This window comes from Musca autumnalis, unplaced genomic scaffold (assembly GCF_047663935.1).
Source record: "Musca autumnalis isolate F117 unplaced genomic scaffold, ASM4766393v1 scaffold_2, whole genome shotgun sequence".
NCBI classification, from domain to species: domain Eukaryota; kingdom Metazoa; phylum Arthropoda; class Insecta; order Diptera; family Muscidae; genus Musca; species Musca autumnalis.
Window position 1 is genome coordinate 270,316,210 of NW_027411755.1, and position 134,879 is coordinate 270,451,088.

General features: G+C 35.5%; 4 protein-coding genes and 1 long non-coding RNA gene across 7 annotated transcripts; 2 read left to right on the plus strand and 3 right to left on the minus strand.

Annotated features, from left to right (window-relative positions):
• Positions 1-15,772: 15,772 nt before the first annotated feature.
• Positions 15,773-69,283, minus strand: LOC141392057 (uncharacterized). 3 transcript variants are annotated; one of them, XM_073964998.1, is made up of 4 exons: positions 69,099-69,283; positions 59,155-59,973; positions 31,477-31,714; positions 15,773-17,167 (listed from the first exon to the last, which is right to left on the minus strand). In XM_073964998.1, the coding sequence occupies exons 2-4, from the start codon at positions 59,882-59,884 to the stop codon at positions 16,636-16,638; spliced, it is 1,500 nt and encodes a 499-aa protein (XP_073821099.1). In that variant the 5' UTR covers positions 59,885-59,973; positions 69,099-69,283; the 3' UTR covers positions 15,773-16,635. The 3 variants fall into 3 exon arrangements, with proteins under 3 accessions (XP_073821099.1, XP_073821098.1, XP_073821097.1); XM_073964997.1 differs by lacking the exon at positions 69,099-69,283 and adding an exon at positions 60,195-60,483 and having other exon boundaries at positions 59,155-59,962; XM_073964996.1 differs by lacking the exon at positions 69,099-69,283 and adding an exon at positions 60,195-60,483.
• LOC141392059 (uncharacterized) lies at positions 19,151-24,677 on the plus strand. Its single transcript, XM_073965000.1, has 3 exons — positions 19,151-22,572; positions 22,632-24,163; positions 24,223-24,677. Exons 1-2 carry the CDS (start codon positions 21,516-21,518, stop codon positions 22,634-22,636), a joined length of 1,062 nt encoding a protein of 353 aa, XP_073821101.1. The 5' UTR covers positions 19,151-21,515; the 3' UTR covers positions 22,637-24,163; positions 24,223-24,677.
• A 13,012-nt stretch (positions 69,284-82,295) lies between the features above and the next one.
• LOC141392067 (uncharacterized) lies at positions 82,296-82,744 on the plus strand. The gene is made up of 3 exons (XR_012409778.1): positions 82,296-82,424; positions 82,495-82,610; positions 82,668-82,744. It is a non-coding gene; the product is annotated as an uncharacterized lncRNA (long non-coding RNA).
• A 3,072-nt stretch (positions 82,745-85,816) lies between these two features.
• LOC141392049 (uncharacterized) lies at positions 85,817-90,340 on the minus strand. The gene is made up of 2 exons (XM_073964984.1): positions 89,443-90,340; positions 85,817-89,382 (listed from the first exon to the last, which is right to left on the minus strand). Exon 2 carries the CDS (start codon positions 89,162-89,164, stop codon positions 86,045-86,047), a length of 3,120 nt encoding a protein of 1,039 aa, XP_073821085.1. The 5' UTR covers positions 89,165-89,382; positions 89,443-90,340; the 3' UTR covers positions 85,817-86,044.
• A 35,835-nt stretch (positions 90,341-126,175) lies between these two features.
• Dnz1 (DNZDHHC/NEW1 zinc finger protein 11) lies at positions 126,176-128,052 on the minus strand. Its single transcript, XM_073964985.1, has 4 exons — positions 127,670-128,052; positions 127,403-127,606; positions 127,119-127,346; positions 126,176-127,061 (listed from the first exon to the last, which is right to left on the minus strand). The coding sequence occupies exons 1-4, from the start codon at positions 127,783-127,785 to the stop codon at positions 126,785-126,787; spliced, it is 825 nt and encodes a 274-aa protein (XP_073821086.1). The 5' UTR covers positions 127,786-128,052; the 3' UTR covers positions 126,176-126,784.
• Between the last annotated feature and the right edge of the window lie 6,827 nt (positions 128,053-134,879).

The window sequence follows — 134,879 nt, forward strand, 5'->3', positions numbered from 1 at the left end:
CTTGAATGTGTAAAAACTTTTTAGTTCTGGAACCAAGCTACAGCTGTGTTCCTTTACTTACCTGAGGTTACCATTTTTTCCATTTGTTACCATTTTTAACATGCAAAGCGTTCCTTAACCCCGAAAAGTGACAAAACTGGAAGCAATTTTTAAGAGAGTGATGCTAAGTTTACTTTTACGAAATCCACTCGATTTCAACTGTCAATTCCATAGCTCAAACGTCAAATGAAATCTCATCTGGATTTCATTTGACGTTTAACCTATGGATTTGACAGTTGAAATCGAGTGGATTTCGTAAATGTAAACCAAGCATGAGAGTGGAGATAGCGAAAATGGCTTTCTCTTCTGCCACAGGCAGAACTGATTTTTCGACTTCTGTTTGACGATTATTTCACAATGAAAAAAAAGGACGAAAAACAGAAGAAAAAGTCGAACGCTGACAAAACTAAATTAAAAACTGTGAAATAAAATACGAAAATTGATTTTTTATGTTTCTTTTTGACATTGCTGCCAGATCTACCATTTTTCCGTTCCTTTACTTTTCTGGTAAAAATGTTCATGAGAGAGCAATTTTGACACTTTTCTCTTTTACCACTCTTACCATTAAAAAAAGTAAAGGAACAAAGCTTATACTAATGTTTGGTTTACATCATAGCACAATAATATACCCAGTAAAAAAATTTTGGAAGTTGTGCAATTGGAGTTATGATTTCATAACATTTTTCGATGTAGTCCAATAGAGTTATGAAAAATGCACTCCGTTCGATACATTTTATAAGCAGTTGCTGTAGAGATCCCTACAGAAACAGTTGGTTGATCCCTACACATTTCTTTGAAAGATAAACAAGAGTGTATACATTTCGAAGAATTTGTTATAAAATAAAGAAATGACAACTTAAGTTGCGAACATTTTTGCGGTAATTCACGAGACGGACATTTTTAATGGAGTGGAGTTGGAGTCCATGTGGAAAGCTGAACTAGTGATGGGAAGGCAACATAAAACAACTTTAGGATAATGAAAGAAAATCAGATGCGCTTGGATTAAATCGAGAACAGAGGAAGTAAGCTCAAATGTGATTGAGTGATATAATAAAGTTCTTTGTGTTCTTGTTTTACACAAATAATAAATGCATTTTATTTATTTTGGGATATTTCGCAATGGCTTGCATTTTAATTGCATCTTTAGACTGATCAAAAATGCAATCCGAAGAATGCATATAATGCATTAATGCATTAATAATAAAAACCCCGTTAAAGCGCAATTCGGCTTAAACAAATTGTGGGAAAGCAAAAAGGTGGACTCATGATTGCATTCCATAGCAGGTTCCAGTTCATTGAATATGAACTTGGCGGTTAAAAGCTCCTGAAATGGTTAACTACTTTGACAATAGAGTTTTCCAATATTTATGTATTTAAATCTTTGTTTATTCTTTTATCACAAGCAAGGCAAGCAGGTAAGGCAGCTTATGTACCTATGCCTTTACTTCCTCTGCTCTACATTTTATGACACCGCAAATGATTTTGCTTCATCATTCAAATGGTTTTTTATTTTTGCTCCTACTCCAGTTCAGATTTCCAAAATAACTCCGACTCCACTCGAAAAATAATTTGCGTCTCGTGAATTACAGCAATGTTTGCAACCTTATGCCAAGTTTACACTTGCGCTCCAAAATCCATTGGATTTCGCGAAATCCTGAAATACACCCCGGTGTTTACACTTATTTTTTGTTGATTTCAAACATATGACAATGATCAAGGTAGATGCATATGCGCAGCTGATTGAACATGAATTTTCGAAACAAGTTGTTGTAAATTGAATTAAACATCAAAAATATTCGACAAAACAGAACTTTACAACTTTATTTAAAAAATTATCGTAAAATTATCTATATATCATATCAATTGTGTATAGTACCAAAAAATAAAAAAAATAAATAATGATTTTATAGTTGAGACATCATAATAATAATTTTTGATAGATAAAAGTTGTGCTCAGAACCTACAAAATATTTGTACCTGCAGTAGTTGTCCCGTTTAGTGCTAAAAATGCGTTCCCGTACTCCGAAATCTAGCAAGACTTGCACTTCTCTTTAAACAAAAATAGCGCCGAATAACACCCCTTCTCCTGTTTTCTGCCATACAATTTTGACATATTAGAAACTAGCAGCAAGCATGTTCATATGTTCATTGGTATCTAATATTATAGCTGATACGTTGATTTTGACATTTTTGCTGGAGTTTTTGCAATTTCCGTCATTTCCCGTGTCCGTATTTTTAGGAAATTTGTATGGAGGAGAAATTTTTTACAATTAGATCTATTTTCTAAAATTACCATTAAAAAAGTACGGGAACACAATGAAAAATAGCATTGTAAGAAAGTTATTTAATATTTTTCACGTTGTTTACAAATTTTGATACTAAAATTTGTTGTTTCAGCAATTCGCACATCTACCTTGTTTATTGTGATACGTGAAAAGTGTTGCAACTTTTGGTACTTTTTTAGGCAAAAGCCATGGTACAATTAAAAAAGGTAACCTTATGCAATCATATGATTACAATTTTTTCTAAATTGAATCTTTGACAACATTTCATTGTCAAAACGGATTTGACATTGTCTATTTGGTTATCATGGTGAACACATACATACATAGACAGTGTCAGTTACGTTTCAAATTTAATATTTTCAAAATTAAAAAATAAAAGAAAAAACTTAAATAAAATGAGAACGTGTTTGCCATAAAAGTGACGCAGGGGGAAATGGATCTTTTTTTAATGTTCCAAAATGCAAAGAAGCACGTGAAGAGTGGTCCCAAGCGTGTGGAATTAAGTTCAATGGGAAGGAATTTATTTGTGAAGACCACTTTTTGCCTTCAGATATAATTCAATTTTCAAAACGGCGATGCTTGCTTCAAAGAGCCATACCATTTGTTGTAATAGAGCCGAATAGTGCAATACATAGGGAGTAAGTAATGAATCATTTAGGGGATAACTAATATTCGATGTATCCAACAGAGAAGCTTGTGCAGCAACAGCAATTGTGGAATATGAATCCTATGAACCCATTTTACTCCATACCAATCAAAATAAGCCTGAGTAAGTGTTTTGATATATTTGAGATAAGAATGAAATGTCACATCTCTCTTGTTTCATATACATATATGTCGTCATATTATATATGCCCGAAGACGTAACCATCATGCAAATCGAAATTCTTTATTTGATAGAATCTGATACATAATGCTAAGATACATGATCTGGAAAATTTCAAGCTTCTACTTTCAAAAATAACGATTTTATTTAAGAAATGGCATTTCGGATTATGTTGCAATGACGGATAGCAAAACCAAACATTTTCGCGGTTTTAGTTTCATTACTTACTCCCATTCGAACACGTTTGATAATACTCTAAATATTCGCCCTCATGAGTTTGATTTTCTATAAAACAGTTTTTCATGTTATAACGTTTTTTTTTGTTTCTCCTGTATAAATTTGGATTTGTGGCATACGTCTCCGGGCATTTATGGTGACGATATATAATGCTAACAAAAAACACGATTCATTACATGATCATAATGCATTTCGAACAACATCTGTGCCAATTTAGTTATGAAACCTCACATTTCGAACAACATCTGACAAATGTAGTTGAAATTTCTTCATGGCCATATTAGGGAACCTCTTCTCTTTATCGCCGAGTCCCTGTCTTAAGACACCAATTGTAGAGACATTTTACATGGCTTAAATACTCTGGAAAAGTCGCAAACACTACTGAAGGGTATTTTGCCACCGTTGAAAATTTTCTGAGTCCAAGGTACAAAGTGAAAAGAAAAATCATTAAGTTGTTGACAGTACCTTTATTCCCCGTCCAACGTAACAAGCGGATATATATGTATATTTGTGCCAATTTAGTTATGCACGTCTGTTTGCTGAAATCCTTACTAGGCGTTTACACCAGACAGTTTGTCTTCAAATACAACTCTGATTTACTAACACATACATACTTTTGTCGTTTGTCTCCCAGCTGTCCATCATTTTTTCACAGACAGTCGGGTCGACAAATTTTTGACATTTTTGTGAAAAAGAAGTGAGATGATAATTACAATGTGCTGAAAACAAAAGAATATGTACAAAAACAAAATATGTGAACGGAAAACGAAAAGGAATCGATGATTTTCATTCATAATTTTAGAACTGTTTTTGAAGTTGTCTGGACGCCCACGTCACACAGGCAAGTTTTGGGTTTTTGACAATCAATACATGAACTCAACTGTCCTGTCATTTGTAAACGCAGGGTTATATGTATAAAGCTTTATGGTAGATTTTTCATACGGATACACATTAACAACAAGATGTGTAATAGTTGAATTAGTATTAATAATTATTATTTTCAGATGCATTGAATTTGAATATGAGATTAAAGTTGAAAACAAAGAAGTACAAACTGAGTAAGACTATTATTTTATATTAAATTCAAAAAATGAGTTTTAATTTGCATTTAGGCCGATATATCTGTATCGTGAAATGGAAAAAGAGTTAAAGAAATATAAAGAACTGGCCAAGAATTTACAAAAGGAGTTGACGGATGTCAAAATTGAATTGGAAAAGGCAAATAAAGTTGTGCAACGCATGGGTACCATTTTTACAGAAGGTCAAATAAAAAAAATTATGTCTCCCAAAGCGCTTCATTGGACGCCTAATGACATATCAAACGCTATTTGCTTGCATGCTGCTGGACCCCGAGCATACGCACATTTGTATGCAAAGGGTTTCCCACTACCATCACTTGCCACATTGCAACGCTGGTGTGCGAAACTACAGTTAAAGGAAGGAATTATTCAAGTATCGATAGACTTCATGGCGAACGCTATAGAAATGTCCAAAGAAGATAAAATTTGTGTGCTTATTTTTGATGAGATGAAAGTTTTGGAAAAATACGAATATGACAAAAGTGACGACTACGTAAGAAAACCAGCTAAAGACGTGCAAGTCGTTATGGCCAGAGGACTCTGGAAATCATGGAAGCAACCCATCTTCTTTGATTTTGACTGCCCTATGACCCCAGAACTTCTACAGGCAATTTTAAATAAACTTAATGCAATTGGTTACACTGTAGTGGGAATAGTAAGTGATATGGGTGCAACAAATCGAGCTCTGTGGAAACAATTGGGAGTTACTATAGGTATGATTGCACAATACAACACTGCAAATGCAAACAACTTCGGGTATGTCTGTACTTTCATGATATGATCAGAAGAATTTGTTTGTACACCATTACTTCAAACATGTGTTAGGCAAAATTACAACATTTCATAAACTATGCAAAATTATTATTTAGATCGCCCCTGGTTTCAAAACCCGGAAAAACGAAAGGAAAAAATATTTGTCTTTGCCGATGCTCCACACCTTCTTAAACTAATAAGAAACCATTATATAGACAGTGGTTTTATTATAAATGATGATCACATTACCACTAGAACAATAGTCGATTTGCTAAAAGCAACATCTTCCAGCGATATGTCCATAGCACATAAAATAAACAATGAGCACATTACAGTGTCTGGTGCTGGTATGTATATTTTTCTTTTATAGGGAGTGATTTCAACAGTTTAAATATACGTAAAATTTGTAGCGCGTCAAAAGGTAAAACTCGCCGCAAAACTTTTTTCAAATACCACGGCCCAAGCCATTAGACGTTGTGGTTCAAAAGGTTTTGAAATTTATAAACCAAACGAGACGGCAGAATTTTTTGAACTCGTTAATAATTGGTTCGATGTTATGAACTCGAGTTCCAATACATTTAATTACAAGGGAAAGGTATCTCATTATTTCCCTTATGTATTATAATGTGCATTCTAATATATATTTTCAGGAACCATATGGGCTTAATCTTGAGTACCAAATTGAAATTTTAAATAAAATGAAAAACATAATGAGTAAAGCTATATTGCCACACAGAAATACTATGGAACAATTTCAAAAAGGCATTATTATGTCAAGCAATGCCCTCGAAATGCTGTTTTCATACTTAAAAACAAAATTCAACATGCAATATATATATACATATCGTCTAAATCAAGATGTTTTAGAAAACTTTTTTGGTGCGATACGCAGTAAAGGTGGTCTAGCAGATCACCCATCCCCAAAACAATTCACATATAGGCTTAGAAAATATATCTTAGGCAAGTAAAAATGTTTATCACCTTATTCCATTAGCTGCCTCTATATTATATTTATATTTTTTCAGCGCGCAACACTGAAATTTTAAAAGAAACAAAAAATGTGGCGAATGATTCAACAGAATGGATTCAATCTTCTGCTTCTCCTTCTTCTTCTTCTATATCAAATGTAAAGAACAAACAGAGCATTACAGATCCATTGGAACTGGTAGAAACGGAGGAGGAAGCATCTGAATTTGAAGATTTTGGAAAGGAATTAGTTTATGACATTGGACAGCTTCATGGTGACGCTCTTGAAAATATGGCGGGGTATATTATAAAGAAAATGAATATACCAGAATACGAGGAAAAATCAAAAGACAATTCCTGGGTAGATCAACTTTCAAAGGGTTCGCTCAAAAAGCCCACTCAAAACTTTTTAAATTCAATACGAAGGCTTGAGCACATCTTCATGATTATAAATGGCACCAAAATAGATCATAGTAACAACATACAACACCGTCTTTTACAATTGAGCCATAATATCAATTTGCCAGAAAAAATCAAACAATTTTTTTTAAAATGTAGAATGCATTTTAGGATTAGAAAATTAAATGAGACAATATCAAATAAAAAGGCCAAACACAGATTAGTGAGTAATTCTAAGTTGAGAAAAATTAAACTATAACATAAATAACTTTAAAGATGATACATCTATATCCATATATACATATGTTATATAGCATCTATGTATATACTATGTACAATTTTGTATTTTCATACATTAATTTGTTGTTAATATTTAAACTCAATAATCCAATTTGCGAACTACACCACTTTTTATTAATAATTACTTCACTTGTTAGTAATAATCAAAACAGATTTGTATGCAGAACTGAATAAAATAAAACATATTGAGTTTGCTTCTTAAGTCTTTCGATCATGAACATTTATTTTTATAAATTAATGCAGCCGCCTCAATTCGTATTGGACCCGAATTGATACCACATACCCAAAAATTGCCCGGAATGTGGGTTGGGACCAAACGACACGCTGCATTTCTTTAGCTACCCAGCTACATTTTTCAGTCAGGATACAGAAATAAATACACAAACGAACATATGTACATATATGCGTTCCTACAAAAACTGTGGTACCCAGGTATCAGAAACAGTAGGCTTAATTATTCCATTAACAGACACACACAGGAAATATATATATACTTCTTATACATATGGCAAGAATAACACTTGGCCGGGGTTTTTGAATCATTCGACTTAATATTTTAACATTTCGAGCACATATCTTATGAAGTGTTATCCTCCACTAGAAATAAAATTAAAATGTTGTAGTCCTGGTTTGATGCTGGGTTGCTGCACGGAACGCTTTAGGTTTCGGTTTAAACACCAGTACAAAGAATTCTCTGTCGATGAGGCACATTTTTTGTCATATCAAGTATATAAACCCTCGTTAGCGCCCAGAGGCTGAGGAAATAAATAATCCACTGTGAGTCTTCCTTTATTGTCCCAAATTTTAAGAGATCACTATTGACATGGATATTTCCTCGGAATCTTGGCATTTCGCCACTAAGATTCGCCATCTTTACCACTGTAATAAGAAATAAAAGAAAGAATTTCAATGTTATCGCAGAATATCTGCATTTTTAACTTACCAAATGTTTCATTGTGTAAATGTAAATAAACAAAATTTGTTTTTGTTTTTTTCTGTCGTGCAGGGTTGGATACGTTCAATTAGTCTGTAATTGAGCATGTCTATAAGTCCAGAGATGTATCTTCGATTTTTTTAAGTGAGGTTACCTTTTATTATTGTACCATGTAATAACACAAACTCACGCACACAATATATTTATTCAGAATAAAAGGAATTTCACAACACAAATGTGTATCAAATAACTTAAATTAATTCTAAAAACAAAAAAACATAATTTTTGCAAGTTTTTTAAACATTTATTTTCACTTTTGTCAGCGTTTGAGTATTTTTGTTTTTCTACAACACACACAAACAAACAAAGACATCTTAAAACAGTTGCATTAGCTGTGTTCCAGAACTAAAAAGTTTTTACAATTTTTACGACTTTTACACATTTTACTCGAAAAAGCGTTCCCGTACACAAAAAAGTTGTAAAATGTTCACTTCTCTTTAAACAAAAATGGCTCTGAATGACGCTCTCTTTAAAAACTTTTTACACGACAAATTTGGGCGAGTAAAAAAATAGTAACATGGTTGCCGGCGTCTGATTGGCTGATACGCCGACTTTGACATTTGTTCCAGTTGTTTTGACGTATTTTCCATTTTTCCGTTCCCGAACTATTTCAAAAAACTTGTGTGTAAGAACAAATTTTTTGCAGTTCTCTCTTTTACGATTTTTACTATTAAAAAGTACGGGAACGAAGCTATTTTTTGGTAGTTTATGACGAAAAAGCAGGGTTGCGTATAAAAGTATGGTGTTTTCGTGCGTTGTTTAGAATAAATGACGTAGTTATCGTCATTTATTTTTGTATGGTAAATGACGCAAAATGTTGCCTGTTTTAGCAAATAAATGACGAAACAGCTCTAAATGACGAAAAAGTTGCTAATGTAAATTGGACACAAATCTCATTGCATTTAGATATACTTTTTGGAGGATTTCAATTTTAATCAGCTGATTTTTGTTCATAGCACAATTACCAAGGTAGATGCATCAGCCCATCCGATCGAATTTGAAACGTCAGAAGAAGTTCTTGTAAATTGAAATTGTCTCAAAAACATACGGCAAATTACAAATTTATTGTTTAATATAGAAAATGTTAGCACATTCTGCTACTAATGCTAACTAATGAGCAAATAAAGAATTATTTTATCGTTTAAACATTGCAAATATGTATTTGTCTTGGTTGATTAAAATCATCTTTGTATATAAAATCAATTTTATTTTTTTCGCATCGTTTACAAATTTTAACATTTTAAATTATTTTTGTAATAGCAATTCACCGATGCATCTACCTTGTTTCTTGTGCCAGCTTGCAACTTTTTGTATTTTCTAGCAACATGTTGCAAAAAACAGAGTTGTATACGAGGAGTTATGCCGGATTTAAAACAAATCCACCCAATACGAGGATTTATTTTTTTGTATGGTAAATCTGGTAGATTTTGACCCTTCAAAATACCGAAAATTGGGATGTACCGTTCGGTGGGGTGTACATAAAAACGTGGACCTATACCGACAAATTTCTGGGAGAAAGTTTTCTATCCCAAAGAAGGACTAAATATCAAATTTAAGCCATTTTGGTAGGATAATGAGGCTAAAACCTTCAAAATACCGAAAATTGGAAGATATCGTCCTATGGGGGCTATATGAAGGCCTAGTGGACCTATACCAACAAATTTCAGATGGAAAGTTGTATACCAAGAACAAAGACTAATTAATTATATTATGATTATATAACAATTATATTGTTACGGAATTAGGTTTAACTAATCTCCGTGTAGACGTTGTTTTATTCCCCGATACGATTTGTACCAAATAAAACAGGGTTCGTTTTAGATTACGTTTCTACAATCCTTTATTTACTTTATTACACTTATTCAGAACCGACTTTAATTACAAAGCACACAGCAAGTCTCTAGTTAGCACGCAGCTATTCTTTAACCGATCTGTTCAGTTCAACGCTTAAAACACAACTACTCCGTCATTGCCATTTCACCGGTATTTATACCCCAAAGTCTCCCTGTTCTAGAGTCCTCCAGAACACATATGGCAACATCTCGAATCTGTGCAGCGAACACACAGACGCACATTCGCACTAAGCGAACAACCATACTCACATACATACATGGGGGAATACAATTGGACGACAAGCACAGTAATGACGTAACTACAACAACAAACAAGTGCAATAAAGAAGTAACAAACTAAACAATAATTACATGATTGTGTCAAAACAAAACAAAAGCACATTAATGAAAGGTAAAGAACATCTAGAATAATGAAGATAATTCTACATGATAATTGTTGTTGCTTAAATAAAGTAACTGCGTAATAAAACTTTACGTTACAATTCAAATTTTTAAATTAACGGAAATTAAACTAAGCTAACTTAAACCTATCAGTTACATTCGTAACATTGCCTCCCGCTTAAGCCTGTTCGTCCCGAATAGGCACAGTTCCCTCTCTGTGGTATGGGCATTGGTAACACTGCCTCCCGCTTAAGCCTGTTCCTCTTGACTAGACGCAGTTCTCGTTCCGTAGTGGTGGCAACCAATTTAGATGTACCCTCTACTGCGTCAGCTCTGGACTTTTGCTCTTCTGGACGACGTTGCTTTCTCTCCAGGAATCTTGACGTTATACCTTCTTTCTTTGTGGTCACCTTCCTAAGTGTCACCTGGTCTTCATCGGACTTGTCCTTCCTTGTTGTACGGCCGCTTTTCGATGGACCTTTCCTCGACGTACATCTTCGCTTTCTCGTCCTCGTTGCTGGATTTTTCCGCTTTCCTACGGGCCAATTGTCGGCGGCTTCCACCTTCAGCGTACGGACATCGACAGCGATCTCGCCGGATTCTGCCTTTGGGCGATGTTTGCTTTTCTCGTTGTAGCCCACACTTATCGGTATTTCCACATTGGACCAAGTCATCACACGGTGCTTTATGTCCAGGTTGATATCGAAGGCAATCATGAAGTCTACACCAAGTATGACTTCGTCCACAATATCGGCCACTATAAAATCGAAATTTACAGATTTTCTACCCATGCTCAGCCTTTGGTAGGCCTTTCCATGCACCGTTGTAGTCTCGCCTGTGGCCGTCCGCAATTTGACTCCATTTAACGGCAATACCTTCCCTTTCACCAAATCCGGTCTAATAATGGACTTTGTTGCACCGGTGTCTAATGTCAAGGTACGCAATACACCATTGACGAAGCCTTTCACCGTTATGTTGTGGTTCTTCTGCTGGACTATGGCTATAGAAATTGTGGGACCATCGTTTTCATCCTCTGCCAGCGGCGCCTCGTGATCGACGGAATTCATTTTATTTGATTCACCTGATGTCTCTCTTTCCAGATTCTTGGCCACCGGTTGGTCGTCGCTTTTTGAAGGCGGTGAGGTGGATCTGAGCCTTGGTCGTTGTAATATGCATTCTCGTGCAATGTGTCCAGCTTTACGACAGTTGTAGCAAGTCTTTCTCGTTTTACCAGCCCCTCGTTTCACACGCATTAGTGCATCCTTTAGCGGATCGACAACGGTCTGGGAATTGTTGTCCTCAACTTGCAGTCTCCTCACGTTGTAAGCTTTAGGTTTCACCAGCATCCTCGCGGTTTCTTGGGCCAGGGCAAATGACACGGTTTCTGCAAATGTTCCTATCGGTGCCGCATACGCCGCAAATTTTATCTCTGGATCACGAATACCACTTGCAAATGTCTCAATCTTTATGCGGTCCACCAATGGATGTGTCTCTCCTGGATATGCCAACTGCGCCAACCGCTCTATATCAGCCGCAAAGTCTTGTAAGGTCTCATTTGGCTTCTGGACTCTTCCCCTCAGTTCCATTCGGTAGATCTCTTGCTTGTGTTCACTACCGTACTTACGTTCAAGAGCAGCCATTATATCTCCATAGTTGTTCCTAGAAGCGGCGGGAATACTCTGTAATACGTCAGCAGCATCACCCTTCAATGCCATAAGGAGTGATACCGCCTTGTCGTTGTCGTTCCAAGAATCTCTATCAGCCAATGTCTCGAACTGTAATTTGAACACATTTAAAGAGGTAGAGCCGTCGAACACTGGAGGCTTGATTTTTATCGTGTTATGAATAGCTCTCACTGGACGGCCTTTAATTTCCAGTTCCGACATTTCTTTTCTATGCCCAGAATCTTCTCATCTTGAGCCAGAAATTTCTCGTCAACAGACAAAATCTTTTTATCCAACTCTTTAATTTGTACCTCTATGTTTTCTACTCTCTTTTCAATCACCATCGTGATGTTTTCGAGTTTCTCGTTAATTGTTCTAGAATTCACCTCTAATTTCTCTTCCATGCCCTTAGCGATTTTTCTAGAGTTCTCTTCTAACTTTTCCTCCAATTTTCTGGAATATTCTTCACTCTTTCTGGAATTTTCTTCCATTTTAGCATCTAATTTCTCCATCATTCTACTGGAATTTTCTTCAACCATTCAGCAATTTTCCGCTTTCATTTCCATCACAAGTCTGGAAGTTTCTTCATTCTTTCTAGACATCTCTTCTAACATCTTACTGTTGTCAGATTTCATTTCCAGCATCATCATAGCCAGCATTGATTTCAAATCGTCACCCCTGGCAGCTACCGATGAAACTTCCTCAACAGTGGATTCGCCCTTTGCCGGTAACTCGACTTCTTCCTTACCGTCGAACTCATATTCATCGATGTTCATTCCACGGCGCTCGAACTCTTCCAACAAGCGTTTTTGTAGTTCGGCCTTGTTGCCAGTAGAACACAACTCCAACTTACTTAGCTCCTTCTTCAAGTCTTCCACTCGTAGATCCTTAAACTTCATTGTAGGATGGTCGTAATCTCACTGCTGACACCAATTGTTACGGAATTAGGTTTAACTAATCTCCGTGTAGACGTTGTTTTATTCCCCGATACGATTTGTACCAAATAAAACAGGGTTCGTTTTAGATTACGTTTCTACAACGCTTTATTTACTTTATTACACTTATTCAGAACCGACTTTAATTACAAAGCACACAGCAAGTCTCTAGTTAGCACGCAGCTATTCTTTAACCGATCTGTTCAGTTCAACGCTTAAAACACAACTACTCCGTCATTGCCATTTCACCGGTATTTATACCCCAAAGTCTCCCTGTTCTAGAGTCCTCCAGAACACATATGGCAACATCTCGAATCTGTGCAGCGAACACACAGACGCACATTCGCACTAAGCGAACAACCATACTCACATACATACATGGGGGAATACAATTGGACGACACGCACAGTAATGACGTAACTACAACAACAAACAAGTGCAATAAAGAAGTAACAAACTAAACAATAATTACATGATTGTGGCAAAACAAAACAAAAGCACATTAATGAAAGGTAAAGAACATCTAGAATAATGAAGATAATTCTACATGATAATTGTTGTTGCTTAAATAAAGTAGCTGCGTAATAAAACTTTACGTTACAATTCAAATTTTTAAATTAACGGAAATTAAACTAAGCTAACTTAAACCTATCAGTTACATTCGTAACAATATAATAATTTTGGTGTGATAATGAGGCTAAAATCTCCAAAATACCGAAAATCGGGTGGTACTATTTTATGTGGGCTATATGAAGGCGTGGACCTATACCAACAAATTTCATATGGAACGTAATCGATGATGATGATATGACGTAATCGAAGATGATGATGAGGTTTTATTTGATGTGCCACAAGTGCGATCAAAGATCATTATACAAATATATATGCACATAGCACGGTACAGTTGATCGCTAGACGAATTACGTATTGTTTTTGGACGTAAGTGGAATTGATTCCGTATTTAGCTTTTTCAGAAAACGATTTTTTTCTGTTTTGGAAACATGTGACCTTAAAACACTCCAAAAATACTTAAACATAATAAAAATATTGTTTTATTAAGAAAACCACATTTAATTTCATATTTTTTCATCATTTTATTAAAAAATCTAAAAATTTCATTATTTCTCAATTAACGATACCAACTACATATTATCAAAAGCTGTGTTCCCTTATGGGATGTTTGTGGAACAATGTTTTATGTTCCTTTACTTACCTGAGGTTACCATTTGTTACCATTTTTAACCTGCAAAGCGTTCCTGACAAAACTAAATTAAAAACTGTGAAATAAAAGACGAAATTTGATTTTTTTTATGTTTCTTTTTGACATTGCTGCCAGATCTACCATTTTTCCGTTCCTATACTTTTCTGGTAAAAATGTTCATGAGAGAGCAATTTTGACACCTATCTCTTTTACCACCCTTACCATTAAAAAAGTAAGTCTGTGTTTAGACACACAAATTTCTCGGGAAAGTAAATTGAGTTTTTGGGAGAGAGCGGAGAGGAAAGAGCTCCTCAATACTCTTTCCTACCCCCTATTGCCTAAAAACTGAATTTACTTTCCCGTGTGTCTAAACACGGACTATAGGAACAAAGCTAAAGTATTCCCACAAAATGTGTTAATGAAAACAACTTTTTTTTCAAACAAAAATTAATCCTATGTTAAAATTAAACGGATTATAAATTAAAGCAAAGATAGAAGAAAACAAAATAAGAATGAACTCAAAAAAGGTATTTTTCGATTACAGAAACAGGAGAAAAATTAAAATTCCAATACAAATTACAGCTGGTTTACATTACGAAATCAAGGGGATTTCAACTGTCAATTCCTTGGCGTATACGTCAAATTAAAACTCATCTGAAGTCAATTGGATTTCATTTTACGTTTGAGCAATGGAATTGAAAGTTGAAATCGAGTGGATTTCGTAAATGTAAACTTACTACTACAGCACTTTCGAGATTTTCGAAATTTACCAAATCGATCGAAATCTGAAGAAGTTAAAACGCATTTTACACTTGCACTTAAAACAGGTGTTTTGGGAGTTTACGTCATTTATTTGACAGATATTGTATAGAATTGACAACTTAAATGATGCATGTTTTATAAAACATGTTAAGTGTAAAATGCGTTTAAAACAAAAACGATCGAAATGGAATTATGGAATTGAAACCATTCAGATCGGAATCTGTGGCATACCGGTTTCCCAGAGTAGCTATGTTTAACGACTCCTCAATTGAAATAAAACGCATTTTACATTTGCTTTTAACATATCTGTTTTGAAAATTAGCGTAATTTATTTGACATATGTATCTTCTATGAAATTGACAAATTAAATTAAGCATGTTTTGTAAAAAGTGTTATAGTATGTTTACATTAACGGATTTCAACTGTCAATTTCTCAATTCTTGTTCTATGAAAATTCGAAATGAAAACTTTTATAAAGGGAATAAATGTCGAATGAAAAATTTTATAAAGAAAATATTTTTCATTTCAAATTTTCATTGAACAAGAATCCATCCCCTGGAGATACGCTTGGCGTATTTCGGAAGTATTAGTTGTGTTCCTTAACTTGCCTGAGGTTACCATTTTTACCATTTCTTACTATTTTTAACCTGCAAAGCGTTCCTTAACCCCCAAAAGTGGTAAAACAGGTAGCAATTTTTAAGAGAGAACACCACACACAGGCTACCGGACAAATTTCTTCGGGTTAAAAATGGTAGAACCGATTTTTCGACATTCGTTTGTGATTTTTTGGCAATGATGAAAAAAAATAACAAAAACGCTAATGCTGAAAATGAAAATTAAAAACAGTGAAATAAAAAAAGGAAATTGATTTTTTTTGTTTCTTTTTGACATTGTTACCAGATGTACCATTTTTCCGTTCCTTTACTTTTGTGGTAAAACTGGTCATGAGAGAGCAATTTTGACAGTTTTCTATTTTACCACTTTTACCATTAAAAATTTAAAGGAACAGAGCTATTCATAAGAATACGTTTTTTTCTACTTTTGTGTCGAAAAACTCTTTGTATTTATTTACCCCTTACGGAAGAAATAAAACAACAATTTCCGAATTTTAAATAGGATGTCTGCAAGTACATGTCACTAATATACTCAAAGAGTGACACATCTCAAAACATCCAGTTTCGAGAAAAACGTGTTTTAAGTTGGCGTTGTAATTTGACTTCCCAACATAAAGAGATTATTACACAAAAAAAATGTATTTACATGGACCATATTTTGCAAATATCTAACCATATATCACTGCTAATTTTCTGAGCAAGGTCAATAATGATTTGAAGTGTTTTGTGCATCATAAACTTAAAAACATTTTTTTTAATTATGACAAACACGTAGTAAATCAGTTGAAACTCGTTGAGTTTTAGAGATATCAATATGAAAATTTGACACAAGATAAAATAGAAGTCGTAGAAAAAATAGAAATCGCTATTGAGTTAGGCTACTCTTTGAGTAAATAAGCGATATGTACATACATTCATCTAAGCGTACATTTTATTCTATCTACAATGCTTTTGTTTCCAAGTACGTCCACTTTCAATACACATACGTATACATACATTTTAAATGCATCTCTTTTAAAACTCTTAATTCCTACAATTTGTCTATACGTACACACTTAAATATGCTTACATACCTACTTATTTGTATAATAACCCTATTTTTAACTGAACTTTTATGTCGTGTAAAATAATAATTTAGACCATTACATACATATCAACAAAAGGAATATGAAATTACTTGGGCAAGTAACCTCTGTGATACGTCCATCCTATATTATAAATTGTAATCGCCAAAGGATGACACAGAGAGCGGACTGTCCACATTGGGAGGGTGGTGGTTTAATGTACAGTGTTGATATTCCGTTTGCCAGATGGAGAGTTGGCGACAGTTTGTCTACTGTTCTCAGGTTAATTGAATGTATCCGTTTGCGGCGACCTTGGCTCGAAACTAGAACTGCAATAAGACCAATACGGGTTTCGGGAATTTAGAGATGACGTTGGAGATACTGATGTTGTGGACGGCGTAGCCGACGGCGGTACGGTTTCTACTGGGACACAATCTGCGGATGTCCGATTTGTATGAACAAATCCGGAAAATGTATTGGATACATTATGTCCTGCTATGACATCTACTATCGGCGAAGAAAACCCAACGCTATTTCCAGGCGTGGACGATGTCGAGTGGTCTGCATGTGTACTTGATGTTGAAGGATGAGTACTTGATTGCGTACATGACGCGGAGGGGTGTATTGGGTGTTGCTGAGGAGAATACGGATGATGGTGGTGAGGAACTTTATAAGGGCCAAACATTCCAATGGCCGCGGATGCATCACAGCCCTGAGCCTGTGTTTGACATGCTATCATTAAACCATGAAAATCGAATTTGTAAGCGTAACGTTTGCCATGTACTTTCGTCATAATGTTTTTATCATAGTAGTATCTGAAAATATAAAGCGATATAAAAGTAAGAAATGCATATAGTTGGACTGAGCTGACCAAGATACAGACAACTACAAAAATCATTGAGATAAATATATATGTACAGTTTAGTTCAAAATAATAGCAGTGCGGAACTGCTATGTACGAAAATTGCAACACTTAAAATGTCATTATTTCTAAAAATCGCTTTTAAGAGCATGTCGAGACTATGAAAATAGTCTATGTAGATTTTTTAGTGGTAAATTGTGCAATCTATCAGCAATAATTTCCCGGTCATTTTATGATTTCTTTTACAGATGGCTATTCTTAGTTTATGTTCATAATTTGTTAGTCTCAAATCTTGGAAACCGATTGGACTTGGACTGGACTTTGTGTCTTTGGCAAATTGGTAGCTCTAGTTCTGAAAAACAAAAATGAAGGCCTTTTATTGGTTGACCTCTATAAAAGTAGTTGTTTAGTACATTTCCAAAAGATTTGGTCTTATTTCTTTCACTTTGTTAGATTGTTTTTACATTAAATTCCAAAAATAGTATACTCGTATGTACTAGGGATGGTAGTTGCAGTGAGGATATGTAGGACGATTTTCGGAAATTACACATATTTTTTTAGAGAATACCACCAATATCTTCTACTTGGTCTTATTTTCATTCCAAAAAAAAAAAAAATGTTATACCGGCATTTGATAGTTTTACACACGTGAACGTCAGAAACACCCCTGCGAGACTTTTCTCAACCGGTTGAAAAACAGTTAGTTATAAATACATTATTCTACGACTAACTACAAATTAGTTGAAATGTCATCTATAGACCAACAAGATTGAAAAAATTGACAACTGACTATCTCTGCATTACTTTTCAACTAGTTCTCAACCAGTTTCAAAATAGTCAGTTACAAAGCAATTATTCTACAACCAACTATAAGCTAATTGAAAAGTCATCTAGAGAACAACCAGTTGAAACGTGTGTTTTCGACGCAAATAATTCTCATATACACTTTCGTAATTATTTCGATATAAATGCAACAAACAATTATACAAGCTAGTTTTGATAGACTCGACATAGCAAAGGTGGAACAACATGGAATCACACTGGAAACTACTGGTGTCAAAATAAAAAGTCAAAGATGAAAGCAAAAGAGAAAATAAAAAGAATTCAAAAAAATAAAAAAATATTTTTTTTTACTCTCTTTAACACAAAAACAACATTTTTAAACTGACTATAAAAAGTCAAAAAATAGTTAGGTATAAATTAGTTAAACATAGTTGGTTTATAACTAGTCAATTTCTTTCACCCTAAATGAGCACCACAATTTACAAAGGAGTTCTAAGACAGGCATTTCCAGTAGTGAGAAGCATTTTCGGGGGGTTCTATTCAAATGAGCCAAATTTTTTACTTAAATTTTTGACTTTATTTTGTTTTCTTTGTATAATTCTTATACAAATTGGATATGAATGCAAATGAATGACTAAGTTTACTTCAAACACATGAAGCAAAATAAAAGCAATAAAATTTAAAAAATTCATATCTTTTATAATTCGGAAAAAAATGGAGGTTGAAAACAATTTTGCAGGGGCGTTCTATTCAAGTGAGCGGCAGTGTATGTCTTTATAAAAGCGATAGGGAGCCTACTATTTTCTATTGCATACTTTAGGGGGCATCATTGTGTGTGCATGCTTTTTCAATTGGATGAATTGTGTGTTTGTGGAGAGAGAAACGTTCAATGAGCGCACGTTTTTCATAAGTTTTCATTAGATATTTCACATTTTTAAAACATAATTGTAATTCTAAAAAATATTTATGATGAATTAATTCAAATATTACAAAAAACTTCTATGTATGGCTGGGGTAGCGTAAAGGCGTGAGCACCAATGCTCTAGGCCAATGTGAGGCATTGTGAGTTTCGTGAGCGTAACTCACTCATAGCTCTCATTTGAATTCGTTATTCTCTTTTGTTACGATAACGTTTGTTTTTTTATTCTCTTGCAACTCCGCCAAAGACGGTCCCAAGCCCGGTTGCAAAAGGAGGAGGGAATTGTCACGAGCCCAGAGGGTGGACTGATTTATCCACAGTTCACCTTGGGACTAGCGACATATATACAAACACTTTTAAGATCAAGGTAGTGGGAGTTGTGCTGAGGATCTGAATGGCCGACAAGTGTCTAAAGAAGTCTGGTCGCTAGCAATTCCCCCTCGACGCACGTAGGGGCAAGATTGAAAAAAACGGCTCTTAATTGAAAAATTGAAACACACATTTTTGATAATCTGTCTTGACAGGGTTAACGAGTACAAAATTCTACCTCACTAGCCAAAACAGCAAAGTCGTATGTTGTTTACTTTTCGTGTAGCACAGTGTTAAAGTTGAACATATTTTTAAAATTTAAGAAACAGGTGAAAAGTATTAAATTTTGCTGCTTTTAAATCGCCATAACGTAGATTTTGCTACATAAACTTGGCATTTTCAAAATAGATATATCAAGCAGAGGTAATTCTTAATATTTTGGGAAAAAATTGTACTGAAAAAGTCTTGTAGAAATGTGTTTAAAAAATTCCTCAAAATGTGTCCAGATTTTGCATAATTTTGAAATGTATTGGAGTATAACAAAAAAGAGTGTCGAGAAGGTCGTGAGAATTTTTTTTGTATTTTTCTCTTGATTGTTTTCTTTGATATTGCGCAAACAAAACTTGCTCCCTACTTGCTAATTTTGAGTTATATCAAAAATGGTGGAAATAGCTGTGGGTCAAATATTTGCATTTTGGAGTTTTTGTGTTCATTTTCCCTGTTACTGTTGTACAGTATGTCGTGTTTTGGTTTAATGTCTGTGGTCACCCTACATAACACAACTTGTGCAGGTCTACCATTATGTTATAGTTACTATATATAATGATTTATATAAAATGATGGCGATGCACAAGGGGTGAAATAGCAAAAAATGGAGATTAATTAACATAAATTAAATTCGATTTTTGGTATAACTGTCGTTACATGGTAATATGGTACAAAATTGTAAGTCTTTAACCAAAATGTCAAGATCATATATTGTTTACTTCTACAGTTACACTGCCATAAAGCTAAAGAATTTTTAATAATTTAAAGAGCACCTTAAAAAATTAAATTAAATTTTGGTATATAAAGAGTAATATTGTTTTACGCATCAAAAGTGCCCCTTTTAGAATGGAATCGTCAACTTCAGTTAGGAATCTAAGTCCTAGAAAAACATATTTATGGCAAAAGAAGTTTAGAAGCATATTAAAAATTAATTTAAATGTAGCCACTTTCCCTATTTTTGAAAAGTATTTAGAGTTAAAAAAGTAGCGGAATATTTTATATGGAGCTTATTCCAAAACGAGAATATATAGAGATGATGTTTAATAGAAATATTTTCAATCCCTTCAAAATGTACAATTCACAATTTGAACCAGTTTAGTAGCAATATATGCATATAATATTCGAAAACTCCCAAATTTGACTGCACCTCTATATGGGGCCTATACCAAAACATTGACCTATATTGACAAATTTTCACACTATGAATTCTTAGGCATTCAGAACTATAAATCCTAATTTACAGATAAATGTACTAAAAAATGTGGTCAAGACCCTCGAAATACATAAAATCGGGAGATACCGTTGTATGGGAGCTACACTAAAATATTGACCTAACTTAATAATTTTTTGCCAAATATTAGCTTAACCAATAATTTATCATATTAGAAAATTTTGGATTCATCAAATAAGAAATGAAGGCAAAACCGTAAAAACACTTCATAGTTTTTATGGTACCCATTTATGAGGGCTTCGAATATACCTCTCCAATCCCTCAATTTGCACCAAAACTGTGTTCCGTTATATTGATTGAAGTGTAAACATTCGAAAAATATTAACATTAGTTCACTCAAATGCTTCCCTGAATTAATCTCCGTTTTTTGGAATCTTGCCCCAATGTGCGACGCCAGGGCACGGGTCGAGCTGTACTTATTAATAGCCTAGTCTGCGCACGCCGTCACTGCGTACGATGGTCCATCCCCTTACGGCACACTCGTGGGATCAATACATGGAGAAAAATACAAAAACAAACACCAAAACAAAACTCCTCGGTTGCAGCCTGGCAACTCCTCCGAGGATGAACTCTTAGCATCCAGCCAGGAGCTGGTAGCTAGCCAACTAAGTGTAGTCAGCTCTGCAAACAGCTGTGACTCACTTCAACAACAAAATACCAACAAAACAGCGACTCTGTCCGTCAAGAAAGATGGACAATCTACTGAACCCAACCTAAAAAAGAAAAGTCCGTCCGACGTTCGGAAATCCCTTTACCAAAAGGCGAAGTTTATTCTCGGCAAGATAGCCAAGAATGCTGCTAACGGTACAGTGGATGAACGGGATGAGGCGGACAAGCTCAAATATACACAAATTGTTGAGGAGTATGAGAAAGCCAAAATCTCACATATCAACGATCGCCCATCTTCTTCCAAGCGAGAGCGTTCCCGGACGGAGGACACAAAGCCCGCAAAGCGAAAGAAGCTCAAACACAACACCACTACATCATCTACAACAAAACGACCCTTTCAATGAAGTTGTTAAGGACAACATGCTGGTTGCCATAGCTAACGAAAAGGAGGGTAAGCTGTCCCCTATCACCACGGCGGAATGGGGTACTGTAGAAACCAAATTGTCGGAACTGGTTATGGAACACGTTCTGGCAAACGAGGATTCTCCTGTACCCCATTTCGACTCCAGCGAGGTACATCGTGGTTACAGGGTGATCAAATGTATGGATGACTACTCAAAGGAGTTTCTGGAAAAAAGCATAGCTAAGCTTAGCAATGCTTGGGACGACATCAGCCTGAAGCTGATCCCGGCCCAAGAAATCCCGATGAGACCTCGTGCCAGAGTTTGGTTGCCCAAGATAGAGTGCGACGGGCCAAAGCTGCTAAAATGTCTGGCGAAAATGAACAAGGATGTTCCGATGGACGAGTGGTCCGTAATCGCCACTGAGCCACCTAATAATAACAGCATGAGCTTAGTTCTCTCAATTACTGAGGCCGGAGTAGAGGCTCTCGAAAGATTGGGGAACAAGTTGTTCTTTGGCATAAGGGAAGCCAAAGTCAAAATACTACGCCCACATGGCCCGAATGGAGAAGACGATGAAGCTGACATCGACGACGCCGGTATGCTGCTCGACAATATGCAGCTAGAGGGGCCACCCACATCTTCACCCAAAAAAAAAATGATGTTTAAGGTCGTGCAGATCAATCTGAAGCACTCGAGAATTGCTTCAGATAACCTGCGGATCCTTCTAGTTGAGGAGGATCTTGACATAGGCATCATACAGGAGCCCTACGTTTACGAAAACGAAGTAAAAGGCTTGGATAACAGAGGTTACAAGACGATATACATGAAGGATAATGGTAAGCCTAGATCATGTCTAATTGTCAAAAACACCATAAACGCTTTCTTATGTCCCCAGTTTAGCACAGCAGACTTTACCGTTGCAAGAGTGGAACTGGAAAACGGTAAGCAGTTCCTTATTGCCTCTTGCTACATGGCCCATTCCAGAGAAGCTCCACCAAGCGAGGTCTCGAGCTTTATGGGGGCCACTCTACCACATGACACCATAATCATTGGCTGCGACGCTAACGCAAGACATTCCCTGTGGGGCAGCTCTGAAACAAACGACAGAGGTGAGTCAGTTTTAGATTTCATAAATACTAACAACCTCACTATATGCAACAAAGGTACTAACCCAACTTTTGTATTTCCAAGCTCGGAGAACTTTAGGGGATGGCAGGAGGTCATCGACCTCACGCTAGTATCAGATAGACGGCAAATTGAAATAGACAACTGGATAGTATCCGATAAGAGGTCCTTTTCAGATCACAATTGGATACTATTCAACATATCTGAAAAGGCAACGCCCACTAATTGTTTTCGCAATCCTAAGAGAACGAACTGGGAAAAGTTCAATAGGGTTCTGAAGGACAAACTTCCAAATATTCCACATACAGATGAAACTACTGCAGGCATAGAAAAGGCTGTATCCATTCTAGAGAAATCCATAGATACAGCCTTTAAAGTGTCATGCCCATTGACTCGCTCAAAGAAACGTTATCCACCATGGTGGACGTCCGAGCTCTCAAAGTTAAGAAAACAATCACGAAAAGCTTTCAACGTCAGCTACCAAAGCGGATCCTGGCAGCCATACAAGGATAAGCTTAGGGAATATAAAAAAGCAATATCCAAAGCAAAAAAGCAATCCTGGATTGAATTCTGCGGATCTCTCGACAGCACCAAAGATACTGCCAGACTAAGCAAAGTTATGGCAAAGGGTCACTCAAATCCCACCTACATAAAGAGAAATGACGGTACCTGGTCAGAAAACTCGGCCGAATCTCTTGATTCTCTCTTGATTCCCCGGTTGCACGAATAGTACTAACGAAGAGCAAGCCAATACAGCTATAAATACAGACAACACTGAAGCCGGAAAGATTATAAGTCCGAGTAAAGTTACATGGGCTATCAATAGCTTCTCTCCCTACAAATCTCCGGGGCCAGATGGTATTATACCAAAAATGCTTCAAAGCGCGGAGAGTTTAATTAACCCTTGGTTAGTACACATCTACAGTAGATGTCTTTCCCTAAACTACGTTGCTACGAGTTGGAGACAGGTAAAAGTTGTTTTCATACCGAAAGCTGGAAAACGTAGTCACGAAAATGCTAAAGACTTTAGACCCATAAGTCTCTCATCATTTCTGCTTAAAACACTCGAAAGGCTCATTGACGTGTATATTCGAGAAAAGATGGAGAACTCAAACAACATATCTTCAAGTCAACACGCTTACCTTAAAGGACGCTCGACAGATACAGCCCTTCACGAAGTCGTTAGGACTATTGAGATGTCCTTGGAGCACAAACAATACACCTTAGCCGCCTTTTTAGGCTTAAAAGGCTTAAAAGGCTTGGATAACAGAGGTTACAAGACGATATACATGAAGGATAATGGTAAGCCTAGATCATGTCTAATTGTCAAAAACACCATAAACGCTTTCTTATGTCCCCAGTTTAGCACAGCAGACTTTACCGTTGCAAGAGTGGAACTGGAAAACGGTAAGCAGTTCCTTATTGCCTCTTGCTACATGGCCCATTCCAGAGAAGCTCCACCAAGCGAGGTCTCGAGCTTTATGGGGGCCACTCTACCACATGACACCATAATCATTGGCTGCGACGCTAACGCAAGACATTCCCTGTGGGGCAGCTCTGAAACAAACGACAGAGGTGAGTCAGTTTTAGATTTCATAAATACTAACAACCTCACTATATGCAACAAAGGTACTAACCCAACTTTTGTATTTCCAAGCTCGGAGAACTTTAGGGGATGGCAGGAGGTCATCGACCTCACGCTAGTATCAGATAGACGGCAAATTGAAATAGACAACTGGATAGTATCCGATAAGAGGTCCTTTTCAGATCACAATTGGATACTATTCAACATATCTGAAAAGGCAACGCCCACTAATTGTTTTCGCAATCCTAAGAGAACGAACTGGGAAAAGTTCAATAGGGTTCTGAAGGACAAACTTCCAAATATTCCACATACAGATGAAACTACTGCAGGCATAGAAAAGGCTGTATCCATTCTAGAGAAATCCATAGATACAGCCTTTAAAGTGTCATGCCCATTGACTCGCTCAAAGAAACGTTATCCACCATGGTGGACGTCCGAGCTCTCAAAGTTAAGAAAACAATCACGAAAAGCTTTCAACGTCAGCTACCAAAGCGGATCCTGGCAGCCATACAAGGATAAGCTTAGGGAATATAAAAAAGCAATATCCAAAGCAAAAAAGCAATCCTGGATTGAATTCTGCGGATCTCTCGACAGCACCAAAGATACTGCCAGACTAAGCAAAGTTATGGCAAAGGGTCACTCAAATCCCACCTACATAAAGAGAAATGACGGTACCTGGTCAGAAAACTCGGCCGAATCTCTTGATTCTCTCTTGATTCCCCGGTTGCACGAATAGTACTAACGAAGAGCAAGCCAATACAGCTATAAATACAGACAACACTGAAGCCGGAAAGATTATAAGTCCGAGTAAAGTTACATGGGCTATCAATAGCTTCTCTCCCTACAAATCTCCGGGGCCAGATGGTATTATACCAAAAATGCTTCAAAGCGCGGAGAGTTTAATTAACCCTTGGTTAGTACACATCTACAGTAGATGTCTTTCCCTAAACTACGTTGCTACGAGTTGGAGACAGGTAAAAGTTGTTTTCATACCGAAAGCTGGAAAACGTAGTCACGAAAATGCTAAAGACTTTAGACCCATAAGTCTCTCATCATTTCTGCTTAAAACACTCGAAAGGCTCATTGACGTGTATATTCGAGAAAAGATGGAGAACTCAAACAACATATCTTCAAGTCAACACGCTTACCTTAAAGGACGCTCGACAGATACAGCCCTTCACGAAGTCGTTAGGACTATTGAGATGTCCTTGGAGCACAAACAATACACCTTAGCCGCCTTTTTAGACATAGAGGGCGCCTTCAACAACGTTAGCACCTCAGCAATAGAACAAGCTCTATATAACTTTGGCGTGGAACCATTCATCAGTGGTTGGATAACCACCATGCTGCAGAGTAGAGTCATTAATGCCACACTAGGAAACAGCACGCTGTCAAAGCACGTAAATCGAGGAACTCCACAGGGAGGGGTGATCTCGCCACTGCTTTGGCTCCTTGTGATTAATGAAATCCTAAGCAAACTTGACCAAATGGGGATTAAGGTGGTTGCTTATGCGGACGATGTGGTAATTCTCGTCTCCGGTTTATTTCCGTCCGTGATGAGTGACATCATGAGCGGAGCCCTGAAATCACTGGATACTTGGGCCACAAGAAGTGGTCTGGGAGTGAATCAAGGGAAAACTGAGATGGTGATATTTACTACAAAAACCAAATATGCTTTCACCAATCTTCCACGACTACGAGGTCAAGAAATACCCTTATCAGATCACGCCAAATACCTAGGCGTTATCCTTGATTCAAAACTATCATGGAAACGTAATATGGAACATCGTGCTCATAAAGCAACCGTTGCATACTACACATGTCGCAAAATGTTTGGGAGCCGCTGGGGCCTCAAACCCAAAATGGTGTTATGGATGTACACCAGCATAATAAGACCAATACTCACATATGGAGCACTAGTTTGGTGGCCAACAGTGGGAAAGAAAACAATTCAGAGAAAACTATACAGTATTCAAAGATCCGCATGCATCGGGGTGACAGGGGCAATGAGAACTTGTCCGGCTGAAGCCCTCAATACAATGATGCATATACTGCCAATAGATCTACACATCAAAGCAACTGCGGCCTCCAATGCTGCAAGGCTACGTGCTCTAGGCATGTGGAGAGATAGAGCCTACGGACATGCCTGCGTGCTTCTCAAACTACCAAGAAAAATAGCAACCAACGCTGATTACTGTACTCCTGCAATAACCTTTGATCAGCCCTTTAAAGTTCAATTTCCAAGCAGGAAAGAATGGAACAATAGTACACCACTGAAGGGGTACGACATCAACGTATACACGGACGGCTCTAAGATGAACTGTGGAGTCGGCTCTGGTGTTTACTCGAAAGAAGCAAATATATCTACATCAATAAAGCTACCAGAAGATTGCAGTTTTTTTCAGGCAGAGATACTGGCTATTAAGGAAGCTTGCAAAATACTTCTACAGCATCACTCACCAAACTCAATAGGAATTTTTGTCGACAGTCAAGCGGCGCTCCTAGCATTGAGTTCAAATATCGTCACATCAAAGCTGGTGAAGGAATGTAAAGAAGAACTCGCTGAGCTAGGACGTCTGACCAGAGTAGTTCTCATTTGGATTCCAGGTCATAGGGGTCTTGAAGGTAACGAAAAAGCAGACGAACTAGCTAGAGCGGGATCTGCCTCTAACGAACTCTCAAGGGTGTCAGTCGCAACACCATTGGGAGTAGTTAAAGGGGATATCTTCAAATACTATCTTTCACAAGCTGAGATCAGATGGGACAAGACTGAAACTTGTAAAATATCAAAATCTACATGGCCACACTACAACATCAAACGTACAAAGTTTCTGATCAGCCAAAATCGACGGAACCTGGCAAGGCTAATTGCGGTACTAACAGGTCACTGGGCCATTGGTAATCACGCAAAGCGTCTACATATTCCATACAATGACTACTGTCGCAGCTGCGGAAACGAAGAAGAGGAAGAAACGGTTGAACACCTCCTCTGCTCCTGCCCTGCACAACTGCAAAAAAGACTGAAAACCCTGGGACGGCCGTTCCTGCACGATCTTACCGAGATAACCGAACTAGATCTGGGAGACCTTCTGAGGTTTCTCACTTCATCAGGCTGGATATAAATTATCAACACAACAAACATAATAACAGTCTCTACACGAGTGGTGTGGTTTTCAAAACGGTATATTTAAATACTAATTGAGGCTATGAAGGCTATAGCCACCACGTAAACCAACCACCAACCAACCTTTATTTTCTTGCGCTCAGTTATTGGTGATAGAGTTGTGCAATCTAGTTCATTGAACGGTTCGATCTTTCTCGTTCCTTTTATCAAAAGGAACTAGTTCCTTAATATTGTCCTTCGTTCCATATAGTTCTATGTTTCATTTGACGTTGTAATCAATCGTTTTTTTGGTTAAATGGCTCCTTTTGTTCGATCGTACGTTCACATGCAATTTTGTGTAAAACTTCGACGTTCTATATAAACGACCGAGTCGTATATCGTTCCGATCGTTCCAGTGTCGGAATAGCTCCAATGAACTAGTTCGTTTCGGTACTACACAAGTTGTGTAACACAACTCTAGTTCCAGGTGAGGCAATTAGGCGCCCGTGTGCGCTCATTTAACGTTGCTCTCTCCACACACACAATTCAACCCATTGAAAAGGCATGCACTCACACAATGACGCCCCGTAAAGTATGCAATTGAAAAGTAAGGTACCTGACGCTGCTCTAGTTGGTGAGACATCAACGAATGCACACAAAAACGGACGTACGAACTGTTTTCTTTGTGTTTTACTTAAATAGTGTTTGTACATTAGAACAGAGTGAGTGTCGTGAGCGTAAATTTACTCTCGCTCAAAGATGTGATCGAGAGTAAATTTACCCTCACGACACTCACAATGCCTCCCATTGCATTAGAATTAACACCTGTAATTTATTGTTTGTTATTTAAAATGACTTCTTTAATCCATTGATGTCAACGCCTGCACGTTGTTGTAACAACAGAGAATAACGAATTCAAAAGAGAGCTATGTCAGCCATTGTTTAACAAAGGAACATTACTCTCCCATCTATTCTCTCTCATTTTAATCCGAGCATATCATCCAAATAAAGAAAATCTATTAATAATAACATTTTTAAATTTTGTGCTAAATCGGAGAGTAAATTTGGTACTCTTACCACTACAGTCACATATATTGTTTTGTGCATCCCTGCTCTAGGCCAGCGTCAGGTACCATACTTTTCTATTGCAAATTTTACGGGACGTCATTGTGTGAGTGCATGCTTTATCAATGGGTTGAATTGTGTGTGTGGAGAGAGCAACGTTAAATGAGCGCACACGGGCGCCTAATTGCCTGACCTGGCTCTAGGCCATAGATGGGCAACATTTCTCTTAAATAGAATTTAAGGGAAAATTAGAACGGGGTTTTTGTTAAAATCTGTTTGCTTTTTTAATATTTTTTAAACACAGACGGTATCTTAACAAGTCCAAAAAACTATTATATTAAAAACAAATTTGCAAAATTACCCGTAAATGTTTATTTATGTTGTTACAACGAAAAAGAGAAACAAACTACAGCAACGCTGGCGTGCGAGAAAGCCCATCTATGCTCTAGGCCAATGTGAGCTTCGTGAGCGTAAATTTACTCTCGCTCACAACTTGTGTAGACTCTAACTGGTTATGAGAGAGAATAAATTTACGCTCAAGACACTCACAATGCCTCACACTGCTCTAGGCCTCGGTACATAAAGCCCTGGGTACATAGGCTACCTCACCTGCTTGCTCCTGATAAAAGAATAAAAAAGAAAAGGGCAACCAAATTCGAAATTTGATCGGCCTTCTTTATTCTTTTATTTTTATAATGTCAGAAATGAAATTTACCCAGGGGCTGGATTCTTGTTCTATGAAAATTTGAAATGAAAAATATTTTCTTTATATTTTTTCAATTGACAGTTTTCTCCTTTATAAAAGTTTTCATTTCACATTTTCATAGAAACAGAATTGAGCCCCAGGCCTTAAGAAGCCTTCTTGCTTATGGGTACTTTACACGATATGTTATTTTACATACGTGTTGTCACTTTGCGTATACATTTTGTATATAAAAAGTGACAACCTATATGTAAAATACATATCGTGTAGAGTACCCATTAGCTTCATTTCTGGCATAATATAAGTAAAGGAATAAAGAAGAAAGGGGCAACATAGTTCGAAATTGGATCTGCCTTCTTCATTCTTTTATTTTTTTTTTAGAAATGAACCAATTTGATTCCGTTAAATACTCGTACCTTTAGACTTTTAATAAAAATCTAACTCTTTCCTTTTTTTCAAATAGTTATAAACATGGAAAAATGTTTATTAAACAATCGATTATAAATTGCTTTGTTTAATTTCAAAAATATATTATTGTTGTATATTACAACAAAGGCGCAAATTACATGCAGAAGCCTTGCATTACCTTGTAATAATATCTGGTACAATCCTCGAGCATCCATTGAATCAGCAATGTAAAATTATCGGACATTTATAGCGATTTAAGTGACCCTAACGATCATAATACGAGAGCATAGTAGTTAATTGTATAAATTTCATACAAATTCCATGCATTCTTTGGTGGGGCTTTTATTTTGATGCTTTAGAAACTTTATGAGCGGGTTTGTAGAATAATGTTGTACATTTCTGATTGAGTTAAGGTCCAAAAATTATATCAGACCTTATTACAAGGTAATTCCAAGGCTTCTACACTTCTATTTTGCTTCTTGGAATGCTGTGAAAACTATAAACTTTATGAGAGAACTCAGGAATTCGTATATTTAGCGAAGCTCATGAGCATATATTATCCACAAGAACAACTTCAAAGCGCTCTAGGATCTCAAAATTATTAGTTATTAGTCACAATGTCTTTTCTGGGGTTTTTTAACTACCAGACTGAAAAACTAAAGGAATTATGCAAGGGTCCGCTTTAACGAGCTATACGCGAAGTCTGACCTTAAATAACTGCAATTAATCTACAAATATGTTCCTATTTTGTCAAAAAGATATCATGGACATCGATAAAGCAATAAAATATAAAATTTGTATTGCTTATTCCATAAATTTTACGGTAATCTCAATATTTCATTGGGGTGTATGCACACTTTTTCCCTATTATTTTTTTAACTTTTATAGAATTAACCGTTATTCGTATTATGGAATACATTTTTGTTGTATTTAATTTTGTTCATTAGGGATATGAAATAGAACTATGTACTTGGATTTTCATAAAAATGCTTCCTTATCCTCAAAACTCGAAATTTATAGGGTGTATGTAGACTTTTTTGTTGACTGTAAATATCCACCATGGATGTCAACAGCTTCAAGGTAAAAATCGCTACAGACAAGTTGTGTTAAAAATCACCACAAATCTCTACTGACAATGTCCGAAAAACTCTACGAAAATGTATAAAAACGGCCGAAATTATAAATTGTTACACAGAAAGTGAGAAATTTTAAAAATCGCACATACTCGTTTTTGTCTATTTCTTCAATAAAATATCTGAACACGATCTAAATGTATGCATATTTCACTCGCTTCACAATATACTCACTTTCGTCATAATTTTTTGTGGACATCGTTTTTTAGCCACAGTAATGAACTGTGAAAATTTTTTTCATCGGTTGGATAAATGCGGCCTATATAGCATTTTCGTGAAAATTGGCCTTTGGTCCCATACAAATCCCTCTGTGGGACGGATTAACGTTAACCGATCGCCACAAAATTTCATATATAAGATTTTTGGGTCAAATGGAAAAAAAATTATGGTGTAGGCGTTTCAAAAAAACAAAAAAAAAACAATTTTGCCATTTTTTGGGCTACCCTAATGTATATGGTCATCGATTATTTTTGTATCCACTGTGCGTATACACAGTCACTACCCAATGTTTGGTAGCACCGCCTTTGTCAATACGTTACTTGTGTATATTGTTTCATGCGCACATTTCGTTTCTGGTATGTGAACTCTCTTGTGCTTCCATGTGTATCGTTTACTTACCGTAGAGCTCTGCTGAGTTTGTCGTAGTTCATATTCGGTTTGGCCTTTCGCTCTCCCCACAGCTTTGCTACCATATCGGGGTCGACCAATTTGAATTCACCATTTGTTCCCTCCCATGAAATGTAGTTGCTTTTCGACGAATCACTTAACAGCTCAAGCAAGAATTGCCATAATTGAATCTGTCCCGAACCTTGAACAACCAATCGGTGTGAAGCGGCATTTAAAAGTTGATATGGATCTGCATGTATGAAAATAAAAAAAATATGTACGTAAATATCTTTGGTTCACGAAAAATTATATAGATAATTAGCGTAAAGATAATCATAATTTTTTGTAATAAAGGAATAACAATGAAATTTCATTTTTTATATATAATAAGAAAAAGTTTAGTAATTTTTTAACCACTTTAGTCAGTGTTTATTTTACAATAATTTCATTTGTGTTGTTGAGAATTGTTTGACTTTCCATAAATAAAAATCCAATTTTTAGATTTTTAAGCTTTATTTTCCTATATTTCGATTGGACTCTCCAATCATCTTCAGGGAATTGAAAGATAGTTGTGGTAACTTCTAACCAATAGCTTTCTTCAATGTTTGTTTGTTGTTACAGAAACAAAAGAAATTCGAACTACATACTTTTCAATTGGTAAAAGTTACTGAATAAACTACTACTTAACCTTTTTTTATATGTACTAGCCGGCCCGGTCCACGTTGCTGGCCCTTGAAACAGTTTTATGTTACCATTTCTTAAGTAAATTATATTTTTCTTGCGTCGCAATATAGTTGGAAACTGCAAGTGACTTAAATAAAACATCTTCAGAAATGTTGGTGTCTATATGAAATTTTGGCGGTATGTTAACTAATGACTTGAGGCATACACTTATTTCATCTGCTGGAATAGTATAACTGACAGTGTTTGTCTGAGATCTAAACGTGAATTACTCTTAAATCCTTCAAGAATCGTTCTAAAGCTTTTTGGGAATTTTTATGTGCCATCGTACATTCGTTCCAGATGATAACTTCTATTTAAGTGGCAACTTAAGGGTCGACTGTGTCGTCCTTGCACCTTCTTATAATGTATACCTGATGAAGCTATAGCTATCGATATGTTGCCTTCTAATCTAAAGACTTGCTTTCCAATAAGACCAAAGCTTCGTTATGCATAACATCTGATATTTCCATTGATTTGTAACATATTTCAGAAATTGGGAATGGCCGGGTCTTACGGCTAAAATATGTACCCAGGGTTGGGGAAACGGACATGTTCGTAAGTTTATATAGCCTATTTCCACCAGGGGCCATCCCTATACATCATCTGAAAATGACATGACGTTTTTAAAAAATAGGCGTGCAAAAAGTGTATTATTAGAATAAGGAGGGCATGGGGGAGGTACCCCGTCCCCTTCGAAATTCAAAAAAAAAAAAAAAATATATATATAGCCTATTTTCACCACGGGTGTTCATGTTGGGCCACCGCTGAACATTCTCTGAGATTTTAAAGAAAATCGGCTCAGTAGTTTCAGAGATATAACATATTTAATAAAGCGGGCATGGTCGGGTCTTTAAGCCCTAAATAAGTACCTAGGGTCGGAGATTTTTATTTATTGTATTTATTTTCTAAGCCATACGTTAGTAAGTTTTGTAAAGACACAGTTTTAATAAAATAGGGCAAAGGGGAGGTTCCCCGACCCCTCAGAAATTCAACAAAATATATAGCCTATTTTCACCAGGGGCCATCCCTATCCATTCTCTTATAAAAGTAGGCGTGGTATGGTCCCAAATGAGTACATTGTCCCCAAATTATTTTTCTCTCCGATACGTTCTTTAGTTTTGTTAAAGGGGATCATGTATCTGAGTTTGTTGAAAATTTTCTGAGATGTTCTTTTGATTCGTATGTTGATGTTCGCAATTTATCTCTATTTTATAAGATGATTAGAAATAGGAAGCCTTCTACATTATATAGAGCATTTGACTTCACCCACTCTTCAAGGAATCCTCAAATATTTATTCCTAGAATTTGGAAGAATATTTTTGGCCGATCATTTCGTGTTCGTATTGCGCGTAGCTGGAACGTATTACCTCTGGAGCTACGATTATTTTCACACTCAAATAACGTTTTTAGGTTGAAACTTCTTGAATTTTATAATACCTTGAACTGATTAGTACATTGGTGTTACTGGTATCTAGGACAATTATTGTCAGTAATTATTGATTTATTATTGTATGGTGGGGGCCATACTTGAGGTATACTCATTTAATTTTCTGAATTTCATGAAATTTTTTATTTTTTAACGTAATGTTACTTTGCACTCAGATGTTTTTGTATAATAATGTAATATTTTTGGCCTTGTAGGCTTTTTGTTACATAAATGAAATAAATAAATAAAATAAAAAATAAAATATCGTTTTCAAAGAAATAGGACATGGGGGAGGTTCCCCGCCCCCTCCGAAATTCAACAAAATATATAACCTATTTTCACCACGGTTCGGTTAAGCAGTTTTTGATATATGTATAAGCTATTTAAAAAAGTGGGCGTGGTCGGGTCTTTAGGCCCCACATCAGTACCTAGGGTCGGAGACACAACAACCATTGTCCCGCAAATTAATTTTCTCTCCGATAGGTTTGTCAGTTTTGCTAAAATAGCGTTTTTAAAAAATAGGGCATAGGGGATGGCAGCACAATTGCCATTGAAGTTTCTCAACAAAAATAAGCTGAGTGCGAAATACCAAATCTAAAGGCCAAACCTATAACTCTGCGTGTTGCGTGTGCGTTCAAAAATACAAAAACAAAATACACACATGTATTTCAATTTGAAATACATGTATTTTGTTTTTGTATTTTTGAACGCACACGCAACACGCAGAGTTATAGGTTTGGCCATAATAGATGAAAATTAAAAAAAATGGAATATGCGAGACATATTTTTTAAAGTAGATGCATGAATCAGCATTTGGCTACAAAAAAAAACATTGCAGTAGATTGAAATGTCTAAAATATTTTGAAAAAGGAAACCAGCAACGTTGTCGGAGGTGTAATAACAAATAATTCTGAATTAAATATCTACAATCAAAATGTTTCTGGAATGCCCTAAAAAGTTCGCTCTTTATTTAATTTTTCTACACAGTCTGAGTATCATGTATTTATAATTGTTGAAACTTGGTTATTCCTAATTCCGATTTTTATATTGGGGAACTTTTTGATCCTAATGAATATTATGTGTATCGAAAGGATAGATCTTTGGAAGCTACAGGGTTTTCTCTTGAGGTGTTCTCATTGCTGTTAAGAAGCGATTAATTCAATTTATGTATATGCAATAATATTCTAATTGATAATGTCTTAAGGCCTCGGCACATAAGAAGCATGGCATTCTTGCTTAAGTCATATCTGGTAAATGACTAAAGACCAAGTTCGACCTAATTCAAATGTGATTATGAAATCTTTTTATTAGGTCGAACTTGGTCTTTAGTCTTTTATCAGATATGACTTCAGCAAGAATGACATGCTTCTTATGCGTCGAGGCCTTTAGATCAAATTTTTGTTTGTATTTTTCCAACCGATAAGAGTTTTTGTTTCGGAGTTTCATATATTCATGCTAATAGTAGTTATGACATTTATTTCCACCATATAAATAACATTACATCTTTGTATGAGAAATTGGATTCAAGCTCTAAACTTTGTATATTTGGAGAATTCAATTTACCGAATATTATTTGGTCGTTCAATGATAGTGTGTCTACGCCTTCAAATAAGAATTATGAAATTAATTTCATAGATTCCTTATTCAGTATTGATTTAACACAAATTAATTCAATTTTTGATAAATTACATAAAATTTTAGATTTATTTTTCATTCCATCTGATATGAAATATGCTTTATATGAATGCTTGCATCCATTTTCTCCTACTACTGTCCATCATTTGCCAATATCAATAAGAATTGATACTTTTGTATTCTTGAAACATAAGAGGAATAATAATATTAAACAACATAATTTTAACGCTGTTAATTTTGATTCGCTAAATTTATGTATTCAGGATTTGGATTGGATTCCGAGTTCTGTAAATCTTAATGCAACTGAAAGTTATGAATATTTCTTACAAAAGCTTTATGACATATTCGATCGTTTGATTCAAAAAAAACATTACTAAACATTAAACATTACTTTCATCCTTGGCATAACAAACGTTGAAAACAGTTAAAAAATCGAAGAAATAAATTATATAAAAAATATATGAATTCATCTGATGAGGAGCTTTGTCGCCAATATAACGTTTGTCAAAAAGAATTTAATTTTTTTAAACAAATTTCTATATGGTCAAAATATTCAGAGAATGGAAAATGACAACATTTTTGGGAGTTTATTCAAACGTTTTTGGCATGGTAGAATAAGAAAAGGTAGCAGCAATACACAGCTGACTGAACTGGGTTGTAACGTTAGTGTCAAATTTCATATGACATTTTATACATTTATTTCTATTTCGATGTACATTAGGGACATATATTTTTTGACAAAAAAATATATAATTCGAAAAAAAAACATTTCCCAGAAAGACTTCTTCATATCAATGATATGTAACCTCCTCCAAGTTCCAACGATAAGCCGCGCGGTAAATTCCCGCTTGTATAGGCGATACAAAGTTTGTTAATATGTGAGGTATTTTGTTAAAATTTAAAAAAATAAAGCCCTAATAAACATGTGCTTCTTTGATTTCTAAAACAAAACATTGAAACAGCTTCTCCTTTTTCTATGAATTTCCAGCGACCCCAAACTTTTCTGCAAGAATTCTACTTTCTGCGAGAATTTATGCATTTAGTGGAATGATGTGGAAACATAAAAATTGAAAATGTAACGAATTTTCATTCATGTTTTCCAAAATATTGAACCAAATGTGAAAAATTATTAGTTTTTAAAATTCCAATAATTTATAGACATTTCCTTGTTTTGTTTACAAATACAACTGGCAGTAACGTTACAAACAAAAACAAATTCCTTTGTGGTTGTTGTTCGAGTTGTATTTGTTGTAGTATTAACTTTACCTTATATTTGTTCTACCATGCATTTTTGGAAGTTTATTCAATCAAAAAACAAACTCTCGATATTCCTTCCTCGATGTGTTATCAGGGGAGTAATTCTTCCTAAAGAAATTGTTGAATTTTTTGCACGATTTCTTAAATCGAACTTTAATAATGTTGAATGCAATGAAGATGTTGCCAGTAATATGGGTTCTATTATGTTTCCTAACTCAAATCTTAGTAACATTTCATTATCGAATATTGACATTAATAAAATTAAAAGTTCAAAAAAGTTGAAAGCAGATGGACTATCATCCTTTATAGTTAAAGCATGTGCTCAGGCTCTAACTGTGCCTCTCAGGGATATTTTTAATAAATCTTTATCTGAGGGGATGTTTTTGGATAGATGCAAATTCACATTTGTTAGCGATTTTCAAAAAAGGTTGCAGAGAGAATGTTACATCCTATAGATCTATTGCAAAAATCACTGTTGTTGCTAAAATCTTTGAAAATATTATACATGATAAATTAGGTTCTTTTTCAATCCTGTTATTATACCACAGAAGCATGGTTTTTATAAAGGTAGATCAACAATTTCTAATTTAGCTGTTTAAACTGTCTGTCGTCTTTTGTTTCGGGTTACCAAGTTGAAGCGATATATACGGATATTTCTAAGGCATTTGACACTATTTCTCATTCTTTGTTGTTGAATAAACTGTATAATTTAGGCATTCATTGCTCATGTTTAAATTGGATTAAGTCGTATCTATATAATCGGAAATATGTGGTAAAAATAGGTGAATATGAGTCAATGGCGTACTTTCAAACGTCTGGTGTTCCTCAAGGAAGCATCCTTGGACCCTTACTGTTTAGTATATTTATCAATGATATTCATACTTGCTTTGAACATACAGAATTCTTACTGTATGCTGATGATTTGAAGATCTATTTGAAATTTAATTCAATAATGGATTCTTTTAAAGTTTAAAATGATCTTAATAATCTTAATCGTTGGTGTTGCCAAAACAATTTAACTCTCAATGTTGATAAGTGTTTTCATCTCAGTTTCTATCGTTCTAGAAATCCGCTTCAACTTACTTTTGTGATTGGTAGTCACAATTTGAATAAAGTGGATGAAAAATATGACTTGGGAATTCTTTTTGATCATAAGCTTTCGTTTACCCCTCACATTGATTGATTAATACCCAAAGTGTATTTTTTACTCGCTTTTGTTAAGCGTAATTCTGCGGAGTGTATATAACTTTCCACCAGCAATTCGTTGGTATAGGTTCACGCCTTCATATAGCCACCATAGAACGGTACCTCCCGATATTCGGTATTTTGAAGGTTTTAGCTTCTGTATCCCAAAATGGTTGAAATTTGGTAATTCGTCTTCGTTGAGGATATAAAAAATCGTTCCACCTGAAATTTGTTGGTATGGTCCACGCCTTTATATAGCCCCCGTAGAACGGTACCTCCCGATATTCGGTATTTTGAAGGTTTTAGCTTCATTATCCCACCAAAATGGTTGAGTTTAAGTTCGAAGATAAGCCATATCGGTGCACTCCTTCAGGTATCTCCCTCACAAAAGTTAAACAAGTAAGAAAAGCGTTAAGTTCGGTCGGGCCGAACTTTTTATACCTTCCACCACAAATTTCAGCCATTTCGGTGGATTAATGTGGCCACAACCTTCAAAATACCGAAATTCGGAAGGTACCGTTCTATGGGGGCTATATGATGGCGTGGACCTATACCTACAAATATCTGGGGGAAAGTTTTATACGCCTAAAGAAGACTAAATACCAAATTTCAGCCATATCGGTGTGATAATGAGGCTAAAACGTTCAAAATATCGAAAATCGGGAGATATTGTATTATGGGGGTAAATCAACACGTGGACCTACATAAACATTTTATGGTAGAAATGTTTCTTAGCCTCTGGAAACACAAAATACAAAGTTACAACCGATTCTTTGGTCAAATGGGTCTAATACATTCAAAATATATTAAAATGACGCGTACTTTATATGGGGCCTTATATGGGGGCTATACCAAAACGTGGACCTATATAACCCAACTTTGGTAGGAATATTTTTTGGCCTCTGGAGACACAAAGTACCAAATTACAACCAATTCGGTGGTAAAATGGTCCAAATATCTTAAAAATTCCTTAAAACGACGACGCGTCATTTTGTATGGGGGCTATACGAAAGCGTGGACCTACATAGCCCGCTTTCAATACCAAAAGTCCTACGTAAATATAACATATTTTCCCAAAATTGCATCAACCTACGTCAATCCGTTCGGACGCTAGAGTGATTTTCACAGACGGACGGACATGGCTATATCGATATAGAATTGCACGCTGATCAAGAATATATATACTTTGTGGGGTCTACAATGATTATTTCGAGTAGTTACAAACGTAGTGACAAACTTAATATACCCCCATCCTATGGTGGAGGGTATACAAATGTTCGGAAAACTTGTGCGCACGATGCATCTTGATGGAAGTGACGGATTTGGTCCATACTTTACATATACTTATTATATACCAGGTTCGAATATGGACTATATTTGTCCACTCCTTCGGGTACTTCCCACACAACATTTCGGATAAGTTCACTTTAAGCCCTGCTCTCGAATCACTTTGATTTTTGTTGAAGCAACTTGCATTCGCTGCTTCAAATACGACGGTAAAAGTTTAGTCAGGGCAAGTCCCTACTTCTTGTGAAAACAGTCCGAAAGGTGTAAAAATCCCCATATCACCATATGTAGTGGGTGAGGAGCACGATAACTCTCGAACCAAAGCGGTCCATTCCTTTAAGTTCCTCCTTCGCAACACTTCTGAACTAATCGGCAAGTTCAAATGTCAAAAAAGGGCCACCAAATTCTGAAAAGACCCTAAATACATTCGATCTGTCCGTAGATGAAATTTTGAATTCACATAGGCTGAGTGTATATCTCTGTCGGCAAAGCCGACTGATGCTTTTTTACTTGTTTCATTATTCAAATGGCATAAATAGGCATAAGGACATTCATTCGTGCAACAGGAAATAGTTTTTTGAATTTTTTTTTATAGAAACATGTTTTTCAAAGTGGTTTCTGAAGAACTTTCTTTATAATAAAATGGAATGAGCCTTATTTTAGACATTAATAGGCAAAAGTTCATTCACTCTCACTACAGGAAATAATTTTTAAGAAATAATGTCAAAAAGTCATAACCCTAATGTACACTTTTTCCACAAAATTGTCAACATTCATAGATTTTACCGTTATTTATATTATGCAATAGACTTTTGTTGTATTTAATTTTACTTTTTAGGGACATTAGTAGTATACTTTTGTGGGTTGTGAAAATTTAATTTCTTTAATTGTAATAAATATACGGATTAGATTAAAATAAGTTTGTGTAATTACACTGTACAACACAAAAACTAATTAATAGACAATTCACGTGTGTCGGCGTTTTGAAAGTTTACGTCGGGAAGTAAGCTAAATAGGCGTGGCAAGTTCCGCCCATTTCTACAGGTTTTGAAATATTCGACATCAGATTCCTTGGAATCCTTGTATGTAAGGTATAAAGTGTCTTTGGCAATATTACTGACAATAATGCGGGGTATCTTTTTATGAAAAAAAATTAACCCTCATGCGAGTCACTAAACCGGTCTTTTTGGTCTCTTTTTTCAAAAACGTTTAAAAACTCCTTTAAAATGTGATCGTATCAGCTCAAAATATTCTACAAAATTATTTGTCATATACTAGCTCTGTTCCTTTACGTGCAAGAACCTTCAAGTTTTACAACTTTTTACTCGAAAAGCGTTCCTTTACTTCAGACACCATACAATTCTTATGGAACCAGATTACAACTTTTGCTACTTTTGCCGGTTTTACCACTTTCAAAAGTAAAGGAACAGACCAACTATAGGTCTCCGAATACACCAAAGCTGTAAATCGTACTTAAACGCCAGGAATCTGCCAACAGTAAAATAACATTTTGGGGTTAATGTTGTACTTTATCTGAGTTTATTAAGTTTTGTGCCACAAAACTTCATTGTAGATAGAAGACGTCAACGACAAAAATATTCTCCATCAAATTTCAATATACGTTGCCGAATAAATGAAACATGTTTTTACAATATATATCAAGAAAATATATACATCAAGTTTGTCAACAAAACACCCAAATATTTTTTGAATAAATTTGTTTTGTTCCTTTTTCGAGTTGATGCATGAAAGTAACATGAAATTTAGTTTCAGACGAAATGTGTTAAAAGAAGAAATATTCTACACAAAATTTCCGAGAACAAACTAGATATCTAAGTAAAATACTTTGTTAAGAAAATGACGTAACAAAATTAGATATTATAGGTAGAAATTATTTGTTAAACTTTTACCCCCATTATTATAAGTCTCCTTTTGTTATAGTTTGGATTTACCGAACAGATTTATAGCGTTCCGGTTAACTTAAAGTTAAAAGTGATGATTGATTTATTTCGCATTTTCAAATCCATCAGATAGTAAAAGAACACATGTAATAGTGGCCCTTATTCAATACTGAGTCAAAATCTCCTAAAATACTTCCATTATTGGGGATTGTGTCAAAAAAAGAAATGTTCCAAATCAAATTTCATTATGAGTGTCTGAACAAAAGAAATATGTAGCTATAATATTTAACATCTCCAGAAGATTTCGCTTTTTATATATGATTAAGGACCATATTCTACCGTTTTTATTCACATTTTCGTTATCTGCGGTCACAAAATATATTTTATTGATGTTTTTTCATAATAAATTCTTTCAGAAGATTGTGTGTGTTCGTTCCAAACTATTTTTGAAATATCTATGGTGAATATATATAGGGTAAATATTGATAACCGAGATCGGACTTTGTAAAATTACGTATTTTAGTACTATAAACTTAAATAACGTCATCAGGTTCCTGATATTGTATGTGAAAATGCGGGGATAGTCTACGGCTATTGTCCAGTGAATATATAGCTGACATACGATTCCTAACATCCATGATTTTGGCATGGTCCTAAATACTATAATGATGGCAGAAACTATAATCAAAATTATTTTATTTGACATAAAGGAGGAGTTATAGTAAGTTTACATTTACGAAACCCCATTCGATTTCAACTGTCAATTCCATTGCTTAAACGTCAAATGAAATATAATGGATTTCAGTAGTGGGTTCTGTAACTTTTTTTACAGAACCGATATCGTTCGGTTGAAATACCGAAAGTGCTATTCTGCAACTCAAAGTTATCGATACAAACATGTTAGCGACGAATATCGGTACAATGACGGAATTTTAAAGCTAGGTACACATTGTCAGTTTTGAATGACAGCTTTGTTGTTGCTGGTGTGGACGTTCATTTTTGTCATTCATGATGCAACCGCAAAATGTTTTGTGGTTGCTGGACGGTTTGACAGTTATCGATAATTGCGAAATATCGACATTCAAAACTGACAATGTGTACCCAGCTTAAAGAAGATGCACGTTATTTTACAATGAAAAGCCGATAAGTAATTTTACAATGAAAGGGCAATAAAAATTTGCTCTGTTCCAGAATCTTGCAGAGCTACTATTTTTACTACGATAACATTTTTTCCTTTATGTTATCGGAAAAAATAGTAAAAATTAGTAGATTCTTGCAGTACTGGAACAGACCTATTAAACTTTAAACGAAATAATACGCATTCCATGTCAACATAAGCCCTGTTCCTTTACGTGCAAGAATCTTCAAGTTTTACAACTTTTTACTCGAAAAGCGTTCCTTTACTTCAGACACCATACAATTCATATGGAAGTAGATTACAACTTTTGCTACTTTTGCCAGTTTTACCATTTTCAAAAGTAAAGGAACAGACCAATAATTCAAATTATTTAATGGACAATTTTAAATTACTATTGGATATAAAATGATTATGTATATTTCAAATTACATGTAGAACGATTCGACCGACAAATTAAAAATTCGGGGTTGAAACTATAAAGGTACGTTTACATATGAGTGCAGTATATCCATTGGATTTACATTTCCAAATCAATTGCGTATATGTATAAATACTCATAAAGGAGGTTAAGTCGACAAGCTCTAATGTAAACATGGGGTATTATTTTTTCAGAATTTTGATGATGTGGTGGGGAGAAATACGACAATGGGTATTTTTAATCGAATCCTAAATTGTCATATTACTATACATATGAAGAGAAATTTTTAAATTGTGTATATGGATCAGTTATTTCAGAAGTACGTATTATCAGGGAATATGATAAGAATGGTGATATTCTTCCTTATGTTATTGTTGCTAATATTACGTACAATCGATACCTACCACCAAAATAGTTTTATATGAGTAGCAACTGTTACAAAATCCTTAAAATATGTTGCATTTATCAACACTTATTGTTTATATTATACGTAGCATTTATATCGACATTATTTGAAAAAAGCAAATGGGAATTTTATACAAACAACATAAAATTATTTTTTGAATAAAAGTAAAAATGTTTCTCGATACAATTTTTCTTGTGAAGAAAAGACATTCACCAAATGTTCGAAAATGATATCGTTTTCTAACTTTTGACGAACTAAAGAACAAGGTGTTTGTGTACATACGAAAAACATTTGCCAAACATTTAACAGTGATTGTCGTTTTCGAAAGTTGTGCCGAACATTCGAATAATATCAGCAACTGGTATGGGGGGATGGTCTATTTCACTACGACGATTCGGATACAAATACTTCGAACTACTACCAAACTTCTTTCTGTTTTTATACCCTCCACCATAATATGGAGGGTATATTAAGTTTGTCATTCCGTTTGTAACTCATCGAAATAATCATTTGCGACTCTATAAAGTATATATATTCTTGATCAGCGTAAAATTCTAAGTCGATTTAGTCCTGTCCGTCCGTCTGACCCTCTGTTGTAATCACGCTATCTTCCGAATGAGTTGAGCCAAAGGGCTGAAATTTCGTACACATGTGTTTTTGGTCTGAACTTAGATCAAGTTCGAAGATGGGCTATATCGGTCCACGGTTTGGTACCGCCCGAATTCAGATATTTTGACGTTTTTAGCGACATTTTCAGATTGAATTAGCTATAATTTGACATTTAGAGTTCCCAGTGAGCAAAAAACCTTTCCACCAAAAATTATGGACATAGGTCCACGGTTTCTTATAGCCCCCATATAGCGGTACAGCCCGATTTCCGGTATTTTGACGTTTTTAGGTATATGATCAGGTCGAATTAGCTATGCTTTGGCATTTAGGGTTTTTAGCCATCAAGAAATTTCTCCACCATAAGTTATGGTCATGGGTCCACGGTTTGGTACAGCCCCCATATAGCGGACCCGCCCGATTTCACCTATTTTGACGCTTTTAGCTACATTTTCAGACCGAATTAGCTATAATTTGACATTTAGGGTTTCCAATGACCAAGAAACTTCACCACCATAAATTATGGGCATAGGTCCACGTTTTCTTGTAGCCCCCATATGACGGTACCGATATATGGGTATTTTGAAGTTTTTAGCTACATGTTCCGGCCGAATTGGCTATAATTTGGCACTTAGGGTTTCTAGTGGTCAAGTGACTTCTCCAGCTAAAATTGTGTGCATAGGTACCTTCGCAACAGAAAGAAAACTAATAACTCCATATTAGCTCAGAGTATTTTATGGTGGAGGGTATGAAAAGTTCGGCCCGGCGAACTTAAAGCTTTTTAACTTGTTTGAACATTTCAAACTAACTTTTTGGTAGTAATTCGAACAAATTTGAATTCGAATAGGCTTAGGGAAACAGACCATTACTTTTAAAAACAAATCATTAGATGCTGATATTTTTTCGACGAGCGATGTTTCAGCTACGCAATAGTGTATACGATTAGAAAATAAAAATATTTTATTGACAGACCATTGAAGAGTACAGATCGCATTGTTGCGGTATGATGAGGATGTCGCGGATGTACTTGATAATGCGGATGATGACTCGGCGGTGGCGGTGGCTGCATGCGAACTCCATAGCGTCGGTTTATATCCTCCGATAAGCGCCACATAACGCCCACATCAACACTCACGCTCATTGTTAATTTAATTTACAGGTTATTTCTAATGTTTGGGTTCCCGGTTATTTAGAATAAACGAATAAAAAATATCTCTATTTTTAAAACACAAAAGACGAGAAATCAAAGTCGACCTAGCACTTTCATATATTTTGCGTCCGTCACGTTGAAGGCTTTTCTGATAACTGACATTGTTGTCCCCGTCGATTTTATTTCAAACACGATTTTACTTCAAATACAGAAATGACAACGATGTGGTGCCACGAACTCATGCCAACCGTCGTCACTTCAGCATGAAATGAATTCAACAACAAAAACATACCACATCAACAGACCAGCCACAACTATAAGGAACGAATTCAGCATCGGGCTGACAATCTTGAAATAAAATTTGCGCATGCACTCATTTAGGTCTCACATAAACCAATAACACCAAAATCTCTTTTTAAAGGAAGTGTTTTGATTATCGCACAGCAAAGTTTAATATACAAAACAATCGCTGTAGGTGTGCAATGTGGTCAAACAAATTTAAAATTGTGATTGTTTAACTTAAAAAAAGTCTACAACTTAAAAGTAAATTTGATTTGTACTTCATTTCATTTCTTTTACCAAAGAAGAGCAAAAACAAAAATCCGATTTTTTCCTGAAATATAATACAGTCGAATTTCTCTATATCATAGCACTTGGGGGCCGAAGAATTACTACGTTATAGAGAAACCAAGGCAAAATGATTAATTTGACCTGCATACATGTGTAATAAATAGACATCGGATTTTGCATATTTGCATATTTTTATTAATAAAGATACGAAAATTCTGATTGGAACAAAATTCGTTTTGAAGAAAACTAAATGCAATGACGGGCTCATATTTTTTTTTCTTATTTTTTTGCATATGCACAAAATATACAAGTAATCTTTTTGACGAAAATCATCAAATTAAATTTGGAAAATTATCAAAAAGTGTTCTAAATTAAGTTTATTGTCGTTAAACGTCGATTTCTTAGCAGGTTATTATGTTATTATTATTCCGCCACAGCAATAAATCTGGACTAACAGGTTTGAATATACAAAGATATAAACAAAATGAGTTTTCACAAGGTGAGAAAATTTCCTATAACCCAGCCTTCTTTTTACAACATAAGTTGCTTTCCTATACAAATTTGTTCAAAAACTCAATCAGAAATGTCAAATCAACATATCCAAATATGTTGATAGTTTCTGCTCGGCCAAAATTTTCTGGCAGAAAAACAAATGAGCTAGACACTAATAGTCTGTTTATATTCCCAGCAAAAAAAAATGGAAGTGGTGCAAGTTGGAGTGAGGATTTCATTACATGCATGGATGCGCTTCCAGTGGACTAATGAAAAAGGCAATCCTTTTCCTCACATTTGGATTACATCCAACAAGCACTTTTATGTATAAACGATAAAAAATTCAATTTTCATTCAACAAATGAAATTAAAGTAATACGGCGTTTATATTATAGTTTTTTGCAGGGTTAACCTTCTTTTTGAGGATTTGTTTGAAGTATATACAATGGAAATGACATTTGAAACCCTGACCCACTGGGTTAACCTTGTTATATATAAACGGCCTATAAGAATAAAATTAAAATGTCTTATTAATGGCCTGTTCCCGTACTTTACAAAGTGGTAAAAGTCGTAAACGATTTTCATACAAATTTTGTGTACGGGAACGCAAAACTCGTAAAAGTGGTAAAAATTGTAAAAATGGAGTGCTTCCTAGCTGCGTGCTGCGGAAGCAAAATGGAGTGCTTCCTAACTGCGTGCTGCGGAAGCAAAATGGAGTGCTTCCTTTCTGTGCGCTCCCTTGTAAAATTCACTGAGGAATTCATAGAAAAAGAAGCACTTCGTGACACTTGCACCAGTGATTTAACTGCTTCCGTGGATGCAAACTTTTTGCTGGGTTATAGCTTCTTTATGAGCATTTTTTTGACGAATACACAATGAAATTGACAAATGAAAAGTCTTATAGTACGACTAAGAAAATATTGAATATTACATAAAATCTTTTATATTTTACTAAAAACATATAACATATAAAAAACATATATAACCATATTTTAATACCCTATGGGTATTATGTCTTAGTGAATGAGTTTGCAACATGCAAAAGGAAATGAAATAGACCCATAGTTCATTTTGATAATCTGCATAGATTCACTTTCTGAGTCCCTTTAGGATTGTCCGTCGGGCCATGTATTTTTTAAAACAAAGTACAGGTCACATTTATTGACCAATTCGCATAAAAATTGGAGAAGATTTCTTTGGCCCTAGGGCGATTCATATTTATTTTGGTAAGAATCGGTTCAGATTTGGATATATACAGTATAATCTCGATAACCCGGACACCACAGATTTCGGCAGTGTCCAAATTATCAAATTGTCCGCATTTTCTATGATTAAATCACTCGTGGTAGTCATATAATAATACTTTTTTAAATTGTAATTGCTAGTACCGAACACTTAAATGAAATATAGAAGTAAAAAGTGCTCTACGTGTAACAAATAGTGAGATTGTTCTACTCGACAATCCGGACCTTACATTTTAACAATTTACTATGCAACAAGACTCAATTTTCCCAAATGACAGAAAAAGCCAATCAGATTGTGAAAGTAGAACTGGAAATATGACGGTTTTAAAGCTTACATGAAGATGTAAGCAAAACACGGGACGGGTGTGAAATTTCATCTTTTTGGAAATTAAGATTCTTTGAAATCTTTGCCGTTTAGGTGCATAGTGTCTTTGTCAACATTAACGACCATATTGTTGGGAATATTTTTTTAAATATATTTATTTATATACTATACAACAAGACATATGTAGGTCCATGTTTTGGTATAACTCCCATATAACGGTACCTCCCGATTTTCGGTATAGGGTCTTAGCTACATTGTTTGACGGAAGTACCCGTAATTTGACTTTTGAGGTCCCCTACAGTTGTAAAACTTTTCAACCAATAATTGTATATATAGTGGACCTAAGACTTTGATATAACCCCGTAGGTGGTACCTTTCACCTGGCTGAACACATTTTTTAGATTAGATAACACTGTGCAACACTGAAAATGCAAACAATTTCTAGTGGACATTTTCTGAAAGAACATATTAAGACTACAAAACCCCAAGTTGGGTTTCGGGTTTTTAGATCGGGTTTAGATTTTATGGCCTCATCTATACCGGGCTAAAACGACCCTTTTTTTCAATTTGCTTTATCTCATAAACTAGTACGAATTTTGCTTTGCAGTCCTCAGCAATATTGTAGTCCTAAAGTAGGAGAACTTATATGTCAATCAGACGAACTACGAAAAAACGCATATAGCGCATCAAAAGTGATAAAATATGGGAAAGATTACATAATTTTTGGAATTATGGTCAGTAACTGCCAAACTATTGAGAGTTGATCCAAGTAGCTTTTCGCAAAAATTTTCCAAATAATGTCCTCAGCAATTCTTCAGAACATTCCGAAACTGTAAAACACTTATTTCATGTTGTTTAGGCGGTATTTCATATCATACTTTCTACAAAACATATTTCAAACAACGTTCACCCAGGCTGCTTATTCTCATATTTTAAATTTCAATGTATTGCTGATATATTTATCAAATTGTCGTTGAAAAATATGATCGAAACAAAGCGATAGAGGAATTTTGCAACAATGATATGTTCTAAAGAGTTATGCACTACATTCCAGCGTATATTTTTCCCAAAAATAACATTAAGAAAAATTTGACGGTTTTGGAAATACGCTGCGAAATATGTACAAAACACGGAAATTTTAGATACATTATAAAATTTGAGGCAATCAATGATGTTATTCCTGTTCATTATGTTTCCAAATACATTCTGCTTGTTCTTATCTACAAGTTTGCTGCGGATATCATGGAAAGATTCGTATTGGTTTCAAAGATATAGCCCCGATTTTCTTTAAAAAGTCAATATTTAGACATGTGTAGATAGGGCCATAAAATCCGAATCCGATCTAACAAAACAAAACGCAAAGAGGGTTTTTGTCTATTGCGTCTGTGCTTTCATAAAACCGCATTTGAAATTGTTTGTACAAAATTACCTCGAAAATGTTGCACAGTGTAATTTAGGCATTTGGGGTATTTGTGGTCGAACATTTTGTCCACCTAAAATTGTGAAAGGAAACTAATTATTCCATTTTAATTAAGACTATTTTATGGTGGAGGGTATAAAAAGTTCAGCCCGGCCGAACTTAACGACTTTTTACTTGTTTTTATTTTGTTTGTAATATTTGCTAATGTTTAGTTTAGCCTCCATATTACAGTAAAGCCCGACTTCAGCAACATTTTCAACGAATGAATTGCTGTGTAGATTGACAATATTGTAACCGGAGAATAGCGCATTCTTTGCTACCAAGGCACATTTAATAAGGTAGTTGCATCACCGAATTGGTATTTGACCATTTTTACTGTTATGTTGCAAGTACCTGACATGAAGAGAAGACTAAAGATCCTAAAGGCCTCGACACATAAGAAACATGACATTCTTGCTTAAGTCATATCTGGTAAATGACTAAAGACCGAGTTCGACCTAATTCAAATGTGATTCTGAAATCTTTTTACTAGGTCGAACTTGGCCTTTAGTGTTTTATCAGATAGGACTTCAGCAAGAATGTCCTGCATCTTATGTGTCGAGGCCTTAACTCAATCAACTCGTTGCTTGCTTTCTTCGCTTTGCACTAGTAAAAGAATAAATGAAAAAAATTAACCTATTTCAATTTCGTCTCGGCCGTTCTTTATTCTTCAACCAGAAATCAAGACACGCAAGCAAAACAAATCTATTGTATTTCTACTACTTCAAAGGTCAAAACTCAATGGGTTTTTCTTGCTCGCGTCGCTTCATTTCTGGTAAAAGAATAAAGAACAGTCGCAAAGTGCAAATCGTCATTACCATGGCGTGTGTCCAATCGTTTTGTGCTTAATATTTCAAAATATGTTTTATAAATGAACTGCGTCAAGATATTCAAGAAGAATGAACCAAGTCAACTTAAATTAATAATTTTGTTTATTAAGAATAAATGTAACGACAATTTCTGTTAGTTTTACAGATAATCTTTAGAAGTGAAACATGTAGTCAGTTGTTTGAGAGCTGTTGAAGTGTTTACTATCTTTTGTGTATATTCCTGAAATTTTGTCATTCCCGCGGTAAGTATATTTTTCCGTTATTTAAATTATTTCCAAATTTATGGTAAAGATTTGTTCATTTTTTAAGTCTTCTATTATAGTCTTTATATATATTTTATAACAAATTTTGATATGATAATTGTTAAATAAATTTATAATGGAATTATTAAACATACCATCAAATACAACATGGAACCATCAAAAAAGCAGAAATTCAGAGGAAAAGGAACCTAGGGCAACCTAGTTCAAAATTGGCTCGGCCTTCGTTATTCTTTTATTTTTGTTATGTCAGAAATGAAGCAGCCAGGCAAGGGAAGCAGGCGAGGCAGCTTATGTACCCAGGCCTTTACAAAATATAATATTTGTTCTGTTCCAGAACTGCAAGAATGTACTAATTTTTAATTTTGTTTCCGATAACATAAAGGAAAAAATGTTATCGTAGTAAAAAAATTGTAGCTTCTTGCAGGTTCTTGAACGGACCAATTGAAATATAATTTCCGTGATACTACTGTCATTCCCGTGGGTTGAAAATATTCTTAAAATCCATAAATAAAAACATTGGTAATGACATCAGTTGAGAACGGCTGCACCGATTTGGATAATTCTTTTTTTGAAATGTTCGTCATAACTCAATTTAGGTTTATGCAAAGAAAATTTGACCACGCCCACTTTTACGCAAAAACTACTGAACTGATTTTCCTGAAATTGTAAGGAAATGTACAGCGATGGCCCCCGTTGAAAAAAGGATGCATATTTTCTTGAATAACTTTTTGAATAGAAATCAAATGCCGTCATAACTCAATTTAGGTTGTTATGGAAAGAAAATTTTACCACACCCACTTTTTTTCACTTTTCAATTTAATTTTTTTTCTGTAAAAACTACTGAACCGATTTTCCTGAAATTCAGGGAATGTACAGGGACAACAGGCTACATATTTTAGTCAATTCCAGAGGGGGTACCCCGCCCCCTCCCCTATGCGATATTAAAAAAAACCCTACATTTTCAAAAATTACGCATGTACCGTTTTAAAAATGTATGGATTAATCTACAATTTAGGTACTAAATATTTTATATCTCCAATACTACTAAACCGATTTCCATCATTTGCAGCAATGCTCAATGTTTGCCGTTGTTATGTGGGTACCTTCCCCACGCCTTACTTTTAAACGTTATAAGTATAAGCCAAACTTATGATTATATTAGTCTTTAGCATACATACATACATATGTACATATTTGGAGCCAAAATACCGGACCACTTTTTTAAATAAATATTTCTTTTTTAATATTTGTTAAATATGTTATTTTTCTAAAACTACTGAAACTAATTTCATGCAATTTTCAGAAAATGTTCAGGAATCTCCCGTGGTCTAAAATGCTATACACATATGTGTTTGTAGACGAATTTCGGTTCAATGGTCCATCAGCCATGAAAAACTAAAACATATAAGTCTCAATAAGAGACTTAGCCATTTTTTTAACTTATATAATTAGATCGCTTTAGAATAAAGATAGGGAACATGGACGATAATAAATCTTAAACAGCATCAATGGTCGAAAAAATCCGACAAAGTCTGTAAGAGAAACAAAAGGTTACAGACAAAATCTGTTGATAAATTTAAAATCTTCCTCGGTTTGACAATGGACCGAAGAAGTGAAGTAGAAAATACCTGTTTTTGAATTGTCAAGCATAAAGTCCATAAAAAGTTGTCATTAAAACTCATTACGACGGCGTCTGCTAGTTAATGCATAAAATTATCTTATCAGCCGAAAAATATTTATTTAAACCCATTTTCGCATATGGCCGTTTTCAAATGTCCATTGTAGTCATTTCGCGATATCGACCCACATACGTTCAGCAAAAACTTGGAAGAAAACATCCAGTAGCGGTAACAATCGTTACCAAATAACGAGTACCTACTAGACATTGCTATTATTGCTTCAATGTCTAAATTGAATGTGTAAATGGTTGTGCTAAAGGAGTTAAATTAAGTGTTCTTAAAGAAGCTTCGATAAGGATCTGTAAGTGTTTACCACTTTGGCATCAATAGTCCTCAAGGGAATGCCAAATCTAAGACTTACTGAGTCTGTGGTCAATTGAAAGGCCTGATATGTGCATCCTTTGTTTACACTTACCAGGCGTATGAGAAGATCTGTGAATTTTGATAAATTCAAATATATTACAGGTCATTCCTTTCACACCCTTTAGCAAATGGACAAAGCGGTCAACAAAAACCGTTCCTCATTAAGTGATAAGAAACATTTTCCCAGAGCATACATATATGTATGTAGGTATATGTACATACAAACCAATGTATTTACTTTCAAATGGGGTGGGTGGGTGAACATAACTAATGCAGTAGTTGAAAAACAAACGCTTACACATACTCAGGGAAACGTGTGTGCAATATCGAATTAAGATATATGTACTTGCAGAGATATGTACATTTATTCTTATATAGATATGTATGTATGTGTATTGCCAGCCAACCTTTAACAATAATTTCACAATGTTTGGAGATGTTATTATCCTTTATGGCCTAAAAACAGACTACTCGACGGAAAAACAATTCGAAGGTGTTTAAATGTTATTAACTTTTAACTTTTCCACGACTATAAATTACTCATTCCGCCAAAGCCTCACATCATCTTCTCCCCACGCGTATCTAGCTTACCTCAACCAACAAGAGCATTGTTTGCTGGAATGGGATTGCCTCGAATACCTAAAGTTAAAGTGATGAACTGTAATAAACGATGTAAATATGATAATTTCTCACAGGATGTGGTATCTAATAAAAATCACAATAATCCTCTGGATGCTTCAGCGGGGAAACGGAATCATTGAATTCCGTTGGCAAACAATGGAATCACAAGCAAACAGCAGGGGTCAGTGAGCCGGGGCATGTCATGACTTTTTGTGCTTCTATCTTTGTGTCATCTCCACAAGAGTAGATGGAGACTTTCATGTGAATTTGGTCGAAGTGTGCTGGATTTAAAAATACGTTTGTAAAAACGAGTAAATTAAGCAACATCTTAAATCGCAATTTAAGCAAATGTCACGCTACGAATTAACCTGTCAAATAAAAAAATCATTCCCACACATAGCATGCTCCATACATACATATGTATGTATTAAAAAAATCATCATTTAAATTTAATTCATTAACATTGTCTTTTCATTCTCGAAAATAATAAGTTTGATATACTACACCATGATGCAATTAATAAAGCGAACCAGAAACTACAACAAAAGGACTATTTTGAATGAAAGTCCTTCAAGGTGTCAATATTTTTGTTTACGTTTTCATACTATTAATTCTTAATAATAATGCATTTGATAAATTGGGTGAAATCACCAAGGCATATTAAAGAAGGTAGAATGAAATTTAAAAACTCCAAATTCGCTACCATAAGATTCTTCGTTTCACCCTAAGGTGTAATAGACTTTTTTCAATACCGAATATTTTCATTTTAATGTCGAATGAGGGATTCGGTAACATTTAAACAAGTAGGAAAAGCGTTAATTTCGGTCGGGCCGAACTTTTTATACCCTCCACCAGAAACTTCAGCCATTTCGGTGGATTAATGTGGCCACAACCTTCAAAATACCGAAGATCTGAAGGTACCGTTATATGGGGGCTATATGATGGCGTTGACCTATACATACAAATTTCTGGGGGAAAGTTCTATACCCCCAACGAAGACTAAATACCAAATTTCAGCCATCACGGTGTGATAATGAGGCCAAACCCTTCAAAATACCGAAAATCGGGAGATATCGTCCTATGGGGGATATATCAAAACGTGGACCTATATAAACCAACTTTGGTAGGAATGGTTTTTGTCCTCTGGAGACACAAAATACAAAGTTACAACCAATTCGGTGGTAAAATGGAACAAATATCTTAAACATTCCTTAAAACGACGACGCGTCACGCGTCATTTTGTATGGGGGCTATACGAAAGCGTGGACCTACATAGCCCGCTTTCAATACCAAAAGTCCTACGTACAAATAATAGTTTTCCCCAAAATTTCATCCACCTACGTCAATCCGTTCGGACGCTAGAGTGATTTCCACAGACAGACGGACATGGCTATATCGATGTTGAATTGCACGCTGATCAAGAATATATATAGTCTGTGGGGTCTACAATGATTATTTCGAGTAGTTACAAACGTAGTGACAAACTTAATATACCCCCTCCTATGGTGGAGGTCGCTATTCTAGTTGTGGCAATGTTATGTGGATTTCGTTCCCAGAGCCTTTAGGAATTCTATGAGGAAGATAGAATCGAGGATTTTATAATAATAATTGTTCCACAAACATCCCATACGGGACAAGGAAGACTTCGCTCACATCAATGAGTGCTCCCCGATTCATATTAGCTCAATGATATGGGACCTACAGTATATCGCCGAGTCCGAACGTTGTGTCTAAGACACCACATTTGTAGAGAAGTTTTACATGGCTGAAATACTCAGGAAATTTCGCCAACATTAATTATATAATTGAAATTGGCGTATTTCTAAGGAAAGAATAACAATGTTACGTAGGTAAAAGTTAATAGTGTTGGAATTGAAAACAATATTTTAGAACGATTTCTTACGGGTTCTCAAATCTTCCCCTGTATCGAGGCTTTGTGAATGAAAAATCAATATATAACCAATGTAATATGTAACCAATGTTCATGAATTAATTACTGTATATATAAGCACATCAATACAAGTTAAAGTTTCAGTTTATTGTTAAAAAATAAACAAGTAAAAAAGCGGTAAGTTCGGACGAACTCTTTATACCCTCCACCATGAAATACTCTGATCGGTCGGTACCGTTATATGGGGGCTACAATAAAACGTGGGCCTATGTCCATAATTTTTGTTGGAGAAGATTCTTGATCAATGGGAACCCTAAATGACAAATTATAGCTAATTCGGTCTGCAAATGTAGCTAAAAACGTCAAAATACTTGAAATCGGGCTTTACCGAAACGTGGACCTATATTGACAATTTTTAGTGGAGAAGTCATTGGGAACCTCAAATGTCAAAATATTTAAAATTTTACGCGGCACAATAAATTTTACACTTTTAACAAACGCAACATGATATTCGTATGGGCGAACGCTTCAAGTCCCTGGCCATGGTACAATCAGTAATGGAAGGGCATAGCAAGCAGCTGAATAAATATTTTCTATTGGTTTGCTTATTCTTTCAAATCAGTATACACAAATTGAATATCGTCTGCCTTGTCGGAAAAGGTCGTAAGTCCATTTTTTGGAAATTGCGTTTCTGTTACAGAATGATAGTACAAGTCAAAATATGTCGTCTAATACAAAGAAAATGGTAGTATGTCGCGTTTTTCTATATGTTTTGCCCTTGTCGGAAAAGGTTGCAAGCACGAAAGGTCGTTAGTCCACAGGAAAGTTCATATTTTAAAGGAATATTACTGCTATTGTAGTTCAGATATACTGTTTAACATCATCCATGGTTAGAAAGAACTAGCCTACACCTATGGATGATAATCGGATGATATTTGGCGAAGCCAATGGACCAAACTTTTGAACAATAGTCTGATAATTTCTATTTAATAATTTATTTTGCAACGAGAATGCATACTTGACAGCTATTTTGCTTTATGAGCGCAAAGGTGGACGCATGGCCTTTTCATTGATGCCAATTGTGACGATGTATGTGTTCAAATACCACACATATTGCAAAATTTCCAATTTTTATTGTGTTTTGTCGTATTATTGTTCTGTTCCTTTACTTTTAAAAATGGTAACAGTGGCAAAAAATGGTAAAAGTGGTGAACTGGTCTCATATAAATTGTATGCTTTTTAAAGTAAAGGAACACTTTGCAGGTTAAAAATGGTAAGAAATGGTAACCTCAGGCACGTAAAGGAACAGAGCTTATGTGTGTTCTACTAATAGCTGGTTTATACTTAAGCTCCGAAATCCACTGGATTTCACGAAATCCTAAAATACACCCCGTTGTTTACACTTATTTTTTGTTGATTTGAAACATATCACAATAATCTAGGTAGATGCATATGTGCAGCTGATCGAATATGAATTTTCAAAACAAGATGTTGTAAATTTAATTTGTCGTTAAAAATATACGATTGCTTTATTTCGAAATTCATCGTAAAATTGTGTATATGTACATATGTCATAATTCCTGTGTATAATACTAACAAATGTACAAAAAAATTTATCCTAATAGCACCAAAATTAGAAATTTTGATTGATAAATGGTCTGTTCCAGAACTGTTAGAATCTACAATTTTTAACTATTTGTTCGATAACATAAAGCTAGGTACACATTGTCAGTTTTGAATGACAGCTTTGTTGTTGCTTGCTAGTGTGGCCGTTCATTTTTGTCATTCATCATTCAACCACAAAATATTTTGTGGTTGCTGGACAGTTTGAGACTTATCGATATTTCCGAAAAATCGACAGTCAAAACTGATGGTGTGTACCCCGCTTAATGGAAAAATTGTTATCGTACTAAATTTTTTTAGATTCTTGCAGGTTCTGGAACAAGTACAAAGTTGTGTTCCAGAACCTGCAAACTAGTACTTCTTCCACTATTTTGCCAGAAACGCGTTCATATACTAAACTCGCACTTCTCTTTATACAAAAATGGAGCAAAAATAAAATTTTCTGCTATACAAATTTGACCGAGTAGAAAGTAACTAGCAGCTTCTTCGCTGTCATCTGATACTTTGATTTTGACATTTCTGGTAGAGTTTTTGCAATTTCTGCAGTTTTTGCGTATACGCACTGTTTGAACGAATTTGTCTTGGAAGGTATTTTTTGACATTTCGCTCATTTGCTAATTTTACCACGAAAAAGTACAGGAACACAATGAAAAATTAACATTGTAACAAAGTAATGTATTTATTTTTTTTTTCTTAGTTTACAAATTTTGATATTACAATTTTTTGTTGCATAAATTCGCCATCTACCTTGTTTATTGTGATACGTAAAAAGTGTTGCAACTTTTTGTACTTTTTTAGGCAAACACAGGGTTGTATATCATGAGTACTGTCATTTCGATGTTGATTTCGCTGAAATCACGAAATGAGATGATTTAATTTTTGTATGCAAAATCATGGTAAATTTTGCTTAATTTGTCCCGAAATCACAAAACGCCTTCGAAATCACGAAACGATGCCTAGTATAAACCAAGCATAAGTTTACATTTACGAAATCAACTCGATTTCAACTGTCAATTCCATTGATTAAACGTCAAATGAAATCCAATGGATTTCAGATGAGATTTTATTTGACGTATACACAAAGGAGTTGACACTTGAAATCGAGCGGATTTGGTAAATGTAAACCAAGTATTACAGCCTGTTCATGTATTTCGAAACGAAAATGTGTGCGCATGTAAAACACCTAAACTTTATATAATAATAGCTTCGTTCCAGAACTAAAAAGTTTTTACACATTTAACACATTTTTAACATTTTTCTCCGAAATGCGTTCCCGTTCACCAAAAAAGTTGCAAAATGTTTATTTCTCTTTGAACAAAAATGGCGCTGAATGGCTCGCTCTTTAGAAACTTTTTACACGATAAATTTGAGCGTGCAAAAATGTGCAACATGTTTGCCGGCTTCCGTTTTGCTGACACGCCGTCTTTGACATTTGTTCCAGTTTTTTTTGAAGTTTCTGTCATTTTTCCGTTCCCGTACATTTTGGATAAATGTGTGTGTTGGACTCATTTTCAACAAATTGCTCTTTTGACACTTTTGTTATTAAAAAAGTACTGGAACGTAGCTAATAATCATTGTTCCACAAACATCCCAGGCGGGACAGGGGAGACTTCTCTCACATCAATGAGTGCACCCCGATTCATATTAGCTCAATGTTATGGGACCTACTGTTTATCGCCGAGTCCAAACGGCGTGTCTAAAACACCACTTGTAGAGAAGTTGTACAAGGCTGAAATACTCAGAAAATGTCGCCAACATTACTGAGGGGTATTTTGCCACCGTTGAAAAGTGTTTGATGTTGACTGGCCGGGAATCGAACCCACGACCTTCAGCGTGCAAGGCGGGTGTGCATACCATTGCACCACGGTGGCACCCAACCTAAACATTAGTTTTGGAAATATTATTTCCTTTGCTTTTGCTTCAAAACAAAAAACAAATTTGAAAAACACACTCAAGTTTGGTAGTTTTTCTTACGTATTAATTTTCTTATCGACATACATAAACAGACTGTTAGTATTCGTTTACTCAAAATTTGTACAAATTGTTACTGGATGTTGTTCGTTTACTCTACAGTACAATGCAAAAGACCTTAGCCGATTACGCAAATTACTGAACTAGTAAAAATTGGTACAAATTGTTGAGTAAACGAACACACCTCTTGAAAGTTCCCAGCAAACCAAATTTTAGATGTCCACACGTCTGAACAATTTCGGAATCAAAATCGTTCAGATTTCGTTCCGATTTCTAAACGATTTTTTTCGGAGGGGTAATAGTTCAAATTTTGTACGGATTTCGTTCCGATATCCGAGCGAATGTCGGAAATAAATTTCCCTTCCAAATTTCTCACAGATTTTCTTCAGATTTCGTTCCGACATCGATCCGATTTCTCTCCGATAATTCATTCCGAAATTATGTCAACCACTTCATACAACTTTCGTTAAGACATAGTGATATCGTAACGGTTTCGGATCCGACATCGGACGCAGCATCCGAATTTTGTTCCGATTTCGATACGATTGGTTTGCTGGGTTGGTGTGCTAGTAAACATGTGTAAGTGTATTATTTTTCGAGCTTTCACTTGCATATGTAAACGGCGGGTTACCTAGAAAATGATCAAAAAAAGCAAAAATGAAATGAAGTGCCTGAATATGTTCGAATATGAATTTTGCCTCGACTCTGAATTCCATTCCATCTACCCTTAAATGATGAAACTAGTTATTAAAATATAGGTTTGTTTCATGTAAATTATTCCTAAATAATCTCTATTCAACAAATTATTACTACTGTTTGTGTAAAATCTGCTATAAATATGAGTTGTGCATAATGCATGGTGTAAGAAAGAAGGTGATACAATAATAGCAACCTATGTCTTCATTTGCTGTCAAAACATATTTTTAATCAAAAATAAATAACAAATATTTCGCTTCTATAAAAAATATCTGTGTACAACATCTTTGTTTAAGCTTCGCGAATAATATTTTAACGTTTTCTTCTAACTTTTGTGGATATTTCGCACAAAAAAAATTTGACAGCAAATGAAGACTACAACCTAACGTCAACTATTGGATCACCTTGTTAAATTCGCCTTGTGCATAATGTATATGGCGTTTGCTATTTGTGACATTTGAAATAATTTCAGCACTACCGCTAAAAGAAATAAAGATACTACACAACCAGTTCTAATCTGCGAAAACTTACTTGGTTCATTGTCGTTTAACATAGGACTTGTTTCCCGACCGGTAACACTGTGAAGTGTCCAAGCGAAATGTTTGGCGAACAAAATACCTCCATGCCTTGAACCAGCACAAACCCAGAAATCGGCACGGCTCATCGAACATAATTCGATTCCTGATGTGGGGAACCTAGTTATATCTGGTTCTGGTTCTATACTAAATTGTTTTGTCATCCATCTAACCCAAGCTGATATGTGGTCGGAATTCCAAACGCGTGGATCAACTGGCACCTCCACTGGAGTTATGGGCGGAGGTGTTAGATCTCTTCTTCTGATTGCACAATCCGATTTGTTTGCAGGGACGTTGTTTGCATCTGCTGGCAATACAGAGTGTGTTTCTTTAACAAGTTGAACATTTGTGTTCTCACTTAACTTTGTCGAAATGCTGGTTTCCGTTACTTCAGTGTCTTGTAGGTTTTCTTCTCTGGTGCTTCTTCTTCCCTCGGTGGTTGTTCCGATATATTGACTAACAACCGTAGACGTTTCACACAGATATTCTTCCCTCTCACTTTCAAATGAATCGGCATGCATTGATAGTAAACGAACTGCCGGCAGTCTTTTCAACGAGTCGTCCATATATTTTGTTATGTATAAAATTCGAATACAAACCGCCACCAGCAAGGAATCGTTTTTCACGTAAATTTTGAAAAGCATTCTTTTCGATTTGTATTCCATAGATAGATTGGGGTTTGACATTCTGTGGTTTTCACTTGCTATGGCGCCACCATGTCACTAAAGCCCACACTTTTTAAACACCGTCACACATAGAGATAACTGAAAAAGCACTGGTATTTTTCGATTAAATTAAAAAGGAAAAAAAAATTAGCCCCGAGAATGATTCACGCAAGTATTGCTAGGAATTCCACGAATTAAATGACGCTGTGTGTTTCAAATGATCGTAGGATATTCTCACGGTGGTATGAATCATATACTGCTATGCGGATTCGACAGACCACTATATGTATTACTTTTGAATTTACTGCATTAGCATACAAACGCAACGCACCTGTGTTAAATTTTTTAATACACAATATTATGTTTTTACTAATAAATTTTACTTCTTATTTTATTATTTTTTAAATTTTGTGGTAATGAATAAACGTTATAAAGCGAGCGATCGTGCTTTTGTCAAATTCAATACTTTCGTTGCTAATATTTATGTTCAGAATGCCGCCTCTCCACGACGAACTGATCGTGTCTCGTGTTGCTCACTTTAAGATACATGAACGAATGCTTTCTAAACTCAAGCACACACATCGTTAACACGGTAGTGGGCAAAAACTCATGAATGAAATGATTAGTGGACGTGTTTGTTTGCAACTATTCATTCATAAATTAGCCCTGTTCCTTTACGTTCAAGAATCTTCAATTTTTACAACTTTTTACTCGAAAAGCGTTCCTTTACTTCAGACACAATACAATTCATATGGGAGCAGTTTTCAACTTTTACTACTTTTGCCGGTTTTACCATTTTCAGAAGTAAAGGAACAGACCAATTGTCTCTCAAAACAAAAAACCCCAGATGATTTTGGCAAAGCTGCCACTTGTTTGTTTCCACAAAATCGCCACAATGGGAAAAGTGTTATGCCAAGTTTGCATTTGCGATCCAAAATCCACTGGATTTCACGAAATCCTGAAATACACTCTGGTGTTTACACTTATACCCTAGACATACGGCAGCGTTAATTTGCATTAACTGCCTTAATTCAAATTAATTCGTGCATTATCCACATTCTTAATGCCCAAAATCAAAGGAAATTTAAACTGAATTTAGCAATTTCAACTGAATTTAGCAATTTCAATATGGCAATGCTGTTGAAAATCAATTGTCTTTTGTCAAATTTCCATGTTTAAGAAAATAAAAATGGAAAGCAAATCAGCAATTTTCGCGTTTCTTCAAAATAAGTAGTGGTCTTTCGCGAGTAGAATAGCAGCTAATCGTTTTTCACGCCTTCTAACAAATCTATTTTTCAAATTTTTATTTTCACAAAAAAATTGCATTACCCACCATACCAATTCTATCGAAAATTATAGCTTCGTTCCCGTACTTTTTAATGGTAAAACTCGTAAAAGAGAGAACTGCAAAAAAATTGTTCACACACACAAGTTTTTTGAAATAGTTCGGGAACGGAAAAATGGAAAATACGTCAAAAAAACTGGAACAAATGTCAAAGTCGATGTATCAGCCAATCAGACGCCGGCAACCATGTTACTATTTTTTTACTCGCCCAAATTTGTCGTGTAAAAAGTTTTTAAAGAGAGCGCCATTCAGCGCCATTTTTGTTTTAAGAGAAGTGAACATTTTACAACTTGTTTGTGTACGGGAACGCTTTTTCGAGTAAAATGTGTAAAAGTCGTAAAAATTGTAAAAACTTTTTAGTTCTGGAACACAGCTTATATCTTCCTCAAATGTTTTTTAAAGTTTTGCAATATTTTTATAATATTAAAAAGACTCAAAAATATCGCGAATAAAATTTATTTTTGCTTCATCGTGATGAAAAGATCAATGGTAGAAAGTGTATTTGTTTCCCATATTTTGGCGAACTTTTGTAAAGCTTTATGAAATGTTCTGCTGGGTACAAACAAACAACACAAACAGCTGTTTCATAAATGCAGATACTATCGTCTGTCAGGGTGAAAAATTAATTCAATTAGGACATTTTTAATGCAAATTAACTCTGCCGTCTGTCTAGGGTATTATTTTTATGTTGATTTCAAACATATTACAATAATCCAAGTAGATGCATATGCACAGCTGATCGAACATGAATTTTCAAAACAAGTTGTTGTAAATTGAATTAGTCATCAAAAATATACGACAATATAGAACTTTACAACTTTATTTCGAAAATTATCGTAAAATGGTCTATATATCGTATTAATTGTTTATAGTACTAACAAATTAAAAAATAAAAAATGATTTTATCGTTGAGACATCATTGCTCTGTTCCAGATCCTGCAAGAATTTACAATTTTTTACTACGATAACAATAACAATAACTTTATGTTATCGAAAAAATAGTAAAAATTAGTACATTCTTGCTGTTCTGGAACCGACCTCGTAATAATAAATTTTGATAGATAAAAGTTCTGTTCAGAACCTGCAAAATATTCCCGAACTCCGAAATCTAGCAAGACTTCCACTTCTCTTTAAACAAAAATAGCGCCGAATAACACACTCTTCTCCTGTTTTCTGCCATACAATTTTGGCATAGTAAAAACTAGCAGCTGATACGTTGATTTTGACATTTCTGCTGGAGTTTTTGCAATTTCCGTCATTTTTTCATTCCCGTATTTTTTAGGAAATTTGTATGGGAAAGAAATTTTTGACAATTCGCTCGTTTTCTAACATTACCATTAAAAAAGTACGGGAACACAATGGAAAATTTCCTTGTAACAAATTAATTTAAAATTTTTTTCACTTGTTTACACATTTTGATACTAAAATTGTTTGTTGCAGCAGCAGTAGATGGTCAATCTACCTTGTTTATTGTGGGACGTGAAAAGTGTTGCAACTTTCGGTACTTTTTTTAGGCAAAAACAGGGTCGTTATACATGAGAACTGTGACTTCGATGATGATTTCGCTGAAATCACGAAATGAGATGATTTCATTTTTGTATGCGAAATCATGATAAATTTTGCTTGATTCCGCGCGAAATCACGAAACGACGCCGAATGTAAACCAAGAATTAAGAACTTTAGTACATCAGCACAAAGTATAAAAATTCGTCATTAAATTTAATCACAACTGAATCTACTTCCTCCTAATCTGCATTTTATACAACCACAACTGAATTTGCTTCATCATATAAAGGGTTTTTATGTTGCCTTCCCATCACAAGTATGTACATGGACTCCAACTCCACTCCATTAAGAATTTCCGCCTCGTGAATTACCGCAAAAGTGTTCGTGTTTAGCTTGTATTTCTTTATTTTATAACAAATTCTTAGAAATTTAAACAGTATTTTTTGTTGTCTTTAGAAAAAATGCTAACGCTGAATAGGGATCAACCAACTGTTTTTTTTTTGTAGGGATCTCTGAAATCTCTGGAATAGATCCTTAAAATTATAAATTTCGTTTCTGATACTAATTACATAAAATGTTCCTCCTAGATTGCGGTTTTAAATTACCTGCAACCTGAATTCAAAGACATTAATACAACTAAGACTAGACAAAATGCATGCAACAAAAAAATGTTTACGAAACTTTGTATAGAAACATTAAACTTAACAGGTTGCAGTTAATTCAAAATCGCAACCAAGGAGGAACATTTCATGTAATGGTATCAGAAACGAAATTTATGAATTCAAGGATCTATTCAAGAATAATTCTATGTCAATTGGATCGGTAAAGTCGGTTAACTACGTAAAAATGTATAAAAGAACAAAACTGTTATATCACCATATCGTAATATAACATTATGTTAAATTCAAAAGCCATTCACTGAAGAATGATAGCAAAAAAATGTCTTGTTGTATTTATGTCTTTGCTGAATTGTTTCTGTTAAGGGTAATGTTTCTATACATTGTCTCATAAACATTTTTTTGCATGCATTTGGTGTGTCTTTTTACTTACTAAATGTTGCTGAAACATTTTTTTAGCAACTTTTCGTTTATACAACCGTCAAAATCTGAAACATTAGTAATAATTATTACTAATTATCACGTAAAAAGACACAGCTATTATGTCTTGTCTTTACATTTGTATGTCTTAGGTGGAATTCTGTGACTCATTTTTTGAGTTACGGACAAAAATCAGTAAAATTAAAACGCAAAATTATGTATGGAACTTATCGATAAAAGTTGACATCACTCTTTCCGTCGGTAGAACTTTATGTGCTTTTTACATTAGCACGAAAAACAGGTTTTAGAGCTGGTTCGTCATTTATTTGCTAAAACATGCAACATTTTGCTTCATTTACCATACAAAAATAAATGACGATAGCTGCGTCATTTATTCTAAACAACGCACGAAAACACCATACTATTATAAGCAACCCTGCTTTTTCGTCATAAACTACCAAAAAATGCAACTGTTTTATGATGTCTTTGTATGTGTGTGTGAGTTGTAGAAAAACAAAAATACTCAAACGATGACAAAAGTGTAAATAAATGGTTAAAAAACTTGCAAAAGTTATAGTTTGTTAATTTTGAATTAAGCCAAGTTATTTGGTAAATGTTAGTGTTGTGAAATTCTTATTTTTCGGAATTAAAATTATTGTGTGCGTGTGTATGTGTTATTGTATCCGTTTGTATGTGCGATTGTGTGCGTAAGCAAATGACTCAAAAAACAGATGTGAATACACTTCATTTGTTTCTAGGATTTCGTAAAACGAAATCATTTAATGTGCATATGTAAATTGGACTTTATCTGCTAAATGTAAATAACGACGGGACGTACACAAATATTTCACCAACCTACCAAAACAACGCTCTCTAAGCGTCCGTATTACCAAAATACGTTGAGTTCCAAATCACATTTAAAACACAAAATCCGCGGCCGAAACCTATAGTGGGATCGGGGCCGACTATGTAATACCCTACACCTGTGCATGAGCTTTTGACTGGTGAAATTCAAAATAATAAAATTGGGATAGCTTAGCGCCTTTGCTCTGAATGTTTTCATTAGTAGGTACAAGTCAATTTTATTGAAACGCATTTATGTACATCGTCAGAATAACTCAAATAAAAAATGGAAAAGTGGGATGTACGCCAACCATCAACCATCAAAATCAATAGCTTTATTCCTCTGTGGGACCCCATTAACACCCAAAATTTCGTGACGATCCAATCAAAATTACGACGTGTGGCGTGATTACAAAAAATTAAAAAAATAGGATGTATTATCGCCTATTGCGATATCTCCGTTACTTGGCCACATACGCCAACATGATTTACATCATTGTAAAGATGAGATTTTCTACTTTCATAGTCGGACTTTGTTTTTGGAAGGTCCCCAACCAATGCTGTGCTATTCGTCATTATTATTAAACTCGCAAAAATAAAAAGTTGGGTTCTATTAGCGGCTATTGCGATATATTCGTTGTTTGATCACCTACGAGAACCTACTTTACATCATTAGAAAGGTGATATTTTCTACTTTTATTGTCAGGTTTTGCTTTGGCCAGATCGACTCAGCTCGTCGAGACATTCATTTTGGTATATATAAGTATGGGTCTACGGCCATTATTTCGATGCGTTACAAACTTTTTGGCCAAAACCAACTTATAACACCCTCCCCACATAGTGGTGTAGGGTATAATAATTTTCCTTTGCAATGAATTGTATTTCATGTTTTGTTGGGCTTTTGTTATACCCTATACCACAATGTGGAAAAGGGTATAATAAGTTTGTTTTCCCAAAAATTCATGTAACGCCGCGAAATATTCGTCGTAGACCCCTCATGTGGTATACCAAACTTCATATCTCGACGAGATAAAGCGATTTAGCGATGTGTGTCCGTCCGTCCGTCCGTCTGTCCGTCCATTAAAAATTGTAATCAAGCTAGAGGCCGCAATTATGGACCGATTGTCACGAAATTTAGTATGGAGGTCGGGTTTGGACCAGAATAGAACTGATTAGTTTTTGGCGATGATCGTGAAATGTTAAAGGGATGAAATGGACCAAAAACAAAATTTTTGCTCGATTTTGTAGCCGCTCTGTAGGTCGCAATAATAGTCCGATCGGCGCGAAATTTTAAACGTAGTTTTGGTTTGAGATGAAGAAGTAGCGTGCAAGTCAACGGTATGATCGGATAATATTTAGCGGGTTAAATTGATCAAAACTTTTGTGTGAAAATTGGTAAAATTTCTAATGCACATCTTATAACAGCTAGCCCGGAAAGCTAGTGCACAGGGATAGTGGTATAGGGTATCACATGGTCGGCCCCGTCCGACTATAGTCTGTTCTTACTTGTTTTTAAAATACAAAACACACACACATACAAACAATGTCGTTCTGTCAAAGTTAAACTTTTTCAACTTAAGCATAGTACACACCGGCCAACAAAACTGACAGTCATCGAGGTCTATTTTGTTAATGTAAAAGTCTAGCTGAATAATTACTTGTCTAATCTCTAAATAATACTTTGCATAGTCCCAATTTACATTAGGCGAGTTTACTTGCGGCAATTGTCAGTTTGTAGGAGAGAGAGGGTGCTGAGAGGCAAAGGGTTACCATATGCCTCACCTCTCTCTCCTACAAAATGACAATTGCCGCAAGTAAACTCGCCCAATGTAAATTGGGACATATTGTATATCAAGCATTATTACCTAAACAAAAGTTTTTATTTGCCAGAAAATTGTAGCAAAAGTTCGTTGACTGTCAGTTTTGACTTTACAAAAAGTATACGCTCAACGTATTTCGGTAGTTCTCATAAGAATACATGTGTTCTACTTTTTTCACCACACACGCCCTGGGTATACGTCCGTATATAGATATGGGCCTTATAAAATGCTCAAAAAAGATTTTATAATCAGGAAAAACAGGGTTCTATAGTCGAAGGTGACACTACCGCTGTTTCAACATTTCGACTTCGAGTTTCTCACAATTTTCAAAATAAATATTGAACAAAACATAAAAACGTTATATTTTTGAAAATTATGAGAAACTAGCGGACCCGGCGAACTTCGTCTCACTATTAAGGAATAAAATTTCATACAAAAACTCAATTTTCGATTTTTCCAATTTTCCTACTTTTCCAGAGAGATTTTCCAAAATTTTCTTCCGTAAAGACCTTCTCCTCGAAAATACGAATAACTGACAAAAAATTTTACAGAAATCGGCATAGCCGTTCTCATTTTATGAATTACTATACATTTTTTACACCATTTTTATATATATAGATTCAGTTATAGTTTTTTTGTGAGGTTTTTCAGACTTAAACCACTATAACTTAGCCATTTGTTAACCGATTTAAAAAAAAATATTAACTTGTTCGAAATATATTATTCACCCCTTTAAAAGGAAGAAGGATCAATAGAAATCCGTTGTGAAAAAAGAAGATATGTCCGTTTAAATTTGAAAATGTAAGAAACCCAGATTTTCACTACTTTTACCGTTATAAAAAATGAAACGAAGTGATACAAAGGAACTAAAGGCATTGTCGTTGTCCATGGATCCCAACACGATATAATCTTGCATCAGAACGCTTGAATATTTTTCTGGTCAACTTTTGTAGCACAGTGTCATTTTTCGACAAGTTTGTACTTTCTCAAGGCCAAAACTGCCTGAAGGAGCGTTCGAATGCTTTTGCGATGTATTAGAGAGTTCTTAACTACTGTCTTGGCTACAATTGTTGTTCTTGTGTTCGATCGAAAATCTCAATGGTTTGGCTGTTATATGCCAAAATGTCCAAAAACTTGGATAAAAAAACTTCTAACAAACTTCAAAAAGTCAAAATCGGGAGGCTCGATTTTCACGATAGACCTATGGTCTGGTAGACTTTTTTGCTCAGTTCAATCCCAGCAATAAGAAACGCGAAGGGCCCATTAAGGTTTTCGCCCCGGCCTAATACACATATTATTCGTTTCAAGAAACTCGCCAGTGTGACCAAGGACATCAATTGTTTTCATCTGGATCTACCTCTATACTTATACCATGGTATTCCCCATTTTTGTTTAGAGAGAAGTGAACATATGTTACGTAATTTCCTTACCTATACACATGCGCGCAATAACTCATACACAATCAATTTAATTAAGAAAAAATAAGAATTTCACAATACAAATGTTTATCAACTAATTTACTTAGTCCCGGTCCACACTAGAGCGATTTCAATGAAATAATTTCATGAAATTAGGCGTTCTTAAATCGAGTTACCCACTACTGCAATTTCATAAAATTACTTTAGTATGGAACTCGATCTAAGAACGCCTAATTTCATGAAATTATTTCATTGAAATCCCTCTAGTGTGGACCGGCACCATAGACTAATGAAGACTTAGACGCCGGAATGTTCTCACCTAGTATGTTCGAATTGAGTGTGGTGACCAAGAACTCAATATAAAATGCAAAAAAATACAACTAAACCAAATATTTGACCGCGGAAAAAATTTAGTAATCCTTCGTTAGTCTATGCCGGGACTTAATACAACAACAAAAACATGATTTTTGCATAATTTTACCCATTTATTTTCACTTTCGTTATTGTTGTTCTTGTTAATTTTTTCATCAATACAAAATAATCGTTATAAAATTTTTTACCCGAAGAAATTTGGCTGGTAGCCTGTGGTAGAATAGAACGCTATTTTTGTTCTCTCCTATGAATTGCTACCAGTTTTAGCAATTTTTGGGGTTAAGGAACGCTTTGCACGTAAAAATGTAAAAAGTAAAGGAACACAACTGCAAAAAGGCTTTTAGGCCATGTTTATATTATAGCCTTTTGCAGGCTTAACCTTCTTAATGAGGATTTATTTGACGTATACGCAAAGGCATTGACATTTGAAACCCAGTGGGTTTGTTAAATCCGGTTATATATAAACGTACTATTATGTACGTTTTCGTACTGGTTTTAAAAATTTCCCCTTTTGTGATTTTTTTAATTTCTAGTGGTAACGCTAACGCCAAATACAAATCATATGTTTTGTAAGTATTGGGTGAGCGCACAAATTGTGCGGTACAATTGAAGAGAAGAAAACGAAGAGAAAGATGGTTTGAAATACATTTATACGTCACGATGAAAAAAATTTTATTTACTATACAACTATTACGTGCTTCAATGATGACTCACGTGTGTTTGGAGATTCCCCCATGGTATGTACATATGTATGTATGTTTGCATGTTTATTCAATTCACTTGTCATCGTCATAACACCACACCGTCATTATTCGTGGAAAATTAAATGAGTGATTTTGTTTCTAATACAGACGTGTTCACGAGCATCTACTAGTGTCGCTGCGAGATACTTACTCTTAATGTTTGTTTTATTATTTTATTTAATGGACGATTTTAGATTGGGTTTGTGTTTTGAAAATATTAAATAAATAACGAATAAAAATAATTAAACAAATTAAGTTTCTGTGATTTATTTATAAATGCTCTTAAAACTAGCAAATAAAAATTTAGTCGTTTACATGAAGTTACTAAACTTGTACAAATAAAGTCCGTTGCGTGACGCGTTGCGCGTTGAAAACAACAACCACATGAAAAATGTGTAAGTGATGCCAAGTTTGTTCTTGAAGTTTTCATGTGGTTGTTGTAACGCGCCGTATGTGTAGAGGCCTTTAGCCCATGGCAGAACTACCAGGTAGTGGTATCACACCAGCTGACCAGAAAAAAATGTAAACGTTGATAACTTGGAAACGATAATTTATGATCAAAAATTATGGATGTAGATCCACAAAATTTAAGATATGTTCTTTCATTTGTCTGACCATATATCAATCCATAGGTAGCATATATTGACCGACTTTGCTCTGGACTACATTTACATCGATGTTTATGTATGATGCATTAATCAACCTAGTGTCAATTTAAGATAATAGGTGTGTTCGTTTACTCAACAATTTGTACACGTTCACTAACTTCATGCAATCGCCTAAGGTATTTTGCATTGCACTGTAGAGTAAACGAACAACATCCAGTAACAATTTGTACAAATTTTGAGTAAACGAACACACATAATGTTTGCAATGTGGAAAAGAGATAGACCCATAGTTCCTTCTAGGGATATGCATAGAATCACTTTCTGAGTCGATTTATGCATGTCCGTCTGTTCGCAACTTGCAGGTCGCTTTTATTGTTCGATTTGGCTGAAAATAGGGGAAGATAATTTTTTTAGACTAATGTAGAACGCTATTGCTTTTGGTGAAAATCGGTTCAGATTTGCACCAAATTAGGAATTAGGTCTATAGATAAATGTGCCAAATTATATCCAAATCGGTTCAGATTTGGATATAGCTCCCATATATTTTTTCGGCCGATTTGAAGTATTTGATGCACCAAACACGCTGTATCTGTCCAATTTTGATGAAATTTAGAATGTGTTACGGAATTAGGTCTATAGATAAATGTGCCAAATTATATCAAAATCGGTTCAGATTTGGATATAGCTCCCATATTAATTTTCGGCCGATTTTTAGTATTTGGTGCACGAATTATGTCCGATCTCAATGAAATATGGAATGTGTGACGGAATTTGGTCTAGAAATAAGTGTGCCAAATTTTATCGAAATCGGTTCGGATTTGGATATAGATCCCATATATATTTTCGCCCGATTTAAGGTATTTAATGACAACATGTTATGTCTCGTCAAGAGATCACATCTTCATGTACCATAAAAGTTATACAATTCCTTAATTGCAAAAAATTGCGAGGAATTACGCGATTTTATTGTACGTTCATTCATTTTGCACCAAAACATAGGTACAGTCGAACCTCGATTATCCGGGAAAGGAAAACACAAAATTTTGTGCTAATTTTACGCCGATTGACCGTGAAAATGTTTATGATCCGATATTATAATATATATTTCAAAGGACAAAAACAACGCATAGATGAATAGTTTTACTGCAGTTTCAATCTTTTAAACTTCCTTTAAATTCATAATTGCTCTTATTTATAAATATTTGCAAAGACACATATATTTTTTGATTAAAATTATATAAGAAACTGTGTTACTCCATTATCCGGAAAAATCGATTATCCATAATGCGTCCGGTCCCGAGCATAACGGATAATCGGGGTTCGACTGTACTTACATTACCGACCGTTGCCATAAACAGGAAAATCAACTCATATGTACAAAAACCCCAAAATTATTGAGTTTTTTGTTGTGATTCTTAATTAAAAATCTAAATTGTTAAAAATTCATCGTTTGCATTGAATAGCCTTCAAATTTAATATGCGATATTTTCTTAGGTCCTTGATCAGTTTTATAGACTTTAACAACGGTTCAGAATTGGATATATCCACTGTATACCGGTACTTTTGCAGTTGAGAGATATGTAGTTGGTTTGAATTTGAAATAAATTTAATTGAAACTATTGTTATGTTTATACTAACGTCTTTCTTTCTCGATTTATTTGACGTGAAAACATCTGCCAACCAAATCAAGATAGAGCCATTATCATGATAATAAGCTCTAGCATAAACGTACCCATGTGTACGATTAGAACGTTTGTAGGTTGAATTTATCATACGTATAACAGCAATATCCCACTCCTATCAAAATAGTGGCATTAACTATCGGCAAAATTGTTTCAGAGCTTTTTGAAGTATTTTCGACAACCTAATAACAAAAATAACAATATGCAGTCAAAGTGAATTGGTAAACTTGTTGTTGTTGTACAACAAAAGCAGAAAACTTGAATTTTTCGTACAAACTGTTTATTATAATGTGGTTCTGTCTCAAAGAATCGGATTTTGTCGATATCTGTTTCATATACCAAATGGACGAAGCTGCAATTTTTATGTACAGTCCATGAAAGAAGCGAAATTCGTGAGGTCTTTATAAAATCTTATTGCTTCAATCAACATAACGGTACTTTATGTATAAACATTAGGTCTGTTCGATAACACAAAAGTTTGTACAAATTTGGACAAACTTTTACAAAATGCTGTTCGATAACAAAATTGTTCAATAAAAGAGAAATGAGAAGCAGTTGCAAGTACTTGCAAATACTTTTTACTTGCGAAGTTATCGAACAGACCTATTTTATGTAAAGTTTTTTCTTCACAAAAAGGAGTGGCCAAACAATCTTTAATTCCCAATTCAAAAGTTGTATTATTTCCAATAGAAGAGCTATAACTTTGTAGTAACACCATATATCGACAGAATTCTTTCAGGATTGTCCTATTTGAAGTGTTGTCAATAAAATAAAACCATAAAATTATAAAATGTCAACACACGTTTTTCGAGTTTTGTCCACTGGGGCACCATTTTGAGCCGTTCGGACTCGGCTATAAACAGTAGGTCCCATATCATTGAGCTAACATGTATATTATAATGGGTGTGTTCGTTTACTCAACAATTTGTACAAATTCGTACAAGTTCAGTAACTTTTGGTAATCGGCTAAGATCTTTTCCATTGTACTGTAGAGTAAACGAACAACATCCAGTAACAATTTGTAAAAATTTTGAGTAAACGAACACACATAATATATATTATAATATGATTGATGAAGGCAATATGGATTTTTGTAAAAGCTGGTACACATTGTCAGTTTGGAATGACAGCTTTGTTGTTGCTTGCTAGTGTGGTCGTTCATTTTTGTCATTCATCATTCAACCACAAAATATTTTGTGGTTGGTGGACGGTTGGACAGTTATAGTACGTTTATATATAAGCGGATTTAACAAACCCACTGGGTTTCAAATGTCAATTCCTTCACGTATACGTCAAGTAAATCCTAATTAAGAAGGTTAACCCTGCAAAAGGCTATAATATAAACATGGCCTTATCGATAATTGCAAAAAACGTCATTCAAAGCTGACAATGTGTACTGTACTTTAAGCTTATAAAGTGTAATGTATAGATCATGGTACAATTATTACAGGTAAAAGCAAGTGTTGTTGTACAACAATCGATACCACACATAGAAATTTGTTGTTGTACGTAATACTAGTGTCAACTTCATTTTTGAAAATTGTAAACAAAAATATAAAATGTCAATATGCTTTGAAGTCTCATAAATATTGTTTTAAATAAATACAAATATATGTAAATTTAATAAATGAATTAAAAACTATTTAAATTAACATCAATAATAATTCCGCGTGTTACTTTTCTTAAAAAATGTTGACAGAGGTAAGTATTACTGCATCTAAATATCCAGAATTACTAATAATTCATTGTTAATTTCAGATGGGGCACATTGAATCACAATTTTCAATTAACCAAATCCAAACATATTATATGCGAAGAAAAGATGAAATCCACGATTCAGAATGATATTTATCAATATTAATGAATAACCACTGCTAGAAACAAATCAAAAAAGCCGATAGTGATGCAGTACGACAGAAAATTACATACCTGCTGTAATAGGAAATGCAGCCGATGTTGCCAGGAAAAGCAAGCAGCTCTATTTCTGACTCCCTTATACGGCATAAACAAATGAAACATCTCAATTCGATATATAAAATATATTTTGTTCTATGTATGTACATATGTTTTAAATAAAATCAGTGTGTTTGGACATTATCCCCAAAAATTGCAAAATTGCTGAAGTTCATAGATGCAAAATGGGTTCATTATTTTCATCCTACAGGTGTAACGAAATTAGAGTTTCAACGTGCCTTATAGTAAGTTCAGATTTACGAAATCTGAACGTAGGTTAATGTTCTGTTTAATCCAACGCTTGTCGTTTTGTGTAGCTAAAAACAACAACCACATAGGACTGGTTTCGTGACGCCAACCACAGCAACACTTGAGACGAAACTGCTGTTCTGATAACTCTTCCTTAGCAAGAGGGGCCTACTAGGGATATTTTGAAGTAATCAGCTTCGTCATAACCAAAAAACACGACTGAAGTTCCATAATAGAAGTTTAACCATACTCTGCAATAGAAGTTTAACCATACTCTGCAATTGTCTTATTCCGTATAGTGCATCCAATATATTGAGATTTCATTCATAATGTTTTCCATCAGACCCTTGTCTGCAATGAGATATTTTTAAGTGCATAAATACCCACTTGAACCTAAATAAATATAGCACTGACCTGTATCCGCCAATGCCTGACACACCATTTTACATGGCCTTTTGTTCTCTTACACCATCCTTACAGATTGTTAAACTATTCGAAAGTTGCATCCTGTGGATCTATTTATTCGAAGTTCGGACGTACATATTACTCGTGAAGTCTATAACTTCAAAAATATGTGTTTAATGTTTGTTTATCAGAAAGTAAAAAATATAAATATTAATTGACAATTAACGAAAAGAACAACGTCATAAACTTCATATTGTATTTGACACTAGTATTACGGGTGAACCTAATCAGTTGGGACTTGCTTTTACCTGTATTTTTGTACCATGTGTATAGATTAGGGTTATGACTTTTTTACAACCTCATATCCCAGAATGATATGATATGAGATTTACCTAATAACCCGTTTAGACTAGTCATTTTAAATCGACTCGATTTCTAAATCCAACTTTCAAATCCTAGTTGTTCAGATTATACTATGTTTACATTTACGAAATCCACTCGATTTTAACTGTCAATTCCATTTCTCAAACGTCAAATGAAATCCAATCGATTTCAGATGAGTTTTCATTTGACGTATACGTAAAGGAATTGACAGTTGAAATCAAGTGGCTTTCGTAAATGTAAACATAGTATTAGTCTAAAATGATATAAGATGCCAGTCAGCTGATATTTGTTTACGTATACATACGCGAATTTGCAAAAAGAATTGCTTAAAATTAAAAATGGAATGGAATACTGGACAAAATAATCTGATGAATTGCCATTAAATATGTTCTTTATATTAAATTAAAGCTACATCCATTTTATTTTTATTTAATATTTGTTCTATTTTTCCGCTTCTGTTTGTTTTTGTTTACAGTTATTTGAAAAATGTAAATAATAGGGTTATGACTTTTTTACAACCTCATATCCCTGTGTCATATTTTGATGAGCTTTTGCATAAGTTAGATAAAATCTTAATTACAAGGTGATTCGATAGAAAAAAGCTCATGCACAAAAAGCTTTTAAAGTTTTTATATATGATCTTTTTGGAAGTCACTTTGGAGTCACTTTAAGCACATAAATAACTCAAAACAATCGTTAAAGCCACACGACATATCCAGAATGACATACGCTTATTTTTCTCACCAATTTTATCGTCATATTATTACATACATATAATTTTATATCATATATAGCTTTATCAAATGTACCACATAAATTAAATGTGGTTTCTGCGGGACCTTTTTCAATATTTAAATGGAATGAGAAAAAAGGTCAAAAAGTCATAACCCTAGTAAATAAACGACACATGAACATAGTTGCCAATATTGGTACAGGCTGCAATAGTTGCATTTTAGGAGCAAAAAGCTGTGTTGTATATAAAAAAATTTTGATTTAACATTTGATTTAAAACAAATCCATGTTTTGAGTTGGAATGTGGAAATTGGCGTGGTATTTGTGTGATACCGACAATAGCCAAAATTATTCTCAACCGAATCAAAGATCACCTGGAGGATTCTATAAACTCAGTACAAGCCGGATTCCGAAGTGAATGCTCATGCGCGGACCATATAAATACCATTAGGTTAATTATTGAGCAAAGTGTTGAATTTAATTCAGAGCTGCATCTACTTTTCATCGATTTTGAAAAGGCTTTCGACAGCATTAGCCTGCATTTGGAATTCACTGCAGAAAAAAGGTATCCCGCCTAAGCTTATAAACCTCATAAAAGAAAGCTACAATGGCGCAAACTGCTACGTTTTGCATAAGGGAAAATTGTCTAAACCTTTGTTGCATTCTCTCGCCTATCTTATTTCTGCTTGTCATCGAGGACGTACAATTATCTGCAACTCTGTTTGATCGGAAAGGTATAAAATGGCGAATCGATGCGACATTTTTGAATTATTTGGCCTATACAGATGACATATGCCTACTGTCAAACAGAGCCAGAGAATCAACACAATCTTTCACAAACCTCCAAGATAACCTGAGAGGCACAGGCCTACAGATAAATTCAGTAAAAACCAAAAACATGATTATTAAGACAAACAACGAACAACAGCTACACCCAGGAGGTCAATGCTTTGCCTCAGATATATATAATTGTTCCACAAACATCCCATACGGGACAAGGGAGACTTCTCTCATATCAATGAGTGCACCCCGATTCATATTAGCTCAATGATATGGGACCTACAGTTTATCGCCGAGTCCGAACGGCGTGTCCTAAGACACCACTTGTAGAGAAGTTTTACATGGCTGAAATACTCAGAAAATGTCGCCAACATTACTGAGGGGTATTTTGCCAACGTTGAAAATTTTGGTGTTTGCCTGGCCGGGGAATCGAACCCACGACCTACAGCGTGCAAGGCGGGTGTGCATACCATTGCACCACGTTGGCACCCCTTGCCTCAGATGACCAATTCTGTTATTTCGATGTAAAAGCAAAGATTAGTAAAGCTAAAGCAGCATTTGGAATACTGGCACCGATTTGGCAAAACAACAGCTTAAGCCTACGAACAAAGCTCCGTACATTCGAATCCAATGTCAAATCTGTGTTGCTGTATGGATGTACGACGTGGAAGGTCACCAACGGCGTTACAAAACGACTACAAGTCTTTATTAATCGCTGTCTTCGCCGGATTCTACGTATATTTTGGCCGCGTGTAATAACGAACGCAGAGCTCTTACGCCCAGTAAATCAGATAGATGTGGGATCCGAAAACGTAGATGGCAATGGATTGGACATGTTCTACGCCGTGATGACAATAACAAAGCAAAACAAGCTCTATGCTGGAATCCGTTCAGCCAAGAAGGAAGAAGGGTTGGAAGACCAAAGAAAATCTGGAGACGTTCCACAGAAGCCGAAATAAGATCCTTTGGATTGACCTGGGATCAACTTAGATATATAGCTCCAAACCGAGTGAGATGGAAAACGGCTATTGTTAGCGCCCTAAGCTCCAGTGGGAGTTAAAGGAATAAAATAAAATAATAATTGAAAACTAGGTTTTGGGTGCCGCGACATAACCGTTTGTTTCTCACTAATTTTATCATTATATCATTACATACATTGCTGCTCAAACCATTTGCAACTGAAATGACTACTTCATATTTTATATAGTTCTGAGGTAGTTTGTGGATTTGAAATGTAAATATTTTTGTAGGTTGATTGTTTATTGGGTCCGTTTTAAAGATTTGAAAATGAATTTGCAAAAATTACACGTATTTTACAAAAATATACAAAACAAAGCTTGAACTCACTTTTGGTTTTGCTCAAAACATTTGCAACTGAGAAAATTTGGTTCAAAATCCGAAGAAATTATTTTTGTTTCGATAATATATTGTGAGTTAAACATTTTATTTACTATCTGGAGACATCGTAAATGAATCCAGTTAGTTAAATAAATTAATATATCCTTTGGAATCCTGTGCTCTTATGATAATTGTTAATTGTTTGCTCATATGTCTTTCCTTCCCCGTTTATAAATTGACATCTGACCTGCGTAGTTTTTCGCGGTTCAGTCACAAAAATAACCCCGTGAAGTGATTTTTTGATTTTCTTATAATGGTAAAAAACACTTAAGTAGAAAAGTTACACTTATATAAGGCAGAGATTAGTTAGGAAAGATGTGAAAGTATTATTCTAAAAACATAAATTGTGAATACAAAACAAGAATTATTCTGTATTACTACGCAAAGTTAGCTAGCTGTCCGTTAAAACTGACAGTGGAAAACTCCACTACCGTAAATTTGTATGGGAAATTGGTGTTTCTTACAATTATAGATATAGTAAACATGCCGTTCTTTAGGGCGTAAGATGGAAAATATTTTATAAAATGAAAAAGATAGAGAATATCTTTAAAAATATTGAACAGTTGTTTTTGTGCGTACGACTAAAAATTAAGTTTACTTTATACATATTTGTAAAAAAACACCAATTTCCCATACAAATTTACGGTAGTGGAGTTTTCCACTGTCCGTTTTAACGGACAGCTAACTTTGCGTAGTAATACAGAATAATTCGATTCCGGAAAAACTGTAAGTTTTTAGAAAAAAGTTATTTATTAAAAAATGCTTAAAAATTAAAATAAAACTAAATTCAATAAAACAATTTTAAATTTTCACAAAAAATCTGTCGCTAAGCGGGTTAAGCTGATCGGGTCCAATAAGAAACTTATATACGTTTAGAGGTGGTATTATGCCAAAACACCCTCTTATACGACACTTCTGTTGTGTACAAGTGTGATTTTGACCGGTTAGTTCTTGGATCTTATAAATATCTCGACCTCATGCATTCAGTACCATTTCTGTCCATAAAAATACTTCCAGGGCAATATAAAAACACCTTCTACATGTTGGGTCAACTTTTTTTGTATAAGAGGACAAATTCTATTATCTTTCGACCTGCAGGCAGAAAAATATATGTTAGAAATATGTTGGGATCCAAACAAATATTTGTTTGGGACTGGCTGCAAAGAAATATATGTTTGGATCCAAACATAATTCGTTTGTGTCTAAACAAATATATGTTTGCAACATTTTGAAACTTATCTCAATTTCATTTGTTTGGGTACCAATATATTTTTTATGTTAGAACATATTTTTTATGGGTGGAGAGAGGATTATTGTCAAAGAGAGTAACAGCAGCGCTCTCGCGGCTGCGGAATGCTGTTTCATAGTAAATGGTGGTGTGTATGCGGCCAAACACTTGCTTTTCGTGCTTTGTTGTTGTTAACCAATGTAGCAAGCGAAGGGGAAAAGAAAAAAAATTGTTATTTTTTCTTCAGTTTTCTAAATATAATCGTTGAGTAAAGACGGTAAAGTGAGTGAATAAATCAGTGTTTTGCGTCTTCATTAAGAAAATGGGCTTTTTAGTAAATTAAATGTCTAATTAGGGTGTCCAAAATCGAAACCGGTTAACCGGATTTCGCCAAAATAATCATTTTCAGTTAACCAAAAAACCGGTTATTTGTGTCGGTTAACCGGTTTTAAAAAATAGTGATATTTTTAATATTTTAATCAGTTGGGTAGTTCAATCAGCTGGGTATTTCTGTTACCTTATATTATTCTACCATGAAAGTAAACTAAACTCTTGTGCCAGACACTGAAAATAACACATGCAAATATTTTACCTTTTAGGAGAGAGCGGAGTTGAAGGAGCTGCCTTTTTCCCTTCTTACCCATAAGCCCAAAATATTTTCTTGAACATTTTCATAGTCTGGCAGAAGAAAAACTTAACTTACACAAGGTACGGCAAAGTTATAAATGTCAGATACCTTTTAAATTTGAAATATATTTTTCCCGATAACATAAAGGAAAATATGTTATCGTAGTAAAAAGTAGTAGCTTCTTGCAGGTTCTGGAACAGAGCAATAGTTTGTCTAAAATGTAGAGTTGTGCCAATAAAAGGTAAGGTTGTAACGTTAGTGTTAAATTCCATACGACATTTTATATATTTATTTTAAGGCGAATTTAACAAGGTGATCCAAAAGGCGAATTCAGACCGAAGTCTTCATTTGCTGTCAAAATTTTTTGCGCGAAGTATCCACAAAAGTAAAAACGGTAAAATATTCTTCTTAAATAAAGATGTGGTATACAGATATTCTATATGGAAGCGCAATATTTGTTATTTATTTTTAATTAAAATTTTGTTTTTAGAGCAAATGAAGATATCAGTTGGTATTATTGTATCACCTTCTTTCTTGCACCATGATTTATTTCTATTTCGATGTACATTAGGGATATATTTTTTAAGAAAAAATATATTCATCAGAAAAAAACTATTTCGCATAAAGACTTCAATTAAATGTAACCTCCTCCAAGTCCAAACGGCGTGCCGCACACTAAAACACAGCTTATAGAGGCGGTACTATATTTGTTAATAGGGGTGTCTAATATGTGTGGTATTTTGTTAAATTTTAAAAACATAAAGCCCTAATAAACATGTGCTTCTTTGATTTCAAAAACAAAAGTTGGAGACAGCTTCTCCTTTTTCAATGAATTTCCAGCGACCCCAAACATTTTTGCAAGAATTCTACTTTCTGCGAGAAATTATGCATTTAGTGGAATGATGTGGAAACATTCAAGTTGAAAATGTAACGAATTTTCATTCAGGTTTTCCTAAATATTCAATCAAATGTGAAAAATATTAAGCTTTGTTCCAGAACTAAAAAGTTTTTACAATTTTTACGACTTTTACACATTTTACCCGAAAAACCGTTCCCGTACACAAAAATCTTGTAAAATGTTCACTTCTCTTTAAACAAAAATTGCGCTGAATGGCGCTCTCTTTAAAAACTTTTTACTCGACAAATTTGAGCGTGTAAAAAATAGTAACATCAGAGCTGAGCAAAATCGAGAGAGAGAGGTAAATTTAAGGGAGAATTAATATTTAATTTTTCTTGATATTTCATTGCTTATTTCAACATTTTTCAAACATTAATGTTGTCTAAAATCGTCCAGAATGCAAATTATTAAAAACTATAAATAAGAAATTGCATAAACTTTTACTTGTTCATGGTTCACAAAAAACTAAGAGTACGTTTTCACAATTTGCCTGTGTGCATCGTACAATAAGAAAGGTAGATGCCTCGGCCCAGCTGATCGAATCTTAAACGTCAAAAAACTATGAATTCGCCATGAAAAATCAAAACAAAAAACCATATGATTCGGTAAGTAAGAGATAGCATGTCTACACTTTATATACAAACACGAGCGATAAAAAGAGACAACAAGAGACCATTTGGCGAAAATTTTGACAGTTTACATTACAAAAAAAGTTGCTTTGTTGTAGCAATTCGCCGATGCATCTACCTTTCTTATTGTACCATGCCTGTGTGCTAGCACACAGGCGTGCTCACCCCTAGTAACATGGTCGCCGGCGTTTGATTGGCTGATACACCGACTTTGACATATGTTCCAGTTTTTTTGACGTATTTTCTATTTTCCGTTCCCGAACTATCGCAAAAAACGTTTGTGTGAGAACAATTTTTTTACAGTTCTCTCTTTTACGATTTTTACTATTAAAAAGTACGGGAACGAAGCTTTAGTTTTATAAATTCCAATAATTTATAGACATTTCCTTGTTTTGTTTACATGGGCCGGTGACAGTAACGTTACAAACAAAAACAAATTCCTTTGTGGTTGTTGAGTTGTATTTGGTGTAGTATTTACTTTACTTTATATTTGTTCTACCAACATGGTAGTACCGTGGCGTATACGTAATATCACACGTTAGTTTGTATAGAGATGGACAGTGGGTAAATACCCAATGGCTAAATACCCGGTAAATTGGGTAAATACCGGGTAAATACCCATTTGTCGGTATTTATTTGGGTATTTACTATATTGAAACGCCAATACAACATCTTGCACCCTATTTCTTGGTTTAGGTTGTGAAATCGTTTCAAAATGGATAGTTTTATAATACTTTAAACAAGTGGGTAAATACTTGGGAAATTTGGCTCAAATCTTACTTATATCAAGAGAACATCTGGTATTGAAAATGGGGTCTATTGGTCCATGTTTTCATATATCCCCCATATAACCGTACCTCCCAAACCTTGGGTAAAAACTCTTTAACTGCCGAACCACTTGACGTAGGCTGACGAAATTTGGCTCAAATCTTACTTATATCAAGAGAACATCTGGTATTGAAAATGGAGTCTCTGGGTCCATGTTTTGATATAGCCCCCGTATAGCCGTACCTACCGATTTAAGGTATTTTTCATCTATTAGCCACATTTTACAACCAAATTGACTGTAATTTGGCACAGTGAGTCCTCAAGGAGTATAATATATCCTTGCACAAATTTGTCAACGTAGGTCCACGCTTTCTTATAGCTCCCATATTAGGGTTCCCCGATTTCGAGTATTTACCCAAAAGTGGGTAAAAACTCTTTAACTGTCGAACCACTTGACGTAGGCTAACAAAATTTGGTTCAAATCTTTCTTATATCAATAGTATTAAAGGTATTGAAAATTGAGTCCCTGGGTCCATGTTTTGGTATAGCCCCCATATAACCGCACCGCACCGATTTCAGAAACCAATATTGGGGCTACAAGAAAACGTGGACCTACGTTGCAAGGATATTTTATACATATTGCGAACTCACTGTACCAAATTACAGTCAGTATGATTGTATAATTTGGCTAATAGGTAAAAAATACCTTAAACCGGGAGGTACGGTTATATGGGGGCTACACCAAAACATGGACCCAGGGACTCCATTTTCAATACCTTTAATACTATTGATATAAGAAAGATTTGAGCCACATTTTTTTAGCCTACGTCAAGTGGTTCGACAGTTGAAGAGTTTTTACCCAACATTTGGGTAAATACTCGGGTATTTACCCAAGTATTTACCCACTTGTTTAAAGTATTGTAAAATACCCGGTAAATACCATCTCTAACTTTTCCTTTATACAACTGTGAATTTTAGAAACATTTGTAATAATTATTAAAAATATCGAGTACACGGACAGGCATATTATGATGTCTCAACGATAAAAACGAGTGGATTTCGTAAATGTAAACATATGAGAGACACGTATGGGGAATGGAAATGGAAAAAAATTGCTCGTACCGGCAATTTTCAGGTAATTCCTTTTATATTTTTCGTATTTGACATTATTTTCAAGGTTTCGAAAACAAAACTTGTCGGAACAGAATTGCTTTGTATAAATGCAAGAGGCAAGTTTAAAAGGGAACGAGAAAAATTGCCGCAAGAAAAATCGCCTAATCGAAATTGGGACAAACTATCGTCCAAGGCATATTTACATAAGGTAAATGCATGAATTACAACAACTAACAAATTTACAAAAGCAACATTGTTGTTACAGAAAATTTACAGCCTGTTTCTGCATGTCGAAACGAAAATATGTGCTAATGAAAAACGTCCAAACTTTAGTATACGAAATATGTTTACCTTTGCTTCAAAATAAAAAATAAATTTGAAAAACACACACGAGTTTGGTAGTATTCTTTATTTCTTCCGACATACAGAACCAGTCAGTTAATATCAAAGAAAATATTGAATAACGGGGTCGTTATAAAAATTTACTCAGTAAAAACATAAATACATTTTGAAAATCCTCGTTCGCTAGTAATAAGTCTGTCTGGTTACTTTCCCAGCAAGAACTTTCTCAGAGAGTAAGGTGTTTTTATTCTCTTTTGCTAGAAAATTGTAAAAAGTAAACAGACACCTTCCCAGCAAAAACCAGCAAGCAATCAGCTGGCTTGCCAAAGCAGAACAAATTGTCCGCCAATAAAGGAAGCAAACACGTTGTATTTTATTAAAAATAAAAAAGAAAATGAAACAAAAAAGTATTTTTCCACTTTACAAATTTGTTCTCCATAAAACAATACAATTAGACTATGTTATTTCCACAATAAAGATGTTTTTAATTTTCACAAACATAAATCAACAACAAATTAAAAACAGATGATTGATTGTTTTTAGGAAGAAGAGGAATTGCTAGTTGCTGCTAGAAGAAATTTGTCCAGCAAGAATTTGCAATCTCTCAGTGAAAGAACTGTCAAAATGTCTCTCTCGAATCGCTCTCTTTTGCTGGTTTTTTGTGTTAACAGACGACTTCCAGCAACAATTGGTACAAATTGTTACAAATTTTAGGGTAACCAGACAGACCTACTGTTGGGCATGATGCCGAAAAATTCAAATTCATTTGAAATATATGCCGGCAAACACAGCAACGTCGGACTTTGATATCGGCGTCGCCCTGTTGTTGTTGTTTTTTGTCAACGCCCAACACAAAACTTTACTCAAACGTTTTATGTGTTTTCAGCTTAATTGTGCCATAAGATGTGTCTTTTTACGTGATAATTAGTAATAATTATTACTAATGTTGCAAATTTTGACAGGGAAGGAAAAGTTGCTGAAAAAAATGTTTCAGCAACATTTAGTAAGTAAAAAAGACACCCCTATAGTCAGAGTAGAACCAAAGACATAAATACAACTAAGACATGACAAAATGCATGCAACAAAAAAATGTTTACGAAACTTTGTATAGAAACATTACCCTTAACAGGTTGCAGTTAATTCAAAATCGCAACCAAGGAGGAACATTTCATGTAATGGTATCAGAAACGAAATTTATGAATACAAGGATCTATTCAAGAATAATTCTATGTCAATTGGATCGGTAAATTCGGTTAAATACGTAAAAATGTATAAAAGAAAAAAATGTTATATCACCATATCGTGATATAACATTATGTTAAATTCAAAAGCCATTCACTGAAGAATGATAGCAAAAAAATGTCTTATCTTGTTGTATTTATGTCTTTGGTAGAACCAAAGGCATAGAACAAATAAGACTAGACAAAATTCATGAAACAAAAAAACATGTTTATGAAACTATGTATAGAAACATTACCCTTAACAGGTTGCAGTTAATTCAAAATCGCAACCAAGGAGGAACATTTCACGTAATGGTATCAGAAACGAAATTTATGAATTCAAGTATCTATTCAAGAATAAGTCCATGTCAATTGGATCGGTAAATTCGGTTAAATACGTAAAAATGTATAAAAGAAAAAAATGTTATTTCACCATATCGTAAAATAACATTATGTTAAATTCAAAAGCCATTCACTGAAGAATGATAGCAAAAAAATGTCTTATTTTGTTGTATTTATGTCTTTGGTAGAACTTTTTTAACTTTAGGTCAAAACCTCAAACTTTGCGTGTTGCGTGTGCGTTCAAGAATATAAAAACAAAATACATGTATTTCAAATTGAAATAATGTACATAAATATCGCTCATTTACTCAAAGTATGTCACATCTCAAAAAATCAAGTTTCGGGAAAAAGGCCGATTAAAAGTTGACTTCCCAACTTAGAAAGCATAGGTATTACACAGGAAAATAACTACTTGCACCATCTTTTATAAAGAACTAAACAGAGATCAGTGCTAATTTTCTGTGCAAGATCGAGTATGATTTGAAGTGGTTTAGTGGCTCATAAACTCAACAAAATGTTTTTTGTTGATTTACACCAAACTTCTAGATACTAAGCTGTATGTAACTCATTGGCTCGTTCTTACATCTTGTCTTTAAAGTCCATTTTAGTTATACCTTACTTTAAGAAAATTAAAGAATAAAGTTCGCATTACCAGGGATTTGTTATTACATCTTCCATTTAATATAAATGTTAATATCAAGCAAACAAGTCTGTATACATACAATTTACTCAAATCTGATTGGTTGATTCGAATTTGCTTACAATTTTTCTTTCTTCTGGTGCAGCATACTCTCGGGCGCAGTTTAAATTTTAAAAGGAATACAAAGTTCCTTTTAATTTATCTGACACTTATTATTAAAGGAAACATGTAAGAACAAAAAACGGGTTATCTGTCCGATACCGGCCAAAATTTAACTACAGAAAGGATGTAATAATGGGCCATTGAGTTTTAGAGATAACAACATGAAAATTTGACGCAAGATAAAGTATAAGGCTCATTCTTACATCCTTTATGTAGTTTAATTTTAGCCGGTATCGGACAGATAACCCGTTTTTTGTTCTTACATGTTTCCTTTAATAATAAGTGTCAGATAAATTAAAAGGAACTTTGTGTTCCTTTTAAAATTTAAACTGCGCCCGAGAGTATATTTTTACAAAATTTAATATTTGGCCTGTTCCCGTACTTTATAAAGTGGTAAAAGTTGTAAAAGTCGTAAACGATTTTAATATAAATTTTGTGTACGGGAACGCAAAATGTGTAAAAGTGGTAAAAATTGTAAAAACTTTTTAGTTCTGGAACAGAGCTATTTATGTTAAATGGAAGATGTAATAACAAATCCCTGGTAATGCGAACTTTGTCCTTTAATTTTCTTATAGTAAGGTATAACTAAAATGGACTTTAAAGACAAGATGTAAGAACGGGCCTAAGTCGTACAAAAAATATAAATTCCTAACTCAAAAAAAGGAATTTTTTGAGTTATGCCACTCTTTGAGTAAATAGCGATATGTATTTATTTGGTATTTACCAGCTAATGTACTTAGCAACTATTTATTCGTATTTATATTTATTTGTAGGAATGTACAATATATGTTTTTTTTTTCATTTGCCAAAATTTGGACGGTGTTGAACGACACTGTGCAGAATAATAAGGGCAGTAATTTGAAGGATTAAGCATTTATTTATCTGGTTTAGTATTATAGACTGCCACTTAAGGAGGAATGGTTCACCCTTTTGTTCCTATATAGAGTGGTCAGCGCTGCTGGGTGTTGTCGATGCTGTATCACTATTGACCGAGTTATTAGTTGATGTGGAGGTTTCCTTTGCCATCAGTGTACCACAAATGTTGTTGACGACCACTGTGGAAGCAGTTGTGCAGGTTGTTACAACATGGCGGCATGGCTGGGGCGAAGTAGGATTCGAGAGACCTGACTCGTGTATTGGCGATAGTGTGGGCGATCTTGTAAGCAAAAAATGCTTTCGTCTCGGTCGTCGGAAAACTCCATTCGTGGAGGGCAATCGCTGGACGGGTGTATATGGTGTTGAAAATCCCTTGTTGGATGTACTGTAGGAAGCAAATGTTAAAGTTTCCACTAATTCATCCAGGTCGGCATTTATGGGTATTTTCCTTCTAGTAGGTGGTGGTAAGGCCGGAGGAAGGATAACACCGGCTGGAGTGGTACTATATGTCACAGATGTATCGTCTCGAATAACCGACGTCGGCAATAGAGAAGTCTTGTATGCTGGAATATACTTGTAGTCGTTGTCGTTGTAGATGTTTTGGTTGCTGGAATTAGTCGACGTCATCGATATAGTAGATGTTGGACGAGGTGAGCTGCTATCGGAATCGGTGAGACTCGAACTGTTATTTTCATTACGAAATGGAATAGGTCTAACTTTGTTTTGCTTCAAGTACGGCTCCAGATGTTCATTTGCATTACCGTGCCTGCATTGTGGCCGTCGATACCGGTTTAGTGCACGCATAACACGACGAAATCGCGCCACTGGCCATGTTCGGTGTATTTGGGTTTGAGACTTTTCAAAATCTCTGACCTTTTGACTGGACATGTACGCGGATGCCTTTTTCTTCTCATCCAACCTGGTAACCACGTCCTGGTTGTGTCTCATAGTTAATTCAGCTGTTATATCATTTGGAACATCGGGGCTGTCTGGTACAGCTGAACAGCAATTCCATTTTCTTCGCCATCGTTGGTGCTTTGAAATAGTCTGCATGCAACATCTTTTTTGAGAAGTAGAGGCTGAAGTCTGTGACTTTGCCGAAGCTTGTGGGGATAAATTGGAACTTCGTAGAAAATTCAGGCAAAGGTGTTTGTTAGACGTCACCTTCGACTCTTTTTTGCAGACAATTGGACTTCGTAACTGAAATGTACAGAAAGTGCACTGCTCGGTGTACTGAAGATATCTCCTCTTGTCATTCAGAGCCGTTATATTATCCAAATTAGTTACCAGTGTAGCTTTGGACGTCGCTGCACTGACTCTGCGCTGTAAGGAGGTTGCCTTAAAAGAGGAGCAACAATGAAAGGATTGCGAGAGTTCGCCTCGATCTGTGGAAGGTAGTGGATACAAGTCCTCTTCTAATCCTGAAATGTGGGCTATATTGAGTGTAGGCTTCAAGTGTTTCTCTTCTAACAGCGAACACATGTAGTAGGTATCCAATGCAGTCTGGTGATATTCCCTAGAATTGGCACAACAGTGTAAACTAAAACATGTATTTTCATTTGGAGAAGATGCCTCATTTTGTTTGGTGTCATAAGGCGCGACACTATTCGGATGGAGCAGTGCGGAACACACATAAAATTTGCCACAGTTTTTTACCCTCTTGATTGTGGACGGATGTTTAGTTTGGGTATTCGCTTGTGATTCATCTCCATCTGCATTAACAGCTTGTTTGTTTTTGGCTTCTTGGGCCAGTTTGTGATTGCGGATGTACTCATAGGTTGTTAGTCCCAAGAACGAAATGTAAATATGAAAAAAACACAGATGAAGCAATAGACCCGCTGTGATGGCTGCCAGCAATCCCAAGCAGCCAAGTAAAGCCAGAAAAATTTGTTGATTTACCGCTATGCCGGCGAAGGACATCAATGACGATGAATTGAGGGCATAGGTGTTGTTGTTGTTAGTGTTCGGCAGATAGTTTGTGTCCTGTACATTGATATTCACATGCGATAAGGTGGCATTGTCCGCATCCAAAGAGTCTGTGCCAATATCTGCATCGGTAGAGGTCAAATTTTTCAGTATGGAGACTGCAACTGATTGATTCAAGGAGAGTTCATCGCCAATTGAGCTGTTCTGGAATAAGTAACTGATACCGCCGGTTGTATTATCAGCAACGTCGGGAACATTGTAATCAAGAGGTGCCAAAATTTCTTTATTATCAGCATCGCTTTCGTACCAGTAGCTCAACCATTCAGGTCGCCAGTAATAGAAGGCAATCTGAGCTACTACCGCCACCACGATGACCAAAGCAGCACATACCGCACTAACGACACACATCAGGAAAGCTACATAGTTTCGGGAGCCAATACAATGATTCAACCACTTGCAGTGATGGTCAAATTTGCCAATGCACTTGTTACAGACCGAGCAGTGCTTGGTGCGATTTGATGTTGTTCGAATGTTGCACAAATGACATCGCCCGTTCTCAATGACATGAGCGTGTTTTGATCTATCAAACTCTGGAACGATTCGGTCGTTACGGTGCAATCGTCGTAGTTCCCGATCTGCTGGATCAATGAGTAGTGCCGCCAGATGAGACACAATATGAACAATATATAATCCAGTTATCAGCCCATATAATGGTCCCTGAATCGATGTATTAAATGATGGTACTAAGATTCCATATGCCGCCAAACCGAAAAGCAGTAGAACTAACCATCCAAACAACTGTAGAGGATGAAGAGGAATTTGAAGACCATGCAGACGTCGTCCCTTGCGGTGATGGAGGGCTGTTATGTTATTTTGGAATGAAACCAAATAAGAAATGTTCCAATCTCTAGCTAATCTATACGACTGCGAAGAACTTAGTCCATTTGCTGTGTTCGGAGATATTTTCTGATTAAACAAGTGCGGAACTTTACGGTTGGCACTTGTGTTCTGATTGGGAGCTGTTGTCAGCTCCGAATGTAGTTTCGGGTTCTTTGCGTAGTTATTTATACTCGTTGTAGTAATCGTAATGATGTTGACTCCAGTGTCTTGGGGCTCCTTTCGAATTTCTGCGATAGGAACGTCTTCCTCGCTGAATGACGAAATAGCTGTGATACCGTTCACAAAATTGTCCGGTAAATCTTCTTCACGCCTCGATTTTGTGTCTACAGCGTCTTCACTTTCTGTTGTTTGCATGTTGCTTGTAATTTCTCATTTGCGATGACAATTTGTCCCACAAACAAGCTCTCACAGGCTGATCAACGTAAATAATCATAGGCTTGTCTACCACCTCCTCCAGACGACGTTTTTTCTGGATGCTCTGCAGTCTATTTTTAGGAATCATTACAAAGAGCAAACGCCAAAAGATTGTTGGTTTTTTTATTGATTTCACAAGTTCTTGCGCCTCCCTCTTCCTAAAATACGAGAATAGTAAATTCATACATTTGATCACGTCTTCCTTATATTTTACGTACACAGACACATCTTCGAATTTTTAACCAAGTACAACAACTGGAAGCATCAGACAAACCCTTTATACGTAGTTGTATTTGAAGCAATATTTTCAGGAACTGGACAATATGTTGTCATGAACTCCAATACCCTCAAAGCATTGCAGATATGGCTTTCGGGCTTTTCCAGGATACTTTCGAGTCTTGACGTTTATATAATATGCAAATTTGTAATTTGACTCTGACTTTGACTCTTTTAGATAAGGATGATTATATCCGATAGCCAAATATAATCGTTAATAGATATGTTCGTATAGTGTACATATTATAAAATTGTTGTCAAATTCACACAAACACATACGTTAACGTTGCACTCTTATATTTTAAACGTTAACAAAAACTTTCACGGGGGTTGATTGAAGGTGTAGGACGGGCTGTCGGTCAGACCTTGTTGCAATAGACCGAAATGTTATTTGCGTTTAAAAAATTTCTTTTTTAATCTCCAAAACCCATGTAAATCCACAATTTTGTTTATAATTTTTCCACTTCATAGACAACTACTGGCTGTAGCATACTATTCGAATCTGTTTATTTTTTTTTTTCTTTTTAATAATTTATACAGTTTAGTAACACGCGAACGAACTTCCACATATTAACGACAAAACTTATTTCATCTATCTGTATATTATTTACTCTTCTTTGCAACCAACAACTTTCACACAGCAAAAAGGAAAATACAAGAGGGGGATGAATCTGTGGCAGCAAAGGGTCAGAATATTGAGATTTACTCTTTTTTAACATTGGTGGTGTATTTTTATTATGTCGATTTCATAAAATCCTCGTAGCTTGTCTAATGATTCCGGTGTCCGTTATTCGTAATGATACATACACCACCAGAGAGATTCGTTTAACAACTGAAACCAAAGCATTCTGTCGTATGCATGGTATAAAAGTATTCCATGAAAGCTTTTGGTCTCTTTTACGCATGGTGAGTATCCTCTCCGGCGCTGTTTATACATTTGACTGTTAAAATGTTTTGACTCTATAAGTGGTCACTAAGCAAAACCTTAATATGTGTGTTGTCTGTCTGTTATTTTGAAAAACATTTGAAATTACTGTGGCAACTAAAAAAATACATAGACAAAAAAGGACAAGAATGTTTGGACCAAGGCGGTATATTGGACAGGTAGCGGTGCCACCCCAGCTGTTCGAATATGAAGTGTCAAATCCCTTTGTAAAAAAATACTTTTGTTGTAATTTCTCCAACAAAATAAAAAAAAAATTGGCATAACATAACACTGTGCAACATTTTCAAGGTAATTTTGTGCAAACAATTTCATATGCGGTTTTTATGAAAGTACAGAGGCAATCGACAAAAACCCTCTTTGGATTTTGTTTTGTTAGATCGGGTTCGGATTTTATGGCCCTATCTAAACATGGCTAAATATTGACTTTTTAAAGAAAGTCGGGGCTTTATCTTTGAAAACAATACGAATTTTTCCATGACATCCGCAGCAAACTTGTAGATAAGAACAAGAAGAATGTACTTGGAAACATAATGAACACGAATAACCCCATTTATTGCCTCAAATTTTATAATATATCTAAAATTTCCGTGATTTGTATATATTTCGCAGCGTATCTCCAAAACTGTCAAATTTTTCTTAATGTTATCTTTGGGAAAAATATTCACTGGAATGTAATACACAACTCTTCAAAAGATATCATTGTTGTAAAATGCCTCTATCGCGTTGTTTCTAGCATATTATTCAATGACAATTTGATAAATATATCAACAATACATTGAAATTTCGAATATGAGAATAAACAGCCTGTGTGAACGTTGTTTGAAATATGTTTTGTAGAAAGTATGATATGAAATACCACCTAAACAACATGAAATAAGTGTTTTACAGTCTCCGAATGTTCTGAAGAATTGCTAAGCACATTATTTGGAAAGTTTTTGCGAAAGGCTACTTGGTTCAACTCTCAATAGTTTGGCAGTTACTGACCATAATTCCAGAAATTATGTAATCTTTCCTATATTTCATCAATTTTGATGCGCTATATGCGGTTTATCGTGGTTCGTATGTCAGACACATAAGTTCTACTACTTTAGGACTACAATATTGCTGAAGACCGCAAAGCAAAATTCTTATTAGTTTCTGAGATAATGCACGAATCAATTAAAAAAAGGCTCGTTTTAGCCCGGTATAGACGAGGTCATAAAATCTAAACCCGATCTAAAAACACGAAACCCAACTAGGGGTTTTGTAGTCTTAATATGTACTTTCAGAAAATGCCCACTAGAAGTTGTTTGCATTTTCAGTGTTGCACAGTGTAATTCAAAATTTGTCGATACCACTACCTATTCAATTTGCCTTGGTTTGTACCAAGGCATATTTATACAAGGTAGAAGTGGCAATCAGCTGTATTCTTACTTTTTTGTAAATTTAGTTTTCAAAATGTAATAGGGTCTACCCATGAAATTTGAAACTTCGAAATTTGCTACCATAAAATACTGCTTTTCATCCTAAACGTGTACTAATAATTACCCACGAGAGTTCTAAATGCTTTATATTTACATTTTGATTCAAATTTGTTCTATTTTAGAGGATTTTCAAAAAGTATTTATGTTTTTCCTAAAACAATTTTTGGAACGACCCTATTATTCAATATTTTCTTTGACAATTAATTTTCAATAACAACAACGTTGTTTTTGTAAATTTGTTAGTTGTTGTAATTCATGCATTTACCTTATATAAAGTTGCCTTGGTTTGTACCATGGCACAATTAACCAGGTAGTGGCATCGTAAAATTTTGAATATGTTATGTCAAAACTTTCTTTATGTTGTTGGGGAAATTACAACAAAAATAATTTTTTTATAAAGGGATTTGACTTTTCATATTCTATCAGCTGGTGTGATACCACTACCTGGTAGTTCTGCCATGGTTTGTGCCACACAATTTTTTGACATAACATATTCATATTTTTAAGAGTAGTAAATGTATAGTGGTTTTTGGAACCGATCATGGCCCTATGGGCTAGGTTTTTACATGAGCATAAATAAAAAAAAAACAAATAAAATGTTACGATGCCACTACCTTGGTAATTGTGTCATGTTAATTTCTGTTTTTATACCCTCCACCATAGGATGGGGGTATATTAAGTTTGTCACTACGTTTGTAACTACTCGAAATAATCATTGTAGACCCCACAAAGTATATATATTCTTGATCAGCGTGCAATTCTACATCGATATAGCCATGTCCGTCCGTCTGTCCGTCTGTGGAAATCACTCTAGCGTCCGAACGGATTGACGTAGGTTGATGAAAGTTTGGGAAAATATGTTATATTTACGTAGGACTTTTGGTATTGAAAACGGGCTATGTAGGTCCACGCTTTCGTATAGCCCCCATACAAAATGACGCGTGACGCGTCGTCGTTTTAAGGAATTTTTAAGATATTTGGCCCATTTTACCACCGATTTGATTGTAATTTGGTACTTTGTGTCTCCAGAGGCCAAAAAATATTCCTACCAAAGTTGGGTTATCTAGGTCCACGTTTTGGTGTAGCCCCCATATAAAGCCCCATATAAAGACGCGTCATTTTCATATATTTTGAATGTATTAGACCCATTTGACCACAGAATTGGTTGTAGTTTGGTATTTTGTGTCTTCAGAGGTCAGAAAACATTCATACCAAAGTTGGGTTATATAGGTCCACGTTTTGGTATAGCTTCCATATAAGGCCCCTTATGAAGTACGCGTCATTTTAATATATTTTGAATGTATTTGACCCATTTGACCACAGAATCAGTTGTAACTTTGTATTCTGTGTTTCCAGAGGCTAAGAAACATTACTACCATAAAATGTTTATATAGGTCCACGTGTTGATATAGCCCCCATAATACAATATCTCCCGATTTTCGATATTTTGAACGTTTTAGCCTCATTATCACACCGAGATGGCTGAAATTTGGTATTTAGTCTTCTTTAGGCGTATACAACTTTCCCCCAGAAATTTGTAGGTATAGGTCCACGCCATCATATAGCCCCCATAGAACGGTACCTTCCGAATTTCGGTATTTTGAAGGTTGTAGCCACATTAATCCACCGAAATGGCTGAAATTTGTGGTGGAGGGTATAAAAAGTTCGGCCCGGCCGAACTTAACGCTTTTCTTACTTGTTTATATTTAATTTGGAACATCGGTGGCGTTTTATTGGGATAGCCGTTGAAATTTTGTGTTTTTATTTAAATTAGTCTGGCTTACTCCCATTGTTGTTGTTTTAATATTTGAAAACAATGAATTTACCGCCTGTTCATGTATGTCGCACGGAAACCTGTACGAAAGGAAAGCAGTCACGCACTTCCGTCTAAAAATGCGTTCATGTATTTCGCAAACTATCGTGCGACTGCCGTTACGTATCCTATGCGAAATACTACTAATTTGAATGTACATTTGTACAACTATGTTCCATAAATGAGAGCCAAATGAGAAATTAAAAAACAAAATTCGCATATACATACAAATATTGGAATATGTGTGATTTGTTTTGTTTGAAAAATAAAATGTGTCGGTATTTTGAATTATTTTATTTAATTGATTTCATCAAAATAATGAATGAAACCGCCATTAAAACGTGTCAGTAAAATTTTTATTTTGTTTCAAGAATGTGTTGCATAAATTTGTTTTAAGATTTTCGGTGTTATTCGCGAGTTTACGTTCTACTCGGCAGCTACAAAGCAAGTGAGTGATTTTGACATTCTCTTTCTATAAGAGACAGTCCTTTCGAAATACATAAACCCAAATTTAATGGAATAGTGTACGTTTACTGCCTGTTCATGTATGTCGCACGGAAATCTGTACGAAAGGAAAGCAGGCACTCACTTCCGTCTAAAAATGCGTTCATGTATTTCGCAAACTATCGTGCGACTGCCGTTACGTATCCTATGCGATATACTACTAATTTGAATGTACACTTGTACAACTATGTTCCATAAATGAGAGCCAAATGAGAAATAAAAACAAAATCCACATTTACAGTGGCGGCCATATAATTAAGAACGACATCGTATTAAAAAGTATTTGACTTGCTACGTTCCAAATATTTGAATATTTATATGGAACAAAATTTGTAAATAAAGTACAGGGTAAGCACTTTCAAATAAAGCCAAAACATGTTTTACTTCTCCCTAGTTTATAGGAAAGAATCCACGATTTATTAAAATAGTCATAAATCGACCTGGTCACATAATTAAGAACGATATAAGTAAAGGTTACTTTAAGGTAATTTTCATACACAATATGTGAATATATCGTTATGTATTTTAGAAATCGGTTACTTTGATTAATTTTTAGTATCAAATGTCCTTCAGTGGTACATATTATTGAGTCTAAGTTTGATAATTAGGGCATACCTAAGGTTTTCCAAAATTTGCCCATAATTTGACGAATTTATTTTATTTTTGGGATCTAAAGCCACAGTTTTGGCTTCCTCTCATTCCCTCGATGACACTCTAAACGATACACTGTGATTGTCGTTCCATAGTCGGCGCTTATTTACCCTTAAATTGGTTTTTACCCCACTTCTTTGAGTCCTTTACGAGGGAATTGTCTGGGAAATAGTGTCGTATGAGCCATTTCCACCTTATAAATCGGTGGGACTGTTGTTTGCAGGTAGTAGACAGGAAATAAAAACATAATTTCGTTTTGTACAAAAAGTTGGCCTAACGGTACACCGAACAAAAATGAAAGGTTTAATAATTTCAAAGCCTTCATTGCACAATGTCTTTGTGGGTGTGGTAGGCATAGTTATGTAAGACGTTTTAATCAATGAAGCTCATATTAATATCAAAACCAGTCAAATCAATAATTTTTATGGATGAAAATACAATTTTTGTACAAACTAATGTCTGATGAACATACACAAAATTATTGTGAAAATCTAGCATTCAAAACATTATGTTAATAAATGTTATATTCGGTGTGGAATTCTTCCAATTTTTGTATAGACGTTATATTATTTTTTTATTTCCTGTCTACTATCTGCAGACAAAAATCCTACCGCTTTATAAGGTGGAAATGGCTCTTACGAAACTATTTCCCAGACAATTCCCTCGTAAAGGACTCAAACAAGTGGGATAAAAGCCAATTTAAGGGTAAATAAGCACCGATTATGGAACGACAATCACAGGGTATCGTTCAGAGCGTCGTCGAGGGAATGAGAGGAAGCCAAAACTGTGGCTTTAGATCCCAAAAATAAAATAAATTCGTCAAATTATGGGCAAATTTTGGAAAACCTTAGGTATGCTCTAATTATCAAACTTAGACTCAATAATATGTACCATTGAAGGACATTTGATACTAAAAATGAATCAAAGTAACCGATTTCTAAAATACATAACGATATATTCACATATTGTGTATGAAAATTACCTTAAAGTAACCTTTACATATAGCGTTCTTAATTATGTGACCAGGTCGATTTATGACTATTTTAATAAATCGTGGTTTCTTTCGTATAAACTAGGGAGAAGTAAAACATGTTTTGGCTTTATTTGAAAGTGCTTACCCTGTACTTTATTTACAAATTTTGTTCCATATAAATATTCAAATATTTGGAACGTAGCAAGTCAAATACTTTTTAATACGATGTCGTTCTTAATTATATGGCCGCCACTGTACATACACACATTGGAATATGTGTGATTTGTTTTGTTTCAAAAATAAAATGTGTCGGTATTTTGAATTATTTTATTTTATTGATTTCTTCAAAATAATGAATGAAACCGCCGTAAAATCGTGTCTATAAAATTTTTATTTTGTTTCAAGAATGTGTTGCATAAATTAGTTTTAAGATTTTCGGTGTTATTCGCGAGTTTACGTTCTACTCGGCAGCTATAAAGCAAGTGAGTGATTTTGACATTCTCTTTCTATAAGAGACAGTCCTTTCGAAATACATAAACCCAAATTGAATGGAAAAGTGTACGTTTACGTGTTATTTCGTATGGCTTGTCGGTCGCATAGATTTTCGTTTCGAAGGCGTTTACATGAACAGAAAATGATTTTTTTCCACTTCCGAAGCGCAAAAAACCTTTCGGTCGACATACATGAACAGGCTGTTAGTGTTATTTCGTATGGCTTGTCAGTCGCATAGTATTTCGTTTCGAAGGCGTTTACATGAACAGAAAATGATTTTTTTTCCACTTCCGAATTCTCTCCCGACATTCTCTTTCTATAAAAGACAGTTCTTTCGTAATACATAAACCCAAATTTAATGGAATAGTGTACGTTTACGTGTTATTTCGTATGGCTTGTCGGTCGCATAGATTTTCGTTTCGAGGGCGTTTACATGAACATAAAATGTTTTTTTCCACTTCTGAAGCGCGGAGCCATCCCTGTACATTCCCTGGCAATTTCAGGAAAATCGGTTCAGTAGTTTTTGTAGGAATGATAAAAATTGCAAATTGAAATAAGGGGGCGTAAAAGAGGGCGTGCCCAAATTTTCTTTGCATAAAAACCCAAGCAGGGTTATAGCGCACATTCTACAGAAAGAATTATCGAAACCGGCCCAGCCGTTCTCAACTGATGCCATTACCAACGAACACCATTTGATTTTTATTTATATAGATTACCCTGATTGCATTGTTGTTAAGGCCTGTTCGATAACTTCACAAGTAAAAAGTACTTGTAAGTTCTTACAACTACTTGCAAGTACTTCTCATTTCTCTTTAACTGAACAAGTTTTTTACGAACAGCATTCTTTGTTTAGAAGATGTTGATGAGTGACGACGGTGTGACCCATACGTAGGTGGGAAAACATACGTATTTCTTTTTATCTGCTTTGGTGCGATATTTGGGTTTAGTACGTATTGTACAAGAAGGATTTATGTAGTTATAATAGAAGTGATTGAAATTCATGTTGTTTTACTTTGCTTGAGAAGCCAGTTCATTATACCCAACAACACTGTGGTAAGGGGTGTTATGTCTTTGTGCATTTTTTTTTAATTTAATTTAATTTGCGTTTTATTTTGTATTAAAAAGCCTATGGGCCAATAAACTAATACAATATTCTTCAGATTATAATCATTATATTATAGAAAAAAAAAATTAAAATAACCCTAAGACTTACAAAAGGTTTAACTTACAATTATAAAAACCACATTATAGAAATGTACATTAAATCGTAACTTCTGACAGAGGGACAACTCTCAAATGCCCCTTAAGGGGGAAGGTAACTAAACCTATATTAATTAAATAATGCAAGCTAAAATATTAGAAAATGCTAGAATCATTTATAAACTATTTCAATAAATTAACTTATGTCATGTTCACACGAGCGTTTCAATTACGTTGTTCGCCTGTCGAACGACGTACACGAATTAACCCGTTTCCACGACACCATTCGTAATTAACAGAAACATAAACAAAATTTCCTTCATTTTTGTTTCCTTGTTTTCACGAAAATTTGAACCGAAAACACATAAAATATACATTAAATGAATAGAAAAATCAATAGACTTTCCTTCAAATGTATCTTCTATATTTAACTACAAACATTTCATTCATTTTTGCCATAAGTTCTAAATAATTTTTTATTTTCAATATATTTTTATATGTTTCTATTTTCAAAATTAAAGAGAGAGAGAGACATGTCAAAACAATGTTTGTGTATGCAGACTTTCAGTTATTTGTTTCCTTTTTGTTTCTGATTTTTTACGCGATTTTGAACTAATGGACAAGAAATGTGTGTGGAATTAAGAAGGAAACACAACCATCTTTCTTCTGCATCTGTATAAAATGTTTAGTTCAATAATTCTCATTCATCTTTTTCCTTTTTTCTAAAAATTTTTGTATTTTCAACAAATTTTTCAATTTTGAATTTAGACATGTCATAATTATTTTTTTCGATAAATTCTCTCATTTGTTAGGGATGGGACATAGTTATTCGTCGTTCAGAGAGTATCGAACAACGTAGAAAAATCGTCGTTCGTTCATAGAATTTTGTGTGGGGAAATAAGTAATTTATTCGTAGTTATGGGTCGAACAACGAATAGAGAACGAACGACGTACCGTGGAAACGGGCTATTAAACTGAATTAAAAAATATATACAGTCAGAGTCAAAAGAAAGTTTACACCTCACAAAAAGTTGTTAATAGCATAATTACACCGGTATAATGATATAATAAATATAAAACACAAATACAATTTTTTAAGTGTTTAGTGTTGAATTAAAATCCAGGAAATATTAAGCCTTGTATAAGCTTAATTGTGAAATAAATGAAGATTGATAAAATAACCCAAAATTTTAAGAGTCAAAAGAAAGTTTACAGTCTTGCCAAAAGTAAGACATTTTTTTAATTCTTTAGCTTGACATGCCTTTATTTTGGCTTTTTAGCTTATTTTGATTCTATTCGAGTGTCTAAATAATAAATCCACCAGTATTTTGGTGAAATCCGGTGATAATACCCCATTCGACCCGAATTACAGCTTTTGGGCAATTTTGGCACAAAATGGGGCTTTATTTAACACTCTTTTGGATTTTTTTGGTAAGTACTGAATGGTTTTGAGGTCCAGAGACTACAATGAGTTATCCTAGATGCATGGGAGTAAAACATAGCATTATGTTATCCATAAATATGGGCGAAGCCTTCATATCCCTGTCCAAATGTCAGATCCCCCTTGATATAAGCCCCATTTCAGTTCACTAGGATCTGTAATCTCGTGTCAATATGAGTATATGATATTGTTCTTGTATCCTTGAACCCATACAAACAATTTCTTTGAAGCCCGCTTCTGTCAGGCACCCGATGAACATATATAGGCCACTCCATCAAGTTTGATTTTGTATACAACATTTTCACCATTAAATATATGATATATATGTAATAATATGACGATAACATTGGTGAGAAACAAAAGCTTATGCCATTCTGGATACGTCGTGTGACTTTAACGATTGTTTTGAGTTATTTAGGTGCTTAAAGTGACTCCAAATTTTTCTCCATAAAGCTCATCTATAAAAATTGAAAACCTTTTTGTGCGTGAGCTTTTTTCTATCGGATCACCTTGTAATTAAGATTTTGTCTAATCTTATGCAAAAGCTCATCAAAATATGACACAGGGATGTGAGGTTGTAAAAAAGTCATAACCCTATTATTTACATTTTCAAATAACTGTAAACACAAACACACAAAAACAAACAGAAGCGGAAAAATATAAAAAATATTAAATAAAAATAAAATGGATGTAGCTTTAATTTAATATAAATTGTAAACAACATATTTAATAGCAATTTGTCAGATTATTTTTTGCAGTATTCCATTACATTTTTAATTTTCAAGCAATTCTTTTTGCAAATTCGCGTATGTATACGAAAACAAAGATCAGCTGACTGGCATCATATATCACTTTAGACTAGTCTAAACAACTAGGATTTGAAAGTTGGATTTAGAAATCGAGTCGATTTAAAATGACTAGTCTAAACGGGCTATTACACTGACAGACGACAAATTCTGCATTTAAGAAAACAGCTGATTGCTGGTTAACATGTATTTTGTTGTTGTTTGAACTGCAAAATTTTGGTTGCACTGCATTATCTGTTTTTGCACGGCAATATCGGCCTTCGTTCTCTGTGCAAATCAATAGATTTTCCTACAGTATTGCCATATTAAAATTTAGTAAATGCAGATTAAATACTGTTACGAATGTAACTGATAGGTTTAAGTTAATTTAGTTTAATTTCCGTTAATTTAAAAATTTGAATTGTAACGTAACGTTTTATTACGCAGTTATTTTATTTAAGCAACAACAACTACCATGTAGAATTATCTTCATCATTCTAGTTCTTTACATCTTACTAATGTGCCTTTGTTTCCATTTGTTTTGCCATAATCGTTCAATTATCGCCCAGTATTTGTTTTTGTTGTACTTTACTTTGTCCATTACGTCATGTCTGTATTCTGTGTTTGTATCCCGTATATGTGTGTTGTTGTTGTTCGCTAGGTGCGAGTGTGCGTCTGTGTGTTTGTTGTTAGTTGGCTTCTCGATGTTGCCAGATGCATGCTCTAGATACTTCTAAACGACAAATGTGGGCATATAAATTTGAGTTGCCGGGCAAACAGTGGGCAGTTGTGAATTTTATACCGAAGTGTAAACATCGACTAGTAAAGAAGTAAAAGTAAAGCTGTGTACTTAGCTATAACAGTCAGTTCCGAATAAGTGTAATAAAGTAAATAAAGCATTGTAGAAACGTAATCTAAAACGAACCCTGTTTTATTTGGTACAAATCGTATCGGGGAATAAAACAACGTCTACACGGAGATTAGTTAAATCTAATTCCGTAACAATTGGTGTCAGCAGTGAGATTACGATCATCCTACAATGAAGTTTAAGGATCTACGAGTGGAAGACTTGAAGAAGGAGCTAAGTAAGTTGGAGTTGTGTTCTACTGGCAACAAGGCCGAACTACAAAAACGCTTGTTGGAAGAGTTCGAGCGCCGTGGAATGAACATCGATGAATATGAGTTCGACGGTAAAGAGGAAGTCGAGTTACCGGCAAAGGGTGAATCCACTGTTGAGGAAGTTTCATCGGTAGCTGCCAGGGGTGACGATTTGAAATCAATGCTGGCTATGATAATGCAGGAAATGAATAAGAAAAGTGAAGAAAATTCCAAAATGATGGAGAAATTAGATGCTAAAATGGACGAATATTCTAGAAAGAGTGAAGAAACTTCTAGACTTATGATGGAAATGAAAGCAGAAAATTGTAGAATGGTTGAAGAAAATTCCAGTAAAATGTTAGAAGAGATGTCTAGAAAGAATGAAGAAACTTCTAGACTTATGATGGAAATGAAAGCAGAAAATTGCAGAATGGTTGAAGAAAATTCCAGTAAAATGCTGGAGAAATTAGAGGTAAATTCTAGAACAATTAACGAGAAACTCGAGAACATCACGATGGTGATTGAAAAGAGAGTAGAAAACGTGGAGGTACAAATTAAAGAGTTGGATAAAAAGATTTTATCTGTTGACGAGAAATTTCTGGCCCATGACGAGAAATTTGTGAACCTGGAGAAGAAAATGTCGGAACTGGAAATCAAAGGTGGCCCAGTGAGAGCTACTCATAACACCTTAAAAATCAAGACTCCTGTGTTCGACGGCTCAACCTCTTTCAATGTGTTCAAATTACAGTTCGAGACCGTGACTACTAGAGATTCTTGGAACGACAATGACAAGGCTGTATCACTACTTATGGCATTGCAGGGCGGTGCTGCTGAGGTAATACAGACTATTCCCGCCGCTTCTAGAAACAGTTATGGGGATATAATGGCTGCTCTTGAACGCAAGTACGGTGGCGAACATAAGCAAAACATCTACCTAATGGAATTAAGGGGAAGAGTGCAGAAGCCAAATGAGACCTTACAGGACTTCGCAACGGAGGTAGAACGTTTGGTGCTAATGACGTATCCAGGAGAAAACCATCCATTGTTGGACCGTATGAAAATCGAAACATTTGTGAATGGTATACGTGACGCCGAGATCAAACGTGCAACGTATGCGTCACCAAAATCGTCATTTGCTGAAACCGTGTCGTACGCCCTTACACAAGAGACGGCAAGAATAATCACCAATCCCCAGACTCACAAGGTCCGCAAACTGGATACCGAGTTCGATGAACCCAAATATCGTGTTAACGAGATCGAGGCAGCAATGAAGCGGGTAATACAAGGAAGGTATACGGCAGCACCAACTAAGGCCAAGGGTAGGTGTCACAATTGCGACAAAATGGGTCATTTTGCGCGTGAATGTAGAGCGAAGCGCAAGCGATCGAGGTCATCGTCACCATCCCCGTCAAAAGAAAGTAAAAGAGTGGCTCAACGTTCTGCAAATGAGTCACCGTTAAACTAAATCGAGCCAGTCCAGCGGGGCGTGAACTGGCTCCCATCGACGACGGCCCCACAATCTCCATAGCGATAGTACAACAGAAAAACCACAACCTTACAACAACTGGGTATATCAATGGCGACAAGCGAATTCTGACCTTGGATACAGGCGCATCAAAGTCCATCATCAGATCAGATCTGGCCAGGGGAAAGATAACGCCACTAAATGGAGTCAGACTGCGCACAGCAACAGGGGAGCCTGCGGCAGTACATGGAAAGATAACCGTGAGACTAACTATTGTCAATAAATCGGTCGATTACGAGTTTATAGTTGCTGATATCGTAGACGAAGTTATAATAGGCGCAGATTTTATGATTGCCTTTGGTCTTAATCTGGATATGAAAGAACGTGTGATGACATGGTCCAATGTGGAAATTCCATTAAATATGGGTTACGATGAAAACACACCTATTAGACGTCTGACTACGGAACATCCAGAGATTATACCGCCTTGTGCCGAAACATTGATATGGGTGCCAATGGATGGAGATTGTGGAGTCGGAAAATTGTGTGTGGTGGGACCAGCAGAAAACAAAAATAGTAACATCTTAATAGCGAATGCCCTGGTGAAAAGCAACGATGATGGATTGATTCCAGTTAGAGTTTTGAATCTGTCAGACAAACAAGAACAAATTTGTCAATTTTCCGATGTTGGACAATGTACACCGGCTGAAGCTGTAATCAATTTGGAAAATAACACCGAAAAATCGGCAGCCATGGAGAAGAAGCACCTCGATTGTTACATCAAAGAGTGGACACACAACTTATCACCTTCCGAGAAGAACAAGGCCAAGCAGCTGTTATGGAAACATGCCTCTACCTTTGCGTCTACAAAAGGGCATCAAGGAAGAACATCGGTGGTGAAACATGAAATAAACACGGCAGACGCAAGACCAATAAAACAAGCCCCAAGAAGTGTTCCACTGGCGAAAAGGGACGAAGTCCAGAAGTTGATAAGCGAAATGGAGGAGAGTGGTGTGATCGAACCATCGTCGAGTCCCTGGTGTTCCCCAGTAGTACTGGTCAAGAAGAAAGATGGAAGTACCAGATTTTGTGTGGATTACAGAAAACTAAATGATGTCACCAAGAAAGATAGCTACCCGCTCCCAAGAATTGATGACACACTAGACACCTTAGCCGGGACGTCATGGTTCTCTACCCTCGATCTGCAGAGTGGTTACTGGCAGGTAGAGATAGCCGAAAAAGATAAGGAAAAGACAGCGTTTGGCGTTAACGGCGGTCTCTGGCAATTTAATGTCATGCCATTCGGGCTCTGCAACGCCCCGGCCACCTTTGAAAGGCTGATGGAGCGGGTGCTGAAAGGGTTGCAGTGGAAGTCGTGCCTTATATACTTGGATGACATCATAGTCATGGGACAGACCTTCGACGAACACCTCACGAATTTAAGGAATGTACTCCAGCAGCTATCGTCTTCGGGTCTAAAACTTAACCCGAAGAAGTGTAACCTCTTCCAGCGAGAGGTGAAGTTCCTGGGGCACCATGTGACGACGGAGGGCATATCGACGGATAGCGAGAAGATTAAAGCCGTCAGAGACTGGCCGCAGCCTCGAAACCTCCATGAGCTGCGAAGTTTTCTGGGTCTCTGTACCTATTACCGTCGGTTTGTCCCCAATTTTGCCAGCATTGCCGCAAGCTTACACCGATTGACTCAAAAAGGGCAGAAATTTCTGTGGAGCAACGATCAGGAAGAGGCATTCCAAAAACTCAAAGACATGCTCTGCACAGCCCCTCTTTTGGCGTATCCTGTACCCGGCGGTAAGTTTGTGTTGGATACTGACGCCAGCGCATACGGGATCGGTGGTGTCCTTTCCCAGGAAATAGACGGCCAAGAGAAAGTCATCGGGTACTACAGCCGAACATTGTCAAAGCCTGAGAGGAATTACTGTGTGACGAGGAGAGAGCTGCTGGCAGTTGTGGAGAGTATCAAACACTATCACAAATACCTGTATGGACAGCCCTTCCTGCTAAGAACCGATCATTCCGCTTTGCGATGGCTGCTCCAGTTTAAGAACCCGGAAGGTCAATTGGCCCGCTGGATCGAGAGGCTTCAGAGTTATGACCTAAGTATCGAGCACAGAAAAGGTGGAAAACACGGTAATGCTGATGCCCTGTCTCGTCGGCCATGCAGAACTGAATGTAGACATTGCTCGAAGGCTGAAGCCAAAGCAAGTATCGTCGATGTCCGGCTACTGCAGGTTGAATCCGGCGAGGATTGGTCGGCGGAACAAAGAAAAGATCGCACCCTAGGCAAAATAATTTCTGCTATGGAAACGGGCGAACGCCCTAGTCGCAAAGAAATAGCGCCCGAAAACCCCCTTTTGAAATCTTATTGGGCCCAGTGGAACAGTCTACTTCTAATAGATGTAAGTGGGAGAGCGACGATGGAAAAACTCACCGTAACTTGATTGTCGTACCAGACTCCAAAATAAAAGATGTCTTGTCAGAGTTTCACGATGGGCCAAGTGGAGGACACCTTGGTGTGACAAAGACTGCTGAAAAGATAAAGCAGAGGTTCTACTGGGTCGGCTGTCAGAAATCCATTGCAGACTGGATTGCCAATTGTGAGAGGTGTATGAGAGCTAAAGGTCCAACCCGGAAGAGTCGAGGCCACATGCAACAGTATAATTCAGGAGCTCCATTTGAAAGAATCGCAATGGATGTGGCTGGACCGTTTCCAATAAGCGACTCCGGGAACCGGTATGTCTTAGTGGTCATGGATTACTTCAGCAAATGGCCAGAGGTTTATGCCATTCCCAACCAGGAAGCCAAGACAATAGTGGATGTGTTCAGCAAGAATTGGATTTGTCGCTATGGTGTCCCATCCGAGGTTCATTCCGATCAAGGAAGAAATTTTGAGTCAGCGATCTTCAAAGAAATGTGTGACACCTACGGAATCAAGAAAACGAGGACAACGCCCCTGCATCCACAATCAGATGGCATGGTGGAAAGATTTAATCGCACCCTGGAAGAGCATCTACGAAAGGTGGTAGATAGCGGCCAAAGAGACTGGGATGAGCATATACCAAAATTCCTACTAGCCTATAGGTCGGCCATTCATGACTCCACATCTCGAACCCCAGCCAGAATTTTGTTCGGCAATGAATTGAAGCTGCCTGGTGACCTGATCTTCGGTGCCACACCAAACCCCGAAATTGATAACGATGAAAACAGTCAAAACTCTTTCAGTGAAGTCCACGATGCAGTACGCCATCGGATAAAAATGGTCAGCAACCGCATGAAGGCGAGGTACGATCGAGCGGCAAATACTGATGGGTTCCAAGAAGGGCAACTGGTACTATTGTTCAACCCACAACGGAAAAAAGGACTATGCCCCAAATTACAAACGCACTGGGAAGGCCCCTACAAGGTAGTCAAGAAAATAAATGACGTCGTGTATCGCATACAGAAGAGCGACAGCCCTAGATCAAAGATGAAGGTGGTACATCTAGAACGGTTGGCCCGCTATGGAACGAGAACTGTGCCAGGTCATGAGGAACAGGCTTAAGCGGGAGGCAGTGTGTTACCAATGCCCATACCACAGAGAGGGGACTGTGCCTATTCGGGACGAACAGGCTTAAGCGGGAGGCAATGTTACGAATGTAACTGATAGGTTTAAGTTAATTTAGTTTAATTTCCGTTAATTTAAAAATTTGAATTGTAACGTAACGTTTTATTACGCAGTTATTTTATTTAAGCAACAACAACTACCATGTAGAATTATCTTCATCATTCTAGTTCTTTACATCTTACTAATGTGCCTTTGTTTCCATTTGTTTTGCCATAATCGTTCAATTATCGCCCAGTATTTGTTTTTGTTGTACTTTACTTTGTCCATTACGTCATGTCTGTATTCTGTGTTTGTATCCCGTATATGTGTGTTGTTGTTGTTCGCTAGGTGCGAGTGTGCGTCTGTGTGTTTGTTGTTAGTTGGCTTCTCGATGTTGCCAGATGCATGCTCTAGATACTTCTAAACGACAAATGTGGGCATATAAATTTGAGTTGCCGGGCAAACAGTGGGCAGTTGTGAATTTTATACCGAAGTGTAAACATCGACTAGTAAAGAAGTAAAAGTAAAGCTGTGTACTTAGCTATAACAGTCAGTTCCGAATAAGTGTAATAAAGTAAATAAAGCATTGTAGAAACGTAATCTAAAACGAACCCTGTTTTATTTGGTACAAATCGTATCGGGGAATAAAACAACGTCTACACGGAGATTAGTTAAATCTAATTCCGTAACAATACTGTTCTATCTTCTGCATTAAGAATGTGGATAATGCACGAATTAATGTGCATTAAGGGAGTTAATGCAAATTAACGCTGCCGTCTGTCTAGGGTATTAGACTTGTTATCCTGGTTGAGCGTGAAAAACTGAAATTCTCAACTATGAACAATGGACATCGCGACCTGCACACTTTGTAAAACATCAAAAGACATCTAAGATCAACAAATTTTTTGAAAGTGCATGCACTTTCAGTGAAAGACGATATATGTGAAGATAGGTTCACAGAATAAACATACCTAACAGCACTATTAACAGCTTTTTGAATCCTCCTCATAGTTTGAGCGTTAGATTCAGAGTAGACTTCCAGACAATATAAAATATTATATATGCTTCATATGCTGAGGAAGAACAAGATCACAATTATAAAGTCTTCTCAATTTGTATGTAACACACAATAGGAAACGAGATAGACCCATAGTTTCTTCTAGGCATATACATAGAATCACTTTCTGAGTCGATTTATGCATGTCAGTCCGTTCGCAACGTACAGGTCGCATTTATTGTCCGATTAGGCTGAAAATTGGGGAATGCCATTTTTTAGCCATAGGAAGAACGTTATTGCTTTTGGTGAAATAGGTTCAGATTTGAATATATTTTCGGCCATATATGTCAGATTTAAATGAAATTTAGAATGTGTGACTGAATTCGGTCTAGAAATAAATGTGCCAAATTATATGCAAATCGGTTCAGGTTTGGATATAGCTTCCATATATTGAAATTTGGAATGTGTGACTGAATTAGATATAAAAATAAATGTGCCAAATTATATCGAAATCGGTTCAGATTTGGATATAGCTCCCAAATATGTTTTCGGCCGGTTAGAGGTATTTGATGCACCAAACACTATCTGTCCAATTTTGATGAAATTTGGAATGTGTGATGGAATTTGGTCCACTAATAAGTCTAATATCGAAATCAGTTCAGATTTATATATGTATATTTTACATATTCACATATAGTCGGCCCCTCCCGACTTTGATCCTGTCCTTACTGGTTTTTAATGTGAGTTTTTAAATCCAATTTTTCAACGGAGCTGTACATGCCCTACGCGAAAAAGTTGTACAGTCTGTCGCAAAAGTTAGTATGCAGCATTGAAACCAAAATGTATTAGGGATAACAAGCACTATAACTTATTGAAAACAACAAATAATCAGTTTTAATTGGTAGACACTATGGTGATAACTTGACATAGGATATGGCATATTTTTTAATAATAAAGGTACGAAGATTCTGAATGGACCAAAATTAGTTTCAAAGAAAACTGAATTCAATAACAGGGTCATATTTTGTATTTTTGTTGCATATTTAGTATATGCACTAAATATGCTAATTATATGCAAAAAAACGCAGAATATCCAAACAGATTTTGGCCGAAAATAATCCTAAAGGTCGTAAAATTGTCAAGTTGGAAAAACCGTCTAAAAGTGTTCTAAATTAAGATTGTTGGCCGTTTAACGTGGATTTTTTAGCAGATTATTATGTTTTTGAGACCCCTTACCACATTGTGGTGTAGGGTATACAAATATGGTTAAATGTATATTATAATACCATTTTTTATTATTAAACTATGCAAATATATAAAATTTGTTAAAGTGTCTAATATTTTATATACAATTCAATATTTTCTTTGCATAAATTTGTTGTATTAGGTTGGTTTTAACTCAAAGGGAAAAACTTGATGTCGGATTTTTTTATGCGGCTCCCCCTAAAGTGTTTAGGTTGGTTAGATTTTAAGATTGTCAAAGTATGAGCACAAATGAAATATTGTTACGAATGTAACTGATAGGTTTAAGTTAGTTTAGTTTAATTTCCGTTAATTTAAAAATTTGAATTGTAACGTAAAGTTTTTATTACGCAGTTACTTTATTTAAGCAGCAACAACTACCATGTAGAACTCTCTTCATTATTCTGGATGTTACTTTACCTTTCAATAATGTGCTTTTATTTTGTTTTGCCATAGTCATGTAATTATTGTTTAGTTTGTCACTTCTTTTCTTACATTTATTTGTTGTTGTAATTACGTCATTGATCATCCCCCATGTATGTATGTGAGTATGGTTGTTCGCTTAGTGCGAATGTGCGTCTGTGTGTTCGTTGTACAGATTCGAGGTGTTGCCATATGCTCTAGATATTTCTCGAACAGGGAGACTTTGGGATATAAATGCAGGGGAACTGGCAATGACGGAGTAGTTGTGTTTTAAGCGTTGAACTGAACAGATCGGTAAAAGAGTAGCTGCGTGCTAACTAGAGACTTGCTGTGTGCTTTGTAATTAAAGTCGGTTCTGAATAAGTGTAATAAAGTAAATAAAGCATTGTAGAAACGTAATCTAAAACGAACCCTATTTTATTTGGTACAAATCGTATCGGGGAATAAAACAACGTCTACACGGAGATTAGTTAAATCTAATTCCGTAACAATTGGTGTCAGCAGTGAGATTACGATCATCCTACAATGAAGTTTAAGGATCTGCGAGTGGAAGACTTGAAGAAGGAGCTAAGTAAGTTGGAGTTGTGTTCTACTGGCAACAAGGCCGAACTACAAAAACGCTTGTTGGAAGAGTTCGAGCGCCGTGGAATGAACATCGATGAATATGAGTTCGAGAAGGAGCAAGTCGAGTTATCGGCAAAGGGCGAATCCAGCGTTGAGGAAGTTTCGTCGGTAGCTGCCAGGGGTGACGATTTGAAATCAATGCTGGCTATGATGATGCTGGAAATGAAATCTGACAACTGTAAAATGATGGAGAAATTAGATGATAAAATGGAAGAAAATTCCAGAAAGAGCGAAGAAACTTCCAGACTTGTGATGGAAATGAAAGCAGAAAATTGTCGAATGAGCGAAGAAAATTCCAGAAAATTGGAGGAAAAGTTAGAAGAGAACTCTAGAAAAATCGCTAAGGGCATGGAAGAGAAATTAGAGGTAAATTCTAGAGCAATTAACGAGAAACTCGAAAACATCACGATGGTGATTGAAAAGAGAGTAGAAAACATGGAGGTACAAATTAAAGAGTTGGATAAAAAGATTTTGTCTGTTGACGAGAAATTTCTGGCTAAAGATGAGAAGATTCTGGGCATAGAAAAGAAAATGTCGGAACTGGAAATTAAAGGCGGTCCAGGAGAGCTATCCATAACGCGTTAAAAATTAAGCCTCCAGTGTTCGACGGCTCTACCTCTGTAAATGTGTTCAAATTACAGTTCGAGACATTGGCTGCTAGAGATTCTTGGAACGACAACGACAAGGCGGTATCACTCCTTATGGCATTGAAGGGTGATGCTGCTGACGTATTACAGAGTATTCCCGCCGCTTCTAGGAACAACTATGGAGATATAATGGCTGCTCTTGAACGTAAGTACGGTAGTGAACACAAGCAAGAGATCTACCGAATGGAACTGAGGGGAAGAGTCCAGAAGCCAAATGAGACCTTACAAGACTTTGCGGCTGATATAGAGCGGTTGGCGCAGTTGGCATATCCAGGAGAGACACATCCATTGGTGGACCGCATAAAGATTGAGACATTTGCAAGTGGTATTCGTGATCCAGAGATAAAATTTGCGACGTATGCGGCACCGATAGGAACATTTGCAGAAACCGTGTCATTTGCCCTGGCCCAAGAAACCGCGAGGATGCTGGTGAAACCTAAAGCTTACAACGTGAGGAGGCTGCAAGTTGAGGACAACAATTCCCAGACCGTTGTCGATCCGCTAAAGGATGCACTAGTGCATGTGAAACGAGGGGCTCCTAGAACGAGAAAGACTTGCTACAACTGTCGGAAAACTGGGCACTTGGCCCGAGAATGCAGATTGAGACAAGCAAGGCCCAGATCCACCTCACCGCCTTCAAAAAGCGACGACCAACTGGTGGCCAAGAATCTGGAAAGAGAGACATCAGGTGAATCAACAAAAGTGGATTCCGTCAATCACGAGGCGCCGCTGGCAGATGAAGAAAACGATGGTCCCACCATCTCTATAGCCATAGTCCAACAGAAGAATCACAACCTAACGGTTAAAGGCTTCATCAATGGTGTATTGCGTATCTTGACATTGGACACCGGTGCAACAAAGTCCATTATTAGACCGGATTTGGTAAAAGGGAAGGTTTTGCCGTTAAATGGAGTCAAATTGAGAACGGCCACAGGCGAGACTACAACGGTGCATGGAAAGGCCTACCGAAGGCTGAGCATGGGTAGAAAATCGGTAAATTTCGATTTTATAGTGGCCGATATTGTGGACGAAGTTATACTTGGTGTAGACTTCATGATTGCCTTCGATATCAATCTGGACATAAAGCACCGTGTGATGACATGGTCCAATGTGGAAATACCGATAAGTGTGGGCTACAACAAGAAAAGCAAACATCGCCCAGAGGCAGAATCCGGCGAGATCGCTGTCGATGTCCGTACGCTGAAGGTGGAAGCCGCCGACAATTGGCCCGTAGGAAAGCGGAAAAATCCAGCAACGAGGACGAGAAAGCGAAGATGTACGTCGAGAAAAGGTCCATCGAAAAGCGGCCGTACAACAAGGAAGGACAAGTCCGATGACGACCAGGTGGCACTTAGGAGGGTGACCGAGAAGGAAGGTATAACGTCAAGATTCCTGGAGAGAAAGCAACGTCCAGAAGAGCAGAAGTCCAGAGCTGACGCAGTAGAGGGTACATCTAAATCGGTTGCCACCACTACGGAGCGAGAACTGCGTCTAGTCAAGAGGAACAGGCTTAAGCGGGAGGCAGTGTTACCAATGCCCATATCACCGAGAGGGAACTGTGCCTATTCGGGACGAACAGGCTTAAGCGGGAGGCAATGTTACGAATGTAACTGATAGGTTTAAGTTAGTTTAGTTTAATTTCCGTTAATTTAAAAATTTGAATTGTAACGTAAAGTTTTTATTACGCAGTTACTTTATTTAAGCAGCAACAACTACCATGTAGAACTCTCTTCATTATTCTGGATGTTACTTTACCTTTCAATAATGTGCTTTTATTTTGTTTTGCCATAGTCATGTAATTATTGTTTAGTTTGTCACTTCTTTTCTTACATTTATTTGTTGTTGTAATTACGTCATTGATCATCCCCCATGTATGTATGTGAGTATGGTTGTTCGCTTAGTGCGAATGTGCGTCTGTGTGTTCGTTGTACAGATTCGAGGTGTTGCCATATGCTCTAGATATTTCTCGAACAGGGAGACTTTGGGATATAAATGCAGGGGAACTGGCAATGACGGAGTAGTTGTGTTTTAAGCGTTGAACTGAACAGATCGGTAAAAGAGTAGCTGCGTGCTAACTAGAGACTTGCTGTGTGCTTTGTAATTAAAGTCGGTTCTGAATAAGTGTAATAAAGTAAATAAAGCATTGTAGAAACGTAATCTAAAACGAACCCTATTTTATTTGGTACAAATCGTATCGGGGAATAAAACAACGTCTACACGGAGATTAGTTAAATCTAATTCCGTAACAATATGTTAACACGTGCCACTGGGGCCTCGAAGTTTTGAAAATCTCGATTTTTGGCTATTTGGCGACTTCGGCGACCCATATCTCTAGAGTGGTTAAAGCTATTTACCCGTATTAGGCATTAGATTAAAGGCCATAACAACAAAATACGTAAGTAGTACTGAATTCGAGATAATAAAGCCAATAAGGAATTTCGGCAGTTGCTAGTTTGAATATTTCTGGAGAAATTTCCATCAGATCAAACAACGGCAGGCCAACAAGTTCAGGATTAAGCTACCGCATAGGCTTCAGTTGCCAGCTCAGCGGCTGTGACAAAGACAACCTCTGCAGGGAAAAACGTAAATCCTGTGTTGTCAAACTGCGCGAGTCCTTTGCTGACATCTTTGATGACCACGGTAGGATCGGGCAGTTTGGCTCCACTGGCCCCAAAGACGACGGAACGTAAGGGAAACACTGGTGTGATCCCTCCCGTTTCGAAGTTGGCCGGGGTAAAAAAGGTGTAGATCTAGCAGGGGCGACGACTGTGCAGAGGGCTGTGCAACAGACCACCGTAAAGCCATCGACACCTGCTAGACCTCACCCTTCTGGTACTAAGAGCAGTGCTGGCACTGTGAGTAGCCATGGGGCGGTGGCGAGAGATGGCCCATCGACCTCGAAACAGGGCGGACATTCAAAGACATCTGCGCAGGAATGCGTTAAGAGGTTCAGGTCTTCTGAAGATCCGCATCCTGTCGCTTAGAGGGTGGTGGACCGTCGACCAAGCAACCACATGGACTCGAACTCACAGGGGACCGGTTATAAGAAGGCAGAAAGGGCTCAACCAGGGAAGACCAGAAAAGCCGACCCAGGTCTGATACCCCCACAGCCTTCTGATGGCAGGACACCGAAGCCAGCGAGCTCAGAAGGGATGATCGCTCCGGAGAATCTCCGAGTGGCGATCATCGATAAGGCTGATCTGGACGGGAGGATCAGCGATTCGCACTGGCTCGCAGTGGAACGCCTCATTAGGAGAGCAATCACCTCTGATTAGGTAGATGCCGGGAAGAACGGCTTCGGCAGGGCGGTTGTCCAAAGAGGCATCAAAATCCTCTATTGTCAGGATGAGGAGTCGAGAGACTTCCTTATCCAGCTAATAGAGGGTGCTGGTGAACTCTGGGATGGCTGCAGGCTGGCCGCGGTCCCTGCTGATGAGATACCCAGGAGAGTCGTAGCCACAACGTGGGTGCCTCCTCCTGACTCTGATGCACGGGAAGTGGTTAAGATGCTGAAGAAGCAGAACAGAGGTCTCTCCGTTGTGGGTTGGAGGCTTCTCAAACATTTCAAGGAGAGGGACGGCATGGTGATGCGATTCACCGTTGATAGTGAGAGTGCGGACTATATCAGAGACTGGGGGGAGTGCTGTTCTTCGGCTCTGGTGGACTTCGGTTCCGGATCTCGAGGTCGCAGTAAAGTAGTTCGGCAACATGGCCTTCGGGTAGTGCAGATCAATCTGCACCACTGTAAGGCCGCGGTTGCCGAACTCATTCTCTCCCTCACAGACTCTGCAATATACATCGCTTTGGTCCAGGAACCCTATTTATATAAAAATAGGGTTTCTGGACTATACGATAAGCACTTCTCCCTATTCCACACGAATAATGGAGACAAGGTAAGAACCTGTATTGTAGCTAGGAAAAGTCTAACCGCCTGTTCATGTATGTCGCACGGAAACCTGTACGAAAGGAAAGCAGTCACGCACTTCCGTCTAAAAATGCGTTCATGTATTTCGCAAACTATCGTGCGACTGCCGTTACGTATCCTATGCGAAATACTACTAATTTGAATGTACATTTGTACAACTATGTTCTATAAATGAGAGCCAAATGAGAAATGAAAACAAAATCCACATATACATACAAACATTGGAATATGTGCGATTTGTTTTGTTTGAAAAATAAAATGTGTCGATATTTTGAATTATTTTATTGATTTCTTCAAAATAGTGAATGAAACCCCCATTAAAACGTGTCTATAAAATTTTTATTTTGTTTCAAGATTGTGTTGCATCAATTTGTTTTAAGATTTTCGGTGTTATTCGCGAGTTTACGTTCTACTCGGCAGCTACAAAGCAAGTGAGTGATTTTGATATTCTCTTTCTATAAAAGACAGTCCTTTCGAAATACATAAACCCAAATTTAATGGAAAAGTGTACTTTTACGTGTTATTTCGTATGGTTTGTCGGTCGCATAGATTTTCGTTTCGAAGGCGTTTACATGAACAGAAAATGATTTTTTTCCACTTTCGAAGCGCGAAAAACCTTTCGGTCGACGTGCATGAACAGGCTGTTAATCTTATCCAACTCTACAATTACAGTGATGGCGATACGACTGTAGTGAGGCTAGACGAAGTTACCGGTAGGGATTTAGTGCTACCCTCGGTCAACATGCCGTATGAGGCACCCGACCCACCAAGCGGATTGGTGCGCAAACTAGTGGAGGAGACGACGGGCAATTGCAGGTTAGTGATGGGCTGTGATGCAAATGCTCACCACTTCCACTGGGGAAGCAGCGACACCAATACGAGAGGTGAGTCCATATTCGATTTTATTTTAGTTAATAATCTACGAGTATGTAATACCCAACCTATACACATGCCAGTGACAGTTCGAAAAATTCAATACATACACAATGTTTTACTACCACAATTACATTTTTTGAATTGTCGACTCCACTGGCACTAGATTTTTCATGCCAGCAAAATTTTGAGCTGGCTGCCAGTGATATGTCGAAAATGAAAAAAGAGTTGCGAGACTATTTTTTAATCAATGTACATTTTTGTTCATTTTAAGAATGCAAAGATTTAATGCATATTTTCAAAAAGATTAGGAAACACAAATAATACGTCTTGGTAGCTGCAATATATTAGTGTTTAGTAAAGACATAATTTTGATGTTTTTCATGCAAATATAGGTTGATAAATAATTTCCCCTCTGGGATTATAAAATATTGAAAAGGCGGCAATACCAGATTCATTATGTTTATTATTGAAAACAATATTTTTAAAACGAAATAAAATAAAAAGTAATAAAATATGTTGTGAGTTGTGTTTTAAATCTGAAATATAATGCACTTTTGTATGTTAATGCGGCTTAAAATAATTTTGAAATTAAACTTGCACTGGCATGTGTAAACACACAAGAAAACTGCATGCCAGTCGAACACTTTTTCGGCATTTTCGAGTATAATACATGTACTCAATTGGCACCAATTCACTGGCATGTGTAACGGAAGTGATAGGGGTAATACTGCCACCTTCCATTATATGGTAAGAGAGGAGGTCATCGACCTAACCCTTACAAATATGGAAGATACAGACATAGTGGACTGGAGAGTATCGGAGGAGTGTTTATTTTCAGATCACAGAGCGATACACTTTCAAGTTCACTATGGAAGTAAACGGCAACTGCCTCATAGGAATCCAAGGAGGACAAACTGGGAAAACTTCAACTCCCAAGTGGTGGATCTTACGCGTGTCCTCCAGGGTTGCTATGAGAAGTCTAGCTCATTATCTTATCCTGGTAGGGGAACTCAACCAGTTTGGTGGAAAAAAGAGCTAGCAAAGCTTAGGAAAAACGGCAGGAAAGCCTATAATAAAGCTAACAACACCAAATCTGATACCGATTGGAATCTCTATTGAGAGAGTATCAACCGGTATAAAAGTTAAATCAGGAAAGCTAAGAGAGACTCGTGGATAAGTTTTAGTGAATCAATAGAGGTGGTTAATGCAGCAGCGAGGTTCCGTAAGGTGATCTCGAAGGACCCAAACCCCTTTGGGAGCATCAAACGGGATGACGGTACCTGGACTAACTCCGCTCTAGAGACTTTAGATCTGTTGACAGGAACACATTTCCCTGGAAGTGAGGATGCCAGCTCGAGCATACCTGGTGTGGGCAAAACCAGGATCCGCACTCCGGGGGAGTTGGCTCTTGTCAACAGATTAATAAGCTATCACAAAATCTCATGGGCGATAAGTACCTTTCAGCCATATAAGTCTCCTGGACCTGATGGTATCATTCCAGCGATGCTTCAGAAGATTTTTAGGGCTTGTCTGCTACTATCGCACATACCGGCGCCGTGGAAAGAGGTAACAGTGACCTATATTCCCAAAGCTGGGAAACCAAGTCACTCGCTACCGAAGGACTACAGGCCGATTAGTCTTTCCTCCTTTCTCTTAAAGACTTTGGAAAGGTTGTTAGACTTAGAAGTTAGAACTTTCTTCAGCCAAGACCTTATAAGCAACTCACAACATGCTTATATTAAAGGGAAATCAACAGAAACAGCGCTACATAGTGTCGTGGGTTATATGGAGAAGAATCTGGATGAATCGAATTTCACCTTGGCTGCCTTTATGGATATAGAGGGCGCCTTTAACAACGTGAAACTCGAATCCATCCACTCCTCTCTAGAATCACTGGGTGTCCCCTCTATCCTAATAGACTGGATTGATAGCATGCTCAGAAGCAGGCTTATCAACTCTAATATTGGGGAGAATGAATGACCTTTAATTTAATGCATAATACGGGCAAATGGGTTTAACCACAGATATGGCTCGCAGAAGTCGCCAAATAGTCAAAAAATCGAGATTTTCATAGCTTCATATTTACATTTCATTTACATATTCCAATTGTGCTCAAATTTTTTCAACATTATAATCTAACAAGATTAAACAGTTTAATCCGAAATTGTTAAAAAATCCGAAATTGATTTGTTCCCTATGAGTTGAACTCAAACTACAAATTAAGACAAAGAAAATATTGAGTTTTACCATGGTAGAACAAGAAAAGGTAGCAGCAATACCCAGCTGACTGAACTGGGCTGTAATGTTAGTGTCAAATTCCATACCAATTTTTATATATTTATTTCTATGTTCGATGTACATATATTAGGGATATATATTTTTTGAAGAACAAATTTATTCATAAAAAAAACTATTTCCCATACAGACTCCTTCATATCATTGACACGTAACCTCCTCCGCACACTAAAGCACCGCTTATAGAGGCTGTACAATATTTGTTAATATGTGTGGTATTTTGTTAAACTTGAAAAGAATAAAGCCCTAATAAACATGTGCTTTTTTGTTTTCAAAGCAAACGATTGAAACAGCTTCTCCTTTTTCAATGAATTACCAGCAAAAATTCTACTTTCTGCGAGAAATTATGCATTTAGTGGAATGATATGGAAACATTCAAATTGAAAATCTAACGAGTTTTCATTCATGTTTTTCAAAATATTCAATCAAATGTTTATAAAATTTTATATTTTTGCATAGTTTATGGCCTGTTTCACTAAGACGATTCGAATTCATATTAGTTCGAATTATTACCAAACTCCTGTTGTTGTAGGAAATGTTTGTTTGATTGAAAATAAAAACAATTCAAATATTTTTCAAAAACCAGATGTTTCGTAGTATTTCGAGCGAATTTGAATTCGAATCGTCTTAGTGAAACAGGTCATTAATAATAAAAAGATGGAGTTAAGCTCTTTTGTTACGATATCATAACAACATTCGGTTAAGTAGTTAACCGTTTTCAACGGCTAATAGCTCATTTAGACTAGCCATAAATCCTCGACTGGATTTAATAAATCCAGTACAAATCTCATTGCATTTAGATATACATTTTGGAGGATTTAAATGGCAGTCAGCTGATTTTTATTCATAGCACAATTACCAAGGTAGATGCGTCAGGCCATCTGATCGAATTTGAAACGGCAAAAGAATTTTTTGTAAATTGAATTCGTCTCAAAAAACATACGTCAAATTACAAATTTATTGTTTAATACTGAAAATGTTAGCAAATTATGCTACTAATGCTAACTAAAGAGCAAATAAAGAATTATTTTATCGCAGTTTGCCCATCTAAAATAAATAAACGAATAATTTTATCTTTTAGACATCGTAAATAATATTAGTTGGTTGATTAAAATCAACTTTGTACATCAAAACAAATTAAATTTTTCCGCCTTGTTTACAAATTTTTACATATTTATGCTAGATTTAAAACAAATCCACTCAATACGAGGATTTATTTTTGTATGGGGAATCTGGTAGATTTTGGCTGGATTTAGCAAATAAAACCTGATAATGTGCTAAATCCGGCTAATGAAGTCATATCTAAATGGGCTATAAGTTCATATTCAATGAACTGGAAACTGCTATGGAATACATTCCTAAGTCCAACTTTTTGCTTTCCTACAATTTGTATAAGCCGAATTGCGCTTTAATAGTGTTTTTAACATTAACATACCCCTGTTGTTGATAAAATGTTTATATACTTTGTTTCATAAACATTTGCATATTTGTTGCATGTTTTTGATATGGCCCCAAATCAAAGACATAGAACTGTAAAGACTGGAAAAGATGCATAATGCACAAATGTTTATGAAACAAAGTATATAAACATTTTACCAACAACAGGGGTATAGGGGTGTCTTTTTACTTACTAAATGTTGCTGAAACATTTTTTCGGCAACTTTTCCTTTATACAACTGTCAATCTGCAACATTAGTAATAATTATTACAAATTATCACGTAAAAATACACAGCTTATGTTAATGATAAAAACCCCATTAAAGCACAATTCGGCTAATACAAATTGTAGAAAAGCAAAAAAGTTGGACTCAGGATTGTATTCCATAGTCCCGGGCCACACTACAGTAATTTCACTGAAATTTGGATATGAAATTATGCGTCTCTAGATCGACGTCAATAGTAGAGTAAAATCATAAAATTGCTGTAGTGGGGAATTCGATTTAAGAACACCTAATTTCATGAAATTTTTTAATGAAATTCACGCTAGTGTGGACCGGGGCATAGCAGTTTCCAGTTCATTGAATATGAACTTGGCGGTTGAAAACGCCTGAAATGGTTAACTACTTAACATAATGTTGTTATGATATCGTAACAACAGAGCTTAACTCCAACTATTGACAAATTTTAACAATTGACTTTTCCCATCTTATTATATTTACATCTTTGCCCAAATATCGAAAAATGTACCCAAAATGTAAGTCCAATCGGATAAGAAATAAAAACATGCAAAAATTCGATGTCTAGTGATAACAATAAAAAGTGTGTGATATTTGCATACATAATAGAATGTACGTTCGAACCCCAAAAAACCCAACATTTAAAGCCTGCAGTCATGGTAAAACAAATATAAGGTAAAGTTAATACTACAACAAATACAACTCGAACAACAACCACAAAGGAATTTGTTTTTGTTTGTAACGTTACTGCCAGTTGTATTTGTAAACAAAACAAGGAAATGTCTATAAATTATTGGAATTTAAAAAACTAATAATTTTTCACATTTGGTTGAACATTTTGGAAAACATGAATGAAAATTCGTTACATTTTCAATTTTTGTGTTTCCACATCATTCCACTAAATGCATAAATTCTCGCAGGAAGTAGAATTCTTGCAGAAAAGTTTGGGGTCGCTGGAAATTCATAGAAAAAGGAGAAGCTGTTTCAATGTTTTGTTTTAGAAATCAAAGAAGCACATGTTTATTAGGGCTTTATTTTTTTAAATTTTAACAAAATACCTCACATATTAACAAACGTTGTATCGCCTCTACAAGCGGTGATTTACTGCGCGGCTTATAGTTCGAACTTGGAGGAGGTTACATATCATCATTTTTTTCTCAAAAAATATATGTCCCTAATGTACATCGAAATAGAAATAAATGTATAAAATGTCATATGAAATTTGACACTAACGTTACAACCCAGTTCAGTCAGCTGTGTATTGCTGCTACCTCTTCTTATTCTACCATGGCCTGCAGGCATTTTTTGGTTACCGACAAAAATCGGTCAAATTAAAACGCAATATTATGAATGAAAAGTTTAAATAAAAGTTGACATCAATGTTGCTATCGGTAGAACTTTGCGACTAAGCATTTTAATTTTAACGATTTTTGTCGATAACCAAAAAATGCGTTAGAGAATCCCACTCTGTTTCACTATGTCGAAAGAAAATGAATGCAAACGAAAAACACCTAAACTTTGGTTTTCATGGCAATATTGACTTTGTGCTTGCTTTAAAACAACTACAAAATTTGAATATAATACACGAGTTTAGTTGTTTTTCTTTCGTTTTCATTTTCGTTCGACATAGTGAAACAGGCTGTTATATCGCAAAAGTAAGTGGAACTGTGTAAAAGATTCTTAATATTTATGAACAAAATATAACTAAAGCTGTATTTAAGATTCTCCACAGGATATTAATTAGTTTTAATGGCAGTTATAGAACTAGTGACAAATTCACTTTACACTGGATCTTTTAGACTTTTGATTTTCCTCATAGCAAGAGACCCAACGTTTTGAACCAAAATGTGTTTCAGAATTTCGCGGAAATACATGTTCAAATTGAAATACCTGTATTTTGTTTTTGTATTTTTGAACGCACGCGCAGCACGCAGAGGTATAGGTTTGGCCCTGACATTTGTTTTTAAAAATTGTGGGATTGCCACAAACCTTAATACCTAATTTGACATTTGGCGAAGCAAGCAAAGCAAGCTACGATTGATTCTGTTCCGGCCCTTATGGTGGACAACTTCCTTCAATACGTTCGACAAAATAGATTAAGCAATGCAATTGTTGTAATCATTGTCATGGGACTTTTGGAAACTTCCCTCCGCAAAAAATCTCAACGCAGCGCACACTTTAGAAGTGGGGGTATTGCCGTTGATCTGTAACTTATTTTGAAGTCATCATTTAACGTTTCCACAATGTAAACTACGGCATCCTTTTCAATCGAAAATACGCCTTAAACATAAAATAATTTAATGATTATACAGATCTTTCCAACATGAGCTTCAACTTACAGTGCAGATGACAATTCCAATAAATTCGACTTGTCCCTTAAATTTCTTCTAATAGATGTCATGTCCTGTACATTTTCTTCACCATCAAAAAATAATTCCACTGAACTTATTATTTTAAAATAGTTTTTTTTTGGCGAATTGTGCCTTTGGCATTAATACAGAGTTCACAAGTTTGAAAAAACCTGATCGATAACACGTTTATCGACAACCCAGTTGGGTTGACATCAATAATACTGTGCAACATTTTTAAGGTAATCTTGTGCAAACAATTTGAACTGAGGATTTTTTGAAAGTACAGACCCAACCGACAAAAACCCTAGCTTGGTTTTGTTGTATCAGATCCAGCTTGGATTTTATGGCCCCATCTAAACATAGTTAAATATTGACTTTTTCAAGCAACTCCGGGCTATATCTCTGAAACCAATGCGAATCTTCTTTTGACCTCTGAAGCAAATTTGTAGATAAGGGCAAGAATAAACTATTTGGAGAAATAATGAACTCTAAAAACTACAGTTACTGCCTCAAATTTTATAATATATCTAGAAATTCCATAATTTGTATACATTTAGCACCATATCATCAAAACTGATAAATTTTTCGTAATGTTATCTTTGAGAAAAATACTCGCTGGAATGTAATATCGACGCCTCCAAACAATAGTATGCTAAGTCGACTTAGCATGTTTTCAAGTTTTTTACATTTTTACATTTTACGTGCTTTAACTTAAATTCTGTCAAATTTTGGTAATGATCGGTCAATCCGAACAGAAGTTATAAACAAATGTTTACTCAGAATTGTAGTGAAGGTCAAAGAAAACTGTAAACTTTGAGAGTTCTCCTGCAAAACTCACTTTTCAGACTTAGCATACTATTATTTGGAGGTGTCGATATATAACTTTTCAGAACAATCCATTGTTGTAAAATGAATCTGTCACCTTGTTTTCAGTATCAGCCCTATTCTGAACGCATGGGAGTTGTGAATTTTTTCCCATTCCCACATTGAGTGAACACAAATTCACGAACCCCTAATCAACAATCAAAAGTGAATTCACGAACCCTGCTTTCCCCCTTATTACAACCAGTTTCCCCCCTATTTTTAATATATTGCCTGCGCCATCTGAGGGAGTTTTTTCCCATTTCCCATCTCCCCTCATTCTGAACGAAGTTCGAATTGGGAATTTGTTCCCATGGGAAAAAAGTATGCATTCTCTATCTTGAATTGTGGGAGGATTTTGCGTCTTTTTGTGGGAAAAATCTCCTCAGCAAACAGTGTGGGAGTTTTCAAAGTTTCAAGAAATTTCATATTTTTATGAAATTTCATATTTTGAGACATCTACATGACAAAATTATTGCAAATATTTATAATCGGCATGTGTTTGCTTAATAAAAGCATACAAAATGTACTGTAAAATATGTCATTAGTAGACTTCGGATTTTGCATTTTCTTATATGATGGAAAATTATAGAATACGACAATTGTTGTAAGTTTTAGCATCTTTGGTCCATAAAATATCGAAAGAAACAAAACTATTTCATGATTCCGAAGACGGATTTTTTGTGTAAACAGAGCATTTGTTCAAATGCAATTTAAAAATGTATATTTTTGTTCCATTTGGTTTAAAATATCAAAAGAAGCAAACCCAATTTTCATACATATTCGGAAACAGCTGACTTTCTTGCAAGTTTTTCCAAAATGTTGTTCGATAACATTCTGCAAGTTTTCTTGCTTGAGAGAGTAAAATTCACTGAGAGAGGTTGCTGGAACTGACTGAGTAAATATTGCTGGGAAAGTTATCGTACACACCTAATTTCAAAAGAGTTTTTGGTAATAATTATTAAAATATATTGGAAAATAATCATAATATATACAATCTTAACAACTTTTATTCATTTTCGTAATATAACCTTCGGGTTTTTTAATCAGATGACTAACGTTCTATTGAAATCGTGTTCGTCTCCTCACCGACTACGACAACGATCACACAAACGTACATACAGTTAGTCAACTATACTATTGCAAACGATGAATTGTTAAACATTTAGATTTTTAATTGGGAATTACTACAAGAAATTCTTTCAATAATGTTGGGTTTTTTGTACATATCTGTTGATTTAAGTGCTGAAATCGGTCATAAATTACAAAAACAACGGGCAAAAAGTATAGGTACCTGGTTTTTGTGGTGTCAACTAAATAATTGCAAAATGAAAGAATGTGCAGAAAAATCGTGGGATTTTCCCAGCGATTTTTTTAATTAAGGATTTTTATGATTTTATGGAATGTGGACATGTAAATCCATAATTTTTGATCATAAATTAATTGTTCTGTGTGTAACATAGGCGGTATATTCAGAAAAAGAGAAACTCAGGTATTCCAATTATAATAATGGTAAATACGCCACAGAAATCGCTAAAATCACCTCTGATAACTATATGCAACATCATATACCGCACCGAGAGAGAAGGCAGGTTCAAACTAAAGACGTCACATTGTAGGCCAAAAGTAGTAAATCCACGAATTGGCAGGAGACTGATTTAAGAAATTGACGAAAGTCCCTAAAGCAGCACCAGATAATTGCTTTTTCTAATCAAAATAGTATTCGGAGTGTTTCACATGGAAAAGTCAGTAATAACAAGCCTTCATCATGAGTGACTAGGTAAAAACCATTGCCCTCCCAGCACAACATATAGAAACTATGCGGACTTGATACAATTTTTCACGCCATCTTAAGTATTGGGATTACGTTATATTTTGTGATGAGACTAAAATTATGTTGTTATATCACGATGGGCACCAAAAAGTATTGCGAAACCCCCTTCTACAATGACAGAGGACGTTTGTTTAAATGTTTCACAAATGATTTAACCAAAAACGTCAAGAAATTTGGACCTGTTAACCCAAAAAATTTCAATATGAGTACTACCAAGACAACGACCCTAAGCATAAATCGTATTTATGTAGGACTTGGTTGTTATACAACTGCAAAAAAGTCATTGACACCCCAGTCCAAAGCCTAAATATTAACCCAACATCGACAATTCATGGGTACACCTGATCAAAAAAGTCGGGAATAGGTCGCCCAATAACAGGAGGGACTAAATGAAATGCATTAAAGAAGAATGGCAAAAAATATCATGGAATACGACATTCCGAAACATATTTATTAAATTCAGAGACGTTTACAAGCTGTTATTGATGCCCAAATGGGCATACGAAATATTAGAACCAAATTTTCGAAAAATACCGTGTAAGACTGAAAAAGTTCTGAATTTTGCAATTCTTTAGTTGACAGTGCAAATAATGAGTATTTCTCCTTTTTGTTAATTTTAAGAATTTTTTAGTGAAATTTAGCTCCTTTTTTATTTTATTTTATTAATAAACATGTGTATGAATTAAACTGTTAACAGAAATATTAATAATATTTATTTATACCAATAAAATGGAGTTTTATTTTCAATTTTGTAATAATTTTTGGTTTTGCAATAATTAAGTTGACTAACTGTACATAAATGCCAAATTATTGCAATGCTATTCCATTTTCCGAAATGCCTTTTCTTGAATAGGATCGTTATTTTTGAACGTAGAAGCTTCAAATTTTGCAAGGGCATGTGTTTTAGTTTTAGTCTTATATTCAATCAAAAAACGAATTTTATTTTTTTGGAGATACGCCTTCGGAAATTTATGGTAAAGATATGTAATAACACGCAAAAATATGTAATAATCGATAAAAATATCCGAATTTATCTTTTTGATTTTTTTTTAAAAATATGCAAAATACGAGTTCTAGCGATCATTAGGAATAAGTAAAACTAGCGATATACTCGTTAAACCCTAACTAAAGTTATTCCGAATGGACAACAACGTACAATTTTTAAATTCGTTACAAACTTAAAAAGTTCCTGTTCCTTTATACACAAAAATTATGTTTGCCAACAGCGTTGCATAGTATAATACAACATTACTACGATAACATTTCTTCCTTTATGTTATCGCAAAAAATAGTAAAAATTAGTAGATTCTTGCAGTTCTGGAACAGACCAAAACATTGCCAAAAAATTCTTTTGAAATTGATTTGTTTACATTTTTATATGCTGTCGTCAAAAAACGTGACGGGATACCGATTTTATTTATTTATAACCCAAGAAATCCGTCCTGGGAATAATGAATAAGTTTCTTTCTATATTTTATGGATGTAAGATGCTATAAAATAAAAAGAATGTGCGTATTATATAATTTTCACCATATAAAAAATGTAAACTACGACACTTGAACGCATACGACTACGCCAACCGTAATGAGGCTGAATATTTTTCTACATTTTATTAAATATATTGAAAATCATGAATTTTTTAATTTCCATTCTAATGTTTACATATCATCCCACTAAACAATTTTTGCCGAGATCCTACCAAATTCAGACAAAATATCTGCAGAAGTTTCCATTTCTGATTCCGTATTCGCATAAAAAAACACTTCCGAACGTTTTGTCGAGGGAAATTCGAAAAGAACATTCAAGTTTCCAGACGAATTCGTATAGAATTCGAAAGAAAATTCGGAGGGAAATTTTGATTGTCGGACAAAACTCTGAAGATATCTTCGAAAACTGACAGAACATAGAATTCTTTTTGGATATTTGTTTCGAGACTCTGAAAATTTGTGGAACAAATTCTGACAAAAAATCGAGATGTTCGATCCGAGAATCGGAAGCTATTCGGATGTTTGATTCGATATTCTGATTATTTCCCCTAAAAAGTCTCAATATAAATAAGGGCTGCTTTATTAAAAAAATTGGTCTTTATATTATTAAAATTTTGATTTAAAATTAATTTAATTAATTCCAATTTAATTAAATTTAATTCACTGCTGAATTTTATATTTCCGAAGATTATAATACGCCGCCCTTTTTAGTAATGTGTTTATTCGATTTTTCTAAAATGGAATAAACAATATTAGTCATTATAAACTTCTTTTAAATAAACGTGCACGCAAGCTTACCATTATCATTTGTTAAATCATAAGCGATTTTAATCACAAAATAACTTGTTCCACTACGTCTTTGTCACTTATAAAATGGAAATAAATTAAATAAATCGATGGTGTTTGAAATTTCGTAACAATATTCAAATCTAATCTCTATAGATGAGAGAGAATTGGTAAGGACTTTAAATATCAATAATCTTTTATCTATAAAATTATAAATTTTCTTATCGATATTTGTAATTTTAATTCAATTACAAATTTTTTTATTAAGACATTGCTTTGGTTTCATTACAATACATACATACAATTGGACTTCTACGACATACATAGATATACATACATTTACTCACACTCAAAGTGAGGTGACAGGGAAAATGCAATTCGGTTTTCAGTAAGCAAACCTATATGAAAGTGACCTGTGAAATTGACTCTCTTCTAATGTATATTTGTTTTGTCGGTCTTTATTAGGTTCAATACAGCCACGTTCTGAATAACTATAATCTGTTTGCCACACTTTTAATGTGAGATATTGAATGTTGAGTAACAATATTGTTTAAAATGTAAATAAATAAAACTTATAGTATAGGGACTGCAAACACAAATATACTATATAATTTAAAAACTAATATTTTAAGAAAAACAGTCACATTCCAATAGGAATCGCTATCCTTTTGAAAAAATTATGTACCTCCCATTTTGCCGGAATAATTGGTACATAGACGGAGTGGAAATTCTAAGGAATATCTCCTATATTACAAATATCACTTTTGTCTCCCATACAAGAGAATATATTCATTAATTATGAATATATGCTGAGATCTCTCAAAGTTAGACGTCATGACTTAGAAGAGGCGTGTCATAGTAACGTAACGTGGATGAGGATGTAAAACTGGTACACGGACAAAGCCAGCACAAAGGATGGCCCCTACCAAACACATCTGCCAGAAGATACATTTTACGTCTATTCGGCCTGTACGATCCCTTCTGTTGGGCTTGCTCTACTGCCGTCTCGTCGTGTAAGATGGCATGCATTTGATCCACCATTATAGCCAAAACGAATAGACCAAACAAAGCCGATTCCAATAGCAATATTACGCTGTGTAATCTGAAACAATATACGTTACATTTTATTCTGCGTAAATAATTGTTACAAATGTCTTACAGTCTTGTCTGCGATTCTAGTGTATCTGATTCGCACTCCACACAAGGATATATCCAGGACCCAACCACCAAAGCTATGGAATACAGTGCTAGTATACCTACGTATACCAGAAACTGGAGGAAAAATTTCTGGTTACGTTCACCAACGCAATTGTTTATCCATGGACAGTGATGATCCATTCGTCGGATGCAACGTTTGCAAATACGACAATGGTGGGCTCTCGGAGGCCTACATGATTTGAAGATTTATTTAAGACCATATTATTAGGTTGCTTCTTAAATTACCTGTAAGTCTCACATCGTGTGCATACTGTCCAGTCATTGTGACTGTTTCCGTTGTTCTTGCCCACGGTATGCAAATCTGAGAAATCTAAACGATTCACTGGTAGAGGCACTAGGCCTGGATCGGCTAAAACTGCTTTTAAATGAGACAGTGCAAGTAGAAAAACCACCGTATTGAAGAAAATTACATGTATAGGGCCCCATATACTATTTTAAAGAAAACAATAGTTATCATAATAACGTAGATTTGTCAATCAAAAAGAATATTACCTTGTTTGCATCGTCTGCAGAATTATCCATCGCATTACCACATAGTCCGCATATAATACCATTAAATAAGTTATGATTAAACAAGCAATTCCGCAAGGATCCTTCACAAACCTCATCGTGTCTCGCCTATTTGCTGAAGTTTGCTAATGTACAATATAATATTGTAAGGAGGCGAGGTCTACTTTAGAACACATTAATCCACAATTAACTCCGGTTGATTTTTGTATTACAGGTAGAAGTTTGTATGTCCAATTTTTCCATATACAAATTATGTTTTTATGTTTTTATCCGTCAGCAAACTCTATCAACTCTATCTTTTATTGTTTTTATCCGTCAGAAAACCGATGCAAGCGGGTCGATTATCAGTCGGCGGCGTGCCGCCGCCTCTGTTTTTTGTATTTTCAGCCGCCGCCGATTTGCTAACGGCGGATGTGACGGAAAATAAAACATTACATGCATGATACAATAAGAAGGTAGCATTATCAGCCCAGCTGATGGTAACATAATGTGTCAATTGCATTGAATTTATGTCAAATTTTGACATCTTATGTTACCAAAAACGGCAGTTGCTGCTACCTTCTTATTGTGTCATGATTACATGCTTGTTCCAGGACCTGCAAGAATAAGCGCTGTTCCTTTACGTGCAAAAATCTTAAGCTGGGTACACATTGTCAGTTCTGAATGACAGCTTTGTTGTTGCTTGCTAGTGTGGCCGTTCATTTTTATCATTCATCATGCAACAGCAAAATGTGTTGTGGTTGCTGGATGGTTGGACAGTTATCGATACTTGAAAAATATCGACATTCAAAACTGACAATGTGTACTGCTCTTTAAAGTTTTGCCACTTTTTACTCGAAAAGCGTTCCTTTACTTCTGACACCATGCAATTCATATGGGGGCAGTTTACAACTTTTGCTACTTTTGCCGCTTTTACCATTTTCAAAAGTAAAGGAACAGACTAGAGCTGGCAAAAAATCGATGGCACTATCGATAAAATCGATTGTTTTTTAAAAATTAAATATCGATAGATAGTTTTGCCTATCGATATTATCGGAACAAAAACCCCCCAACCCAAAACTCATTAAAATAAATAGAAATTTCGCTGCTTTTCGGTTTTGTGTGTGTGAGAAAATAAGCCCGTAGTCACACGTACATATTTTTTGGAAAGGTAAAATGTATTTTTTTAATATTTTTATAAGATAAAAGCAATTTGTTATTCTCCTTTGCATTTCTGTGAACTACTTGTGCAAAATGTCAAGAAAAGCATTGACATTTCCGCCATTTTCATCTCCACATTAATGGTGTTGACAGCTAACCGATATTATCGATAGTAATCGATATTTTAAACTATTATATCGAAAATATCTAATGTTGGGAATATCGATGGTTTGCCAGCTCTAGAACAGACCAATAAATAGTGTCTATTACAAAATCATCATAATCAAATCAAATCATTATCGGCTAGGGTCTTTTGCATTGTACTGTGGAGTAAACGAACAACAACCAGTAATAATTTGTATAAATTTTGAGTAATAGAATACACATTAGGTGTGCACGATAACTTCTCAAGTGAAAAGTACTTGCAAGCACTCAGCAAGTTCCTAGTAACCTCTCTCCACCAATTTTAAGTCCAATTTACATATGCATATTAAATGATTTCGTTTTACGAAATCCTAGAATCAAATGAAGTGTATTTACATCTGTTTTTTTGCGTCATTTGCTTACGCACACAATCGCACATACACACTTAACAATAACACAAACACACGCACACAATATATTTATTCAGAAAAATAGGAATTTCACAACACAAATGTGTATCAAATAACTTAAATTAATTCCAAAAACAAAAAACATAATTTTTGCAAGTTTTTTAACCATTTCTTTTCATTTTTGTCATCGTTTGAGTATTTTTGTTTTCCCAGCAAACCAAATGTCGGATGTCCGACATATCGGAACAATTTCGGAAGAAAAATCGTTCAGATTTCGTATCGATTTCTATACGATTTTTCGTAGGGGAATTCGTTCAGATTTCGTTTCAATTTCGGAGAAAATGTCGGAAGTAAATTTCCCTTCGAATTTGCTAATGTTTTTCTTCCGATTTCGTTACGAATTCGGATCGATATGTCGGAAACAAATTTCCCTTCGCACAACAACCACCTTTTGTATATATCTAACAAGCAACATTTTAGTTTGTTGTCGAAAAACAAAATGGTTGGTTATAAAATTCGCATATACATTTTTAAATATTTTAAATATACTAGTGTGTAGTAGTAGTAGTAGTGATAGACTCAACATATTCGTACACAAAGTTTACATTGTTCTACTATAACTACAAAATGATAATAACAGTGAAAATCATTAGATATCTTTGAAATTATAATATTCCAATAAAAAACATAACAAAGAAAATTTATCAATTAAAAAGATGCATCAGAGAAAAATTTTTTCCTTTGATAATCATACGAAATTATTCCAAAATCGTTCAGAAATCTTTACGAAAGTTCGGAAGGTGCCTCAGATTTTCATACGACATTATTCCGAAATCTTTCAGAAATCTGTACGAAAATTCGGAGGAAAAAATTCGAATTCCGAATTTCCCAAGGATTTTCTTCCGATTTCGTTGCGAATTCTGACCGAAATCGATCCGATTTCGCTCCGACATTTCGTTCCGAAATTATGTCAACCACTTCATACTACTTTCGTTAAGATATCGTTACGATTTCGGATCAGATATCGGATGTAACGTCCGAAATTTGTTCCGATTTCGTTGCGATATCGGTACGATTGGTTTGCTGGGTACATACAAAATGTAAATAGAATTGTATAGCTCATGAACGAACTAGTTCAATTGAACGATTCATTGAAAAGAGCGTATGAACTAGATCGGTCGATATAGTTCATTATCATGGTAGAACAAATATAAGGTAAAGTTAATACTACAACAAATACAACTCGAACAACAACCACAAAAGAATTTGTTTTTGTTTGTAACGTTACTGCCAGTTGTATTTGTAAACAAAAACAAATTGGAATTTAAAAAACTAATAATTTTTCACATTTGGTTGAATATTTTGGAAAACATGAATTCTCGCAGAAAGTAGAATTCTTGCAGAAAAGTTTGGGGTCGCTGGAAATTCATAGAAAAAGGAGAAGCTGTTTCAATGTTTTGTTTTAGAAATCAAAGAAGCACATGTTTATTAGGGCTTTATTTTTTTTTTTAAATTTCAACAAAATACCTCACATATTAACAAACTTTGTATCGCCGCTACAAGCGGTGATTTACTGCGCGGCTTATCGTTCGAACTTGGAGGAGGTTACATATCATTGAAATGAAGAAGTCTTTCTGGGAAATGGTTTTTTCCGAATGATATATTTTTTTTTTCAAAAAGTATATGTATGTCCCTAATGTACATCGAAATAGAAATAAATGTATAAAATGTCATATGAAATTTGACACTAACACTACAACCCAGTTCAGTCAGCTGGGTATTGCTGCTACCTTTTCTTATTCTACCATGGTTCATTATAGTTCAATAGCTCACGAAGAAGATCAACGAACGAACGATTCACAATCTAGTTCAGCATGCCATTCACATACCCAGCGAAAAGTTTGCCTCCAAAGAGGCAGTTAAATGATATGTACAAGTGATTTGGAAGTGCATCAAATTATGCATTTTCAGTCATGATTTTTACAAGGGAGTGACCCCGGAAAGAGGGACCGGCACTGCATTTTAATTGACCCTTTGGCATTGCATTTTAATTGACCCTTTGGGGTAGAATAGGAGGCAGTCCAGAGCACGTGTTTTGAATAACAAAATAAAATGCATTTATTATTTGTGTAAAACAAAAATATTAAGAACTTTATTAAATTAACACAAATTATGAAATTCTCTATTGAATTCAATCGCAAACATGTGTGTTTCCTCCGCTCTTCATTTAATCCAAGCTTAAGTGTTTTTGCTTCATCTGCTAAATGGGTTTGATATTGTCTTCCCATCACCAGTTAAGATTTCGACATGTACTCCAACAGCACTCCATTGGGAAATTTTCTTCTCGTGAGTTACCGGAAAAATGTTCACAAATTAAATATTATTTAGTTTGTATTAACAAATGTTTGGAAATGTTAACACGATTATCTCTTTTTGGAAATGTATTCCGCTGCCTGTAGAGATGTACAAACTGATTTATGTACATGTAGGGATCTCTAACAACTGCTAATAAAATGTAGTGAACGGAGTGCCTTTTTCACGACTCCGTTTGCACTGCATCCGGATGCTGTTAAATTGTGAGGAATTGGAGTGCCTTTTTCACGACTCCGTTGAACTGCCTCCGGATGTTGTTAAAATGTGACAAATGGATGTGATTCTTTGGATTGCATCCAAATGCGGTTAAAGTGTGAGGAATGGAGTGCCTTTTTCACGACTCCGTTTGAACTGCATTAAAACATGCCGTGAAAGAACTAGTCTACATTGCACTACTTCCAATTTATTTTGCTGGGTATGAATAAAGTGACGCCGCCTTCTGTGCTAAGGGGTAGTTTACATTATATGAAATGTCATATGACATGAAATTTTCCATCGTCAAATATTCACTAATGGGTACTTTACACGATATGTTTTTTACATATGAGTTGTCACTTTGCATATACATTTTGTATGGGAGAAGTGGCAACTCATATGCAAAAAACATATCGTGTAAAGTACCCATAATATGTGGAATATTGGAGATTTTCCTTACGCCATTTATTCTGTGCGTCCACCCCAACAAAAATATAATAAAATTACGTCTCCACATTGTCTCCGTGGGTAGATATGGAATGTTTTTATTTCGTGTCATATGACATTGATAGATAGTGTAAACTACCTCTAAGTGATGTCTTCGTAATGTAATGAGTTTTGTTTATGTTTTGGATCAATGTGAAGTATCAACCCCCATTGTAATGATAGTAATTTCTACATAAAGAACATTTTTGACATAACATATCCTAATATATCAAATCCAATATGCCTTGTTTTGGATAGATAAAATGAAAAATAAAAAAAGAAACATACATACACAAAGTTTGTTTTTTCGCAGTAATAATTTCTAAACACACGCAACATAAGATTTTTTGCCAGCCACTTAAACGAAATTCTAATTACAATTTTTTTCCGAAGGACGTTTTTTCTAAATTTAATGCAAACTCAATCTTTCTTTACGAATGGAATAAAAATATTTAAATGTAGTATTTTTTTAGTTTAGTAAAACTATTCTAATGTTTGTTCCTATTTGGTGTACGCATGTGTTTTCATCAAGCGAACTATTAAGAGCCCGTGAACGATTCTCATCCGAATGATTGAACTGGATAGTGAACTATGAACTAGATTACTGAACTAGTTCAGTTAAAAGAGCTGAACTATTGAACTAAATCTTTCAAATGAACTATATTGTACAATTCTAAATGTAAACAAGCAATTCACAGTAATGCATTAGGTGTGTACGATAACTTCGCAAGTGAAAAGTACTTGCAAGCACTCAGCAAGTTCTCAGTAACCTCTCTCCATCAATTTTACTCTCTCGAAGCAACAAATTTGTAGATTGTTATCGAACAGCAATTTGCAAAATCTTGCAAGAAGTCAGCTGATTTGACAAACAATAAGAAGTTGGCGGAAAAGATTAAATTTAACCATTGAAGGTGTCTACCATTTTTTTTTATTTTCCATTTTTTATACCCTCAGTCTTTAGGCTAAAGAGGGTATTTACACTTTGATACGACCAAAAATGTGCCTCATCGAAATAATGGTTTTAGACCCCAAGTATGTTTATACGATATCCGTTTCAGACAATTTTGAGTCGATCTAGCAATGTCCGTCCGTCTGTCTGACTGGCTGGTGCGCACGATAACTCTCGAACGGATCAATCGATTCGGTTCAAATTTTGGGTATCGAAATATTTTGTCCAGATTTGATTTAAGTTCGAAGATGGACCATATTCGAACTTATTACGACGATATAATTTTTTTGAGGAGCAAGTCCATACTTCCTCAGAAATCAGCACAAAAACTGCAAACAACCCATATAATACCATGTGTCATAGTTGGAGCGCACGATAACTCTCGAACGGATCAACATATTTGGTTAAAATTTTGGGTCTTTCAATATTTTGTCCAAACTTAGTTTAAGTTCGAAGATAGACCATATCGGTCCACTCCTTCCGGTACCTCCCCCACAAAGGTTCAAAATGTTTCGCCAAGATTGTAGGCATGATAACTCTAAAAGGGAGTAACCGAATTGAGTCAAACTTTGCTATTGGTAATATTAGTTTCAGGCATAGATCGGGTTCTAATATGGACTATATCGGTCACTCATTTGGGTACCTCCTCTCTGATCTTAATAATTTGTGATGCAGCAGGTTGCGGCCCCTGTTACGACGTTATATTTTTTTTTTTCGTGGGCAAGTCCATACTTCCTGAGATAATGACCCAAAAAAGTCCAGAAAATCCTACCGGCACCACCTAAACTGGCAAATGTGTAAAATAACACTTTAAGAGAGAAATAGATTTAGCTCAAACTTTGTAAATTGAAAAGTAAAATTGTAATATATTTAAATTCAGAAAATTAAGTACAACATGTTTAATTATATAGTCTGTAAGGAAAATATCCATAGACTAATAAAGAAAAAAATATTTCCTACAGATTTGTATTAGGTCCCAAAGTTTGGAAAAACGCACTCGTCTTGGATCATTCTGAATTTTGTTGCAACATGTAGTTTTTTGCGGCCCTTTCCATCCTGGAAAATTTTCCCAACAGCTAAAAAACCTACAGCTGACTGATACTTTCTTACTTGTTTATTTTCCATTTCCTTCAGGTACCTTCCCCACAAAAGTTCAGAAATGTTCGAAAAAATTATGCGCACGATAACTCTTGATTTGGTCCTAATATATCTACCAGATACAGATCAGGTTCGAATATGAACCATATTTGTCCACTCCTTCGGGTACCTCCCACACAAAATTTCGGATAAGGTCACTTTAAGACCTGCTCTCGAATCACTTTGATATTTATTGAAGCAACTTGCATTCGCTGCCTCAATTACGATGGTAAAATTTTTTTCAGGGGCAAGCCCATACTTCTTGAGAAAACAGCCCGAAAGTTGTAAAAACCTCTATGACACCATACGTAGTGGCTGGAGAGCACGACAACTCTCGAACTGATCGGCAACCAATTTA

Bases quoted from the DNA above. Each gene is read 5' to 3' on its own strand.
- LOC141392059 (XM_073965000.1), top strand. From the start codon at position 21,516: ATGCTGCTAACGGTACAGTGGATGAACGGGATGAGGCGGACAAGCTCA.
- LOC141392057 (XM_073964998.1), bottom strand. From the start codon at position 59,884: ATGTCAAACCCCAATCTATCTATGGAATACAAATCGAAAAGAATGCTT. The intron at 31,715-59,154 runs GTAAGTTTTCGC...TCATACATGCAG, and splicing joins GTTAAACGACAATGAACCAA to ATCCATATCAACTTTTAAAT. The intron at 17,168-31,476 runs GTAAGTAAACGA...TTATATTTTCAG, and splicing joins AAACTCAGCAGAGCTCTACG to ATACTACTATGATAAAAACA.
- LOC141392049 (XM_073964984.1), bottom strand. From the start codon at position 89,164: ATGCAAACAACAGAAAGTGAAGACGCTGTAGACACAAAATCGAGGCGT.
- Dnz1 (XM_073964985.1), bottom strand. From the start codon at position 127,785: ATGAGGTTTGTGAAGGATCCTTGCGGAATTGCTTGTTTAATCATAACT. The intron at 127,607-127,669 runs GTAATATTCTTT...TCTTTAAAATAG, and splicing joins CTGCAGACGATGCAAACAAG to TATATGGGGCCCTATACATG. The intron at 127,062-127,118 runs GTAAGACATTTG...ATATTGTTTCAG, and splicing joins CTAGAATCGCAGACAAGACT to ATTACACAGCGTAATATTGC.